Source organism: Enhydra lutris, unplaced genomic scaffold (assembly GCF_002288905.1).
Source record: "Enhydra lutris kenyoni isolate GAN:26980312 unplaced genomic scaffold, ASM228890v2 scaffoldscaffold13, whole genome shotgun sequence".
Lineage (NCBI taxonomy): Eukaryota > Metazoa > Chordata > Mammalia > Carnivora > Mustelidae > Enhydra > Enhydra lutris.
In genome coordinates this window covers 46,730,901-46,870,574 of record NW_019154097.1, presented here as the reverse complement: position 1 = coordinate 46,870,574, position 139,674 = coordinate 46,730,901, and the positions used below count along the sequence as shown (strand labels likewise).

The following is a 139,674-nucleotide window of genomic DNA, read 5'->3' as shown; positions in this document are numbered from 1 at the left end:
TTTTGCTCTGTTTATTTCATTTTTTAATTTTTTAATTTAAAAAAAATTTTTTTTAAGACTATTTATTTGAGAGAGGTAGAGAGAGAGATCACAAGTAGGCAGAGAGGCAGGCAGAAGGAGAGGGAGAAGCAGGCTCCCCGCTGAGCAGGGAGCCAGATTCAAGGCTCGACCCCAAGACCCTGAGATCATGACCTGAGCCGAAGGCAGGCGCTTAACCCACTGAGCCACCCAGGCGCCCCTTAATTTTTTTTATTTTTTTAAAGATCTAATTTTACAAAGGTTCGGGGGAGGGGCTGGCTGAAGGAGGGAGAGTCTTAAGCAGACTCCGCGCTGAGCACAGAACCCCACGCCGAGCTCAATCTCACAACCCTGAGATCACAACTTGAGCCGAAACCAAGAGTCAGACACTGAACAAACTTGGTGCCACCCAGGTGCCCATTTATCTCATTTTTTTTTTAAATGTTAGCTGTGAATTCTAATGGGTTGCAACCTGCTCTTTGAAAAATAGACTTATGAGAGAAATAAAAAGAGTGGTTTCAAGATGGTAAGATTCAGCATCATACCAGATGTTGGGATGTCTGAATTAAAGATCCAGCTCTCGGGGCGCCTGGGTGGCTCATTCATTAAGCATCTGCCTTCAGCTCAGGTCATGATCTCGGGGTCCTGGAATGGAGCCCTGCATCAGGCTCCCTGCTTGGTGGAAAGCCTGCTTCTTCCTCTCCCACTCCCCGTGCTTGTGTTCCCTCTCTCACTGTGCCTGTCCGATAGATAAGTCAAAAAATCGGGGCGCCTGGGTGGCTCAGTGGGTTAAGCTGCTGCCTTCGGCTCAGGTCATGATCTCAGGGTCCTGGGATCGAGCTCCACGTCGGGCTCTCTGCTCAGCAGGGAGCCTGCTTCCTCCTCTCTCTCTGCCTGCCTCTCTGCCTGCTTGTGATCTCTCTCTGTTAAATAAATAAATAAAATCTTTAAAAAAAAAAATCAAAAAAGATCCAGTTCTGCATCAATTAAATTTCAATTTAAAATGTAAAAAACACTTTTCTATCTATAAAAAAAAAAAAAATCTTGTTCTATTGAATTCAGTATTATAAGCAGAAGCATGACATTTAGGAAATGTCCCTGAAATTCTCCCTTCGATCTTCCCACTTAGCCAGAAGAAAATCTTCTGGAACACTCTGGATTCTTGCCTCCTCCCACCCACTTTTGGTTGGATGCATCCAACCTTGCTACAAGAGGGTACACAAATCTCCCATTAATAACTTGGGGACTATTTTGAAGATTTTATTTTTAAGCCGTCTCTACAGCCAACATGGGGCTTGAACTCGTGACCCCAAGATCGAGAGTTGCACGCTCTGCCGACTGAGCCAGCCGGGCTCCCTGATAGCTTAGGGATTTTTGTATGTGTTTTTCCCTGGCAACCACCACCCAGACGAGAGTGCTCCTGGTTTTTTTTGTCTTTCAGACTCAAGAACAGATGGAAGTACTAGAGAGCTTGAAGCAAGAACTTGCCACCAGCAAACAGGAACTCCACATCGTTCAAGGCAGTCTGGAAACTTCTGCCCAGGTGAGCATCACGTTCCTTCCCGCATTTTGTTCCCGTCGTGCTCAGCGTGTACCTGGGGGAAATGAAGGTGGGGAGACCTAGAGATACCGCCTCTGGTTCCGTGTAGCCTGCTGGCGGGTCTGGACTCCTGGGAAGTGGACCATTTATTTCTTGATCTTGAACCCTACCGACATTGCAGTCAGAGGCAAAGTGGGCCGCCCAGATCGCTGAGCTGGAGAAGGAGCGGAGCAGCTTGGCGCACGCCGTGGCCCGGAGGGAGGAGGAATTAGCAGCCCTACAGGAGCGGCTGGACCACACCCAGGGGGAACTGTCCCTCGCAAAGGCAAGTAACCAATGCCCACCTCGTTAGCGGTAGCTTGGGTTAAGGTAGCTTGGGTTAAGGATGCGAGGAATCCCAGCTGTGTGGAGGTGGACGCTGCTCGAAGGCTCGTGATGGAGTCTGTGTCCGATTCTCACCTCCCTGGGCCACTTCCAGGAATCAGCGGGCCAGCTCGCCAAGGACCAGCGGAGAATGCTGCTGGCGGAGGCAAGGAAGGCTGCGGAGCAGGTGGTCCAGGAGGCCCTGCGGCAGCTGGAGGAGCCACCTCTGATCAGCTGTGCCGGCTCTGCAGGTACCTGCCCCTTGCCCGCCCCCACGCGCCAACTCAGCGGTCAGTGCTGACGTCCAATCCCACATGACACTGAGCTCGGGGGTCCTCCGCCTGCTGCACGGCGATGCCCAGGCTCTGCGCTAAGATCTGTTCAGCCAGAAGCTCAGCTTAGGCGGTAGAACTTTCTAAAGCCCCCAGGGGTGATACCACAGCTCTGTGCAGCGGGTCACGCTGATGAAACTCTCACTGGGAGCAGAGCCCTGATAGCGAGTGTAAGCACAGGGGGTGGGGGAGCCGACGGCTCTGCCGCTCTCTGAACAGAAGAACGTGGCCTGAACGACGAGGTGGTTGCTCGGGAGCCTCGGGCCCACACGGGGAGCATCGTGAACGTGGCGCGGCAGGAACGCAGAATTCCCATGCCGTCCTGGGCATGCGCAGGCCCACTCTGCCTGTTCTGGAGTCCTAAGGGCGTGCGGGTGGGGCATCGGGCAGAGCCAGAGAAGCCCTTGGATGAGAGAAGGGGCCTCAGATGTGGCAGGACAGCCAGGCCCGAGACACCGGTGGAGTCACGGATGCAGCTCTGAAAGGGCCCATTGAGGACAAGCAGGGGGAAGGAAACGCTGAGAGCTGACTTTCCTTATCAAATAGAAACGTCTGCGGGGCGCCTGGGTGGTTCAGTGGATTGAGTGTCCGACTCTTGATTTTGGCGCAGGTCACGGTCTCAGGGCCTTGGGATCGAAGCCCCGGTCAGGCTCCGTGCTCAGCAGGGAGTTTGCTTGTGATTTTTCTGTCTCCCCACTTCCTCTGCCCCTCCCCGCCTGCACACGTGCACACTCTCTCCCTCAAATAATCTTCGGGGAAGAAAAAAAAGAAATGTCTCCATTTGGGGATGTCCACGGCAAGGCCTGCTCTGATTCAGCAGGGAACCCATCTGTAGGGGAACACAGCGGTCTCAGAGGAAGGAGCTCACTGAGTACCCAGTTTTCTGAGGGAGTGCCAGGAAACGGGGCAGCCGTGGGCAGATTCTGAGGAGAGACTTTGTGAGCTGGGCTTAGACATGAGCCAGTGGAACGGAAGAACCGGGGGGCCGAGGGGGGGTCACACACACAGCTGACGCTCCCAAGCGCTCGCCATGTGCCAACCGCCGTGGTAAGTGCTCCACATGCCTCAGCCCAGCGACTCCTCACTACGGTGCCGTGAGGGGGCCCCGTGACTCTGTTTCCACATGAGGAAGCAGGTGTGGACAGCCTGAGGTCGTAGCCACCGGTATGGATACACATGGGTGCAGTGTGACATGAGCCCTCATACTTTAACTCCTATGTGACAGTCTTTGGGGACCCGTGCCCAGAGCCACAGTGTGGGAACAGCTGTGTTGTGTGTCCAGCATGAGCCCAGATGAGCCTGACGGAGTTGAGAGTCTGGTCTCAACACTGACGAGAGTCTGAGATCCTTGAAAAACTTAGTGGGAAGGCCGGGATTGGATTTGGGCAGGTGGTCCTGAGAAGGGAGAGGCTGACTCTGGGCTGCGGATGTGGTTGCCCTGGCTCTCGGCAAAGGGACCATGTGAGCAGCTTTTGAGGTCCTGTACGAGCACAGTCAACCCTCTTCCCTCTGCCCCCCATCTTAGGGCAACTCCTGCAGGGCCCAGGCCACTCACGAGGGGGCTCCTCCATCACGTGCCTTCCCCTCCCAGGGAGAAAGCGAGTCTGACAACTCCGGCTCTGACTTGGCCCTGTCCCCCCCACCCCGCCCCTTCGCAGATCACCTTCTCTCCAAGGTCAAGTCTGTTTCCAGCTGCGTCGAGCAACTGGAAGAAAGCTGGAGGCGCTATCTGGCCTGCCCAGAAGGTAAGAAAGGTGGCAACAGGGTCTGTCGCTTGGTGACAGCTGGGTCACGTTCAGAAACGCTGGCGTGTGGAAGTAGTGACGGGTTCCTCTGCACCAAGAAAGGGGTCTCTATACAACTGGATGAGCAGGGAAGGAGGTAGGGAGGTAACACAGCCCTGAGCAACCCCCTTTAAACTCCTGGCAGCTATCGCTGGGCTCCTCCACTCGGTCACCCTCCTTGCCCACCTGACCGGGGACACCATGGCTTACGTGAGCACCACCTGCCTTCGAGCCCCGCCAGAACCCGCCGACCGTAAGTACTGGGGCCGGGGGGCGGGGCCGGGCCGGGCAGCAGGGAGGCCAGAGGCCTTCAGAAATCCTGGTCATTGTATCTCCAGTGCTGACCGAGGCCAGCAAACAGTTTGGCAAAGAAACCCTCCTCTACTTGGCTTTCCTGGAGGAGGAAGGAACGCGGGAGAACGACGGCTCCGCCATGAGGAGCTGCCTTACCAAGATCTCCGCCATTGCCGAGGTAGGAGCCGAGTTACTACCGGGGACAGCTAGTGAGTGCTGGTGACCTGCCTGGGACTCTGTGAGGTCCTAAGTCGGTTCTTCCCGCACTTTCCACTTGACTCGAGGAAGGGAGAGCTGGCCCTGAAAAATCTGACCCCTGAACGACTTTCCGGTTATATGTCACGCGTTCCCTGTGTTGGGAACCTGCTGCGTTTGTCACTGCGCTAAGTGGTATCAAAGAAGGATAAGAATAGTTTCTCTGTTTTCTAAGATTTGTATCTGGTTGGACAGGTTAATACCTAATGTGAGAGAACATTGTATTTATCGATTTAATAAAGATGCAGTGAGTACGTCGTACATCATGGGAAATGTGTTGGATGTAGTTGTACAGGGACAAATAAGACATAGTCTCTATGGGAAAGGAAAATAAGAAAATCACCCATTTCTGTACAGTGGGATGAGAGCAGTGATCAGCTGTATTTTAAGAGTTCAGTACAAGGCATTTACTTAATTCCAAAAACGGGTCATAATACTAAGTCCAGGGAATGAAGAGATGAGGGCCAGAGTTCAGATTTTCATCATCCCTCATCTAAACTCTTATAATAGCCTTCTGATTAGTTTTTCTGCCTCTGGCCTCTTCTTTCTCTGATCTCTTCCAAAAACAGAGTTCTGATTATGATTCCTCATTTGATAACAAAAGTCAAATGATGTAACGTGATACCCAAGGACTGTCACAGTCTGGCCCTTATTCATCTTCCTGGGTCCCTCCCACCCGCCACCTATACCTTGCGGTGTTGGTGGCTAGCGCTACAGTGTACCTGCCTACCTGTCTCTTTCCCCCATGAGTCCTTAAAGACAGAGCCCATGCCTTTTTCATGTTGTCCCCTTGGTCCCCGGCATGATATCTGGCAAAGCAGATAAAAAGATCAGATGGAGAAGAAGGTTCATACTGGGGAGAAGTGGGCAACTGGGGAGAAGTGGGCAACGAGGTAGGGAATCGTGACTCTGGATGAAGGAAGACTACGGATAACGGTGAATTGCTAACCTTTCTTTCACTGGAATGACGTGATCCTGGTGGTATTTTAGTGTTACTAAATTGCTGATGGTGGCCTAGGGAGTGTTACTCCTTTTGCTGGGGATATAGAGCATTTTCTCCAGGGCCGTGCAGAACTGAATCTCCGTACACACACGCAAAGTGTGTAAGACACCATGAGATGAGGATATAAGTTAATTTTACAAAGCAAAGCGTGAGAGGGAGATCCTGGGCGGGTTTCCTTTCTGGCAATAGGACTGACCAGATGTTTAGAAGCTCATCCCAGGACAGGACATGGAAAATGCTTAATAAAATTTGGGGAGAAAAAAATGTTAATTGAATCTAAATTGGCTGAAAACTAAGGAAATTCTCAGAATCAGAAACCAAAAGGATGCAGGAGCTAGTGTTTTTTCCATCTCTTGGCCTAGAGCTTGGATTTTAACGGACCACGCATACAGAGGAGAGTAAGAAACAAAACCTAGACTCAAATAGGGTCAAAGTTTGGAATGCAGAGACTTCCTTCCCAGAACAGAACTCCAAAAGGTCACATCCTGAGTGAACGGGGGAAAAGCCTACTCTGCTGGAGAGATCCTGTCTCAGTCTTGGTTATGGAGGCAACACGACCACCTAGGGAGTTTCTAACTACAGCCATCTATCGGTGGCTTCAGGGTCAAATTCTACTACCTGTATGGCCTGAAAAAGACCAAACAGAAAATTAAAGTAGTCAGGTAGTTAGGGGCCCAGGTACCTGGCAGACACAGATCCAAATGGTCTCTGAAGGCGTACGTATACTTTGGCTCTAAATCCCAAGGAACTTTAAAAAATAAAGTCCCAAGGCATGTAAGTTCACCATAAATGCATCTGATATGTTAAAGAACTTTTTAAAAAGTATTAAGGGTGGCAGAGGAGTAAGATATTTTCAAAAGTAACCAGATATATTCGTAAAACAACCACCGAACTTCTAGAAATGAAAATGACATCATTGAAAGTCACAACTTAGTATACAGATCCAACAGCAGGTTAAAACAAAGCTGAAGAAAGAATTAGTGAACTGGATGATAGAACTGAAGGAATTACCATAGACTATGGACCGGATTTTATGAGCTGGAGTATAGAAGTTAGATATAGAATGTTTAATTGGGGTTCCAGGTGAAGATACTAGAAAAGTGATGTCCTTTTCCCCACTAAGTAACATTTTTAGTTCTGTGTGTTACAGACTTTCATCTACACGTGCTTTTTCCAGCATTCTGTGTTTGAGTTTCTTCCATGCAGATGTGCTCATTTTCACTGCTCTGTAGCATTCCGTTGCAGGATTACCTCTCAAGTTCTACTTCTCTGATGTAGTATCTGTTCATATTTATTTACATATCTATGATAGAACTATATATCTATTGTTGATGGATGCTTGGGTTCTTTCCAGTTTGGGGCTATCACGAATGTGCTGTATGGTCACTCTGGGGCCTATCTCCTGATGTAAGAGTTTCGCTGGGGATAGAATTACCACATTATAGGATGATTCTCACACATGGACTACTGAGCAAATGAGCAGTCCTAGGAAAATACGTACAGTAGGATTCCTTTTAAATAAAAATCAAAACAGGATGCCTGGGTGGCTCAGTGGGTTAATTAGCATCTGACTCTTGGTTTCAGGTCAAGATCTCAGGGTCACAAGATTGAACCCCACGTCAGGTTCTGCAGTCAGTGTGGAGTCTGCTTAAGACTTTCTATTAAATAAATAAAGTCTTTAAAATAAATAAATATCAAAACATATGTACTTAACATTATAGTGGGCTTTTTAAAGATTTTATTTATTTATTTGACAGAGATCACAAGCAGGCAGAGAGAGAGGAAGAAGCAGGCTACCTGCTGAGCAGAGAGCCCGATGCGGGGCTCGATCCCAGGACCCTGGGATCATTACCTGAGCCGGAGGCAGAGGCTTTAACGCACTGAGCCACCCAGGTGCCCCAACATTATAGTTTTTAAGGATGCATTCCTAAAGAGTTTTTAAAAAAGACATAATAACCATTCTCTTGAATTCTGTGTTTATCTTGAGGTGGGGAGCAGGGTGGGTGGAGATGGAATTAGGGCAGACTACAAAGGAGATTTCAAAGGTACTGACCATGTTTCTTAAGCTTTTCCTGAAGTTGGTGGTAGATACTGGTCCTTTGTTCTTAGTCTTTAAACCATTTATACCTGTTTTATACTCTTGTAGGTATAACACATATTTTCAGAATTCACAGGCTTTGCCGTCAGCCCCCAAGTTATCCCTGCTCTCATTCATTAGCAGTGGGACTGGTGTCAAGACATTTGACCTCTCTGAGCCTTGGCCTCCCATCTGTAGAACAGGACTAGTAAATGCCTCATGACTGCTATGGACACAAAGTTCAGCAAGAGGCAGAGTGTCCAGTTGGAAGGCATCACCGATATTTGAAGATGTTTCTGAAATACCTCCCAGTGGGTGCCTGGGTGGCACTGTTGGTTGATTGACTCTTGGTTTCCGCTCAGGTTGTGATATTGGGGTTGTGAGATCGAGCCCCACATCAGGCTCATGCTCAGCGCTGAGTCTGCCTGAGATTCTCTCCCCCCAACCCCCATTATTGCTCTCTCTCAAATACTCAAATAAATAAATAAATCTTTTTTTTTTAAGATTTTTTTTTTTTATTTGACAGAGAGAGAGAGAGAGAGAGAGAGAGAGAGGCAGAGGGAGAAGCAGTCTCCCCGCCAATCAGGGAGACTGATGTGGGGCTCAATCCCAGGACCCTGGGTTCATGACCTGAGCCGAAAGCAGACACTTAACCGACTGAGCCACCCAGGCGCCCCATAAATAAATCTTAAAATAAAATACCTCCCAAGCCACAAATACAATACACTGTGCAACTATGGGGCAGGATCCAAGCAGCTACAACTGAGTGGCCTCGTAGGCTTAGGCAGGGATGGCTTTCTGGAAGGAGGGGAGTGGAATGTGAGGTTCTGGGGTTCACGCAGTGGCGAGTTCCAGACAAGGCCTGCACAGGAGGCCCCTTCGTGGATTCCAGCAATGTGTTACGTGATAGGGCCCTCCTCTCCTGCCTTCTGCCACGGGAGAACAGAGAGGTCAAAGGGTCATTGCAGCATTTGTGATGCTGTTCCCAGGAGCTCCTGCCCAGAGGCCTGGACATCAAACAGGAGGAGCTGGGGGACCTGGTGGACAAGGAGATGGCTGCCACGTCAGCTGCCATCGAAACTGCTACGGCCAGAATCGAGGTATGGAAGCATCTGGCAGTCTCCTAAAGTCAGGCTTTTGCAGCTTCCTTGTGGGGACATTGCCCATTGGATGTCTCTGACTTGTTCGTGAAGGCTCCCAAGGCCCCCCTCTGAGCCCACCCGAAACCCAAATTCCCCAGGATCCCCCAGGGATTAAAAAGTGAGAAGACCCTCCCCTACTTTGGTGTTGGTTCATCCGGCCTCACTTGGGATAGGTCGGTCCACGGAGCTCGCTCAGGTTCCGTTTCTGCATGATGGGGCAGTGGTAATAGGACATGCCTTGGAGGGGTGTGGTAAGAGTTAAAGGATTCAATGCACATTTATCTTCGCGGCGGGCACCCGTGCAGTCAGCAGACATGGTTGTCCTGGGGAAGAGCCGAGTGGGCGGCACTGGAAAGGTCCCATAACGTTCCTGGTAGAAGACTCAGTCTGCTCGCCTTGGTGCAAGTACCAGCCGGGGGAACCTGGGAATGGCTGTCCTCACCCCCCCTTCACTGGCAGGGTGCCACAGCCCTCAGAATTCTGTGCACACGTCAGCCTGTGATGGACACTCACGGACGGTAGAGTCAGCCTGCCGGGGCTGCCTCCCACAGAAGAGATCGGAAGTCTGGATTCTTGCCCCGACTCACCGGGGTGTGGATGGGCCCTTCTGGATTTGAGTTTCTCAGCTGCCCCAGGATGTCGGATACAAGGTGTCTCAGGTACCAGTGAATGCCCGGTATCCACCGCGTGTTGAGAAACCCTGCTTCTCTTCAACAGGAGATGCTCAGCAAATCCCGAGCTGGAGACACAGGAGTCAAATTGGAGGTGAACGAAAGGTCAGTCCGAGCCGTGTGAGGGCACCTAGGTGATGAGGATGAGTGTATCCCGCAGTGGATTATACGAATTAGAACAGTAGCCGCCACGGGCAGCGGCCAAGTCCGTGTACATGTCGATAATGGTGTTCTTGGGGATAATATCGCCGTTGCATTTTAGGGGAAGAGAAACCCCGAGAATCATCACGTAACTGTCCCCAGTCGGGTCTCCCTACTCATGTGCCTTTCCGGGAAGGTGTATTCCCCGCTGCCTTTCCCACCCCAAGTTTGCCTATGATTAGGCCTGAAAAGGAGAACAGATTCCTTCATTATTCTCGGTTTCTCTTTTGTGTGCCTAACTTTTTATTTATTTTTTTTCCTCCTAGGATCCTTGGTTCCTGTACAAACCTGATGCAAGCTATTCAGGTCTTGATCGTGGCCTCGAAGGACCTCCAGAGAGAGATAGTGGAGAGTGGCCGGGTAAGCATGGGTGAGGACCCCTGGACGGGGAGAGCAGACATCATTCACAGACTCCTGGTTCACCAAGAGGCTGCGTCTACTCGACACACTCATCCACATTCAGCGAAATCCGCGGGTGCTGCCCTCTCACGCCACGTGCGCATCTGAGGGCACACTGCCTCTCACACCGAGCATAGATGCCCATGGAAAGAAGCTAGGGCACTGCCGGGTCCCCAAGGGGCAGTCAGCCTCAGCCTTCAGCTGCTGGGTCATTAACCCAGGCAACATGGTGGGAACCTGCTCTGGAAAGCCCAGGTGCATTGCAAGCCTGGGCCCTCAGAGGAAGGGAGAGCTTTGGAAAATGGGGCAGATCAAAAGGGCCGGCCTGGTTCCTGACCTTTGCCAGTAGGCACAGCCATGTCTCCTTCCTGAGGCAGAGTAGCGGACAGTTACTCATAGACAGGCTGTGATTGAAGGGTTCACTGGGCTTTCTCCCTCCTCTGCTGGTGTTTCCTTCTCACACCCTGTGTGCAGCTGCCGCTCAGGAGGCGGAGGCCCAGGGAGCGATCCCGGAGCCAGAACACTATCCCGGAAAGAAGGCAGCCATCTCTGCTTTTTATCAGTGCTTTTTATCAGTGCCGAGAAGGGCTGAGTAAGGAGGGCCTGTGGCTTCCAAGACTAACAGACACTTCCACAGCATGAGAGTGTGTTGAAATCCCGAGGAGACATAATTTGCCTCATTTATTCACTGGGTTACTCTCTTCTCTTGGCAAATCGTGGCAAAGGTTAGACTCCTCTCGGATCACATTGTCCTAGATGCGTGTGAACAGATTCCGATTCTTATCTATACAACATGGAAATGGGGTACAAGAGAAATGCCACAGGCATTGGAGTCAGAGAAGCCTAGGGTTTACTTCTGCTTATCTCCTTCATGAACTTGGGAAAAGGATCTTTGCTTTTCTGAGTCTTCATTTGCCCATCTGTAAAATGGGATGATAATGCTTTCAGCTTGGGATTAGTGTGGGTCCCAAAGGGAGTAATGGGCTTAAAAGCACCTGGGGCATAGGAGGCCCTCGAGAAAAGCTAGTCATTACCACCTTTCACTTCCTTAGGGCACGGCCTCCCCGAAAGAGTTTTATGCCAAGAATTCTCGATGGACGGAAGGACTCATCTCTGCTTCTAAAGCCGTGGGCTGGGGAGCGACCGTCATGGTGTAAGTGTCTGTCACTCCTGGGGCTCCTCAGCCCCACTTCCAACTCCCTCGGCCCATCCCAGACCACAGCCGAGGGAAAATAGTCTGCTCCTTAGAAAAGAACTGTGGGTAGGGAAGTCAACAGGACTGAAAGTTAGAAAGGGAGCCTGGGTCTCCTGGGGTTGCGCAGGGGTGGGGCCAACAGGCCGGCTAGGCTCCCTGAGTAGCCAGGGTGACGGGCGCGATCTGGAGGTGGGATCGTAAGGGGTGGTGGCTGTCTGTGACATACTTTGCCTTGTCCCTTCCTGTCTACCAGGGATGCAGCCGATCTGGTGGTGCAAGGCAGAGGGAAGTTTGAGGAACTGATGGTGTGTTCTCATGAAATCGCTGCGAGCACGGCCCAGCTTGTGGCCGCCTCTAAGGTAGGACCTGCACAGGACCCCCTAAGGTCCGACGAGCTTAGAGGACACTCGGTCCGTAGTGCCTGTCCCAAAAACAGATAATTTGTCTAGGGTCCAGGTAGATGAGGTCCCAGGTTAAAATTCTGACTCTCAAAGGTCTCCTCCTACCCTCCTCTGAGAGCCTTTTCCTCAATCAGCAAGGAGCCCCTCTGCCCAGCTCGCTGCCTGGGCTCCTCTTGGCTCTCATGGCTTCTGTGACAAGTGGCCTTTGAGGGTCCCAGCCATGCCGACCTCTGATTAGCAATTAGGGCATTCAAGGAGCACTTAAATTAATTAATAAATTTATCAATTTTAAAAATTTTATTTAATATTTAAATTTAAATTTTTAAATTTTATTATATAAAATATATATAAAATTATATATAAATATATATAAAATATATAAAAATATTTTTTTTAAATTTTAAATTTAAATTAAATTTTTAAAAAATTAATACATTAAAGGAGCTCTTAAAAGGTCGGTGCCATGAGCTGGTTCCCTGGCTCAGCTCCGAGGTTCCACAGCCAATGTCTGATTCTCCTGAAGAGCCTCCAGATTCGAACCATTACCCCCAACTAATCGTAGTACAGAGTTTGTTGCCGAAATCCGGCTGTGAGTTTATAGTACCCCGGGGAGCGTCCTTATCATCCTTGTTTAATGTTGTCCCAAATTAATTTCTACAACTGGAACAATTTATCACAAGAACCAATAAAGCTAGAGTCTGAGGCTGTCAAGTAAATAAGCCAGGAGTAATTTTGCATATTAGAGATATGCCAGGAGCTGACCCTATAGGAGTATTTTTTTAAGATTTATTTATTTAGGGACGCCTGGGTGGCTCAGTCAGTGAAGCATCTGCCTTCGGCTCGGGTCATGATCCCAGGGTCCTGAGATTGGGGCCCCACATCTGGCTCTCTGCTCAGCGGGGAGCCTCCTGCTCCCCCTGCTGGTGCGCTCTCACTATCTCTCTCTGACAAATAAAATCTTTTTTAAAAAATTTATTTGAGAGCGCGAGAACATGCATGTGCCCACGTGGGAAAGGGGCAGAGGGACAGGGAGAGAGAGAGAGACTTCTCCAGCAGACTCCCCGCTGAGCGTGGAGCCTGATGCGGGGCTCGATCTCCCAATCCTGAGATCACGACCTGAGCCAAAAGCAAGAGCCGGACACTCAATGGACCGAGCCACAACAGGTACCCCTATAGGCAGCAATCTGGAAGAAGTCGATTAGCGACCGCAGCAGATCCCGTTATGTTTGTCAAGAACCGTTGGGACCCACTTATTTGACTCCGTCCTTGCCGCCGTATGCTCTGTGACCCTAACTCTTCTTGGTCCTGGCAGGTGAAGGCTGACAAGGACAGTCCAAACCTGGCCCAGCTGCAGCAGGCCTCCCGGGGCGTGAACCAGGCCACCGCCACCGTTGTGGCCTCCACCATTTCGGGCAAATCACAGATAGAGGAGACAGGTAGCCTCTCCGAAGCAGTGCTATTCGTATCCAACTATTTCAGCATTTCTTCATGTTCCGTGTTTCCCACAATCCTGTTTCCACATTCTCTCTCGTTCATCTTCTCCACACGTGTGCTCAACTTTCTCATAAGGTGGGACGCCACACACGCGTGCTGTTTGTGTCACCATAGCAACAGGGCTTAAGGTAGATTTTTCATTTAGCGATTTCTCTGGATTCAAAGGCATGACTCTCCAGGCCTGGTTGTCTCTGGGCGGGGCAGGACGGGGGTGAGGGGGGTGGGTGAGGGGTGGTCCAGTCCTCGTCTATCCATCCCTATCGATCCATCGGTGACTTTCTCACGTGTTTTGGGAACTAGCGAACCAAGCATTTCAGCAGAGCGCTGGCATCGGCTGCCTCTCGGCCAGGGGCGTCCCCCTGACGAGACCTTCCCTCTGCCCTTACAGACAACATGGACTTCTCCAGCATGACACTGACCCAGATCAAACGCCAGGAGATGGATTCCCAGGTAGGACTCCCCACTTCTGAGTCTGCTTGATCAGTTCCAGGTGACACCGATCCCAAGTATTATCCCCATGGAAAGAAGCCAGTGGGGGAGAGACTTGGGGTGGAAACAAACAGAGATGGACCCAGGAGCCCAGGAATGAATATAAATGACACTTGGAAGGGACAGTGGAGATGGAGACAGATAGCGGGTTAAGATCGGAAACTTAACCCTTGCTCACTGGTCTCGGACTGGTGTCGCCCTCACTGTTACCATCAGGGAATCTCCTAGCAGATGTCAACTAGCATTTAATGTCTTAACAATGGATGAGTTTTGTTTTTTTTTTTAAGTAGAGCTGACGTCAGTGTTACATTATTTTCAGGCGTACGCGTAGTGATTTGACAACTCTGTGTATTACTCAGTGCTCACCGCGATTAGTGTAGTCACCGTCTGTCACCATGCCACGTCATGACCCTGTTACTAACTACATTCCCAGTGCTGTACCTTTCATCCCCATGACTGACTTATCTGGTAAAGAACCTCTTAATCCCCTCCACCGTTCCCCCACCCTCTTCCCCTCTGGCCACCACCAGTTCTCTGTATTTATGAGTCCGTTTCTGTTTTGTTTTTGTTTTTTTGGCAATTTAAAAAAAAAAAAATCTGATATGAATTATTTCTGTATGACCTTGGTTTAAAGAAGAAAAACCAATTCACTGAGAACCCATCGAAGGCAATGCCCTTTCTCCTGGTTGTTTGTAAAGTTCTGGCGTGTGGAAAAACAGGAATCAGTGGGATCCTGAAAAAAAGACCTGACATCCTTGTTCTGGAATTACTGATCCCAGTCTTGGGTTCAAGTCCAGATGGAGACTGTTAAAGTCTCTATATGGGTCACACAGCATTTTTAGGAAGAGTCACATGACCAAATACTGAAAGGTCTGAGGTCAGGTGTGAGTCCCCGCCGTCTACACTGTCGTGTTTACTGGGCTCCTCCAGTTCCTCTTGATTGTGGGTTCCATCTCTATGCTGATAAGTACCAGATTCTTCTCTCTGGCCTTGATCTTCTCCTTGAGCTTTGTGATTGTCTAACTGCCTACTTGATCTCTCCACTGGAGGCCAAATATGTCTCCAACATAATGGGTCCAAACCAGGGCTCCTGGTTTCCCTCCCACCTAGATCTGCCCAACTCCTTGTTTTCTCTGCCTCAGTAACTGGAACCCCCCCACCCCCCGCCACACCTGGGTGCTAAGTCCTAGGAGTCGTCCTTAGGTCCTCCCTTCCCCCTCTCCCTTCTACATCCAGTTCCCCAGCAGGTCCTGTCAACTCCCAACTGTCCAAGTCTGAACCTTCCCCCCCCTTTTCCATCTCCCTAACCCAGCCGAAGCCACCATTGTTTCTCTCCAGAACTACTAGAATGCATGCGAGGATTTGTATCCACGTGGTCCCATGGCAGGGCCAGGTGGCAGGGCAGTTGGGGGCACAGAATAGGAAAGGGCATTGCTGAGACAGGTCCAGCCCTGGGTTGACGGTTGGAGGAACTCGGGGAAAGGCATATGATGGGGCTTACCAGATCATCCCCATCTCTCCATATGTTTTACATTTTTCCATAATAAAAATTTTAAAAAGAAAAAAAGGAACCACCTAACTGGGTCTAGTTGCTTCCACTCTCCCCACCCCCCGCCACACACAGTTTGTTCATGTTCTATGTATTTTTGAAAGCATAAATGACAGCATGTCACATCTCTGCTTGAAACCTTGAGGTGGCTTCCCTTTCTTACTTAGAGCTAACCCCCAAACTCCTAGCCCACTCTCATGACCCTCTCCCCTCTCATGCATCAGCCACATGGGCTCCTTTCTGTTCTTCCCTTACCCACCTGCCTGAATAGCGTTTGCTGATCACCCTCAGCCTTTATCACACGACCCTGTGTCATGTTCCTTACAGTCTGATCTGTTCTTGTCCGTGAGTTTGTGTCTTCCCCCCGCACCACCATGTATCCCCCACCTACCGCAGAGCCCGGGGTACGTGACAGGTGCTCAGCAGACATTTCTTGAATTAATAATCAGTAAAATGAATTAATGAGGAGTAGGGATAGCCAGGAACCAGCCTCTTCCTTGGTAAGACTGCTCTTTCCTGTATGATGATAACCCTAAGTTGTAAGAGCCCCACAGAGATACCAGAAGCATCTGAGCTTGGCTCTTGCCTGGATTTCCAGGAGAGCGGGACTGAAGCAGAAGGGGAACTGGTTGGGAACACGCCACACAGGCTAGATGTCAGAGCTGATTTCAGTGGGGGGTGAGATGAGCCCTACTCCCATTCAGGCGCTGGGGCTCTAACGCATCACCTTTAGGAGAGGGTCCGCATGAAGAAACGGAAGAGCCACTGGGATCTACGGGTGAATGAGAGAGGTTGGACGAAATCAGAGGAGGAGAGGGATTAAGTCAAAGGGAGACCGTTGTCAGATCGCCGCTCAAAAGAAAATTCCTCTCGTCCCCCAGGTCCGGGTGCTAGAGCTGGAGAATGACCTGCAAAAGGAGCGTCAGAAACTGGGAGAGCTTCGGAAAAAGCACTACGAACTCGCCGGTGTTGCTGAGGGCTGGGAAGAAGGTGGGCCTCTCTGAGGGCCTGCGTGGGCGCCATGAGGGGAGGGTGCGTGTAGGAGGGCCTTCCCCTCAGACGTGACAGAATGAGTCGCCCTTCGGGTCACTGACTCACAGAGTCTTGACTCACAGAACACGATTTCTTTTCAGTTGGAAACAACCTTCGAGCCCCAAAACTGGTATAATTTGAGGTGAATTGAAAGTTTTTGTTGTCACCTCTCAAGACCTTAACGTTGACCAGTGGACTCGTCACTCGCCGCCATTCCCTTCCAGGCCCACTTAGCCTGGCGCGCGTATAGTTGGGTAGTGAGCAAATGGATGGCGGTCAGTGAAAAGCCAAGGGGATTGCAGGTCTGACTGACTAGAGCCAGCAGTGAGGAACAATGGCCCATGAGAGAAAGGGTCAGGGGCTAGAAATGGCCCAGAGAGGCATTGTCACCCAGAGTCTGCTGCTTTTCCACATGCCCAAAGTGGCCTACTCGATCACGACCAGGACTGCCTGTCCTTGTTGTCTTGACTGACTCTGGGAGCCAACCACAGTTGCGTACCAGTTGTTCCCGGACACGTAACTCAGGGAACAGACGGTTATGAGCATGAGGTATCGGGGAGCCCAACGTGGTGGCTGTTTTTATGGGTGAAATGAGTGTGTGTGCATGTGCAGTGCTAGGAAGCAAAAATTATCATTGTCAGGGGCGCCTGGGTGGCTCAGTGGGTTGAGCCTCTGCCTTCGGCTCAGGTCATGATCTCAGGGTCCTGGGATCGAGCCCCATGTTGGGCTCTCTGCTCAGTGGGGAGCCTGCTTCCCCCTCTCTCTCTGCCTACTGTGATCTCTCTGTCAAATAAATAAAATCTTAAAAAAAAAATTATTCTTGTCTTTCAGGAACAGAAGCCTCTCCACCTGCATTGCACGAACCGGTCGCTGGAAAAGAATAGAGCCACACCGACGCCCCACACGTCCGAGTGTAAATCTTGTGGCCCATCTGTGTGTGTGTTATTCCCCAGCCATGGCCTAAGCCTTGGGGTTGGGGTGGGGAGTCCCGGTGGCAGTCACACCACCCCCATTGTCCAGTGCCCAAGACCCCAGTGGCCTTCCACAGAGGAGTGGAGGACCAGAGCCACTCCTCACAGAGAGGACCTGCCTCCCTGCCCTACCTGCCGTTGGACCCCTAGACGCTTAGCATCCTCGTCCAAGGAGCTGGCTGTTTCCGAGATCCCTGGTGGGGGGGCACCTCACGCCTTTTTTTCTCTGTTTTCTCCTCAGCCTTTTCTGTTTCACCATCTGCACCAACTCATGAGCGTCAGAGGGCTGGCGGGGCTCCAAGCCAGGACGCCGCCCTACATCTGTGCCGACAGAACAGCAGGAGCGTCCTGGCCGAGCACGCCAAGGCAACTGTCCCCTCTCTTGGCAGTCCCATGGGTTTCCCGCTGCTTCTTATGGTGGTTGGTTGGGATTTCCTTTTTTTTCCTTTTTTTGGGGGATTTCTTCTTCCAGTGTTCCCTCGTAGAGCCACCTCTCCCCAAGGGAGCACCCCTGGCGCTCGGAGCCATCGGGGGCCCCTACCACAGCAGATAACAGCAATGGTGCTGCTCAGGCTTCTCCTTGGTGCTCCACGCCAGCCTCCGTGCTGAGTGTTCCGCTGAGCTAGTCTGGGTCAGACGAGCCCACTGCTAGGCCACACTCTTCCTCCAAAGGCAGAAGGAGAGCCTCCCTCAAGCGAGAGAGCCCAGAGAAGCCTCTGCCCACCTTCCCGGGTGACAGGGGTGAAGAACGCGGGAAAGGAAGGAGGGTGCATGCGGCCCAGGCCTCAGGAGACCCCTGCTTTGGGAACTTTTGGTGACCAGACTGAAAAACCTTATCCCGTGCTTTGAGCGTGCTGGTGAGAGTAGCCACACTTGTTCCCCCGGAAAGAATTTTCCGTGCCACCTCCCTTCAGACCCGGGCGGGACCCTGAGAGGAGTGCGTGAGGGCTTTTCCAACTGGCCGCCTGGACATCCTCTTGAACCTGAAGAAGATAGTTCCACGTTCTACCTAAGGGAAGATCAGGCAAACTTTCTCCCGGCAGGAAAGGACCCTGTGCTTGGTTTGGTACCTTTAATATTTATTACTAACCTCCGTTCGGCAATGGCAGCAGCCTCCAGAGAGACGCTTTGAGCAATCAGGATTTGAGGTGTGGTGATGGCAGGGCTGCATGGCTGCCCCAGGTCATCGGTTTTCAAGAATCAGACACCAGGCCAAGATGCTTCCCAGTCTGTTACTGACCTGGGCCCTGAGGCCAGCGGGTTCCTCAGAGCACCTGGGTCAGGGAAACTGAGAAAAGGGGGACCACTGACTCTGAGCCCTTCCCGCCACTCGACCTGGGCCCGTGCTGCCCAGACAGGATGAGGACAGAAGACGCGTTAACAACTTCCCAGAGGTGGACAGCCTGACAGCACTCGTCAACCTCCAGACAGACCCCAACATTTAAGTGACCTTCCGATCTCGGACAGTGTCTTCCTTCCTTATCTGTAGCAACTCTTAGGTAGAAGCCAACAAGCACTTCCCAGGACCTGTCCCAAAGGAACATTGCTAAGTGTTGCTACGTGACAGGTGGCGAGGTTCCTGTTTGATCACTGTGAATCAACCCTCGTCCTTCCCCCATCTCCCACCCCTCCCTCTCTGTGAGTTTTCTAAGTAGGCCACTCAAAAACCAGTCTCCCATTAGCTCGGATTCCAAGACTCAGACAGGCGATCTCCACATTGGGCTAATAAAGAGGGGTCAACAGCAAATGAGCCGTCTTATGCTTAATACTTCTTTGCGCTCGGCATTTTTCCATCCGAGGCTCAGAAGAAGTGTGGGGGGCCCCTGGCCCAGTTGTACCAATGAAGCCAGTCAGTGTGTTCTCAGAGTGGATCAGCATTTCCACAGCGGACTGGTCCTCCCTTCCAGAATCTCGGCCGAACTGCTGTGCCCTGAATTACCCATGGTGAAAAAAATCTGCTGTATCGGGCTACTCTGGGATGCTCCAAATAACGCTTCCTCCAAAAAGAAGCCACAGTGATTGTTAAAACCTTGGTGGACTTAGCCGGAGTAGTAAGACAGGGAAGAAAGCACCAGACGTATCCTTCAGATGTGGCATAATTACGTTTGTCCTCACTCGCCTTAGGAGTTGGCTCGTCTTCTAGCCAAAATCCAATTGTCCTACCTTGGCTTTTCTAAAAAACGAGGGTGTTTATACTTGGTGTGAAATACTTGATTCAAACGGGGATGACCTCCTCAGGCTAAAAATGAACATCACAGCCTTTTAAAGTCACCACTGAGCTTCATGAGTGACTGAAGTCCTGTGGATCCGTGTAATTGGGTCACACAGCAAGGCAGAACAACGAAAGAATGGCTTAGGACTGACAAGAGATCAAAAGACAGCCATATCCCTTATTTAATTTTGTAATACAGTTGCTCTGATATCCCTAGAGTAAGGATATGTGTGTACATAATAAGAAAAAAAAATAGAAAAGACCTGCCTTTTGTGGGGTTCTTTTATATCTGAGTCAGAGGAGTTTAAATTAGACTGTAATTTAGATTGTTGGCTTGTTCTGCTGCTGACAGCAGGATCCCTAGGGTCCCACCTGAATATGAGTCCCTAATCCAGTGTCCAGAACGTCCAGAGCGTTGGAAGTGTTTGAGCTGCCAAGTCAACATCAGGGTTAACCGGGTACCATGGGGGTCACAGTGCATGTCATTCGTCCTCAGATCGGTTTGCTTCGGCCTCTCACCGAGGAGGGGCTGGTCGGTCCTGAGCTTGCACCTGGGAAATGCTCACTTCTCGGCCAGCTCCTTAGTCTGGAAGGGTGTCCTGGCTCCACTTACCCTGGTCTTTAGCCACCGGTCAAGTTCTCGCTACCTTCTACCACCTTTGCAAGCCTCTGGAAATCCTTCCACCAATGAAAGCCTTCGATCCCGGCATTGGCCTTTCAGCCAGACGGCTCTGCTCTGTCTCCGCTGTCCTCGGTCCCCCGGAGACCGTGCCATCTGTAGCCTAGGCAACCACCACCATGGGCCTGCCAGCCTTCGCCACAGCAAACCGAGCCGGCTGCCTGCTGCTCACATCCCCTTTGTCTCCCAAGGTCAGACCAAATGCAGGATCAGCAACCCACAGCGGTGGCACAGGCTCTCGCCCCCAGGAGCCAAAGCAATGGGAAATCATGGGTTAGATGCCGTTGGGTCCGATTCTGAGAGTAGACCATTTTCCAGACATGTCTTTCAGGTGACCCTCAACTACCTCAGTTGGAAGGCCCCAAATGAAGCTGATTACTACTAGGGACAAACCGAGGGGGTTCCGATAAATCTTGCTGGTAACTTATAACAAACTCTCACATTTAGGTTCGCAGGGATAGGTTGGGTTTGTTCTTCTTCTGTTCTGTTTTTTAACTTTTTCCCCTAATTTTCCATTAGAATAGTTCCTAGAAATGGATTTCATTTTTCACCGAGTGCCTACCTTCCCAGGGCAGGTAGCCACTGGCTTTTCTTCCCTTCCAACAGTACTTTTATTATGATATTAAGACCTTTCTTTGTATAATACATTGCATCTGTGTTTTCAATTTTTCAAATAAATACTTCAACCTGGCAATGGAGAGTCGTGGTGCTGACTGACATCCAACGTGGTTTTGGGGTCGGGGTTCCAGTGGAAAGCCTACGCATGTGTCCTGGTGTTCGCCAAATCCCACTTAACCTCTGCACCTCTGGGAGTAGGTCTTAAAGACAGGAATACAGCTCCTGTAGAGAACCTGGTTTGCCCTCCTTAATCACGTTCCATCCCCTGTACACTCCTGTCCTTGGGAACGATCAAACACAACGTGCCAGAGTGGTCCATACTGTCTTTCCATCTTCACGCCCAGGTCTGTGCTTAAAATCTGCCATCTCGGGCTTAGATACACCTTTCTCCACCCTCAAGATGCAAAAGTAACCGGTCACCTTAAAATTGGGACAATTGCTGCTCAGGGGCAGGAGCTGCCAGTCCTAACGGGATTCAGAGCAAGTCCTGGCTACCAGAGGATCTGCGGGGGGAGCCGATGAATGGGCGTGGCTAGACGCATGGAGATTTCACCGCGGCGTGTTCTGCAAGCTTGTGCTGCTGGTGCATGAAGCCAAGGGGACATCCAAGGGATGGAGGGAGGTGGGGAAGGCCTGGGGAGGATAAGCAGGAGAATTGCCCAAATGAGTCACCAAGTAAGGAGAGAAGGACTGCCCGGCGGGAAGATGATCCGGATAAATATAGAAATGGGGACTGCTTGCCTGCAGCTGGGGTTTTCTGTTCCTTGCAGCAGAAAGCAAGAGTGAGCCTCTTCCATCTGAAGAACCACTGATGAATGGACAGACTGTCCCCTACGAGACCAACATTTGAAATAAATTTTGAAAACTAAATTGTGTTCAATTCCTGTGTGGTTGAAAATGACCAATATTACAACAGGCATGTCCTCTCGAATTCTGTCAACTCGGCAAGAATTGCGGAGTTCCTATTGTATGCAAGAGCCTGTAGGGGGAGAAAAATAAGCAAGAGCTGGTCCCTCCTTAAAGGACCTTCCAAACTGGGAAGGAAGGTAGACAGATGCATTAGAAACTGTAGTATGTGAAAAAGATGGACACTCAAGAAATCCAGCAGTAGTCAAAGGAAAGAGAAGAATGGGGCAATAGCTTTAGGAGGTAATGGTATCAAGAGAAGTGTTTTTAAGAAAGGTAGAAACATGCTTCAAAGCTAAAACAGAGAGGAGATAGAGATTAAAGCATGGCAGAATGAGGAGGAAGGCTGTAGCACTCTGCTTGAGATGTGGATTTGTTCATTCCCCCGACAAATTCTTATTTCATATCCACCGCATTGAAAGGCATGAGGGATACAGTGCCGGGGACACATCTGACCTCTGGAAGCTTGCAGTCAAGTTGGAGCAGCTGGCACAGAACCAGTGGGATGTAGAACCCAAAAGGTATGAAGAGGAGGACACAGCAAGGGAGCTAGTACGTTCAAGCAGGTCAGGGGAAGCTCCCATCAACAAATGACATTTAAGCCGAAACCTGAAGAATGTAAAAGTTGGCATTGGGGCAGGGGCACCTGGGTGGTTCAGTCAGTGAAGCACTTGACTTTGGCTCAGGTCATGCTTTCAGGGTCCTGGGATCGAGCCCCATGTCAGGCTCTGCCCTCAGCACAGAGTCTGCTTGTCCCTTTACCTCTGCTCTTCCCCCTGCTCACTATAAAAAATTCATTAAAAGTTTTTAAAAACTCTAAAAAAAAAGTTGGCAGTCGGGGAGGGAGAGGGGAAAAATACTCCAGGCAAAGCTAAAGGCATTGCGAGAGACATTGCAACACTGATCATGACAGATGTCTGGGCTGACAGAGGGTGGCCAAACTCAGTGCCAAATCCTAGAAGGTCTCAAGTGCCATTGGAAAGATTGGAGGCTTTATGGTGGGGATCGTAAGCAGGGGTGTGGTGTGACACTAGCTATCAGGTCTCATCTAAATAACCTCGATAGACTTCTCTGTCTCCCACCTACCCAGCTCTGCCCCCTGCCAAACCATTCTCATTCTGCAGCTCGAGTAACCATCATTCCTGAAGTTACATCTGTTCTTGTCACCCTCCCTTCTTAAAACCTTTCAGTGCCTTCCTATTGCTTTTGCTAAATTGAGGTAAGATTAACATAAAATTAACCATTTAGTTCATGTTGGACATTCACACTGTCATGCAACCACCCCTTCTATCTGGTTCCTAAACATTTTCATCTCCCCAGAAGAAAACCTCTTATTAGCAGTCACTCCCTACTCACCCCTCTCCCCAACCCCTTGGATCTGTTTCTGTCTCTATGCAACAGTGTATGACAGGTGGAGTTATAAGCCAGTGAGAAAATTATGGGATATCTAAACATTCAAAGTGTTGTTTTTTGGAGATTATATGTATATATATATTTTTTAAGTGTATACAGATATAAAATTTATGGTAGTAGTTGCTTCTAGGAAAAAAGGGAAGGGGTGCTGTGGGGACAGGAAACCAAGGAAATTTCATTTTTATCGGGACTGTTTTCTTTTGACAGGGTTTTGGACATGCTGATATTCAATATGGCACTTTGGCATACTGAATATTTGAAGTTGAGGGAAATTGAGAAATGGCATGTACAGGAAGGACTTTCTGAGCTTCCTCTGAAGCAGCCATGTGAGAGGTACCCTCCTTATTCTGGAGGCAAGGAACATCCTTATCTCCATGTGAGAGATGCCGAGAAGAATCTGAACAGATTACCCAAGTTTACTGCACTCAGCTCACACTTTCCTTCACCTGATCACATTTTCCTGTGACTTTCTACTTGTCATCAAACCTAGCATAAACACACTCAGGTTTGGGGCACCTGAATGCCTCAGTAGGTTAAGCATCTGACTTTTGGTTTTGGCTCAGGTCACGATCTCAGGGTCATGGCATCAAGCCCTGAGTCAGGCTCTGTGTCAGGCTCTGTGCTCAGTGCAGAGTCTGCTTGTCCCTCTCCCTGTGCTCCGCCCCCCACTTGTACTCATTCTCTCTTTCTCTCAAAAATAATAATAAAACCACTCAGGTTTAACTGCTTTCTTAGGTCTTACATCACTAAAAACACAGAATGGTGGAGGGAAACTTCCCTGCAGTTTCTGGCAGCCACAAAGGGAGGGCTGGGATACCTCCCTTGCTCCAGAGCAAATAGATGTAGGTTATTTTATTATTTTAGTAAAATTTAATTTTACTAAATTTAGTAAAATTTACCAAATTTAATATTTAGTAAAAATTATTTACTAAAAGTAGAATGGGATTGAGTAGCAATTTTGTGGCAGACTTTAGGAAGTTTGGGGGAAATGCTGTAGTTAATATGACAGCAAGCTCACAGAATGGATAAACAGTTTCCAGTCTGCAGTCGGAGCCCAGCGCTTTTAGAAAACATGCATTTATGGAGGAAGGATGACACGGTTCTTCGTTTTTCACCAGCGATGTTTAGAATCAGCCAGACTGGAAAAAAGACACAGCGTGGTTTCACATCGGATGGAGACTGGCCAAAAGGGCAAAGAGAAAACTCGCTAAAGGGAGAACGGAAGTGATGGGTCATGAAAGCAGAGCTATTGGGGAAAGGAAAAGAAGCCAGAGAGCTGCTGGTTAGAGCCAGAAAGACCTACAGGCTGGAATGAGGATGAAAAGTGTACTTGTAGAATTGGGAGGAATGTGAACTATTCCCAATAAAATGAAGGAGCGAGAGAGGTGTCAAAATCAGTCTGGGGTAAGAAAGAGGAATTCCAGAGTTTGGCACCCCCGTCCCCAGAAAGGGCTTCTCTTTAATGCTGAGACTGGTAGAACAGGTGTTAGCTGCTCAGTTTTAGCCAGACCTTGGGACAGAATGATTGGGGGCTGGGGGTGGGGGCGTGGGAAACACTCCTTACCAACTGTTTAAAAAAAAAAAAGTGCCCGTTAGGTCTGGCTTCAGTGTAAATGTGCCGTTGTCCAGGCAGTCTTTACAAAGGTCTGGGGGTTTACAAGGGAACAAAACGAACACCCAACGACTGGACCCTGAAAGAGGTCCAGCTACGGGCAGGTGCTCAGTTTCCTGGGGGGGGGTGGGTAGGTGTCCCAGAAAGATCCTGCACCGGCAGAGGGCAAGGCTGGGGCGGGTGGGGGGAGGATTTGGGCTCTCAGTCACGGCCTTGGAGGCAACCACTGCCCTAGGGGATGTGGGTTCCTGGAACTGAGTAGATCACCCCGTCCTGCAGGAAAGATTCATCGAATTGGATTCCGCACGTCTGCAAGGCGAAGACCAAGGGCGGGAACCTCACCACACGCTCTTCCCTCTCAGACCCAAGACTCCCGAAACCCAGTGCGCGAAGCGAGCAACCGAGCCCGGTTGCCTGGCAACCGGCTCCCCGTGGCTGCTCTCGCGGGAGTCGTCCGCAGTGACGCAAGACGCGCGCACGCGCGCGGTGCATGACGGGAGCACGCGGCTTTCCGCCTGCTCGGGGGCGGGCTGTCCAGGGAAGCTGAGGAGGCTGGAGTACGACGGGGCCTCGTGGGCCGCAGCCGCCTGGGCTGGTCGCTCGCTGGGGCCGCGGCTGGGCCACCCCCTGGAGGTGTGCAGTCAGGTAAGCCCCTTCCACGCGCGCCCTCGAGGCTCGCTTCCGGGCCGGCCGCCGGCGCTTCCCACCCGGCTGAGGTGTGCCTGGGTCGGCGGGGCACGTCATAATGGAAAGGCAGTTTGGCGCCTAGTGGGTCCGCGGCGTTTGCTGTTTAACCATCACCCCGGCCCCTCATTCCTGTGCCCCCGTGGGCTCCTTGAGGCCACTTCTGCTTGCTGCTCCCTCCCTGGTTTCTGCTCCTCAGCCCAGCTCTAGGTCTCTCTTCAGGATTCAGTTCTTGGCACTCTTAGCAGGCGGTGGTCCGCTGTCCCCTCTCCCCGGTGACCAGGGCAGTTTACCTGGCTCCTAAGTGCCCTCGTCAAACAGGACGTGCCTTGGAAGCTCTGGGACCGCGTTTTATGTCTGCGGGGCAGCTCTCTGTGCCGCGATGCGTTATCTCACTGAATCCGAACTCGTGGTTCCTCCACTTCCGGTGTGTTCACCAACGGAATTCGCGACCGCCGCTTGGGCGCGGAGCTGTCGGGTTTGCCTCTTCCTTCTAGGGAGGGGCCAGGTCCTCTACAGCTGTCCCCGTCACCCCGCCCTCTGCGCTCCTGCGGCTCTCCCACGGGTCTTCCGGGCTTGTTCCGTCTCTTCCTTCAGTTTTCTTGTCCTCAGACCCGATCATTTCAAAGGACCTATCTTCAAGTTTGTTCATCTTTTCTCTTACTTCTCAGATCTGCTGCTGGACCCCTCTCCCGAGCTTGGCATTTAACGGACTTTGCAGTCCACAGTTTCTTTCTGGTTCCTTTGCATAATTCTTTCTTCTCATAGATACTCTCGTTTTCTTCATCTGTTGTTTTCTGATCGCCTTTAGTTCTTTGTCTGTGGTTTCCGGAGCTCACGGAACACGGGGACGATGGTTGGCTTCCAGGTCGCCTTTAGTAAGCGCGATGTCTGGGCTTCCTTGGGGCCTGGTTTCCGTCAGATTTTTTTTTCCCCCTGTGGAGGGGCCATACTTTGCTGTTTCTTTGTGTGTTTTATAATTTTTGGTTGAGAATTGTACGTTCTCAATGTCTCCAAAGGTGATTTTCTTAGTCATCAGGAATTACTAATTTCTTGCTTGTCGGGGGCTGGAATTGGGTGTTACCTTTCCAACCGATTTTTGCAAAGTATGTAGCTTTGTTTTTGTATGACCCCTGAAGCTTCTGTTTCATTTTCTCTATGGTGAGTAAGTAACCTGACATCGACGTCCCTAAGTGCTCGACTCTAAATTGGGAAGCAGGGGAAGGGGATTCTGTCTCTTCAAATAAGATAGATGCCCCCGGGGGGAAGCTATTTGCTGCTGAGGGGTCTAACTGAAGCATCCATCCTGGTCCTCAGGGATCCATCAGACTGTCCTAAATGCGTGACCCTAAATTTATGAAGGACAGGATTTCCAGTGCCTGCCCTGGCATCGGCCAGCTTCCTCAGGAATGCAGGCTGCTGACCATAGAGTGACAGCATATCTGTCTGAGGAATGGGGGATGTTGGCTGGTTTTCTTTCACATGCTGCTCACTTGTGAAAAATCAGCAGCCTCTCCCTTTATTTTATAAGGATTTCTGTGGTGGTTGAAAATTTCTGGTCAGGTTCCAGAGTTGAACCTGCGCCGAAATCAAGGGTCAGACTCCTTAACTGACCAAACCACCCAGGCACCCTGACAATCCGTTTTTTCAAACCGGTCTATTTAGACAGTTTACATTTAATATAAATTGATTGGTTAGGATTTAAGTCTTCAATTTTACTTGTTTTCTCTTTGTTCCCTCTGTTTCTTCTGTACCTCTCTTTCCCTTTTCTTGCCCTATTGTGCGACAGGACTTGAACATTTTTTAGTATGCCACTTTAATATTTCTAGACTTTTAATGTAGCTCTCATTTTATAGATTTTTGGTGGTTGCTATAGAGGTTATATTATACACACTTACGATAATTTAGTAGTATTAACCTTTTTAGCAGTTCATGTGGAATGTAGAAACTTTACCACCTTTACATCCCTTTCTCTTTATGAGATTGTACTCTTAAATATTATTTCTGCATACATTGAGAACCTCATGAGATGATGTCATAATTTTGCTTTCATCTATCAAACATAACTTTAAAGATTCAAGAGATTACATTCACCTAGATATTACACTAAAAATGCTTTTTTCCTTCATTCCTGATGTTTCAGGTTTGTTATTTCCTTTCCATTTAAAGAACTTTTCCTTAATCACATCCTTTTTGTTTTGTTTTGTTTTAAGATTTTGTTTCTAAGTAATCTCTACACCTAACATAGGGCTCAAACTCACAGTCCTAGGATCAAGAGTTGCATGCCCTATAGCCAGAGCCAGTCAGGCTTCCCCACCCCCCGACCACTTCTTTTAGAGCAGTTCTGACAGTGGCAGATCATTTTATTTTCCTTTATCTCATAGTGTCTTTATTCCACCTTCATTCACTGGGTATAGAATTATGCATCATCAGTTCTTTTCTTGCAGCACTTTAAAAAAATTGTCACTTCTTTCTCTCCTCATGGTTTCTGATGAGAAATTTCTCGTCCTTTGAATTGTTCTTCCCCTGTATTTTCCCTCCAGCCGCTTTCAATATCTTTTTCTTTGTTTTTTATTTTCAGACATTTGATGTGTCTGGGTGTTGATTTATTGGGGTTTATCCGTTTAGGGTTTGCTCAGATTCTTGAATTGGTAGGTCTAATTGGGAAATGTGGGATCTTTTGCCAAATTTGGGATCTTTCTAGGAATCATTTCCTCAAGTATTTTTTGTGCATCACAATCTTTTTCCTGTCCTAGGACTCCAGGAAAAGGAGTAAGATCTTTTGTTATTGTCCTGTAGGCACTTGTTTTTTTTTCTGTTTTGTCTCTGTTGTTCAGATTGGGTATTTCTACTGATATATCTTCAGGTTCACTGATTCTTTCCTCTTTTAAATCTTCATTTTGTTATTAACCCCATCCTTGAATTTTCCACTTACTGTAATTTTTCATTCTGAAATTTCTGTGTGGGTCTTTATATCTTTTTCTTTGATGAGGCTTTCTGTTTTCCAGTATCCTTCAAGAGTGTTTATAATTACATGTCGGAATATTTTTGTGATACCTGCTCTAAAATCTTTATTCAGTAATTCCAGCATCTTGTCACCTCAGTGTTGGCATCTGTTGATTGTCTTTTCTCATTTGAGTTGTTTTTCTGGTTTTTAGTATGAGGAATAATTTTTTATTTTATCCTGGACATTTTGTTTTGAGGCTGGATATATTCTGGTTATTATGTTTTGAGGCTCTAGTTCCTATAAATATCTTCTATTTTAGCAGTCAAATATGGACCTTCTGGTCCATATTTGTAGGCAAAAATGCAATTTAGTTTTTGAAACTTCTGCAGATCTAGCTTGAGCTGACCCACTTGTATGCTATCCAGAGGCCAATTTGAACCATCAGAATTTTCCACATTGTAGTTCAGTTCTCAAAGCTTTTGTTTTGTTGTTGCTGATTGGTTTCACATGTGGGCTGCTTGGGGTGGCATGCCCAGTACTTCATACCCATATTTAAAGAATCCCTTTTCCTATGGGGTAGCTGGGTGGCTCAATCAGTTAGGCATCCAACTCTTGATCTCAGCTCAGGTCTTGATCTCAGGGTCATGGGTTTGGGCACCCCCCCAAAAGAATCCTTTTTCACATTCTATTTGAGACAGCATGGTGTGCTACCCTTTTGAGTATTATTCAGTTAGTGCAGGTTGTGGATAGTAGGGCTCCTCCCCAGACTCTTCAGTGCTTGATGGGAAGGGGGGAGGTGTCACCTCTGCTTTGCTGGGGCAGAGTGGGCATTGGTCAACAGGGCTTTGTCCCACAATCTCTGCAGTACCTGATGGGAAGAGGAACACTATGGGTTCTTTCCTGGTATTTGCCTGGAGTAGGGTGGCAATAGTCAAAATGGTGCCATCCTGCAGAACTCCCCTCTTCCTGGTCATTTGGCTAGAGAGAGTGGGCTTTTCTTGGGGCTTTTCCAGGTGAGGTGGTTGGCGGGGGGCTTATTGGCATTTTCTGTTGTAGACTGCTCTGTTACCCAAGACAAGATAAACAGAAGACAAAACAAACCGACCACCTGGAAAACTCACCACTAGGTCTTCTCCCAGGTCCCTACCCAGTTTGCCTTCTTTTCTCCACCTCTTAAAAGAGGTCTTTTGATAATTGCTTCATGTATTTTGAGCAGGAGTTTTGGTTGTAATTAGCAAGAGGAATGTGATGGCTGTATTTAGTCTGTCTTCTGTGGAACCAGAAACAACATCCGGCATTTCTAATCATTTTATTGAGAAATTTGAGAGTGTGACTACTCATTTTAGCAACGATACACTTGCTCCTGTGTGATGAACACTCCTGTCCATGCTGTGTATGGGTTATGTCTCAGGGTCCCATGTCACAGCTGGCAGTGAAAACCTCACCCCAGTATACAGCATGCAGAACCCCACTCTCTAGCCCCTCTGCCTCCATATCGCTTTCCTCATTTCATCTGTCCATGTGGGCCCTGCTCTCCAGGTGAACAGCCTCAGCCTTTTCATCCCTTACTGGACTCGCATAGGGTTGGAGGACTGGCAGGAGCTTAGGTGGGCTAGTCCATGGCAAGCACTTAGAACAGCAGCTGGCACCAAATCAGCAGGCATTACACGGCAGTCGGTGGTTGTTAAATCCTTCAATTTTGGCATGGACTCTGCTTCAGTAAAAGATAACCCAAATTGTCTGTGATCTCCCACCGAAGTAGGGGAATCGATTCTCATTAGCTTCAGTTTGAAGATGAAATTTTCGGTCTCGCAGTAATCTGCCAACATTTATCAAGTGCTCACTGTGTTGCACATCCAAACATGAACAAATAAGGTATAATCCAGGTCTTCAAAGAGCCCAGAGACTTGAGTGGGAAGTAATATATATATGAATGCACACAATACATAAATGCAATGAAATTAGTCTGTACAAGACAGAATGGGGACTGTAGGGTGGACGTGGCCATATGTTTGGGGCTGAGGAAGGGTCCACAGAGGTTGTGACACTCAGGCTGAATCTTAGAAGATAAATAGGTTTTCTCTAGGTGAGTAAAGGCAGTCCATGCAGAAGCATAGATCAGTGCAAGTAGTTTAGTGTCCACATAATCTGTGTCATATTTCTGTAGGTCGATCGAAATTGTATGTTTAGAGAAGCACACAAGCCAGACTCTATTTTACACACTTACGCTTCTGGTTTTATCTCTTGTCATTTGCATACAGATAATTATAATTTGAGTTGATACAACATATTAATACCTGCACAGTGATATAGAGTATCCAATATATTTTATTTTAACATTATATTCATTTATTTGACAGAGACACAATTAAGAGGGAATACAAGCAGGGGAAGTGGGAGAGGGAGAAGCAGGCTTCCCGCCCAGCCCCTATGCAGGGTTCAGTCCCAGAACTCTGGGATCATGACCCGAGCCAAAGACAGAGGCTCAATGACTGAGCCACCCAGGTGCCCCCAGAGTAACCATTTTAAAGGTAAACCTCTTGGATCTGACTCTTTTTTTTAAAGATTTTTATTTATTTGACAGACAGAGATCACAAGTAGGCAGAGAGGCAGGCAGAGAGAGAGAGGAGGAAGCAGCCTCCCCACTTGAGCAGAGAGCCCGATGCGGGGCTTGATCCCAGGACCCTGAGATCATGACCTGAACCAAAGGCAGAGGCTTTAACCCACTGAGCCACCCAAGCGCCCCGGATCTGACTTTCTTGAGACAAGACCAGCATCTGGACACACATTCAGTCCCAAGTATAAGATAAGAACCCCACTGAGTCGCTGATCTGAACTGAGTATGAGGGCAAGAAATACAGGGTTGCAGGTGCCTGCCTGAGTGATAGCAACTTGAGTTTTTACCACAAATGTGCCGGATCTCCCTGCCTCCACTGTGTTGCTGATACAGTTGTGCAGCCTCTATTTCCAGCTGCTTCTGGCATCTGTTAGAGGCAGAGCTATTTCCTCCAGACTTTTTACTTTGTCTGGATAAGACTTGGCCATATTCAATTTCACCTTCCATATTGGGACGTCTGGGGTAGGGTGGCAGCTAAACCACACCCCTTTTCCCCCACTGTCACCAGTTTGCTCCTGTCCTCTCCAGCTTCTCTTTTCCTAGGACACCACTGGCTGGAGGCTGCTGTTATTATTCTGTTATGCTGTTATGGAGGGCATGACCCAGAGCACACGGAATCTTCCCTGTGTATCTTCCTCCTTTCCCCTTGCCTCTTCTCTCCCCTTCCCTCTTCTTTGAATGCACTAAAACCCAGCATTCCCACACACCAGCCTCTCTTCGGACCGCAACCTTTCATGTGCCTCCACCCGAAACTTCCCCAGGCTCCTCTTAGCCCCCAATCCCCTATGCCCGAGATAAGACTTCCTCACAGAAGCCTCTTTGGCTAAGTTGTGCCCCCATCCTATGTTATCATGACAGCCTGGGGCAGAGTGTATTTTCTGATGGTGACCACAGTAGTATCTCCCATTACACATGCTCTTGTTACAGTATAATCTTACTGCTGCTTCCATCCCATGACGGTGGCAGTTTGTCTCTTCCCTTGAACCTGTGCAGATCTTTGAGATTGTCTTGACCAAATACAGTAGGACAGAAGCAATGCTGTGGTACTTCCCAGGCCAGATCATCAAAATGCCGTGCACATCTGCCTTTTTCTCTGGGAGTGCTTTCTCTTTCAACCAAGCCGCCATATTGTGAGGGAGCTCAAACTAACCAATATGGAGAGACAATAGGCAGAAGAAATGTGCATCTGTTCCGGCCCATAGTTCAGCAGAGGTCCCAGCTGATGGCCAGTATCAGCCACTAGCTATTTGAGTGAAGATGCCTCTAGATGATTCCAGCCCCTACCTATCAAGCACCCCTAGCCTTTAAGTCTTCCTAGCTGACTTCCCAGACATTGCAGGCCAGAAACAAGCCAGTGCACTGGAATCACAGAATCCCTGAGGATCTAAAAATGATTATTTGGGGTGCCTGGGTGGCACAGTCAGTTCAGCATCCAACTCTTGGTTTTGGCTCAGGTCATGATCTCAGGATCAGGAGATCGATCCCCGCATCAGGCTCTGTGCTCAGTGCAGAGTCTGCTTGAGATTCTCCTTCTGCTCCTCCCAGTTGCGCTCTCTCTCTCTCTCTCTCTCTCTCTTTGTGTGTGTCTCCAAGAAAGGAAGGAAGGAAGGAAAGAAAGGGAGAGGGGAAAAAGAAAGAAAATGATTGTTTTATACTACTACACATTTTATTGTTTGTTGTTTTTTTACCATTAGTAACCGAAACAGTCTTTTTTTTTTCTACTTCTGTACTTTAAGTGTATTTCTATGTGTCTACTGTCTGACTTCCTTGTTAAACTGTACGCTCCTTGAGAGCTGGTTCTGTGTCTGCTGTGCTCCTTGCTGTGTCTCACGTGGCACAAAGGCGGCAGTGGATGCGCAATAACTAGTGAATTAATGAACAGGAGGTTTGTGTTTTCTCTTCTTTTAAGGTGGGTGGACATGCATGTTGGCGTCTGTATGTGCAAAGCAGGCATCCAGGTGTTTCTGCATCCAGGGTAGCTTCTGGTCTGCAGCTCTGTGCTTACCAGGTTGATCCCTCCCTCCCCAGGAATCCTCTTCTCTCCCCCCGACCCTATCTACTGGGGTGAGATCTCCTTGACTGGTTCTGCCACATTTGTTACTTGCAAATGGTGCCTCTAAGCAAAGGTGAAGAAATAGGAGGCCGGGAGTTCCAAAGACATACTTGACCCATTTTATAATTTTGTCAATGACAATCTTGAGAGAATAAATACAAACCTTAGGTAGTCTGGTATTTTGTCCTTCACAACCGTTCACGGGTGGTGTGGAAGGCGGGGTTAACAGCTGTTACTGTGCCATTATGGAAAAACTTCAGGCCGCCCTCTAGGGGGAAGTAGCACAGTAAAGTACTATATTACACTCCAAGGCAACCTTGATCACGGAAGGAAGTACGGTGTAGAGACCAGTCCTGTCTTGTTGACTTTAATTGGGGCCTACTGCATTATCTGGCAGGTAGTAGGAGCTCAACTAATGTTTACTGAACAAAGTAAACAACGTGCACTGTTTGGGAGTACTAGCACATTTCTTAGGATCTTACCATGTAGGAGACATTAAGCCAAGTGCTGTAGATGTTATAAATCAGGGCCAGGTAGTTAATATTTGAGGCATAGAGGGCATATGGTCTCTGTCACTACTCGACTCTGCTGTTGTGGTAGGAAAGCAGCCACAGACAATACGTAATCTAATGAGCATGACTCTGTTCCAAGTTTCACTTGGTGACAATAGGTGACCTGTTTGCAGGTCATAGTTTGCCGACCCCAATATAAATAATAATATAAATTATAAAAACGGATTTTTTCTAGTCAGGTTCACCAATAATCTCCTATTTCCAAATCCATTGGATCCTTTAAAAATGTTTTTTTTTGAGGGGCGTCTGTATGGCTCAGTGGGTTAAGGCCTCTGCCTTCAGCTCAGGTCATGATCCTGGGGTCCTGGGATCAAGCCTCGCATCGGGCTCTCTGCTTGGCAGGAGCCTGCTTTTCCTTCTCTCTCTCTCTGCCTGCTTCTCTGCCTACTTGTGATCTCTCTCTGTCAAATAAATAAAATCTTTAAAAAATAAAATAAAGTAAAATAAAATAAAAATGGCTTTTGGGGCACCTGGGTGGCTCAGTGGGTTAGGCCTCTGCCTTCGGCTCAGATCATGATCTCAGGGTCCTGGGATTGAGCCCCACATCGGGGGCTTGCGTCCCCCTCCCTCTCTGCCTGCCTCTCTGCCTACTTGTGATATCTATCTGTCAAATAAATAAATAAATAAATCTTAAAAAAGTGTTCTTTAATATGAAGTATTTCAAACTTCAGAAATATACAGAGGATAATATAATGAATATCTCCTTTATCACCAAATGTTTATATTTTGCCATGTTTCAAATCTTTAAAAATAACAATTCAGGGGCACCTGGGTGGCTCAGTCAGTTAAGCATCTGCCTTCAACCCAGGTCATGATATCAGGGTCCTGGGATCGAGCCCCCCCATAGGGCTTCCTGCTCACCAGGGAGTCAGCTTTTCCCTCTCCCTTTAGCCCCTCCCCCACCCCGCCGTGCATGCTCTCTCTCATGCTTTTGTGCGCCCTCTCTTATGCACACCCACACTCTCTCTCTCAAAATCTTTAAAAAACAAGTAAATAAAATAAAAAGAATATATTAGAGATACAATTAAAGTTCCTTTGTGTTTGCCACCTGAATGCCATTTCCAGGGGTGAACATGATGTTGAAGTTGTGTGTTTTCTTCCTGTGCATGCAATTATTATCTTAATATATATGGGGTATCCATATTAAGAATATTATTATTTAGTATCCTTTAACTTTGCATGTATCATTATGTCACTTTGCTTTTTCACTTAACATTGTTTTTGACATTTATCTATATGCTATGTGTACAACATTGAATTATTTTTAATGTGTTTTTTGCACACAAAGGTCACAAGGATTGTTTATGTTTCCTTCTAGAAGTTTTATAGTTTTACCCTTTATTTAGTTCTCTGATCCATTTTTTTAAAGTAATCTCTGAGCCCCAACATGGGGCTCAAACCATGACCCCGAGACCAAGAGTCACATGCTCTACCGACTGAGCCAATCAGGCACCCCTTTCTGCCCCATTTCAAATTAATATTTTGTGTATTGTGTGAGGTAGAGGGCTGAGAGTAATTTTCTTCCATACGGATATCTAGTGTGGGCACTTTATAATGTGTTCACAAATTCTTTGACACACCGGTCTTCAAAAGATAGAACCTAATTCTTCTTAGGTGTGGGCTGTACTTAATGACTTGATTTTAATGAATGGAATGTGATAGAAGTGATGGTGTGTGGCCCAAAATTAAGGCATAAAAGACATTTTGATTTCTCCCTTGCTCGCTCTCCTTGGATTCCTCACCCTGCGGGAAGCCAGATGCCGTATACTGAGGACAATTAGCAAACCTTATGGAGAGGGCCACGTGGCAAAGAACCGAGACCTGTTGCCAATGGCTGGCAAGGAACTGGAGCTTTCTCTGAACGCTAAGCAAGTGAGCTATCTTGAAAGCAAATCCTACAGCACTCATTGGGCCTCCATATGACTACAGCCCTCACTGACACCCTGACTGCCTCCTCATGAGAGCGCCAGAGCCAGAACCACCCAGGTAAGCCACTCCTAAGTTCCTGACTCTCAGGAATTATGATAAATGTTGATTTAAGCTACTCAATTGTGGAATAATTTGTTCTGCAGTAATAGAGAACTAATACATCCCGTGTTCCAGCATCTTCCTCATTGAATTACAGCAGTGCCAATGTAGAACATCAGCCAGCGACATATATGTTAGTCCTTTTTTCTGGACTCTCTACTCTCTTCCCGTAAACTATATGTCTGTTTATGCCAATAGCATCCTGTCTTCACTGCTGTAACTTTTACCGTAGTCTTCAAGTCGTGTAGCGTAAGTCCTCCAACTTTGTTATTGTTATTTCTTTTGTCAAAATTGATTTGGCTATTCTGGGTTCTTTTGCATAACCATATGTATTTTAAATTAGTCAATTTCTACAAGAAACAAAGCTGACTGGGGTTTTCTTTTTTTTTAATATATTTTAAAATTTTTATTTATTTGACAGAGAGAGAGATCACAAGTAGGCAGAGAGGCAGGCAGAGAGAGAGAGAGAGAGAAGCAGGCTCCCCGCTGAGCAGAGAGCCTGATGCGGGGCTCGATCCCAGGAGCCTGAGATCATGACCTGAGCCGAAGGCAGAGGCTTAACCCACTGAGCGACCCAGGCGCCCCTCAACTGGGGTTTTCATTGGTACTGCATCAAATCTGTAGCTCAGCGTGAGGATAGTGGTTATCATAACAACATTGAGTCTTCCAATCCATGAACCTGTATCTCTCCATTTATTTAGGTTTTCTTTAATTTCTCTCAAAAACATTTTGCAGATTTGTGTAATGTTTTAGTGTAGAAGTTTTGCATGCATTGTGTTAAATTTTAAATATTTCATGTTTTATGCTATTATAATTGGTATTGTGTTTTTAAATATAAAGTGTTCATTGTTGCTGTAATTGATTTTTCTGTACTGATCCCGTCTATTTCATGTACTCTTGCTCAGTTCACTCATTAGCTCTAGCAATTCTTCTGTAAATTGCATCAGATTGTTTCCGAACACAAATCATGTGATCTGCAAATAAGAAACGTTTTTACTTCTTTCTTTCCAATTTCTATGTTATTTCATTCTTTTTCTTGCCTTGATTGTCCTGGTAATGTTGAATAGAACTAATGAGAGTGGATGTCCTTACCTTGTTCTAGTCTTTCCTCATTAAGTGTGTACGTATGTATGGTGATACTACTGAAGATCTACTCTCCTAACAAACTTCAGGTATACAACATAGTCTTGTTGATTATTGTCATCATGATACATATTATATCCACAGAACTTTTTTGTTTATAGCTGAAAGTTTGTACTCTATACCCTTTGACTAACATACCTCCATTTCCCTCACCACCCCCAGGCCCTGGCAACTGCCATTCTACTCTATTTCTAGGAGTTTGATTTTTTTAGATTCTGCATGTAAGTGAGGACATACAGTATTTGTCTCTGACTTATTTCTCTTAGCATAATTCCCTCAGGGTCTGTCCATGTTGTCACAAAAAGCAGAATTTCCTCCTTTTTAGGGCTGATTAATATTCCATTCTATGTACATACTGAATTGTCTTCATGCAGTCTCCCATAGATGGACACTTAGGTTATTTCCATGTCTTACTTATTTTGAATAATGCTGTGATGAACATGGAGACACAGGTCTTGGTTCAAGATCATGATTTCATTTCCTTTGAATATATACTCAGAAGTGAGATTACTGGATATATGGTAGTTATATACATATATATTTTTTGAGGAACTGCCAAGCTTTTTTCCACAGCCATACTTGTGGATTCTGGATTCTCCGCATCTTCACCAACACTTACTTTCCTTTTTAAACTTACTATTATGGTCATCCTAGTAGTTATGAAATGGCACCTCACAGTGGTTTTGGTTTACGTTTCTCTAATGATTAATGACACTGATGTCCCGTCCTTGTTGGCCATTTGTATATCTTTGAGAAATAGTTCTATGAGTCCTTTGCCTATTTTTTAATCATTTTTTTAAAAGATTTTATTTATTTATTTGACAGACAGAGATCACAAGTAGGCAGAGAGGCAGGCAGAGGTGGGGGGGTGGGGAAGCAGGCTGCCCGTGGAGCAGGGAGCCCAATGCGGGGCTCGATCCCAGGACCCTGGGATCATGACCTGAGCTGAAGGCAGAGGCTTTAACCCACTGAGCCACCCAGGCACCCCCTTTGCCTATTTGTTAATTGCACTATTCCTCTTTTTGTTGTTGAGTTGTAGAGACTTGCTGTATATTTTGGATGTTAAACTCTGATCAGATATCTGATCCCATTCTGTGGATTGTCTTTGCACATTCTTAATAATCACCTTTGATGCACAATTTTTTTAATTTTGTTGGAGCCCAGTTTAGGTGTTTTTTTTTTTTAAAGATTATTTTAGAAGAAGTGTGTGTGTATGAAAGAGAGAGAGAGAAACTGGGGGAAGGGGAAGAGGGAGAATCTCAAGCAGACTCCCCACTAAGTATGGAGCCTGATGTGGGGCTTGATCTCACAACCCTGAGATCATGACCTGAGCAAAAACCAAAAGTCGGTTGCTTAACCAACAGAGCCACCCAAGTGCCCTTAATTTTTCTTTTGTTGTTAATGCTTTTGATATGAAATCCAAGGTCATCAAGATCTACCCCTGTGTTTTCTTTTAGAAATTTTATGATCTTAACTTTAATATTTAGGTTAACTGATTCTTCTTCAGTATTGTTTTTGCATATTTGGAATGCTTCCAATTCCATATGAATTTGAGGTTTGACTTTTCTATTTCTGAAAAAAAAAAGGCTGTTGAAATTCTGGTAGGTATTGCTTTGAATTTGCGGATTGCTTTGCGTGTATTGTCTTAACAGTAGTAAGTCTTCTAATTAACAGGGGATGTCTTTCTATTTGTTTAGGTCTTCTTTAATTTCTTTCAGCAGTATTTTGTAGTTTTTAGTGTACAGATCTTTGGTTAAATTTATTCCTAGGTATTTTAATATCTTAGATTCTACTATAAATGGAATTACTTAATTTCTTTTTGGATTATTTATTGCTGATGTATACAAACACAATTTAACACAATTGATTTTGTGAGTTGCTCTTAAACCCTACAACTTTGTTGAGGCTTCTAGCTCTAGTGGCTTCCTTTTGAATTCCTTGGGATTTTCTGTGTAGGATAATGTCATCTACAAATAGAGATGATGTTACTTCTTCCTTTGGAATTTGAATGTATTTTATTTCTTTTTCTTGTCTGGTATCTCTGGCTAGAACTTCTAGATCAGTGTTGAGTAGCAGTGGCTAAAGACGTGTGTCCTTTTCTTGTTCTTGATCTTACAAGTACATTTTCAGTCTTTCACCACTGAATATGCTATTAAACATGGAGATTTCATAAATAACTTTTATCACATTGAGGAATTTTCTATTTTTGCTTTTCTGAGAGTTCTTACCACGACAGGATTTTGGATTTGTCAGATCTCTTTTCTGCATTAATTGAGATGCATATGTGTTTTTCCTTTGTTCGATTAATATGATGTATTACACTGATTTTCATATATTGAACCAGCCTTACATCCTTAGGATAAATACCATTTGGTCATGGTATATAAGGCCTTTTTTATATGCCAGATTTGGTTTGCTGGTATTTTGTTCAGGATTTTTGCATCTATCTTCATAAAGGATATTGGTCTATAGTTTTCTTATGATGTCTTTATCTGGTTTTGTTATCTGCTCTCATAGATTGACTTACAAAGTCAAAGTCTCATATTTATTTGTTGAGAGGTTTTTGATTATTGATTCAGTCTTTTTACTTTTTTAAAAAATAGTTTATTTACTTAGTTATTTAGAGAGAGCATGCAAAGAGTAGGAGGGGCAGAGCGAGAAGGAGAGAAAAAATCCGAAGCAGACTCTGCCTTGAGTGTGCAGCCATATACAGGGCTCAGTCTCACAACCCTGAGATCATGACCTGAGCTGAAACCAACGTTCAGATGCTTAACCAACTGAGCCAGCCAGGTGCGCCATCCTTTTACTTGTTTTATAGGTCTATTGAGATTTCTAGTGAAATAAGTCAGAGAAAGACAGATCCATATGATTTCATTCATATGTGGAATTTAAAAACAAGATAGATGAACATACGGAAGGGGGAGGGAAGAGTGAGAAACAAACCATAAGAAACTCTTAACAATAGAGAACAAACTGAGGGTTGATGGAGGGAGGTAGTCGGGGGATGGGCTAGATGGGTGACGGGTATTAAGGAGGACCCTTGTTGTGTTGAGCACTGAGGCTGTATGTAAGTGATGAAACACTGAATTCTACTCCTGAAACCAATATTGCACTGTAATGTTAACTAACTAGAATTTAAATTAAAAAACCAAAGATTTTGAGTCCATCTTCAGTTGGTTTAATTTGCATATTGCTAGGAATTTGTCCATTTCATTTAGATTATCTCATTTGTTTGTATATTCACGGTATTCTCTTATAAGCCTTTTTTATTTCTCTAAGGTTGGTCGTAGTGTCCCCACTTCCATTTCTGGTTTTAGTTATTCATGTCTTCTTTTTTTTTTTTTTTTTTTTTTTTTTTTTGGTCAGTCTATCTACAGGTTTGCCCATTTTGTTGATATTTCCAAAGGACCAACTTTTTGGTTTTATTGATTTTCTGTTGTTTTCTACTCTGTATATCATTAATCTCTATTCCAATCATTATTATTTCCTTTCTTCTGCTAGCTTTGTGTACAGTTTGCTCTTTTTTCCTACTTTCCCATGGTATAAAGTTATTGATTTGAGATCTTCCCACATTTTAAATATAGTCATTTACAACTATACATTTCTTTCTGAGCACTGCCCTCACAGCATCCCATACATTTAATTATGTTATCTTTTCATTTGATTATCTATTTTTTAATTTTCCTTGTGATTTCTTCTTTGAACAACTGTTTATTTAAGAGTGTTGTTTAATTTCCACATACTTGTGAATTTTTTTCAGTTTTCCTTCCTTTTTTTTTTTTTAAGATTTTATTTATTTATTTGACAGTGAGAGAGGGAACACAATCAGGGGGGAGAGGGAGAAGCAGGATTCCCATGGAGCAGGGGCCCTGTGATCAAGGCAGACGCTTAACGACTGAGCCACCCAGGTGCCGTCAGTTTTCCTTCTTTTACTGATTTCTATCTTTATATTCTTTTGTGGTTGGAGAGGATGCATGGTATGATTTCAGTCTTTTAGGTGTAGGTGGTTTACAGTGTTGTTCAGGTGCTCTAGTTCCCTGCTGAGCTTCTGTACAGATAGGCTGTCCATTTAAAATAGTATATTGAAGTCTAACTGTTAGGGCAGGACTGTCCGTTTCTCCCTTCAGCTCCTTCAGCTTTTGCTTCATATAATTTGGGGCACTGTTCTTTTTGTTGCATATATGTTTATAATTGTCACATCTTCTTGATAAAATTGGCCTTTTAATCAATAGAGAATGTCTCTGTCTCATAGTTTTTTAAATTTTTTTTAAAGATTTTATATATTTGAGGGAGGGGGGTGAGGGGATGGGTTAACCTGGTAATAAGTACTAAGGAGGGCATGTATTGCATGGAGCACTGGGTGTTATTTGCAAACAATGAATCATGGAACACTGTATCAAAAATGAATGATGTACTGTATGGTGACTAACATAATAAAAAAAAAGATTTTATTTGAGAGAGAGCGGGAGTGCACTAGCAGAGGGGGGTGGGGTGGAGAGGAAGAGGCAGACTCCCTGCTGAGTAGGGAGCTTGACATGGGGCTCAATCCCAGCAACCTGAGATGATGACCTAAGCCAAAGACAGAGGCTTAACCCACACTGAGCCACCCAGGCGCCCCAACATCTAGGTTCTTTTCATAGTTTGGCTATTGTGGATATTGCTGCTGTGGACATTTGGGTGCATGTACCCCTTTGGATCACTACATTTTTATCATCAGGGTTAATGCCCAGTAGTTCAGTTGTTGGGTGTAGGGTAGCTCTTATTTTCAACTTTTAGAGGAACCTCCATACTGTTTTCCAGAGTGGCTGCACCAGCTTGCATTCCCACCAACCGTGTGGGAGGGTTCCCCTTTCTCCGCATCCTTGCCAATATCTTTCGTTTCCTGACTTGTTAATTTTAGCCATTCTGACTGGTGTGAGCTGGTATCCCATTGTAGTTTTGATTTGTATATCCCTGATGCCGGGTGATGTTGAGAACTTTTTCATGTGTCTGTTGGCCATCTGGGTGTCTTTGCAGAAATGTCTGTTCATGTCTTCTGCCCATTTCTTGATTGGATTATTTGTTCTTTGGGTGCTGAGTCTGGTTAAGTTCTTTATTTTGGCTACTAGCCCTTTATCTGATATGTCATTTGCAAATATCTTCTCCCATACCATCAGTTGTCTTTGGTTTTGTTGATTGTTTCCTTTGCTGTGCTAAAGCTTTTGATCTTGATGAAGTCCCAATAGTTCATTTGTGCCCTTGCTTCCCTTGCCTTTGATGATGTTTCTAGGAAGAAGTTGCTGCGGCTGAGGTCGAAAAGGTTGTTGCCTGTCTTCTCCTCAAGGATTTTGATGAATTCCTGTCTCACATTGAGGTCTTTCATCCATTTTGAATCTATTTTTGTGTGTGGTATAAGGAAATGGTCAGTTTCATTCTTCTACATGTGGCTTTCCAGTTTTCCCAACACCATTTGTTGAAGAGACTTTTTTCCGTTGGACATTCTTTCCTGCTTTGTCGAAGATTAGTTGACCATAGAGCTGAGTGTGTCCATTTCTGGGCTCTCTATTCTGTTCCATTGATCTCGTGTCTGTTTTTGTGCCATCTTGATGATTACAGCTTTGTAATAGAGCTTGAAGTCTGGAATTGTGATGCCGCCAACTTTGGTTTTCTTTTTCAACATTTCTCTATTTGGGGTCTTTTCTGGTTCCATATAAATTTTAGGATTATTTGTTCCATTTCTTCAAAAAAAAATTGGTGGTATTTTGATAGGGATTGCATTGAATGTGTAGATTGCTTTAGGTAGTAGACATTTTCACAATATTTATTCTTCCAGTCCATGAGCTTGGGACGTTTTTCCATTTCTTTGTGTCTTCCTCAGTTCCTTTCATGAGTACTCTATAGTTTTCTGAGTACAGATTCTTTGCCTCTTTGGTTAAGTTTATTCCTTAGGGATCTTATGGTTTTGGGTGCAACTATAAATGGGATCGAGGTTGGATTTTTTTTTTTTTTTGGATTCCACATATAATACCATGCAATATTTGTCTTTCTCTGACTTATCTCCCTTAGTTTAATGCCCTCACAGCCCATCCATGTTGTCTTAAATGGCAGGATTTCCTTTTCTGATGACTGAGTACTATTCCGTGCATGCACATACCACATCTTTTTTATCCGTCTCCATGGGTGGGCACTTAGGTTGTTTCCACATCTTGGCTGTTGTAAATAATGCTGTAGTAAACACGGGAGTGCAGATATCTTTCATCACTTTATTTTTTTTAAAGATTTTATTTATCTGTCAGAGAGAGGGAAGGAGCACAAGCACACAGAGTGGCAGGCAGAGGCAGAGAGAGAAGCAGGCTCCCTGCTGAGCAAAGAGCCCGATGCGGGACTCAATCCCATGACCCTGGGATCATAACCTGAGCTGAAGACAGCTGCCCAACTGACTTAGCCACCCAGGCATCCCTCTTTCATCACTTTACATACAGTATCTCACTGACTTCAGGCTTCCATGGTTTCAGATGACAAATCAATTGCTAGTCTTATTGAGGATACTTTTACTTAACAAGTTTCCTCTGTCTTGCTGCTTTCAAGATGACTCTGTCTTTATACAGTTTGATTATACTTGTGTGCATTGGTGTGCATGTCTTTGAGCTTATTTTATTTAGAGTTTGTTGACTTCTTGTATGTGCCAATTCATATCTTTCACCAAATTTGGAAAGTTCTGACCATTAGTTTTTCAGATATTCTTTCTTTCTCTCTCCTCTGAGACACCCATAATGCACATGTTGGTCTTCTTGTTGTTGTACTACAGGTCTCTTAGCCTCTGTTCATTTTTTTCTCAATCTTTTTTCTTTCTGCTCTTCAGACTGGATATTTCAGTCAAGTTTGGTGATTCTTCTGCCTGCTCAAATATGCTCTTGAAACCATCTAATGAATGTTTTATTTCAGTTAGTGTACTTTTTACCTCCAGAATTTCTCTTTGGTTCCTTTTTGTAATTTATCTCTTTATCAATATCCTCATTTTGCTCCTACATCATTTCCCTTTAGTTTTTGAGCATATTTAACACTGTTCTTTTGAAAATCTTTGATAAGTCTAAGGTCTGGGCATTCTTAGGGATGATCTCTGCCCATTTGTTTTTGTTACTTTGAGTCAACCATACTGCCCTGTTTCTTTGCATGGTTTGTGATTGTTATTGACAATATCCTTGGACATTTGTCTATTGTTGTAACTCTGGAAATCTGATCTCTTCTGCCCTGCTGTTTGCTGTTCATGTTGTTTGTTTTTTTTAAAATTAAGTCATTGAAGATTGTAATAGTCTACTTGTTTTGTGACTTTTCCAAACTATTTTTGCAGACTAAATGATTGTCATGTGTGGTCACTGAAGTCTCTGTCATGCTGGCTTGTGTTCAGCTTATGGTTTGATAGAGAGGTGCTTGAATACCAGGAGCTAAATATAGAATGAAAAAAACCCCACTTCTCCTAGTCCTTTTAGAGTGCCTCCATGTTGCAGCATTTGAAAACAAACAAACAAACAAACAAACAAACAAACACACCACTTATCCAGGCCTCTACTGATCCTAGGGATCAGACCAAGGTGAAAACTTAGGGTCCTGTCAGATATATTCTGAGGACACGCCTCTAAATTCTCTCTCACACATGGGTAATTACAAATGCCCTGATTTCCCAAAGAAACTCACCAGCTTTTCCTCCCATTCTTTAGGCAGTCTGTATTAGTCTGTTAGGGGGTTGCCATAACAAAATACCACAGACTTAAACATAGATGGCTTAAACATAGAAATTAATTTTTTCACAGTTCTTAGATGCTGAAAGTTCAAGATCAATGTGTTGGTAAGGGCTGGCTTCTCCTGAGTCCTCTCTTTTTGGTTGCAGATGTCCATCTTCTTGCTGTGTTCTCACATGGCCTTTCTTTGTACACAAACCTCCCTGGGGTCTCTACTTCTTCTTCCTTTTTATTTTTTTAAAAGATTTATTTATTTACTTTAGAGAGGGCAGGGGGAAGGGCAGAACAAGAGAATCCGCAAGCAGACTCCCCATTGAGTTGGGAGCCTGACACAGGGCTTGATCCCCAGACCCTGAGATCATGCTGTGAGCCAAAACCAAGAGAAGGACCCTTAACCAACTGAGCCACCTCTACTTCTTAAAAGGACATTAGTCATATTTGATTAGGGCTCCACACATGACCTCATTGAAGTTTAACTACCTTTTTAAAGAACCTATCTCTGGGTGGCTCAGTTAGTTAAGCATCTTCCTTCAGCTCAGGTCACGATCCCAGAGTCCTGGGATCGAGCCCCACATCAGGCTCCCTGCTCAGCAGGGAGGCTTCTCCCTCTCCCATTCCCCCTGCTTGTGCTCACTCTCTCTCATCAGGTAAATAAATAAACTCTTTAAAAATTAAAAAAAAAAAACCATCTCCAAATACAGTTACATTGAGCATTGGGTTTCAGCATAGATATTTTAGAGGGAAAAAATTCAGTCTATAACAGTGGTTCATTGTGTGTCTCAACTATAAACTTTTCCCCAATGCATCTGTGGTGGTTTATTTTCCTTGCAGTGTTTTCAAGCAATGCCCATTGCTTTTCTAGCCTGAGTGAGTTCCACGTTTGCAAAATAGAGACAAGTTCCTGCATCATTCCCTCAGGTGGCCCCCATATAGAGCAGATATAATAATTTGCAAAAAAAGATCTAGTGTGTTCTCTGTAGAACCAGTGACCAGGTTCCCACACTGGGAATGTAGGTTTCTGTCTTCAAGATTGCTGCCAAGATGGGGGGAGTATGTGGGAGAAGAGCAAGTAAAAAACAAACAAACAAAAACCCATAAAGCTTTCCACCACTTTAAAATTGCTGTTTTCGGGGCACCTTGGGATCGAGCCCCACATCAGGCTCCCTGCTTAGCAGAGAGCCTGCTTCTCCCTCTCCCTCTGCCTGCTGCTCTGCCTACTTTTGGTCTCTCTCTCTCTCATAAATAAATAAAACTTCTAAAAAAGTAAAATAAAATAAAATTGCTGTTTTCTTGATTCAGCACTTGTTTGGTTGATGTAAACCTCTGATGGTTTTCCAGAGTTCTGATAAAGTTGGTTCTGATAGTTACTACTTTTTTTTAAAGATTTTATTTATTTATTTGTCAGAGAGAGAGAGAGAGAGAGAGAGAGAGAGAGATCACAAGTAGGCAGAGAGGCAGGCAGAGACAGAGGGAGAAGCAGGTTCCCTGCTGAGCAAGGAGCCCGATACGGGACTCGATCCCAGGACGCTGGGATCATGACCTGAGCTGAAGGCAGCCGCTTAACCAACTGAGCCCCCCAGGTGTCCCTAGTTACTACTTTTTTTTGTTTGTTTTTTGTTTTGTTTTGTTTTGTTTTGTTTTGTTTCTCTTGGGAGGATGGGAGCTTGAAGCTGCCTATTCTGCTGTTTTGCTTAGGTCACTCAGTTATGTCTTAAAGAGATTTAAATAATGAGGAGGAAGGGTCATAAATACCTACCTATACAGTTACCATTTCCAGTGCTCTGTATTCCTTCCATTATGTAGATCCAGGTTTGTATCTGAGATCATTTTCCTTCTGTCTGAAGGGCATCTTTTAACATTTCTTGTACTTTTAGTTTGGTAGTGATGAATTCTTTTAGCTTTTATATGTCTGAAGACCTCCTTATCTCACCTTTTTAAAAGATAGTTTCACTAGGTATATCATTCTAGATTTGCAGTTTTTTCTCTCAGTACTCTAAAGTTGTTACTCCGCTGTCTTCTCCTTTGCATTGTTTCCAAGAAGATATTTGGTATTATCCTTATCTTTTTTCCCTCTATAAGTAACATGTCTTTTTTCTCTAGCTGTCTTTAGGGTCTTATCTGTACCACTTGTTTTGAACAGTTTGGTTATTTGGGGGTACCTCACATACCCAGTCCTAAACTGTTCTCTTTGTACCTTCTTTGTCTTCTCCCTCCTATTCGTAACCTCTCCAGCCCAATTTTCTCCTCTAACTAGGGACCGATTTCTTCTCCCTATCCTCTGTAGTAGCTTGTCAACCATGCAGTTCCATTCGGCTCCATTCTAGAATGTGTGATTGTGTAGTGGTGGTGGTGGCAGCTTCCCGTCCCAGCAATTAGACCGTTTGTATTGCCAGTGTTGATCTCCTCATGACAATGGCCACTCTTCATTACGATGTTAATAGAGTTTCTGTCTCTTCTTCCACACTGAGTTGTATTACCAAGTCCTAGTTATAGTTCTGTTTCTCATACTTAAGATTGAGCTTCAGATATGACAATGTGTATTTTTTATTATGTTTGGGAAGTTTGAGGCCACTGTATCGTCTTACTTTTTTTCCAATCTCTATCTTTTTGAACATAGAGAATAAAATAATTTTTACTGTCCTCTGTTAAATTTAACATGTGTAGTTCTGTGTGGGTTTTTATTGATTACTCTCCTGATGAGCTGTTTCCCTTGTTTACGGGCCTGGTGATCTTTGTTTGGATGCCAGACACTGAATTTTACCTTATTGAGTGCTGGTCATTTTTTTAGTCCTGTACATTCTCTTGAACTTTGTCTTGGGATGTAGATAAGATTGTTGGAAACAGTTTGATCCTTTCAGGTTTTGCTTTTATGCTCTGTAAGGTAGGTCCAGAGCACTACTCAGTATGATGCTGATTATTTCCTCCAACTAAGGCAGTACCTTCCTGAGTATTACGAGCTTTTTACAGTCTGACTGGTGAGAATAAACATGATTCTTGACCCTTTGTTAGTGCCAGATCCTGTTTCTTTTAATACTTTTGGATGGTTTTTTTCTTGGCATTGGGTGGTTTCCCCGTAAACATACACCCATGAGTACTGTGCTAACTAATCAAGAGAAACCTCTGTTGGTCTCTGGGAACTCTTCACAGTTTTCTCTCTGGTATTCTGTATTTTAAACTTTAGCTGTTTTGATCTCCCCAGACTCTTAGCCCTATATTTCAAGTTAGGAAATTCATTGGGCTCTTCCTCTGTTCCCTTCCTTTCTGTAACACTGCCTAGAAGCTCGACAGTAAGCTGAGATGATCATAGGGCTCACGCTGTTTCTTAATTCAGTGTTCACTTGTTGTCTAACTTGTAGTCTTGGAAACCACTGTTTCATATATTGTCTGGTTTTTGTTGTTCTAGGTCAGAGGGTAAATCTGTTGTTCCATTATCTTCTGGAGTAAAAGCTTCTCTTATAGATTTTGATACATTATATGTTCATTGTAATTCATTTCAAAACTTTTTCTAAGGTCACTTGAGATTTACTATCTGACTTTTGGATTAATTAAATTGTGTTAATTATCAGGTGTTTGGAGATTCTCCTTTTGTTTCAGTTATTGATTTTCTGGTTTCATTCCATTATGCTCAGAGAATACACTTTGCTTTATATCAATTCTTTTACATTTATTAAGACTTCTCTTACGATCCAGGGTATAGTCACTATCGAACACCTTTACACATAAGTTTTCTATCTCACCATACCCTTTCTCATGGCAGACCTGGTACTTCATATGTCCCACCTCCTGCCTTCCATATCACAAATATAATAACCTTACAGTAGTATAATTACACTTACCCTCCCCACAACCCAGCTTCTGGTGGTTATAATTACATCTTTTCCTTCTATCGTTCAGCTTCATGCATCTTTAAACTGTAATTTTTCATCACATTCTTGCAATTCAGACATTTTAAAAATATATCTTTCTGCCCCATCTCACTTTTCCTTGTGAGTGTCCAGTTGCATGCATGGTAGGCTGTTTGATATTGCTGCACAGATCCTGGAGGGTCTGTTCATTATGAGATCATTTCTGCTGATCTTTCAGGCCACTGGCTCTGTTTTCCTCTCTCCAATCTGCTAGTAAGCTTATCTAGTAAAAATTTTCAATTTTTTTAGTTTTAATATTTCTGTTAGTTTCTTCCTTATAATTGCCATTTCTGGGCAGATTCCTTATCTATTTACTTCTTAAGACCATGCTTTCCTTTACTTCAACTATGGATCACATTGTTTTGTTTTCTTGTAGGCCTAAAGGGCTTTTTATTGACTATTGTACATTGTGAACAATAGTCTGGAGTCTCTTGTTTCTCCTTGAGGCATATGGGTTCTTGTTTTAGCAGGCAGTATAATTACTGGCTAAGGACCTTACACTTGATTATACTTGGTTTTTTGTCTTGTCTTTACACATCAGCAAAGAGCCTAGAGTGTTTCCCAAGCCCCACTAACTTGGTGATACTCAGCCTCCAAACTTGTTTCCTGTGGATCTTGTCATGGTTTGATTTTAGAATTTATTAAGGCAGACCTAGAATAGGCCTTACTCTAGACTATGATCCTTACTTCACGTTTTAACCTTTCTGCTGTTCCAACTGGAGTCCAAGGATGTTAAAGATGCACTTTTTGGGGCGCCTGGGTGGCTCAGTGGGTTAAAGCCTATGCCTTCAGCTCAGGTCATGATCTCAGGGTCCTGGGATCAAGCCCCACATCAGGCTCTCTGCTCGGCAGGGAGCCTGCTTCCCCCCTCCCTCTCTGCCTACTTGTGATCTCTATCTATCAAATAAATAAATAAAATCTTTAAAAAAAAAAAAAAAGATGCACTTTTTGAGATCTCTCCATTTTTGTAGGGCCGTAATTCTTACTCCAGGAATGTTCTAACTCTAATATCTCTGTTCTAATCTTAACCCATTTAGTACTTTGCTTTCTAGTAAGCCTCAAGGAGCCTCTCTGTGCATATACTGCCTGGCTGCATTATTCAGAGTTCTCCAGAGAAACAGAACCAATAGGATGGATACACACACACACACACACACACACACACACTCTATCAGGAATTGATTCATGGAATACGGAAGCTGAGAAGTCCCAAGATCTGTAGTCGACAAGCTGGGGACCCAGGAGAGCCAATGGTATAGTTTCGGTCCAAGGCCAAAGGACTAAGAAGCAAAAGAGCCGATAGCATGAGTTAGTTCCAAGTTCAAGTCTGAAAGGAGAGAGTAGATCAATGTCCCAGCTAGAAGCCAGGCAGAGAGAATTCTTACCCAGGACTTTTGTTCTATTCAGGCCTTCAGCAGATTGGTTGAGGCCTACCCACTGTGGAAGGGCAATCTTCTTTAGTTTACCAATTCCAATGTTAATCTCATCCAGAAATACTCTCATAGACATACCCCAAAATAATCTTTAACCAAGTATCCGGGCACACTGAGGCTCAGTCAAGTTGAGACATAAAATTAATCATCATGCCAGCCTTCAGCCACACACTTTTAGGGGATTCACACATAGACTTCTGCAACTCCCTGTCTGCATGACACCTTCCTCTCCATTGCTGTGTCCAGTGGTTTCCAGTGGTTTCATCTATCAAGTCTATTTTTGCCTCCTCAGCCCTGTGGGATCTCCCTACTCTGCTCATACTCCAGCTGTCTGCACTACACTTGGGAAATTGTCTCTGCTTAGAGGAACTCGGTGATTTTCGGGGCTTACTTTATGAGTTTCCTCTCAGGGATCAGTCTGGCACTTCCTGTTGTCTGAAAGTAGTTGCTTCATAAATTTTGTCCATTTTCTTAGTTGTTCATGGCGGGAGAACTAGCCTGGAATCACTTAATTATGGCTGGGAAGGTGGTTAATTTTCAGTTGCTTTTATGGTATTTCATTATATGAATTATGCCACTGTTCCTCCATTCTTGGTTGGTAGACATTAGGCATTTAGGTGTGTTCAAATTGTCAATAATACAAATGATGCTGCAATGACTGTCTTTGTACCCAGAAATGGAATTGCAAGGTTATAAGGTACCTATTTCTTCAGTCTCACTAGATATTGTCACGTTGCTTTCCAAATTGTAGTTTTACATATCTACAAATAGCACAGCATTCTATTTGTTCCACATCCTTCCAAAATTTAATCTTGTTGAAGTATTAAATTTTTCTACTTCTGCAAAGGAATGCAAAATGGTTTCTTGTTACTTCAGTAAAGATTTCCTAGGTTACTGAGGTATTTACAGATATACATGTACATATGTATTTATTATTATTGGCCATTTGGGTTTCCTATTCAATAACATTTTTATATCACTTGTCCTTTTTTTACAGTTGAGTCTTTGTGTAGTGATTCTTAGGAGTTCCTTATAAATTCTAGTTCCTTGGTTTTTAAATGAGTTATATGAGGTTTTTTTGGTTTGTATTAGTTGTTTCTTATCAGTCTTAGCTTGTCTTTTAGCATCTATGTTGTCTTTTCCCATACAGAAGTGTTAAATTTTAATGCAGTCATATTTATATTTTACTAAATGAGTTACAGGTTTGTGTGTCCATTTCTTCAACCTCTAAACACTGGGGTGTCCTGAGGCTCAAGTCTCACCTCTACATCTGTATTAATTCCCAAGTAATCTTAGTCTCATGGCATGTGTACACTGATGGCTTTTATGTCTGGCTCTTCCTCTGAATATCAGTAATATATGATAATTTGCTGAACTAGATACTTTCTTCTTCCTTATCCAGATTCCTTGAATGGGAATTTTGCACTCACTGCCTCTACTTCCTGGTTTTCCGTTCACAATTTAACTCACTGGAGCGCGGCTCTTGTCCGGCTCTTCAACTGCTTCTGCAGAGATTTTTTCCTAAGTAACACAGCCCATCCCATTTTCTTTTCAAATGAAGTCTTTCATTAAATCAAACAGACAGAAGCAGAATTACATTTGCAATGGGTTGGGGAGAATGGCCTGCCTTTCTCATCTCTTTAGGTTCCTCCAGAGGCCTCTGTACTGAGCCGTGCCTATCTTTCTAACCTCTCTATTCCCTCAAACCTCCTGATCTCCAGCCAGACTCCTTTCCATCTCTGTGCTTCTGCACAGTGCTCCTGCATCTGCCTTGATTTAGCCCAGTTCTTGTTGGCTCAAGAAACACCTCCAAGCCTATCTTCTCCTTTATTATTCCCTCTCTTTTCTGTTCCTCTGTTATCATGCTGGCCACAGTGAACAGCTTTCTACTTACACATCTTTCTTCTCCACTAGAGATCAGAGACCCTGTCTTTTCATGTCTATCGGTAGTGGAGTGAATGAATGGCCGAGGAAGCTGAGGTAGATCAAAATCTGAATTGGGAGACCTCCAAGACTTTTTTTTAGATGGTTTTATTAAGATAAAATTCACACACCATAGAATTCACAGGGTTGTGCAACCCCACCATAATCTAATTCTAAGACATTTTTTGTCCCCCCCTCAAGAAAACCCTACCCTTTAGCAGTCATTCTCCATTTTCCCACCCCCAACATGTTCCCCAGCCTTTGTCAACCACCCATCTACTTTCCCAGACCATCATATTTAACATCGTTAAATTGATCACAAATCCTCAAAATCTACCCGATTCTGAACCATGATGTGAAATTTGGTAGGTAACTGTCCCACTTAACCAATTTGTACGGAAGGAAATCAAACTTAGCTTGCAGCTTCAGGTTTGATCCGCAGTCTATGATACTACTAGCCCGCTTGATCGGGAGTTTATTAGAATTAGATCCACATTTAACAAGGGTGGCTGGTCTGGGCTGGTCTGGCTTTTCTCTGTTGCTGTGCATGTAAACCCCCTTTGGCCGAAACAGGGCAGCTGAAAAACTCACCACCTCTGGTAGCAATCGTGAAAAAAGTGCCCGGTAACCACCTCTTCCGGGGAGTTCTGCCCTCTAGAAAACAACAGGGATGGAGCATTACGTGAGCGGTCGCTTTCGAGAGCTTTTATTTTTAACGCGACTCTTCTACCGGGTCACCTCGGGGTGGCTGCCGCTCGGTGGGCGCGCGGAAGCCTCCGGAAGACTACCTCTCGGCTTCTGGAGGCCGCAGTTGCAGAGCGGGGTCGGGTCTAGCGCGTTGCCAGGCAGCTGCGGCGTTGCCCGCGGCGGCCGCGCGTACGAGTCGCCTGCGCAGTGACGCAGCCGGCGCGCGGTGACGCGGCGCGCGGCGCGGTGCACGCTGGGATATTTAAGTCTTCTCCGCGGCGCGGAGCCGCGATGTCTCCGGCGGCTGCGGCGGCTGGCGGAGGCGAGCGGCGGCGGCCGATAGCGAGCGTCAGGGACGGCCGGGGCCGGGGCGGGGGCTGCGGGGGCCGGGGCGGGGCGGCGCTCCTCGGCCTGTCGCTGTTCGGCCTCGTGCTGTACCTGGTGCCGGCGGCGGCGGCGCTGGCCTGGCTGGCCGTGGGGGCCACCGCGGCCTGGTGGGGACTGAGCCGCGAGCCCCGCGGTTCGCGCGCCCTCTCCTCGCTCGTTCGGAACGCGCGGCGCCAGCGAACCTTGCACGCCTCGCCTCCAGCCAAGTCGGCGGTGAACGGAAATCTCCTAGAGCCGCGGACCCTCCTCGAAGGACCCGATCCCGCCGAACTGCTCCTCATGGGCAGTTACCTGGGCAAGCCCGGCCCCCCGCAGCCTGCCCCCGCCCCGGAGGCCAGGGACCTGCTGGAGAGGCCTGGCCGCCGCCGCACTCCCGCCCGCGCCGCGCCGCTCGCGCACTCGGCCCATCGTGTGCATCACATTCACCCCTCTCTCCCCACTCCTCTTCTTCGATCCTCTAGGAGGCCTTCCCACCGGTAAGATCCGCTCAACTTCCCCACACCCTCCTCTCTCTCGACCGGCTTTGAATGGAGAGCTTGACTTTTAAATCCGATTTTCTCTTTCATCAAGTCAAAAGTGGATTCTGTGTCGCTTTGTCCTCTTGAAACACCTTGCTGTGTGTCAACCGTCCGCTGCCTTGGAATAAGATGTGATGCCAGAGTCCTTCCCTTTTTTACAGTTTTTAAAACTGAATTTTAATACAGCCTTTCGAAAAACACTTGATAAGCTACTAAAATGTCCCTACTTCTGGTGAAAATATCTTGATCTTTCTAGAGTAGTTATAATAGTATGTTTTGCTGTATTTTTTCTTTGAACCAATAAGAGCAATTAGGTCCCTTAGCCGAGCTCAAAGAGGTGTTCTCAGGAGACCCCTCTTTAATAAAACTTGATTGATAAAGATCCAATTAAAAGGGCATTTCCATTTTGTCCCAGTAGCTGACCATTACAAGAGAATACAAAAGTTTGGTGAAAATATTAGATTATCGATTAGTACATTTAGTTGAAAGATGAACTTAGGTGTCAAAATGTTTGACTTTTGGCGATTATTACTTGTGACTCAGCATAAAAGATTGAAAAGATCTACAAATTCTTGAAAAGTCCCTCCTTGCATGCCCTAACACACACTTTTCTTTCACTACACTTTTTTTTTTCTCGTGTGGGCAGGGTTTTCAACTTTCAATTGTTGAAGTCCGTTATAGGGACAGCTGCTGAGCAGCTGCCACTTTCCATCCTTACGTGGAATGGGGGAACATTGCCATAAAAATGCTGTGTTTTTTGTGGCTCAAAAAGCAGTTTAAAGGGGCGCCTGGATGGCTCAGTGGGTTAAGGGTTAAACCTCTGCCTTTGGCTCAGGTCATGATCTCAGGGTCCTGGGATCGAGCCCCACATCAGGCTCTCTGCTTGGCAGGGAGCCTGCTTCCTCCTCTCTCTGCCAGCCTCTCTGCCTACTTGTGATCTCTCTGTCAAATAAATAAATAAAATCTTTAAAAAAACAAAACAAAACAGTTTTAGGGGCGTTTGGGTGGCTCAGTCAGTTGAGCATGCAGCTCTTGGGTTAGGCTCAGGTCGTGATCTCAGGTTTGTGAGAGGAAGTCCTGCATCAGGCTCTGTGAACTCAGGGCGGTCTGCTTGAGATTATCTCCTCCTCTTCTTCTGCCCCTCCTCCGCATGTGCTCAATTTCTCTAAATAAATAAATCCTTTTTTAATTTTTTTAAGTGGTTTAAGCTCTCTGGAAGATAACTGAACCCACATGATTCTCCAGTAATTTACATTTCTGCCATTCCTTCAAGCTTCTTTGGTTCTATAATATGTCTCCTGTTCTCCATAGGGATTGTGGGACTTTATCAAATCGCTTTATGATAACACCTCGAAGACGCTATCCAATCCAACAGGCCCAGTATTCCCTTCTGGGCGCTCTTCCTACAGTGTGCTGGAATGGTTATCACAAGAAGACTGTGCTGTCTGCTCGTAATTCCAAAATGGTGTGCAGCCCAGTGACAGTGAGGATTGCTCCTCCGGATAGTAAATGGACTCGTTCACCATTGTAAGTGTTACTACTGGCACACTAAACCCCTGTTTATTTTCACTTATTTTTCCACAGCTGTTCTCTGACCAAGCAACTATAAAGCAAAAGGAAGAAGTGCTTACTTGAATGAGAAATCCCTGACTCTAGTCCTTGAACAGCGTTTTGTTTTATTTTGGGCTTAGATTGTAGCTGTAATTCTAAGAGCAGTTTCTGTCACTGTATACTTTTCCTTATTAGTTAGCTTCTGATTTCCAGTGACTGAAGTCTGTGCTGTATGGCATAGTTATTAACATAGTTTAATGCCAGAATCTTGTTTTTCATTATAGACCAGAGCAGACAATCAACTCAACACTGTCCTCACCATCAAGTAATGCCCCAGACCCATGTGCGAAGGAGACCGTACTGAGTGCCCTCAAGGAGAGGAAGAAAAGGACCGTGGAGGAGGAAGACCAAATATTTTCTGATAGCCAGGAAAATAAAAGAAGGTAACAGGCCCCGCACAGTACTCAACAGGCCTCTGACACAGACTCCTGTGATTTGTTGAAATATAGATCCTGCCCAAAAAAAACCAGAGGCCACACCTCCACATTTTGTGAGCCTCAGTAGGTGCCCTTTTTGGATTCTATAGAAGAGCTTGGTAACAAGGGCTTGAATGCTGTTAACTTCCTAAGGTACAGGTTAAATGTTATAACTTACCTTTCCCATGAGTACTAGAGATCAGGAGACAGCTATTAGCCATGTCAGCCTCATACTTTTGATACAAACGTGCTAAATTTTATTATTTCTTTTAGAGAGAATGCTAAAAATCTTCCCTTCACCAACTTATGTCGCTCAGTTATTTGGGTAACCATCATTCAGATGTCATAGTGGTGCCAAAGGAAGTGCTTGGGGAGGAAAACTCACGACTGGAATATGGTAGATTTATCAGTAATGAGAGTAAAACCAATTCCATTATTTGGTTTCTGATACTTTAATGAAAATGGCATAAGCAGTCTGTATCCTTGGGGGGGGGGGAGCGGAGGGGCAGTCACTAGGTGTGACACATAACTGCTTTCCAAGACTCAGTTAAGGGTTTCACTTATCTTTCAATTTGGCAGACTGAGCACCTAGTGTGTGCCTGGGCCTACTCAGTACTGTGGATAGAGCAATGAGTAAGACAGAGTCCCTATGGGACTTGGATAATAAAATAAGGAATTCTAGATTGTACGTGTATAGAAGTAAAGAAAAGAAGAAACACGACAGGATGATAAACAGACTAACGAGAGGGGGTTTCTTCGTGTACGTTGCTCCAGGAAGCACTCTGAGGAGACCATGGGCCGCACACTCGTTAAATATAACCATTACCTAAACCAGACTGTTCATATCCTACCAAGTTGGCTCTCTTTGGTACTACCAATGCAGAGTTAGGTGGGGAGACATTAATAAATGGAAGTGTTTCTATGTGACACAGGAAGATCTAATGATGCATACAGATGGTTTTTAAGTGAGCAGTGTGAACCGATGTCCACAAGCTAAGCAGGGGTGGCCAGGAGCGGGGGATGTGGAGGTCGGAGAGGGAATCCTCGTCATTCTTACAGTCCAGATGAGTCTCTCATACTCTCCAAGGTTAAAATATTTCTTGACTCCAGTGAGCCTGTAACTGAGGATTCTGTATCATTTCTCTCACACTTGGAGTAGGCAGTGATTATGGGGGTCATGCATAGGTCCTTATGTGTGATATGTGAAGTTTTTCCCTAACAGACTTGCCATATTAACATCCAGAGCACTATGGGATGTGCGGGTTAGTCCCTAAAATGTTTCTGTTTTTTGTTTTTTATTTGTGGCTGGTAGGGTATTAAATTTGTGATTGTAATACTTTGGAGAGAAGTTAGCAAATAAGACACCTGAATAAGTTCAAAAGGTCTTGAAGCATTTTTGTACTCATTATTATGAGGAGAGTCTTAGAATGAATCTACCTTTTAGAATCTTTAGGGTTTGAAGCAACCTTGTTCTTGTCTAGCCATTTCTACAGGCCACAGAAATACTTTAAGGTTCCAGGAGTATGAGAGCATGCTCTAAGAAAAAAAAAAAAGTCAGTTCATTTAATTGAGGGTTTTTTGATTTGTCACAGGCGCCACGATAGCAGTGGGAGTGGACATTCAGCATTTGAGCCCCTGGTGGCCAATGGAGTCCCTGCTTCTTTTGTGCCTAAGTAAGTGGGAATCGATCTGAATGAGGTAGATGGGGGAAGGGCATCGTGAGAGCTGTTGTCCTATAGATTTTCCTCTGTGTTTTTGCGTTGCTTTATTAGTCCAGGCTCAAATCTTTGACTTCAGAGAAGAACATTTTGAGTAATGTCCCACAATAACCATCTTCTAATTTCTTTTAATATTTTTTCATTAATACGGATAAAAATATGGTAAGGATAAGAGAATTTGTATATGTATTTAATAACCGTGTATAAAAACAGGTTTGTGCATTAGTTAAAGTGCAGCAGTATGAAATGTAAGATAAATGTTAAGTTTGTACATTTGAGTTTAAATACATTTAGGGTTTGGATGAGAGGGAAAGTGTCTTGGAAATCTGTGTGAAAAGACTTAAGGTAACTTGCATGCTTATTGAGTCAGGAGTGTGCCGAAAGAGCTGGTGTGCTCCCGGCCTGTGCTGATAGCAGAACAAAGACTAGAATGGAGCAGGCGGGGGCTCCTTCTGTCCTCACTTGTGCTCCCATTGTCTGTGCAGTGTTGTGCTTGGTTCGATGGCCGGCACTGTAAGGGACAACAAACAACCTGACGTTCATTCCGAGTGAAGCAGTTGTAAGATGTTACAGGGTGGTGACCGTGTATGAGTGGGCTTGGAGGGTATAAAGTATTAACCCAAGAGAGAAAAGTCTCAAGGGGAATGAGGAAATGAGGGTGGGCAGGATAATGGTTACCAAAAACCAAACGGCAGTTGCATGAAGAAAAGGCTAACATTTGTTCAGTTGGGCTCCAAGTAGATCTATAGGTGGAAGTTAGAGGAAATACATTTTCATCCAGTGTAAGTATCCATGGTTGACATTCCTCACTGTAGGAGAAAGTGAGTTGTCTACATTGTAACAAAGGTTGGATGACTTCTACATGAAAGATTGTTTAGGTTGGAAGCTTAGAAAAAGTGGTTGGTTCCTCTTAACTCTGATTTTTTTAGTAGGTTTATTGAGGTACAATTGACATTATAAAAAACTGTGCCTTTTTAAAGTGTACAATCTAGGTAAGTTCTGACGTGTATATACCTGTTAAATCATTGCCATAGCAAAGGTAATAAACCTAATAGTCACCTTCAAAGTTGCCCCATGCCCCTTAGTAACACCTTCCTGCAGTCCTGCCCCTAGCCCCAGGCATCCACTGATGTGCTTTTTGTCACTGTAGATTAGCGTGAGGTTTTTTTTCTAGAATATTGTGTAAGTGGAGTCATGCATTTAATTTTTTAAATACATTTAAATATTTGGCTTTCCCTTCCTGACTTTGTCTGAGATATTTAGCTGAAGTGGTAGCAATAGCATTAAGAGCTTTATCCTTTTTAATTAAGTTTATTTGAGAAATATCTTGCGACCATGGATGAAGCCTTTAAAGAATGTTGCCTTAAATGACACACTCAGTGTCTTTTTCTCTTTTGTCAGACCTGGCTCTCTGAAAAGAGGTCTTAATTCCCAGAGCTCCGATGACCACTTGAATAAGAGATCTCGCACCTCTTCTGTGAGCTCCTTGACGAGCACGTACACAGGTGGCATCCCTAGCTCCAGCCGCAATGCCATTACCAGTTCTTACAGTTCGACTCGAGGTTTCTCTCAGGTACGTTCTTCTTGTGGCATGGGAGAAGGATGTTCCGAGCATTAACTGATGAGCCCGTGTTTACTAACCACGTTCCACCTGTCAGATACTGGGATGACCTCTGAGCTAACAGAAGATGCAAACCCTGGAGTGATAACTTAGATGCAGGGAATGGGATAGAAAGCCCAGAAAGTAAACCGGAGCAGATGGGGACAGTGGATACAAAACAGCCAGGATTGCAGATAAATGGTCAAAGAATGAGTAATTCAATAAATGGTATTAATTTGATCGAAAAGATAGATTCAGTCCGATTGCACTGGATCATAAAAAAAAATTCATCCTGTCGTCATTGAGAATTGAAAGTTTTTAAAATATTGTAAATTTTTTAAAATTCTTTTTTAGAAAAAATTGTAGTTCTTTTCTTAGAGGACGCAGTATGGCGTAGGAACAAACAGAGCAAGCTTTGCTGCCGGACAGACTTGGTTTCAGATTTTCGCTTTGACACTTCGTAGCTTATAGGGCCTCGGGCTGGTAAATCACTTCCAACTTTTCCCATTTCCCAAGGATTATTATAAAGATTGAAGGTAATGCTTGAAAAAATAGTCCTTATAATGCATGTTAGTAAGTGGTACCCTATATAGAGTAGCAAAGGAAAAAAAAACATTCATGGAGGAAGAGATTTGAGGGGAGAAAACTTGAGATAAGGTAATCCAGAAGGCTTTTACAATAACATGAACAAAAGATGAAGGGAGCAACCACCACAGCAGGCAGACTGAGAATAATTCTGAAGGGCCCTAGGATTTTCAGAATGGTGAGTGAGTACTGGCTTTAGCTTCAAGTCACCGGTCACATTAGCCCCTACCAAGAGTCATCCTGACCTTTGAAGCTTTGAGGCCAGACACTGACTTCTCTGTAGTTACGAAGGTCCTAGATGGCATCGTTTTCCAGAATAGGCTCTCTCTGTCGAAATTCCGTTTGGCGTTGTCCCCTTCGTGAGGGATTTTAGCTAGATCTTCTGGATGACCTCCGGCTTCTGCATCTCCCTGGTTGTGGAGACGGCTTCTTCCCAAAACCTCTCACTGCGTCAGCCTCTGCTGGCTCCACACTCATCTCCTCCTCAGCTCTCCACTTTCATGGAATTGAGGAGTTAGGCCTTGCTCTGGTTTAGGCTTTGGCTTAAGGCGATGGTGTGGCTGGTTTGATCTTCTCCCCAGACCACTCAGACTTTCTCCATGTCAACAATAAGGCCTTCTCACTTTCTTACCATTCACTGTGTTCATTAGGGTAGTACTTTTTATTTCCTTCAAGAACTTTTCCTTGGCATTCACAGCCGCTGTTGGGTGCAAGAAGTGTGGCACTCAGCGCGTCTCAGTTTTTGACCTGCCTTTTACTAAGCTTGTTCATTTGTAGCTTTTGGTTTAAAGTGTGAGACATGCGACTCTTTCCTTCAGCTGAACAATTAAGAGGCGGCTGTAGGGTTGTTAACTGGTATAATTGCAATACTGTAGTAGCTCGGCGAATACGGAGGCTGGGAGAGAGAGATGGGACCACTGCCAGTTCATGGGACAGTCAGAGCACGCGTACTTGTTTAAGTCAGCTGCCGTATAAGGGTGTGGTTTGTGGCTTCACCATTACAAAAGTAGCATCAAAGATCACATATCACTGTCACGAAGGGAGTAATGAAAAGTTGGAAATACCGCAACACATAACCAAAATGTGAGATAGAGACGTGAAGTGAGCGAATGCTGTTAGGAAAATGGCACCAATAGACTTGGCTTGAAGTAGATTTGCTACAGACCCTCAGTTTGTTAAAAACAAAATTTGCAAAGTGCAGTAAAACTTGAAGTATCCCTGTGCTCATCTGTTCTTAAAAACATCGTTTTATTAGGCCAAATTTCAAGTGTACACAAAAGGAAAGGGAATCTAATGGATCTCCCTCTAGCTTCACTGGTTAGTTACCAGCATTTTCTCTGTCTTGTTCCCTCAGTCTGCCCCCACCCTGTGTTTGCCCTTGTGTTTTATAGTAAATTACAAACCTGTCATTTCACCTATAGGGACTTCAGTGTATTTTAAAACTTTTTGTAAACATTAATAACCAGGGTGGCATTATTCCTCTTAAACAATAGTAATTCCTTAATATTTATTTTTGGGGTTTTTCTTTGAATTCATTTGAGAGAGAGACAGTACTAGCAGGGGAGAAGCAGACTCCCTGCTGAGCTGGGAGCCCGACATGGGGCTCGATCCCAGGACCCAGAGATTATAACCCTAGCCGAAGGCAGACGCCCAACCATCTGAGCCACCCAGGCACCCCTCCTTAATATTCGTTAATATTTCCCCATATTCAGATTGCCTGTTATCCCAAATGATCTTATTATAGTTCCTTTGTTTGAGTGAGGGACCAAACATCAATTCTTTACATTTGGTTCCTATGTTTCTTAGACTCTTTTTAATCTATACTACTACTATTTTTTTCTTACTTTGAAAAAACTGGATCATTCTGTAAAATTTCCCACATTCTAGATTAAGTTTCCATCGTCATGGCATCATTTTAACATGTACACGATCCCATATATTCCATATAAATGGGAAGTTAAGTCCTGAGGCTTGATTAGGTTCAAGTTCAGTTATTTTGCCAGAACATCGCATACCTATGATTGCATCACACCCGGAGCACATGAGTTCTGGCTGCCTCCATTTTGTGAGGTTGGTAATGATCCCTGGGCTCAGCAGTTTGAGTCAGATTCTTCTGTTTTAATTTTTATTTTGTTTTAAATTTTTTTTAAGGTTTTATTTATTCATTTGACAGATCACAAGCAGGCAGAGAGGCAAGGAGAGAAAGAGGGAAGCAGGGGCGCCTGGGTGGCTCAGAGGGTTAAGCCTCTGCCTTCAGCTCAGGTCATGGTCCCAGGGTCCTGGGATTAAGGCCCACATTGGGCTCCCTGCTTGGCGGGAAGCCTGTTTCTCCCTCTCCCACTCCCCCTGCTTGTGTTCCTTCTCTCTCTCTCTCTCTCTCTCTCTCTCTCTCTCTCTGTCAAATAAATAAATCTTTTTTTAAAAAAAGGAATTATTTTTGATACAGTCAAAATAACGTGTTTTAGGGTAACGTGAATTCAGTGTTCTCAGTTGGGTATACCACCAACTTGGTATACAATAAGATTTATCTATCCAGTATATTTTAACGTTTCGGGGTTTTCTTTTTCTTTAGTTTGTTTTTAAGTATGTAAAATAAAATACTTTAATTGTTCCAAAGAAAAATGGTGCATGGCTGCTTTGGTCAGTGTATAATGTTGTGAGTGTATAATAGTGTATAATAGGGTGAGTTCCAAGCCCACACTGGGTGTAGAGATTACTTTAAAATAAAATCTGTTAAAAAGAAAAATTGTATAACTAAAACCGTAAAAAAAAAAAGTTGTTCTAGGGGCACCTGGTTGGCTTGGTTGGACAAGCACCTGACTTGATGTCAGCTGGTCTTGATCTGAGGGTTGTGACTTCAAGCCCCACTTTGGGCTCCCTGCCCGGCATGGAGCCTCCGTTTAAAAAAATAAGAATAAATAATGTAAGTGAACAAATGTAAATGAATATAAGTAAAATAAAAATTGTTCCAAAGAACATATGAGAAAACAAAATATACTCAGAGAAGTCCACAATTTCAGCCTCTTTCTACTCCACGTTGTTCCCTTCCTATTTTTAATTACTTTTCGGCTGTCCTTCCACTGTCTTTTTTTCTTAAAACTCTATACAAATCCATGTCTGTGTGAGGCAGCAGTACGTACAAGTTTGAGGCTCACTTCATCTTTCCTGTACAGTAACTGCAGTTACTCCTGTCCTCTGTTGATCAACACTGGGCTCTTTCCGTTTTCTGCTGTGACATCGTCCTGCAGGGAATGCTTTAATTCCTATCTTTTCCCTCTATGGCCATTACACTTCTTGGATAGATTGCCTGGAATACAGATTTCCCAGGCCAGCAGTTAGATGCATATACAGTTTAGCTAGATACTGTTAAATTTCCCTCCTTAGAGGACGTACCGTTAGCATTCCCGTTAGCATTGTACGAGTGACCACCGCCACACCAGTAGATCAGGTTGTCATAGCTTTGGGTTTTTACCAGCTAGGTGAGGAACTGTGTGTGTGTGTAAGATTTTATTTGTTTATTTGGAGAGCATGTGCATGCGGGGGTTGGGGAGCAGAGGGGGAGAGAGAAAATCTCAAGCAGACTCTGGCAAGCACAGAGCCTGACACAGGGCAGGATTCCACAACCTGAGCTGAAATCGAGTCGGATGTTTAAGCCACTGAGCCCCCCAGGCGCCCCATATTTGTGTCTCTTCAGAGTGAGTTGGGGCCGATTTTCATATATTCAAGAAACATTGCAAATGAACAAAAGATTTAAATGTAAAATAAAAACCATAAAAGTATTTGCAAAAACAGGCTTCTCGTGCATTACTGATGGGAGTGTCCATTCATACAGTCCCCTGGAGAGCAGTGTGGCAGTAAGTACCAGTATTAGCGATGCATGTGCCCTTTGACCCCGCAGGTCTGCTCCTTAGGAATTAATTCTGTACATACCCTCAGAAGCATACACGAGGATGTTGACTGTAACATTTTAATAGTAGAAACTCAGAAACAATGTAAATGCACCTTTTCAGGGGGCTGGTAGACAGTATTTCTGTAAGTTGTAGTACTGTGCAACTGTCAGAATAAGTAGCTTGATAGAGCCAAAGCAGGGTGCAGAGCTGTGTGTGTAGCGTCCTCTGGTGCTTGTGCTGCCAGGTTTCTTTGATTTTTTAATGTGCATAGAGTAATTTTGATAGATTTTATTAGAAACCGGGAATAAGGTTTGAGGTTGAGGTAGGAGGGAAGCCTTTTACTGTGTACTCTGCTTGTTGGAATTTATGACCTGTGTTGCAGCTGGTACCTTTCCTGATTTCAGAAAGTTTGTAAGTATAGATGGCTGTTAAGTAAAATAACATTCCCCTGTCCTGGCTGTCCCAGTCTCTGTACCATAGGTACCTGTTGTTGACATTCATACTAGGTTTGTGAACACAGATAATACACAGAATTTTTGGTGTGTGTTACACAAATGGGGTCAGCACATACATGCTTTTTTGTCTCTTTTTGTAATCGTATATTGCATAGCATTTTGTGTCAGATCTATAGTTTTTATTTTTGTTTTTGTTTTTTAATTAGAGTATAATGTAGAAAAATAAATAGCTAAAGTGTGCATCTCCATGTAACTACCACCCAGGTCAAGTAATAAATAATTTTTAACACCCAGAAGCCCCCCTCATACCTACTCCTTCTTGAGTAGTAGCACTGATTTTTTTTTTTACTATTATTATTTATTTTATTTATTTATTTTTTAAGATTTTATTTATTTATCTGACAGAGAGAGATCACAAGTAGGCAGAGAGGGGGAAGCAGGCTCCCCGCTGAACAGAGAGCCTGGTGTGGGGCTCAATCCCAGGACCCTGAGACCATGATCTGAGCTAAAAGCAGAGGCTTAACCCACTGAGCCACCCAGGCGCCCCAATAGTAGCACTATTTCTAAAATATTTAAGAATATTTTTAAACTTTACATCAATGGAGATCAGGATACACTTTCTTTTGTGTTTGGCTTCTCTCACTCACTGTTTTCCTTGTGAGATGCATTCAGGTTGTTACGTGTAGCAATAAGGCTTTTGTTTTCCTTGTAGGAATATACCATAATTAAGTTTTTCCTCCTGCTGTTGGACGTTGGGTTTCCAGTTTTGAGCTATAATGCGTAATGTTGCTGTGGATGTTCTTATATTAAGTCCTTTGGTGCGTATATGTGAAGTATGTGTGATGCTCAGTTGTAGTAGATGTTGTTGAGACATTTTTTAAAGTTAGATTTCAGGAGCACCCCGGGTGGTGCAGTTGGTTAAGCGTCTGCCTTTAGCTCAGGTCACGATCCTGGAGTCTCGTAAATAAATAAAAATAAAATAAAATAAAGTTACGTTACAGGTGATTGTCTTCCCAGTGCAGTGTGAGATTTTGTTCGTGTGGTTACACAGCCTCACTAACCCTTGACGTTGCCAGTTGCTCTGATTACCCATGCCAGTGGGCATGCAGTTTTCCCTGTGGTGGTTACGTGTGATTATAATTGCTGATTGCGAATGAGCTAGAGGTAGGAGCTGTTCATTAGCCATTTATATTTCCTTTTTCATGAAGTGCCTCTTCAGGTTTCTTGGCCCTTTTCTATTGTCTTTTTGTCACTAATTTATAGAAATTCTTTATATATTCTAGATATAAGCTCTCTGTAACTAGTATGTGTTGCAACAAATCACTCTCCTACTCTGTCTCACCACTTCAATTTCTTTACTTTACGCCTATGGCTAATGTTTTGTGTGTACTGTTTAGGAACTCTTTGTCTACCTAAAGTCATGATGATGATATGCTACCTTTTAGAAGCTTTATTCTTTGTTGTTGATTTTTTGAAGTTGATTTTTGTATATGGTGGGAAGTGGCCATCAAAATTAGCGTTTTTCCATTGAAATGTCCATTTGACTTAGCAACGTTTATTGAAGTATTGGACCATCCCTTTCCTGTTGCTGTGTGGTACTGCCTTAGTTATAATTTAAGTATATATATATGGATCCATTTCTAGATTTTGTTGTGTTCCATTGGTCTGTTTTTCTGCCCTATATCTTTTTTTTCTGTGCTTTTCCACACAGTCTTTTAGTTTTGATGTATAGTAGGATAAATCATCCAACCTTATTTGTCTCATTCCTCTTCAGAATTATCTTGGCTCTTGACCCTTTGCGTTTCTCTGTAAGTTTAGAATCAACTCACTGATTTCTGCTAAAAGAAAGAATGGCCACTTGCTGAGATATTAAGATTGCCTTTAATCTACCAGTTATTTTGGAGAGAAATGACATTTTTACAAATGTCATTAAATCTTCCAATCCATGAACATTGTATATCTTTCACTTATTTACATCCTCTTTAACTGCTCTGTGTAGTGGTTTTACATATTAAACATATTCCTAGATATATTTTTGATGCTATTATAAGTGGTTTATTAAAATCTGTTGCTGATGTATTCAAATACTACTGATTATCATATTCAGAAAATTTGCTAAATTCCATAATATTCATCTGTATATATATTTTTTTTTTTTTTAAGATTTTATTTATTTATTTGACAGATCCCAAGTAGGGAGAGAGGCAGGCAGAGAGAAGGGGGGGGAAGCAGACTCCCTGCTGAGCAGAGAGCCTGATGCGGGGCTTGATCCCAGGACCCTGAGATCATGACCCAAGCTGAAGGCAGAGGCTTAACCCACTGAGCCACCCAGGCGCCCCTCATCTGTATATTCTTTTTTTTTTTTTTTTTTTTTTATTTGAGAGAGAGTGCACACATGAGAGGGGTGAGGGTCAGAGGGAGAAGCAGACTCCCCATGGAGCAGGGAGCCCGATGCAGGACTCGATCCCAGGACTCCGGGATCATGACCTGAGCTGAAGGGAGTGGCTCAACCAACTGAGCCACCCAGGCACCCATATATTCTTTAGGCTATTTGTATGTACGTCATGTTGTCTACAATGACAGCTCTTTTCTCTCGCTGTTCTCATATTGTTTTATGCCTTATTGTATTTGGTTAAGATCTGAAGTATGATGTTGAATAGAAGTGATCACAAACATCTTTGTTTTCCTTGATCTCAGAGGGAGTGCTCTCCACATTTCCTGTTATATATACTGTTTGATATAGGATTCTTACGTTGGATTTTTTGTTGTTGTTTTTTTAAGATTTAGAGAGAGTACATGGGCCAGGGGTGGAGGGAGGGAGAGAGAGTCTCAAGTAGACTCCATCCTGAGCACGGAGCCCAACATGGGGCTCGATCCCACGACCCTGAGATCACAACCTGCGCCAAAACCAAGAGTCAGCCACTTAACTGACTGTACCATCAGGTGCCCTGATGTAGATTTTGGGTAGATATTCTTTATTGGATTAAGGAAATTCCTTTTTCAAGGTTGTGTCATCAGATAACCAGTTTTAGGAGTCACTCTATTACATGTTTTTCTATATATTTAATTTCTGCCCTTCTACATACTATTTCCTTCTTTTTTTAATTTTTTTTTTTTTTTTTAAGTAGGCTCCATGACCAGCATGGAGCTGTGGGGCTTGAACTTATGACACGGAGATTGAGACCTGAACTTGAAATCAAGAGTCAGGTGCTTAACCAACTAAGCTACCCAAGCAGTCCTTTTTTTTTTTTTTTCTTTTTTTTCTTTTTTTAAGATTTTATTTATTTATTAGTCAGATAGAAAGAGAGCGTAAGGAGGGAGAGCAGCAGGTAGAGGAAGAAGCTGACTCCCTGCTGAGCAAGGAGCCTGATACAACACTTGATCCTGGGAGGGTAGGATCATGAGCTGAGCTGAAGGCAGATGCTTAACTGACTGAGCCACCCAGGCATCCCTCTTTCTGATTCTTTTATCCAGATTCTTAGATCACTGGGTTTTTTTCAGCCTTTTCCCTTTTCTAACACACACACACACACATATATATCTTAAATGTTATACATTTTTTATAAGCCTTAGCTACATCCCTGTCTTGAAATAGAAGTATTTTTCAGTTTCATTCAGATCAAATACTTTCTGATTTCCATTTCCAGTTGTTTTTTGATTTCTATACTTAGCAGTACATCGCTTAATTTCAAAACAGTTAATTGTTTCGTTCTCTTTCTGTTACTGGTTTTTAGTTAAATTCCACTAGTTCACAGGACGTGCTTCTACCAGTCTTTGAAATAGATTTGCTCTCCGGCCCGGCGCGCGCTCGCTTTTGGTGTGTGTTTCAGCTTCACTTGAGAAGAAAATTTCCGTGAAGCACTCACCTAGCGGTTAACATGCCTCCTGTTCCTTGAGGTTTGTCATGTGGCTTAAGGTCTTTTGACCGTTTTGAGGTCATTTTCTCTTCAGATGTTGCCCTGTTTTCTCCCGTCTCTCAATGTTCCAGTACACGTTTAATCCTTTTCCTTTTGTCCTATGTCTGTGTGTCCCATCATTTTGTACCGACCCCCCAGTTCTTCCGTTGTCTAGTCTACCAATTTCCTTTAGCTCTGTGCTACTTCATCCTCCCCATTGCATTCTTAAATCATTATTGTTATCCTCCTTATAGTGTCCCATTTGTCTGCCAGGATTCTCCATATTGTTATTTAAATCATTATAACAGTTCTAAAGTCTTATTCAGTAATTCCGATATTTGAATCTTCTGTGTCTTCTGATGTGTGCTTTCTTCTTCTGGGTTATTGGTTAAATGTTACTTTCTTATATATTTGATTTTTGTCGCTGCTGTGTTCCTCTGTCAGACATTGAAAAAAAAATGTGATGATGACTTGAAGCTCTGAATGATGGTATCTTTCTCCAGAGAGGTTTTGCTTTTTTATCTTGCCTCTGGCAATAGCTAGGATAGGAGCCAATGACCTCTGTGTGGGAGGACTTGACCTGATTCTGAGTTGGCTATCAGTTCTGGTGAGGGCTGGTTCATTTCTGATTTCCCCTCTGTCCCTGTTCAGAGCCTTGAGGATCCCAACCAGAAGCTTTAGGTCATGTTAAGGCCCCTGTACTTTGGAAAGCCCTGAGTTCATTTTTGTCTTTGCAACCACGTGAGACTGCCAGAAGCTTCTCTCAGCCTCTCAACTGCAGCTTCTCCTTTTGGAATTGGCGGTTACCGGGAGAGGAAAAGGGGACCTAAACGTGGGGGCTCAGCCCTTGGCTCCTCTTCTCTTGTCTCCACGATGTCCCCCTGGCCTGGTAGCTCTTCCCTGGCACTGCCCCGCTTTCACACGTGTAGGCTGCTTCTTCCCAGTGTTTGCTGCTTGTCCCCAGCGGGAGTGTTGCTCTAGAAGGACACAGCTGTTGCCTGAAAGAGGGTCAGGGTTTGGGATAAGCACCCTCACTGACAGTGGAGCCTGTGACCTCCTGTAGGAAATGCAGCCCTGATACTAACTGCTGTTCGGTGTTCTCGGGAGTTTCCAGTTCCCTGTTCACGTGTGGTATTTGCATATGTGATAAGTTCCCGAAAGTAGGTTTTAGGAGAGGAGATGAAGTAATATGAAAGTTCTTCATGTTAAAGCTTCTCTTTGAAAAAAACGTGTTGGCGTGTAGCGATTATCTCCAGTAATCAGCAAAGGCGACAGCCTTTACATTCGGCGCAGGTGGTAGCAGAGATCTTTGACTCGCGTGTTCTCCCGGCGGAACGCTAGGAAATAGCCGGATCTATGGCTGCCCGAGCTAGGAGCTCTGGCTTCGAAATTGTAAAATCAGTGCACATGTTAGACGGGAACCAGTTACAGCGGGAGTGAGCTGGCCTCTGACCTCTACGTGCATGGCACTGATCTCTTCGTGTGTCTAATGAGACTCGTCATTTTCCAAAGTCGGAATAGTTCCTTTGCCTCCAGCGCGTCAGACCCCAGCTTGGCACTCGGAGTCCCCAGTTGCTCCTTCACTGTTCTCTGTAGCGGCCAGACCAGGACATCTGTCCTCTTCTGGGAGCACCTGATCCCTTCCTGGAGCCTTCCCTTCCTCGTTCTTTTCCTGCTGTGGGGTGGTGGGTCTGTCCCATCGCAAGCCCGTGCAGCTTGTCTTTCTTCGGGTGCTGTTTGGGGAGTCATGAAAGGGTCCTTGACGTCCCCTTCCTCCTCTACCAATTCTCTAACCAGCGCTGCGTCTCTCCCCCGGGCTCCTGTGTAGACACCTCTGTTCCCTTTTGGTTGATCACGGTCAGCTTGTGAACTCTCCTACCCCTTCTCCACGTTGCCGTTTCCTGGTGACGGAGCGCGCTTGCTTGTCTTCCGTTGTCAAGTGTAAAGTACGGAACCTCTCTGAAGTGGGAACTCGGCTAATTAAAAAGTGAATCACAGTGTGGAACTAAGTTGACTGCTAGATACATCGATTGACTCTTTTTTTTTTTTTTTTTTTTTTTTTTTATGACTTGTTCTATCCCTTGCTTACTTTTCACTTGGTAATGTTCCTTATACTTCCGTGGACTTGCAGGACTCCCGTGTTTACAGGTAAAGATGGTGACTTGCTGAAATCATTTGCCTTTTAATTTTATGGTTTGTTTGGTTCGGGGATGTTTTATTTCCTGCCCACATAGATTTTTCTGTTTTACGGGAATGTTAGTGGTTGAAAATTGAGATGGTACAAAGGGTATACAGTAGAGTGTCCTTGCTACCTGCCAGTACTTTTACAGAGAGAGGTTTTTGTTTTTGTTTAGATTTATTTATTTTAGAGTGCACGTGCAAGGGAGCAGGGGGCGGGGGAGAGACTTTCAGGCAGACGCCCCACAGAGCACGGGGTTCCATCTCACAACCCTGAAATCATGAGAGCCAAAACTGAGAGCTGGACACTCAGCCAACTGAGCCACCCAGCTGCCCCTTACATGATGTAAGGAGTAAAGAAATCACCAGAAGCTCCTCAGTGAGAAAAATGTCTACAGTGATAGCTCCATGCTGCTGTGATGAGGCTAGACAGAGAGCTGCGTGCGGGTGCTTCCTGTCAGTTACTTTGCCACAAGGCCGCTTTGCAGGAGGAGAGGGAGGGTGGGAACAGACCGTCTTTGTTATCAGGGGACTGCCTGGTAGAATAGACGGCGTGTCTGAACCGTTGTCATGTAACAGTAAACATCACAGATGCTGCAAAAGTCATAAATGTCTTGGTAGCACATTTTTTTAAAAAAAGTTGGAGTAAAACTGAAAATTTAACCGAAGCAGGACTAGATTACGGGCCTATCTTCGCTGTGATAGGGTTTTGGGCAGAGGTTTGGAAAAGTTTCTTAGTTTTATCATTTCTGAGATACTCTAAACTTGCAGGCATCATGGCACTAAACCATGACCGAATGTAACGTTCCACTTTCCAGTGTGTGCGGAAAGTACGCTCCCCGCTTACGCGCTGACTGCCGAGCTTTCCCGTACTCGTTCACATTATTTCCCCCCGTAGTTATTACTGGCAGTTAACTTTCCTTCACAAATGTTGTTTTTTGGGGGTTTTTTCCTAGGATTTTATTTTTGAGTAATCTCTGTACCCAAAATGGGGCTTGACCCCACAACCCCAAGGTTAAGAGTCACACTGTCTGCCACCTGAGCCAGTCAGGCACCCCATAGAGAAATGTGTAAGTCGCTGAAAAGAAGACTTGATAGGCAGAGTTACATTGTCCTTAGGCTCAGTCATGTCACTGTGTACCTTTCAGCTTTGGAAGAGAACTGGGCCCAGCTCGTCTCCGTTATCTAGCCCCGCCTCGTCCCGCTCCCAGACACCAGAGAGGCCAGCAAAGAAAATAAGGTAAGGAGTCCTGACTCGCAGAAAGGGGGGACACATGCTTGGCTCTTAGGCTTCCTGCGGCTGTGAGTTGGAGAATCACATTGCCATCTAGAAGGACAGTGAGAAGTACCTGCCTGAGCGGCTCTCATCTCTACGGTTTTCCATGCTGACCCTAGAGGCTCAGGCTCTTCCTCATCCCACAGCCCGAGCAGCCCGGCTGTGCAGGGAGGCCACAGCGAGCACAGGGAGCAGAGTGAGTTACGTCAGGGGCAGGGGAGGCCACGTTCTAGATTGCTGACCCTCTAGGCACCAAAAGCCAACCAGAACGCTGCTCTTAGGGTCAGATATGTGACATCTCTCAGGGCTTGGCAGGTTTAAGTAAGGTTTTAAAGGTTGCCGCGTTGTGCCTGCTGTAAGAGGTTTCTCCGTGGCATCCATGAACTGGTTCCCTTTGGCTTGTAGGAATTTTCTTTTGATTTCTTAAGTTTTTTGTCTTGGCATACTGCGATCTTAAATTATGACGGCCTGGACTTTGGCTGGTTGGTAGTTAGGAGGGTGTAAGAAGTTACCCAGTAGTCTGTGGGGAGGAGTTTTTTGGTTTTTTTTTTTAAGATTTTACTTTTATTTATTTTGAGAGAGCGAGAGATCACAAGCAGGGGGTTGAGGAGAGGGAAAAGCAGGCTGCCTGCTGAGCAGAGGGCCCGATGCGGGGCTCCATGTCAAGACCCTGGGATCATGATCTGAGCCAAAGACAGACGCTTAACTAACTGAGCCACCCAAGTGCCCAAGTCAGGAGGTGTTTCTAAGCGCACTGGTGCCTCTTCTGCCTGCAGAGAAGACGAGCTTTCTCATCGCTCCAGTTCTTCAACTCCGTTGGCAGCAGACAAGGAGGCCCAGGGAGAAAGAGGTAGGTTGAGAAGTGTGTGAGAGTGGCTTGCAGTGGGAGAGTTTCTGAAGGGTGTGCAGACCGCCGCCTGTCCAAAAACACATGATGAGCATCGCTGCATGTAGGGCTCTGGTAGGCAGAGCAGAAAGAGCCCGTCTTGTCGTCTGTGGCACGGGCAGGTCACCGCAGCCTGGCGTGACTGTGGGCTGGCGGTCCACAGAGGCGTAGCAGTCTGCAAGCGGCGTAGGTAGTGCCCATCCGGTAGTAAGCACTTGTCTGCCTGTGTTTGGGGCCCTCCCGTCTGAAATAATGTCGGAACAGTACCCAAGACCCCAACCATGGAAGGTAGGACCTTTCAGAGGTACCCAGTGAAGTTTCAGTGTGAAAAACCAGGTGGGTGGACAAACCTGCCATTTCTGGAGGAGAAGAGGAAGAAAACAAGTCGTCATTGTTTCTTCAGCTGCAGATTCGACCACGTGGAAAGCACAGAACTCGTGGAGCTCCCCGCCCACGCCTGGCAGCTCAGGGCAGCGCAGGCGGAAGGTTCAGCTGCTGCCCCTGCGGCGAGGGGCCCGGCTGGCGCTGGTAGGGCTCTGCTCTGTCCGTCCACACCTGCCCTCCCCAGCGCCGCGATCGCAAGCTCTAGGGAGCCGGGTGCAGGCTTCCTCCAGCTTCTCTGGCTGACAGGCCTCTCGTCTTTCTCTCTGGCAGCCCCCTCCTCCCCAGCTTGGCTACTCCATCACCGCCGAAGACCTCGATCTGGAAAAGAGAGCTTCGCTGCGGTGGTTTAACAAGGCCTTGGCGGAAGGGACCGGTAAGGAAGAGCAACCAGCTCAGTGCTCCGGAGAGGTTTTATTTGGATCCTTCTCATCTGAGAAATCCTTTTGGGTCCTCAGGAGAACCGTGAGCACCAGCACTGGAGAGGGATTTCCAGATAAGCAGATGCTGAGACCCCGAACGCCCCATGCTCCGTGGTGTACCCCTGGGAGAAAATTGCCAAACGCGGTCTTTCTTCCTTCCTTTAGATGCTGCCTCGAACTGTGACACCGAGAAGCCCCCTACCACTCAGCCTTCTCTGACGTTTACCCTGCCCGCTGCTGGGACCGCCGCCGCCCCAGCCTCCACCCCAGCCCCAGCCCCAAGCACCAACCCACTGCTGGAGAGCTTGAAGAAGATGCAGAGTTCCGCCAGCCTGCCGTCTTCCCCGGGTGAGTGGGCGAGCCCCCTCTGCCGCACAGGACACAGCTAGGTTTCACTCGAAGCAGAAGTCGCATGCCTGCCAGCCCCTCGGAAACCTGGGGGAGCTTGAGCCTGTGTGGCTCAGCCGTCCCGAGCTGGTGCGCACCCAAGAGCTTCTGAAGTCTGTGATCAGCAAGCTCGCGGGAAGGGGGCTGCCGTGCTTCAAGCTGGGATCAGTGGCCTTGTTTTGGCTGTCACGGGGCTCACGTGGCTCGTGATTTGAAATTCTTCGCTTCCTGAGCTGCTCTGAGCCTTGCCGTCATCTTCCATAATACACGGGTAACAGCTTGCGAGGCGCGAGCCTCTTTGAAATGGAAATGGGCTCACGCGGTTCGGGGCCTTTCAGACCACAGGCACGAGAGGACACAGTCCTTTTCCCTCGAGGTGTCCAGGGGTCGGTCACGGCACTGCATGTGCCCACGCTCCTCTGGGCACACTTGGGCACGCAGCGGGCTGTACCAGGCCTCAGCCTCTCCCCGAGCCCCGCGGCAGGGGTCTCCGTCCACAGCTGCATGCTCCGCATCCCGCCCGCCGCGGGCAAATGCGGTAAACCGTTCTCGGGCGAGTAAGGGATTTCACTGGACTTGAGTCTGGGTGTTTGGATTTTCCGTAGAGTTCACACATCGCTTCTCCATTTAAGCCAAATTGTATTTTCCCAGTAGCTTACGATCTGTGAAGGGTAGAAATAGCGAACAGCACCTCGATTTTAGGGTGTGGGCACTTGAAGGGCTTGTGGTATGGAGGGAGTCACATCCGCGGACTGACTTGGCAGCCCTCGCCCGGCCCCGGCCCCGGCACAGAAGCGCCGAGTGCCGGCCCGCCACGGTATTTAGGACGCACGTTCTCCATTCTCTCTTCTCCCCAGAGTCCACGGCAGCGGCGGCCACTGCGGCCCCTTCGCCTCCGAAGACACCCGGCCTTCTGGCCCCTCTTGGCTCTCCACAGTTAGGGCCCCTTCCAGGCACCACCTCAGAGGCCAAATCTGCAGCCAGTTTCTTGGGGCTGACACCTGCTGCGTCCCAGATACCAGCCACCAACACCACCGTGTCCCCTCTGGCTCCTCAGGCTGAGACGGCCGCCACGTCCCCAGCCCCGGCTGCCCCGTCCCCCACCCCCAAGCCGAGTCTTCTGCTGGGAATGCTGAGCGCCGCGCCCGCTGACCCCCCCGTGTCGACAGCCCCCAGCGTGTCCTCAGCATCTCCCATGTTCAAGCCCATCTTTGTGGTCCCGCCAAAAAGCGAGAACGAGGACCCCTTGCTGTCCAGCCCCTCCAAGGTCGCCACCACGGCACCTTCCGGCTCTGCCCTCCCTGCCCCTGCCAGCAGCCCTCAGCCCATGTTCAAGCCTATCTTTGGCAGCATGGGGTCCCCTACGTCTGCGCCCTTGTCCGCTCCCTTCTCCTTCAGTCAGACCGCTGCCCCGGCCACTGCCGGGAACGTTCCTCTCTTTGCCGGCCAGGCCGGTGCCACCTCAGCCGCGGCTCCCGCGAGCACAGCCAGCACGTCGGCCGACTCCGCTTCGAAGCCCGTGTTCAGCTTCGGCGTGAGCAGCGTGACCAGCACCACCACCTCCGCTGCCCCCCCTTTCCTCTTTGGGGCCCCCCCCCGCCTCCGGGGCCAGCTTTACCCCCGCCACGGGCTCCATCTTCCAGTTCGGCAAGCCGCCCACCACGCCCGTGTCCGCGGCCGTCACCACGTTCGGCCAGTCCCTGCCTGGAGCCGTGCGGACCGCTGCCACCGGCGGCGGCGCCTCCTGCCTCAGCGGCTTTGGCGGCGGCCTCAGCACGCCCGCCCCCGCCACCAGCAGCCCGCCGGCGCCGACCTTCACCACCGCTGCCGCCGCGGCCCCGGCCTTCCACATTCCCTTCGGCTCGAGCACCAAGCCCGCGCTGCCTGCGTACCCGGGCGCCAACCCCCAGCCCGCGTTCGGGGCCGCCGACGGGCAGCCGCAGGGGGCCGCCAAGCCCGCCCTCGGCCCCAGCTTCGGCAGCTCTTTCACTTTCGGGAACTCCGCAGCCGCGACCCCGGCCGCAACCCCGGCGCCCGGCCCGGCCCAGCCTGCCTTCGGCAGCGCCGCACCGTCCAGTTTCGGCAGCTTGAAGCCCGCCGCCTCCGCCTTTGGCACCCTTGCCGGCACCCAGCCTGCCTTCGGCGGCGGCGCGCCTGTGTTCTCCTTCGGGGCGGCCACCACCTCTGGCTTTGGGGCCGCGACCCAGACCACCAGCAGCGGGACCGGTAGTTCCGTGTTTGGCGGCGCGACGCTGTCGCCCTTCACGTTTGGAGGATCTGCCGGCCCGGCCGGCAGCGGGGGCTTTGGGATCCACGTGGCCACCCCCGGCACCTCCGGAGCGTTCAGCTTTGGCACGGGACAGAGCGGGACCACCAGCGGCACGACCCCTTTCGGAGGAGGCTTGAGTCAGAGCACGTTGGGCGGACCCAGTCAGAGCACACCCTTTGCCTTCAATGTGGGCAGCACCCCTGAGAGCAAACCTGTGTTCGGAGGTAAGATCGGGAATGGCCTTGGTCAGCCACAGCGGGCGCCGTCCTAAGTGCAGGGATCAGTTTCCTAACTTAGCTTCCCGGTCTGGCCGGGACGAGGCTGGTGGTCAGTGGTTAAATACAGCTTCAGAGAGCAGGAGGCGTCAGGTAGAAGGCAGGGCGTCCTGAGTGGCTGTGGGGGCGCTTTTCAGGTAGTCAAGGAGGGCAGGCTCTTCTGAGGAAATTTAAGCCAAGTCTGTATCTGGGTTGTGCACAAGGGTTGGGAGTGTGGGTGGGTATGTGTGTGTGGGAGAGCGCTTTTTGGGCACAGGGGAGACAGTGCAAAGGTCCAGGGGCAGGAGCAAGCTCCACTCATTCAGGAACACAGGAAAGCAAAGTGTGGCTCAAGGATCTGAAAATGGAAATGATCCAAAATGCTGTGGGGAGGCAGGTGGAGTTGAAGGTCATTCAGGGCCAGAGTTAAATTTGGATTATAAGTACGAAGGGAGGTCCTTGTAGAATTTAAGGAGAAGAATGAAGGGATTGTATCTGCCCTGCAGAAGGTGACTTACAAGTTCTCGTCCTGATGGTTTCTATTCTCAAATGTGAGAGAGGGTCACAGGGACTGGACTGGGGAGCTGTGTGTACAGGAAGGGCCTCTCGAAGTGGTTGGGAGAGTGGGGAAAAGCACATAATGAGATTCTGGTAGAATTGCCAGGAAGCTCTGAGCACCGGAGAACTGGGTTTATGAATTTGAGGTGAGGCCAGCCCACACTGCTAGGTCATTCCTCAGCAGCGTTCACACGTGAGCACACGGAGGGCAGGGGAGACCCCGCCTGTGTCAGCTTTAGTAGGTTCCCGCAGCAAGGACATGGGGGCACGCTGGGACAGGAGGACTCCGTGACCTGGGGGCCCTCTGGGAACTTGGAGGGCCCCTGATGGTTGGCTGGGGTGACTGGGACGGGGCAGGGGTGGAGGCAGACAGGGAGATGGCAAGGTCAGGAGTGAGGAGGCCCGCCCTCCTCTGAGGGCTGTCGGGAGGCAGCGGCGGGACTGGACAGTGGGCCTCTGGTGGCAAGGCCAGAGGCAGTCTGGTGTGGCTGTGGGAAGGCGAGGGGACCCACGGGTGGGGGGCGGTGTTTGGTGGGAGGCTCAGGTTTCTGGAGGGAGGGGAAACCGGGAGAGGCGGCAGAACTCAGTGGTGTCAGAGGGGAGTAACCTGGTCAGGCTGGAAGGTGGGGGTCTGCTGAGCGCCCCTCCTGTGCTCTGCCGGTCGCGGGAATGCAGGAAGACTCCGCTCCTTGGGCCAGAAGGCAGCACTGCAGGGCTTTCGCTGGGCTGTAGCGGGTGGGGAGGGCAGCAGTTACCAGCACTGGGGTGAGCCCGCACGGGGGTCCAGGGCCGAGGTGCCCTGTGGGGACAGCGCCCGGGCTTCAGTACCCAGTGCGGACGCCTCTGTGCACCGGCCTAGGTGCTAGTTTCCTGCGGTCTCTCTGTTCTAGGCACCTCTACACCCACCTTTGGTCAGAACACCCCTGCCTCTGGGGTGGGCACGTCGGGCAGTGGTCTCTCCTTTGGGGCATCCTCAACACCCAGCCAAGGCTTTGTTGGCGTCGTACCTTTCGGTAAGCGGCAGGTCTCGTCGCCGGTGTGACCTGCTTCTCCGGCGAGGGAGGGGTACTTGATAGGTTCCTGGCTCTGGGGGCCCTTGGGAAAGGTCAGGCCTGGAAGCACAAGAAAGATGTGGCCTGGCTTGAAGGCCAGCACAGCCCAAGAAGGGAGTTGGAGGGAATGTTCCAGACCACCGGAAAGCCGGGTAAAAATGCCTTCCCGCTCGCTTGCAGGTGATCTGGGATTCTGCGTTTTTCCTAGGGCTTCCCCACGCTCCCGTTCCCCCAGCAACTGAACACGGTTTGGGGAGGCGCAGCCTGGTACCCAGCCTTCTGCTGGCCTAGCCTTGCGGAGACGGGGTGCCCGGGGAAGTGCCCGGGCGGCAGCTGCCTCACGAGACCTTGTTGCATCTTTCCAGGCTCGGCGGCCCCTTCCTTTTCCATTGGTGCAGGATCCAAGACCCCCGGGGCGCGGCAGCGGCTGCAGGCCCGCAGGCAGCACACCCGCAAGAAGTAGCCTTTGTCCCGTTCCGTCCCCCTCCCCGCCCGAAAGAATGTGGACCTCAGCCCCTGCTGGGAGGAGCCTCTGACCCTTGTAGTGCCGTAGAGCAACCTCCGCCCCCACCTTCGGCCTCCGCCCTGGGGAGGCAGCGGCAGCCCTGGTGGCCGCGCCCACTCCTCGAGGGGGAAGCCTCGGGCCTCTGAGGGCGGGGGCACAGGGCAGCTCCGGGGCGGCTGGAGAGCGGGCGAGGGCATCTGTACATACGTCCCCTCCTCTCCTGACTCTCCTACGGCGGACGCGCGTCATCAGGCGGCCTCCCTCCCGCTCCCCGGAGGGCCAGCTCGGGGCGGGGGTGTCCCGGGCACAGCGCTTGCCCGCGTCGCTGCTGGGCAGTGGGGGACCAGGGTCGGGGAGCCGGGTCAGCCCCACAGCTTTTCCGTGCTTGGCTTGCCTGTAAACAGTGGTTGTCCCCGGGTCCCGTTAGGGGACCGTGCTTCCCCACTTCTCGCTGCTCTGTCCCTCCCCGGTTCCCTGTTAGGTGACCCCGACCCCGAGTTTGGCTTTGCCTTGGAGAGCCCGGCGGGCGCTGCTCCCGCTCTTCCGCGTCCTGCCGAGTCCACGTCCGCGTGTGGTCCCCCGCCCTCTGCCAGTTTGGCCCCTGAAAGCTTGGTGGCTCGAGACTGTTAGCCTGGCAGCTGCAAGGGCAGACCCCTCGCGCCCGGGAAGCGGGGGGAGCCGGCAGGACGGCCCTCCTTGCCCGCCTGCCCGCACCCGCCTCCCCTCCCCCCCTCCCCTCCCCCGGGCCGTATGTTTAAAGCCTCGTCTCCTGTTCGTCTGATGCTCGCGTCGGTTACTCTTTGAATCGAGTTTGGAGGAAGAATCGAACCGTGTGAGTGGCGGCATGTTGGTAGTGCCGGACTTCGCTGTGTCGCGTTTCTGGGGCGTCGCTCATCGAGCGTGCAGAGTAGCGCCACTTCACGCTACACGCGCCCACGCCTGGATTCCCCGATGGTGTTTTCGACTTTAAGGGCTGGTAGCCCAAGAGGATGGGGCTGAGGGGAAGCAGAGACCTCCTCTCCCTGCGGTTTCCCTCCCGCCGACCTGACCCCCCCTCCCACCCTGCCGTGGGCTAGACCCACCCCGGGACGTGGTAGAAACCAAAACTATGGAACCACACTTCAAATTCAGGTTCCCCCTCCCCTTCACCTCTGCTTCCTTCGTCCCCAGATTACATCCCCTGGGCCCAAGAGCCTCGCTGCCATGCCCATCCTCTTTGGGAGAAGTATGAATGCGTGTGTCTAAATTAAAGGAAAAAAATATTTAAACATTTTTTTAACAAAATAAAAATTTATTTTTGTATTTAAGCTAAATTGCCTTTTAAATTCCTTCAAGCTTGGTTCACTGAGGTGGTTACGTATAAACGCTACCGACTAGGAGTTAGCTGTAGAGTTGTTACGCCTGCGCGAGAGGCTGCAGCGCTGTCCCAGGCAGCTCTCCGGAGGGGCCAGCGCTCCTTCAGGACACACGATAGAAAATGTAATTCTTATTTTATAAATAATGTGACGTAGATGTAAGGAGTCCCCCCTCGCCCCGTGACTGAGGTTGAGTGCCGTGGCAGGCGACTGTCCCTCCCACCCCCGGGGAGGGCAGGCCGTGTGTCCCTGTGCGTGCAGCTGAGGGAGAGGCCTGCACCTCGAGTCCCCGGTCGCTGTCCGGCTTGGGGGCTGGGGCACAGGTCTGGACCCCGAGCTTCCAGGTGCCGGATGGAAGGTCGGTCCTCCGAGTCGTGGTGCCCTGAGCTGGTTTACCTCCATTCCACAGGCAGGACTGCTGGTTCGGGAGCCCCCGGGGGTGTCCCGGCGCAGCCTGAGTGTGTGCGTGTGTGTGTGCGTGTGTACGTGGACGTGCACTGGACAGGGGCGGGAGGCTGGGACTTTTCATGACAAATAAAGACTTAATTCCTGTGAGTCTAGTTGGAATTTTTCGTACGAATGTGAGATTTTTCTCTTTGCTTCTGTCCTTAAGAATTAAAAAAAACCGTGACCTATCATGGACCATGTCCTGCCTGTTATTTCCGCGCGGGACGGCACTCCCTCCCCGGCGGGAACGCGGCCCGGGGGCCCAGGACAAGGACATCCGCTGTCTCCCGCGCTGGAGAGCCAGGGTTACCACCTTCCTTCCTAGAGCGGAGACCAGGCAGTAGGAAGGACGGAGCCGTCCCGCACAGCTGCGGGCTGAGCCGCGCGGAGGCCCGGGCTCTAACTGCTCCCCGGAGCAGGCGCGGAGGCCTGGCGCCGTCTCCTCTTCCTCCGCCGGGCTGTGCCGGCCGTGAGTTCGGGTGCTGCTGCTTCAGCCTTGGGGACCGAGCTAGAAGGAGAGTCCCTAAGTCACTTGCGGCCTGGTCCTCCAGCGCCTTCCACGCAGCCCCCGCCACCCCACTCACCTCGACACCTCGACCCGTTCCAGAACAGCGACAAAGAAGCCACCAGTGAGCGTGGTCTCGGGGGAGGCCCGGAGGCAGTGTTCAGCCCCTGGAAAAGTGCCGAGGCCTCGGTGGGGCCAGGAGGGTAGGACGGGAGCTAGCCTGCGGAGGAGGATGGCAGGGCTGTGGGTAAAAGAGCAGCCCCCCTCCCCGGCACCCCGGCGGCCCCCCGCTACCTGAAGGCTCCTGGGTTCTGCTGGAGGGCGTCCCACACCACATCCTCGTTCTCCTCCTGGCACAGGGAGCACGTGGAGTAGACCAGGCGCCGCAGGGAGGGGAAGGTGAGCGCGTGGCGCAGTGCTCGCTGCTGGAAGCCAGCCAGGGCCTGCAGGCGCGCCTTGCTCGGGGTGCCTGCCCCGGGCTCCTCCAGCGATCTGCCTGGCATTCCTAAGGACACAGTGTGAGCTGCAGACGGCCTCAGTTCGCACGGAGGTCCCTGCTTCACAGGTGAGAACGCTGGCCCGGGTCGCCAGATGAGGACAGTCCGAGCTAAACCGGAGGCCAGCGGGAACCCCAGGGCCGCAGGTCCCTCAGACACCCTCTGTCCCCATCTCACCTGAGCCGCTACAAGAAGGGTCCAGCAAGATGTACTGGACCTGACGGTAGCGCTGGTCGGAGGGTGAGACCGCCAGGAAGTCCTCCTCCGCCAGCTCGCAGCACGAGACTCCAGCCCGGGCCAGCAGGGTAGCCATGGACGCCAGCCGCCCAGCGTCCCGGTCAAAGGCAAAGATCTTCCTGGGGGCAGGGGACAGCTGCAGCGAATCACCAGGCGCCCAAGGGCCCACAGATGTGACATGCAAGGACACGTCCACTCAGGACACGGGACCGTGTCTGGTCAGCGGACCTGAGCGGGGGCTTCCGATCTCACAGCAGCGCCCCACGGGAAGCTGGGCGTGGGGCCCCTACCCACCGCTCCAGGTCCACACGGGATTTTTCAGAGGAAGGTCCTCTCAGCCTTCACGCCCTGCTTGGAACACAGAGTTCGCACTTCCCAAGGACGCCATTCCCTCTGCTGGCCGTGGTACTCACCCCTGGTTCCTGAGCAGAGCGGCCAAGTGACTGGTCTTGTTGCCTGGGGCGGCGCAGGCGTCGAGGACGTGTGAGCCCGGGGGAGGGGCCAGCAGCATGGCCGGGAGGCAGCTGGCCTGGGGGGCAGAGCGAGGCGCTGGCGCATGGGGACCCCACGCCGTCCGACCCACGCACGTGCCCCCTTCCCATCCACCTGCCCCACCTTGTCCTGCAGGATGAGGTGACCCGCCCGGTACAGGGGGTGGTCGTGCAGATCCGTCTGGGCCGGGAACACCAGCAGCTCTGGCAACAAGGGGTCCAGGAGAAAGCACTTCCCTTTGAGGGCCCGCAGCTCCCCGAGGCTGCCAGGGCACAAGAAGCATGGAACGTTCTGAGTCCCCCCGGCCGAGCACCGGGCTGGACCTTCTACGCGTGACCTCACGTGAAGTGCTCGCTCACGCGACAGATGCCGCGGACTGCTGCGGAGAAACGGCCGGCTGGTGACGGAGGCAGCAGGTAAGGGAGCGCGTGGGCGCTCGGGCCAGCCCTGGCCCAGGGTCCCATCTCCACCACCTTCCAGCGGGGGGCACGGGGGCAGGTGCCTTCCGTCCACCCCCTCCTACTTCTGGGAAGCGGTCACGCTTTTTTTTTTTTTAAAGATTTTATTTATTTGACAGAGATCACAAGTAGGCAGAGAGATGGGCAGAGACAGAGGTGGAAGCAGGCTCTCTGCTGAAAGCCTGATGTGGGGCTCGATCCCAGGACCCCGAGACCATGACCCAAGCCAAAAGCAGTGGCTTAGGCCACTGGGCCATCCAAGCGCCCCAGAAACGCCAGCAGTTAAACACCCACCTTGGGGGGAGGGGGCAGGGGGCGCCGCACGTGAGGGGCGCGGGTGGAAGCCCCGCTCCCCACACCTGAAGAAGCGCAGCGCACGCCCTATCCGGGGGCAGAGCCGAAGCCAAACCCAAGCTTCCCTACGTTTCCTGCCACACCACCCTGGCCTCCCAGCAGCAGGCCGCAGGCAGGAGGGGACAGGGAGGGAGCAGAGGCACTTCCCAGAGCTGTCAAGCCCCCAGGAGGTGGGGGGTGCCTGGGAGCACCCGCCTGGGGACAGAAGCAGGGGGTACGGCCCAGGAGCCCAGAAAGGGCCTTCGGCTGGGAGCCTTCTACAGCCAAGCACAGCTGAAGTCCAGTAGTGGGGAGACCCGTTCGGGAGGTCCTGCCCGTGAAAATAGAAAATGACACGCAGGGTCCAGGAGGACAGAAAGGTACAGCGCGACGGGGGTTCGGCTGCTGGCCTGGCTGACGAGGGGATGCTGGAGGCGCGAAGCGCAGGGACGTGGGACGCGCCACACCTGCAGACCTACATACCCGGTCCCACATCCACGCAATGAAGGACGGAGATCCTGATGGTCTCCTCTGACAAGAGTCCACGTCCACTCATGACAAAAACTCCGCAAAGCAGGTGCCGAGGGCACAAACTCAACACAACGCAGGCCACGTGGGAAAAGCCCGCGGCCACCCTACTCGGGGGTGAACACCTGAAAGCCCTTCCTCTGGGGTCGAGAACAGGACAAGGATGCCCCCTCGTGTCCCCTTTACTCAACAACCCAGTCGGCACCCAAACCGCAAAGGAGGGAAGGAGACCCCAGCACGCAGATGGCAGGCACGGGAAACGCCGGCCAGAGAACGGTCGGAACTTCTAAGCGGGTTTGGTAAAGCAGGACCGAAAGCCCACGGACAAGTCTGTTGTGTCTCTTACGCACAGACACCTAACTACTGGGCGGTCACGGAGATGACGCGGCCACTGCCGGGCACGGGACCTGGGCAATCCAGCTCCTCCCGCACCCCGTCCCTGGGACGTGCGTCCTGCCTGCCTTCCCCACTCCCAGAGCCTGCCCAAGGACAGGGCCTTGAGAGAGTGACAGGGCGCGGAGACCATCTGGAAGGCAGGAGACAGGACCCGTGAAGGCCTCGTATCAACTGGGAAGATTCTGGCAGGTGGGCGTGGACACGCCTCCCAGCTGAGCGCCCTTGCTCAGGGAGCCTGTCCCCGGCGCCGCACCGCAGGGCGCGTCCGGATCACCCGCAACCACGGGGGAGGCAGCCGGGAGACCCGAGCACACGGTCTGCAGGGGTCCCGAACCGGCTAGCGGTCTCCGTGTGGTGCGGGGTGGCCCCTACGTCAGATGCTTGGGGACCCCTGCGTGAGTATGGGGGGACCCCGACAGCGTAGGCCGCTTTAATGGACTCACTGGAGAAACTACACGGTGGCCCCTGCCGCAGAGCGAAGCCGGGGGGGGGGGGGGCTGTGCTGGCAGACGGCCAAGCTGCTGCGGCACCCGGCGGCGGGGCCACCCTGGCCAGCAGGGCGGCCCCCCAGCTCGGGAAACTCTCGGAAGAGAGGGTCTCCTCCCTCAGCTTGTGGACGCGGCTGCCAAGTTCCAGCTAAAAGCTGGGGGCGCCCCCAGGGCAGCGACGGGCTGCTGACGGCTTCTCCCCGCTGCGCGGAAGGTGACAGAATGAGCCTCAGCCCCACACACCCTGCCCCGAGGCCGAGTGGCGCACTTGTACACGTTCGGGGACTTATGTCCTCGGATACTGGATTATTCCAGCCCGCAGGGGGCCTTGGCCCAATGAGGGGGGCCTTCCTGGGCACGTGGGACCCCGGGAATCTATACAGAAGTACAACAAATTCTTAGGGAGCTGGGAGTGAGACGGGCCATGTGCACGCGGCTCTCTGGAGGCCGACGGGGCCACGTCCCAGCAGGAAGGAGCCAGCCCCAGGCGGCCCCCAGCACGGGGCACGGGCTGCTCACGGGCACGTGAGCCCACCTGGGCAACACGACGTTCGGGGTGCTGCGGCCCAGAGCCGGGACCGAGGCGGAGCTCAAAAGGCCACCCCCACCCGACCGGGAAGGGTCTGGAGAAAGTAACCTGGAGGCACGAGGACTTGACCTCACTGCTGTGGCCCCGCAGCGATCAGCCTGTAGAAAGCCTTAAAACCTGAGCGACGACGCCAACTGGGCACCCTCCGCCTGCCCGAGGACACGGGGGTCTCCCTCCCCAGGACTAGGGAACACCCCGGGTCCGGCCGCCTACCAGCTCGACCGCGTACGCGTGAATCCCACCTGAAGGCTGATCAGACGCGTGGGCAAACGAGACTGCCACCCCCGCGGAGGACCAGACAATACTCCAGGCACAGGGACAGAGGAGAAACCCTCTAAGAGCGACACTGAGTGGGCACCGCACGCCCCAGCCCGGCGCTTCCCACAGCCCACTAGAGCCCACAGATGCACGTCCCGGCTCCTGGGGGTGACAGCAGAGCACCCAGAACCGAACAAGGCAGCGGGCCCCCTGCGCACGCTGTGCCCAATGCTGCCACCGTCTCAGACACCGAGGCCACGGTCCGGGGAGGATGCCGTGCCATGCCGCTCTCAGCATGTGACTCCACCGTGTCCCCCTGGCCACTGCGCACAAGACCGGTTGCCTTCACATGGGAGGGGCAGCAGGGGACCTTCCGAGCACACGGCGCAGCATAGGTCAAGGGAAGGCAGCTGGAGCGCTGTCGCTGTCACCCTTCCCACACCAGGAGGATGGGCCGTCGCACTCACACCCTAGCGCTCACGTGGAAGACGTGCGTGTCGCAGGCCGTCCCGCAGGCTTTGCTGCGCGTGCGTGAGAGGTTGGGCAGTGACCCCCAGAAAATTCAAGGCCCAGACACTGCCCTGAGGGTGTGTGGGCGTCATTTCACCGGCTAAGACACACCCCGTTCCAGACGCCGTGACGGACGGGTGAGGTGCACGTTCATCCAGCCCCTAAGAATGAGGAGCAGGTGTGCGATCCTGGAGAGGGCTCTGGAGGACTCCGTGTCCCCACCTGGCGCAGCGCCTCTGTCCCTGACTCCTGCGGGGGTCACGGAGCTGCCTGAGAAGGCAAAACACCAGGGAAACGGACGACAGCTCCGGCGGCTCGAGCCGGACAGCCGCTGGGGCTGCGCGCTGTGGCAGCGACGGCAGAAGGGGAGCGCACCCCTGGGGCTCTGCTTCCCAGCTCTGGAGGGAGAAAGACACCAGGTTTCCCCACCAGAAAGCAACAGCTTCCAGTCGTGTGCGCCACGATGCCCCGGGGACAGCCCCTGCGGGAGCAGCACCGTGGCGGCCACGGCCGCAGCAGAACGTTCTGGCCGGTGATCACTCCCCAGCCCCAGCCCCCCATGCACACCGCGGGTGGCTCTAAGGGGTCCCCCCTGTGGCGCGGACAGTGGAAAAGCAGAGGGGTAGATCGTGAATGAGCCCTTGCGGGGTCAGGATATATGAAAAGACGGGGGGTTCACCGGGTTCCACGTTGGGGCTCCCACAGCAGCACAACCCCACCCAGCGGGCAGGAAGCGGACGACAGTCTGGTTCCCGGGCCAGCCCCAACGAGCTCCGGGCGGCGGCGACTCGGTGCACAGACGCGGGCCCGCCGCTGCGCCCCGACGGGAGGGCACCTGCCAAGGAAGCCAGAACTCCCTGGAGATACAGGGACGGGTTAACTCAGTACCGGGGCCCAGGTGTTCTCAGTCCCGCCCAAGGCAGCTGGCAAGGCCACCAGACCGGCCCCTCCCTCCCCAGCGAGCACTCAGCCATCCTCGGCGCAGGTGGTGACCGCCTCGGCCCCACCTGAAAAGAGCCTTCGTAAGTGTACTAGACCGCGACGGGGGTCACGCCGCAACAGTCCCGATGCGCAAGTGCACAGAAGGACACGACTCCGAATGCGGGACCCGTCACCCGACCCGCAAGCAGCCGGCCCAGCAGACAGGAGACAGGATCCGAGAGCGGATGCCGTTATTCGGGTCCAAGCTCCCTGGCTAGTGGGACCAAGCGCTGTCCCAGGCTGTCACACACCCAAACGAATCGGGGCCTGCCGCTCTGCGGGCCAGACTGGGGACCCCCGCCCGGGCAACTCCGTGCAGGGAAGAGCCGCCACCCTCTCCCCGCCGGCCACGCGCTGCGCTGCTGAGAACGCCAGGCTCCCCTGCGCCGGGAAATGCGCGCTGGGATGGGACCTCCCAACCCTGCGCCGGGGGAGCGGCTGCTTCTCCTGCGGGATCCAGCCGCCCCTGCAGAAACCGCTCCACCTGGGGCGGCACGCGCGCTCCGGAAGCGGGAGAAGGTGGGGGTCCCGGTCTGGCATGTTCTGCTCCCCTCTCCTCACACCCGGCAGTGCTGCCTCCCCCCGCCAACGTGGAAGGGAAGCTGCCGGCCTCCTCTCCTCCGGGCCGGAGAGCAGTGGCCATCTGTCTCCTGATACCGTCACTTGGCACCTGTTCCCTGCACGGGACGGCGAACACGGAGCACCCACGGGAGCCCCTGCTACATTCCCCCGGCTCACGGCGAGGGGCCCGCCCTTCCGAACCCCGAACGGTCTATAAGGAAAGCCGGAAAGCCGTCCTCCCCAGCAGGACGCACTTGGGCGTGACTCCGGCTTCACAAGGCGGCACCTGTGTTTATACCTGACGAGTCCGCTCTCGTGCCATTTATTAAATCACACAAGGACTCGAGTCATGGCCTGAGCAATGGCGCCTCCAGCCTGGGGGATATTAATAAATCAACAGTTTGGATCTGGGGGTGCTGAGGGGTGTTACCACTGATTTAGGGAATTTCGAGGGGGGGTTGTTTTTTTTTTTTTAGGAATTTATTTATCTGGGGCGCCTGGGTGGCTCAGTGGGTTGAGTCTCTGCCTTCGGCTCAGATCATGACCTCAGGGTCCTGGGATCGAGCCCCGCATCGGGCTCTCTGCTCAGCGGGGCGCCTGCTCCCTCCTCTCTCTCTGCCTGCCTCTCTGCCTACTTGTGATCTCTGTCAAATAAATAAATCTTTTAAAAAAAAAAAGAAAAAGAATGAATTTATCTGAGAGAGAGCACATGAGCTGGGGAGAGGGCAGAGGCAGAGGGAGAAGCAGGCTCCCCACTGAGCCCGAAGCCTGATGCGGGGCTCGACCCCGGGATCCTGAACTACCCGAGCTGAAGGCAGACCCGTAATGAGCCACCCAGGCGCCCCTGGGAAATTGTAGTCTTAATCTGTTTTCTCCTGCATGTGTCCCAGCAAGAACTGGGACCCGCCCCTAATGCGGCCATCCACCTCCGTGCTAGTGAAACCCCTGCTGAGCACTCAGGACACATGGCAGAAAACAGGGTCATCTGGGATTTTAGAGCTGGTCACAAGGGTTAGAGTGTTGGGGAGGTCACTGAGAGCACGGGCCTGCCAGCTGACCCGCCAAGCTGGACCCGGCAAACGGAGGCGGCTCCTCACCCCTTTCCCTGTCTTTGTTTTTTTTTTTGTTTTTTTTTTTTAAAGATTTTATTTACTTATTTGACAGACAGAGATCACAAGTAGGCAGAGAGGCAGGCAGAGAGAGGGAGGAAGGGAAGCAGGCTCCCTGTGGAGCAGAGAGCCCGATGTGGGGCTCGATCCCTCCCTGTCTTTGGAATGTGCATCCCACTTGCCTTCCCCACCACAGACAAAGCCCTGAGACAGTGACGTGGTGTTGAGATCATAGGGACCGCATTTTGCTCTACTGGCAACGCTTCGCAGATAGTGAGGTTTTGTTGCGTTTTTGTTTTGTTTTACAAACCGAAAGCCCCATTTTCCCTGCACTATCTGCTCCCTTGTCTCTGGGTCACATTTTGATAATCCTCACAATATTCCAAACTTTTTCATGAATACAGTGTTTGTTACGGTGACCTCTGATCAGTGATGCTGACTCACCAAAGGTTCAGGTGATGTTTAGCATTTTTTAGTAATAAAATACATAAGTTGTCTTTTCAGACATAACGCTCCTGTACACTTCGTAGACTACACTATAAAATAAACCTATCTTTCATGGCCACTGGGAAGCCAAGAAATTCATCCGACTTGTTTCATTGCAGCATTCTGGAACCGAACCCACGGTACCCCCCAACATGGGCCTCCATGCGACTGAACCCAGTTAAGTTCTCTCCAGAACTATTTTTAAGATTCTGGGGGGGGCGGGGTGCAGGGATCTACTCGTCTTCTGGCTTCCCAAGGCAAGCCTTGTATGAAGCTCCCTTATTACTAACCCTGCCACATGTCCATCTGGACCAGCCCGCCTCTTTCTTCGTTCCTTCTCTGGCCCTGCCCCGTGCGTATGGGGCCTGGTTTCAGATTATACCTGGAAGGCTCCCAGGGAGTTTGCAAACCAATGTTATCAGAAAAAAGAAATTAAGAAAACAATCTCATTTACACTCGTATCCCCCCAAAAACCCAAAAAAAACTAGAAATAAATTCAACCAAGGAGATCAAAGACCTGTACTCTGAAAACTAAGATACCGAGGAAAGAAACTGAAAATGACGCGAACGAGAAGCTGTTCCACACTCATGGAGTGGAAGAATGTCGTCAGAAGGTCCACACTACCCGAAGCAATTTACAGAGCCAGTGCAACCTCTTACCAAATTCTAATGGCCATTTTACAGGTACAGAACAATCCTAAGATTTGTATGGAACGGAACAGCCAGGCCGTCTTAAGAAAGCACAAAGCTACAGACCTCACACTGATTTCAAACGACATTACAAAGCTGCAGACATCACACACGCAGATCAATGCAACAGAACAGAGGGCCCAACAACAAGCCCATTCTTGTCCGGCCGATTAGTTTGTGACAAAGGAGCCACGAATATACAACAGGGAACAAACAGTCTCTTCAATAATGGGGTCAGGAAAATGGAGGCCACGAGCAAAAGAAGGACACTGGACAAAGACGGATGGCCAACAAGTATGCGAAAAGGTGACCATCATGAGTCATGAGGGAAACGAGCATCGAAACCACGACAAGATGTCACCTCCCACCTGTCAGAACGGCTATTACCCAAAAGACAAGAAACAGCTGTCGGTGAGGATATGGGAATCAGGGAAGCCCCCTGCACCACTGGGGGTGACGAGGACTGGCACGGCCACTGTGGAAAACAGCACAGAGGCTCAGTACAAGTTCAGAGCTGGAGCCTACCGTATGATCCAGCAATCCCATTTCTAGGTATTAATCCAAGGAAAAGGAAAACACTAATTCGGAAAGATACCCGGCCCCTGTTTGCTACAGATGTATAGTCACCAAGACCTGGAAAACCCTAAATGTCAACCGTTAGATGAATAAAGAAAACATGTAACTACGTACACGTGTGTGTGTGTGTGTGTGTGTGTACACACGTGTACACGCACACGGGAATATTTTTCAGCCACAAAATATAAAATCCTGCCGTCTGCGATCACATGGATGGGCCCTGAGGATCTTACGCTGAGTGAAATAAATCAAAGACAAACACTGTATGTTCTGACTCATATGTGGAATCTCTTTAAAAAAACAAAAAACCAACTCATAAATACAGAGCGGATTTGTGACCGCAGGGAGGGGGAGTTCCAAAGTTTGTCAAAAGCACAAACTTCCAGCTGTAAGATACGTAAGTCCCAGGGCTCTAATGTACGGCACAGTGGGTGACGCTAAGAGCTACTGCACTGCGTACCTGAAAGATGCGAAGAGATCTTAAAACGTTCTCATCACAAGAGGGGGGACCTGGGTGGCTCAGTCAGTGACATGTCTTCTGACTCTTGATGTGGGCTCAGGTCATCGCAGAGGCCTGAGACAGCCAAGCCCTGCTTCAGCACACTAGGTACAAAGCCCGCTTGAGAGTCTCGCTCTCCCTCTCCCTCCTACTCTTTTTTCTCATCACAAGAGAAAAAAACTTTCTGTATTATACGTGGTGACGAATGTTAACTAGGTAGTAATTATTTTGCAGTATAAGTCAACAATGTGTGTTTAATAAGCACATGGTTTCGGAAGGATTTCTCTTAAGTCGTGAATTCTGAATAAACAGGATCTTAAGTTAAGGTCTGGAGAAAGCCAGGCCTTGGAAGGAGAGAGAGAAATTGCTGGAAAAGTAGGAGAAAACCAGAGAGCCGTCACCACCACCCCTCCTCTCTCTTCCCCTGGATCCCCGTTTCCCAGAGCCCCCAGCAGCCAGGCAGGGTTCTCAGCTCACCTGGAAGCCCGACCCTGGTAGGAGAAACCTTGTCTCTTGAAATAATCAACTGCATCATCAGGGCTGGTCTTGAGGGTGTTCACACGCACGAACCGAGGCACCTGCGAGGCTAGGAAGCGATCGGCGGTGAATGGGCAGGACAGAGGCCCTCTCCTCTGGGGGCCTGGGAGCCGCCCTCCTGCCCGCAACGCCGTCCAGCTCACCCGTGCCAGGCCTGGCTCCCACTTGCAACAGGTCCTCGTTGCGGCTCACCCGGCGCTGAACCTTGAGCCGCGCCAACTCGGCTTTCAGCCTGGCCTGGTGCCGCTCCAGCAGAGGTCTCCAGCGGCCCCCGCCCCCCCTAAAGCCCTTCCCCAGCAGCAGCTCGTACACGAGCACCTGGGGATGGGGAAAGAACGAGGGACAGCCCTCAGTGTGCGCGTCTCGGAACGTCACAGCGCTGGGCGACCACTTGCCGAGGCAGCACCGGGTCCCAGCGAGGTGTTCTGCCCAAGACCACAGGGCAGATGAGCGGCAGACCGGGGAGCCCAGCCCGGTGTCCAGCTTCCCGGTCCCGAACCCGGTCCCGAACCCTCTCCCCAGGGCTGCTCACCTTCGACCCTCCTCCTCGTCACCACCACCCTTGTGTTTTAGCCAGAGTCCCCGCCGCGGCTACTTAGCATTTCCCGTCTTTACCCTTCACGCTGGGCTCGGAGGTACAGCTCGCTCACCCCGCCTCAGCGACCCGGCGGCTACAGATGCTCGCGCGCGTCTGACAGAGGCCACCGTGCGGCGCTGACGCCGGGTCCGGGGGGGCTCGCAGCCCGGCCCCCCCCCCCCCGCCCCCCCCCCCCCCCCAGCCCCGCTACCTTGGCCAGGTGCGGCCGCAGCTTCTTCTCCGCGCGGAGGAGGCCGGCGCCGGCGATCACGGCGTCCAGCACGGCGGAGTAGCGCTGCGTCTCGCACACCAGCGCGTACAGCTGCTTGACGTTCTGCGCGCGGCCGAGAGGACACCGGCTGAGGCAGGGGCCCCCTTCTCGCCCCCCGCCGGGCCCGAACCCCCGAACCCCGAGCCCCGCTACCTGGAAGCGGCTGGCGTACACCAGCCCCTTGATGGAGCCCCGTCGGCCCTCCACGGCTGCCAGCACCGTCGCCGCCGTCGCGTACAGCGCCATGCTGCGCTCCCACGCGCCTTTGCGGCTGCGTCGCGAGGCGCCCTCGCCTTGGCACCGCCCCGCCCGCCCCGCACTTCCGGGTCAAAGGGCGCGGAGTTCAGACCCGGAAACCCCCGTGCCCTTCTAGGACTCCCGAGCCGCGCGTGAGGTGAAGCGCTGGGAGAGCGACTTCCCCCTCTTCGCACCGCTTCTCTTTTTTTTCCGATCTTCGTCAGTCCAACAGGCGATGGGGCTTCCCTGCTGTTTTGTTATAGAGGTTGATATTGTGTTTATTGATCCTTTGTGTTACGTTGGTGTCTCTTGGTCACTCCCTCCATTTCTGTGTCCTTTGTATATTAACAATATATACCTCGTCTTAGGTATATTTTTTACAGTTTACTGTTGTTTTTTTTTTTTTTAAACACTTTTTAAGCTTTTTTTAAGTTTTTTTTGTTTGGGGGGGGTGTGTTAGCAGGTGGGTGGGGGGCGGGGGGGGGGGGGGGGGGGGGGCAGGCTCCCAGCTGAGCAGAGAGCCGGACCGGGGCTCGATCCCAGGACCCTGAGATCGTGACCGAAGCGGAAGGCAGAGGCTTAACCCACTGAGCCACCCAGACACTCCTACTGTTGTTTTTTAATGTTTATAGTTTGGGGCCGGTTTTCATTTTTTTAAAAAATGTGGTTTCTGCCTTTGATGTCATATTTGGAACCGCTTCTTCACACCTTTACAATACAGCAATCACTATGGCTTCATCCCCCACACTTAAATCTTTAACCATTTAGAATTGTTTGGCACATGATGTGAGGAAGAGCACTTTGTTTCCACATGGTGGGCTTTCTGTGCGTTGTAGTAATTCCTGTACAGTAGTTTCCCCAGCTGATCCCTGGGAGTACAGGGATTTTGTAGGATTTGCTTCTGTCCTCAGCACCCATGGGATTACTGGTACACATTAATTTGATTGAATCAATTCAATACATGAGTATCTCAAGCATTCGAGTGGACAGGCCTCCATAGGCCAGAATACACCTGCCTGTGCATTCTCTGTATCACCAACAGCACGTCAGCATTTTGCAAGGGGGTTGACTCTAGTCTACATCCAAATTATTGAGTTGTTTAAACGTTTCACCCAGTCCTGTAGCTTTAGGTGGGTTAATAGTGATCTTTGAGTGGAAACCCCACTCCCAACTGAATAACATCTATTTTGTTTTCTTCATAGCATCTGTTCCAGCCGCAGTCATGATTTTTTCTCTAGCTGGCTCCACGAGGGCAGATCCTTTTTGACCCTCATCTATCTGTACCTCCCAAACCAGTGTTCTCCTCGCAGTAAGGACCTAGCATCTGCCGCGTGATGGAAGGAGGGAATGAGTGGTGCACAAACTGGCGTGGACAGCCGGACAGCCAGCTGTGCCACGTAATCCACCCTAAAACAATCCCAATCCCCACTCCTTTGGGTGAATGGTTAACAAGTGCATCAATATTAATAAAGTCCATAGAGGATTCAGATTTTCTTGGCTTTTACCTAATGACTATTTTCTGTTCTTCAGTCCCATCTTAAGACGCCACGTTAAATTCAGGTGTCATATCTCCTTGGCTGTGACGATTTCTCAGACTTTCCTGGTTTTTGATGACCTTGATGGTTTTGAGGAATCCTGGTCAGTGTTTTGTAGAATGTCTCTTCAATGGGATTTGTCTGATTTTTTTCTCGTGACCAGATTGGCTTAATGAGTTTTTGGAAGACTACAGGTAATGTACCATCCTCATCAGATCACATCAAGGGCATATAGTATGAGCATGACCTTGACTGTTGATGCTAACCTTGATCACCTGGCTAAGGTAGTTCTTCATCTTTCTCCACTGTAAACTAGTCTTTATCCCTCTGTTCCCTCTGGGAAGGAGTCACTATGCACAACCCGCCCTTTAAGGAGTAGGAAGTTACACTCTCCCTTTCTGAGGGCAAAGTAGCTACATAAATATTTGGAATTCTGCAGAATTCTCTCTTCTCCCAGCTTTATTTAATTAGCCACTTATCATTATGGACTCATGGATATTTACTTCATAATTTGAGTTGTAATTCAGTACAGGAATCCCCTGCTTGCTTGCTTTTTAAGATTCTATTTATTTGACAGACAGAGATCACAGGTAGGCAGAGAGGCAGGCAGAGAGAGGAAGGGAAGCAGGCTCCCCGCGAAGCAGAGAGCCCGATGCGGGGCTCCATCCCAGGACCCTGAGATCACGACCTGAGCCGAAGGCAGAGGCTTTAACCCACTGAGCCACCCAGGCGCCCCTCCCCTGCTCTTTTTAAAGTATGTTCCACACCCAGCATGGAGCCCCGTGCGGGGCTGATTTCACCACCCTGAGATCAAGACCTGAGCTGAGATCAAGAGTTTGATGCTCAACTGACTGAGCCACCCAGGCGCCCCATCCCCCACTTTTTGAAAGTTTGCATTAACAGCACTTCATTTTACGAAAGACCTACAGTAGTACCTGTTTTCTCTAACTGAAAGAAAGCCTAAGAGAATTTTCACTTTATTGAAAAAGGGGAAAAGTAAAAATAGTACGGTCTTGCCACAAGCCCCCACAGAGGCAGCACGCACCCCACGCTGGGAGAGAGGGGCTGCCCAGCCCTCTGCCCTCCACCTCTCAGCATCGGCCTCCATAGCTCTCAACTGTGCTTTACCTTGATCGACCGTGTGCATCCACTCGCAAGACGTAGTGGAAGGTAAGAGAAGCTTAAAAGCAGTTAATTTGGGGTGTCTGGGAATGTTAAATATTTCCATATAAAGTAATGGTAATCGCTGCTTATTCCTCCACGTCAGCGAAAGACAAAGTATGAAGTAAATTGCACAGAAACTCTACCTACTGACAGTGGGGAAACACGTACCATTTTATTCTGTTGCTCAACTTTTTCCCATTTTGGCCACTGGGAGTGCTTTCAGTTGGCTCCCGTGTCCCTCTGAAAGGCCTTAGTGTAGGGTTTTTCACACCCTTGTTTGTGAGCGCTTCCCGGCACTGCCAGCAGCTCACAGCTTAGCATGTTTCCTGCCCCAGTCCTAGAACCAGCCATTTCTCCAAGGAGCCCTGGTTCCTCTCCATTGGTGAATGGCTATTAGAAGCCACGATGTGGACGCTAGGTGACCTGTGCCTTTTAACGTCTAAGACGTGACCACTAGGAAAACTTCAACCTACATACGTGGCTCGTGTGTATGTCTGTAGAACAACCGTTTTAGCCTCCTCTACCCTAAAAATGTCTTCTCTTAATCCCCCTTATCTCAAACTACTGACTCCGTTTTCTCCCCGTCTCCATCCAGCGGCTTAAAACAAAATCAGCAGTGACCGCCTTCCCTTCTTCCTCACGTGCTGCCTATCTCCCTGCAGTCCGTCTCCCAGACTAGTCCACAGACACGGCTTCCTCCAAAGCCACCAAGAATCTCCAAATACTCCTCAGGTCTCGCCTGCTCAGGCTGGGGCGTCGCGGCACCGTGGGGCACAGCTCCTCTGCTGTGGCGCTCCGGCTTCCGTCCCCTCCGCCACCGGCACACCCTTCCGGTTCGCTTCTACGTTCCGTTGGCAAACCTGCTCTAAGCTGCTTCGGCTCTGCTGTCCGTCTCCGACCTCCTCCCCGCCAGCTAGTTTTCTCCCCGAGCGGCCCTCGCGCTCCCACGCTGTCATTACTACAGAACAGGTCATGTGCTCTAGAGCCGCACCCACGGCCCTCCGGCCGGCGGCAGCATCCCTCCCTGGACTGGACGCCCCAAAGCTCTTCTCCTCTGCTCCATTTCCACTTCTTTCAGCTGACATGCCAGTCCTCATAACGAGGGGACTGCTCTCCCGTCTGCCTTCTCCGTATTGCATGGATCTCCTGGTTCCAAGCACAAACACGGACCTCCGGGCAGCGAAACACACGGCGGGAGTTACTGGTGAGCGCACAGGTACACCACGGTGTCTTCGGCATCCGGGGGCAGAGGCGAGCGCGCAGCGTGGCTGAGGTGAACTTAGGGGGTCTTTACAGAAGGATGGTCGGAGTTGAAGGAAACTAGAGGTGACGCTGTACTCAGGGCCGGGGACAGACAGCACCGCTCACTGCCAGGCCTGCAGGAACAGGAGGAGCAACAGAGGAAGGAGCCACCTGCCAAGGACCCTTAGGCGAGGAAAGCCGCCAGCCCACAGCCCAGCAGGCAGGAAACCCGAAAAACAAGCGCCTCGAACTCCCTTTCCTGCCCTTGGATCTCCTGCCAGTCCCTCCCCTCCCCTGAACCCAACAGGAAGCCAGAGGGTTTTGATTCCATTGGGGCCAGTCTCCCAGGAGCGGGGAGGGAGAGTGGACATACAGGGCCGTGACCTTCAGCCAGGTCATGGAATTGAAGAGCTGCACAGCCGAAAACCAGCTCCGCAAGGTGTCAGCCACCACCGCCCAAGGTGTTGAACAGCAACTACCAAGGCCAAGGCCCAACAGATTCAGCCAGTAAAGCTATACAAGCACCTTTTAATTCAGACAGTTTCTTACTTCCATAGGCAGGTTAGCCAAATGTGCCAGCTCCACGTAGTCCCTGGTGCCCACAACAGGAGGACTACGGCAGGGCGTGGGGACTTCCCGTGGCTGAGAAGCCCGTTCCAGACGCAGTTAAGCAGTTTTACGATCCGTCTACAGCTCTACCCAGAGGGAGGTGGCACAGGAAGTTTCACACTTATCAGAGCCTGGAAGGCGACCTCTGCGGATGGTCCCCCATGGGATGAAGTCAGTGCCTCCCAAACCTCCCATCCTCCCAGGTTCCCAGAGGATCACTCAGGCTGCAGGTCAGGCCTCTGCCTGTGTGGCCCACGTGGGTAAGCGCCAGGGCCCAAGGACAGAGCGGTTCCCCAGGGAAGTCGCCCAGGCAGCTCCACAGAGCTCAGTGGCACAAGGCTTAGAACTTCTCTAAAGCACCAGGTCTCAGATGACTTAGCCCAGCGGAGTTGTAGGACTCTTCCAACTTCCAGATTCTTGGGAGAGAACTCAGCTGTCCCAGCTTTGGTCTGGAGTGGGCACCATCAGCTGCGGCCATGAACTGATGGGGGCTCTGGGCCGGCTCCCATGTGCCCATGGGAGCTTTTGGCGATAGGCCACACCCCCCAGGACCCTACTTGCTTCTGCCCTGAAGTGTTATTTCCCTCTCAACTAATGGAGAGGGGAGAGGGAGATCAGCAGAGGTATTTGAAGACAGCAGTAACGGGGTGACTGATGTGACCAACCACAGACCAGCTGGCCCAGGGTAGAGGGGACTTCCGGCTGACCAGAGGCTGGAGCTGATTTTAAAGACCTGAGCATAAACTAGTATGTGCGCAGAGCACTTAATATTTGCAAATCATTTCAAGAGAAAGAGAAGGTCACAATATCCTTAAGTTCATGATGACAAAGAGAAATGAGATATGGGAACGTTTCCACCTTCTGTTGAAAGAGCACTGAGCAGAAGGCGTGGTCAGGAGGGACCAAGCGAAGCCGAGCTTAACCCACAGACGCCACAGCCTGATTCTGCTGGTTAGTAAGCAGGTGAAGAATCCGGCAAAAAGGTTAATAAATGCACCCCTGGCTGACAAGGAAGGAATTGGGGTCCTTTTCTTCTTATCATGAGATGTTTCCAAGAACAACAGGCAGGAAGACTTTTCCAAACAGTAAAGAATGTCGTCCGGGCTGGCTGAACCCAGCAGACCCACCAGCAGCCCTACAGCTTGGTGGGCTGCGGGAGGCCGAGGTGGGCAGGCCCGCTGGGCGGGGACAGCACCATCGGGAGGGTGTTGCTGCCCCTTTCGTGCCAGCACGTGTCCAGGATGGGGTAGAGTTTGCCCTGGAAGTCAGCCTGGAACGTGTAGAGCAGCCGCAGGTCGTCGGGGCGGTCAGCATCGAAGAAGGTGAGCTCCCCTCGTTCGTAGTGCAAGTAGACGCCGATGCGGTGCGGGTGGCCGGCCACAGGCAGGGGCACCCGGGGGCAGCCGAAGGCCTCATACACGCGGCCCTCCTTCAGGCCGATGAGCCACACGCCGTTCTCCGGGGACTTGCTCAGCTTGCCCTTGCGACTCGCCGTGCCCTTGATGACCCCCAGGCGCCAGTCGCTCTTGTTGCCCACCACGACCTCCCAGTAGTGGCGGCCCCAGGAGAAGCCCCGGCTGGCCAGGACGCACGTACTGTAGTCAAAGCGCTCCGGCTGGCTGGCCCGCCGCTGGGCCAGGAGGCCGCACTGCACCACCGTGTTGCCCTTGGAGAGTTCCAGGAGGGGGTGGGCGGTGGCAGGGTCTAGCTTGAGGGACTCTGGGGCTGAGAAAGATCAAAGAAGCATTCTCAAGCTACACAGAAGGCGGCATATGCCACCACAAAGTCGTCTGACTGGAAGCCCCAAGCTCCTCAGGGGAGGAACTGCAATGCCAACCCCCCCGGTGTCTGAGCGCACTTCTAGGAAGGGGCCAGGCACAGAAGACGCAACCCTAAGGATGTCTGCTGAGCGCATGAACAATTCCTGAAGGGTGGGAGAAATGGACTGCTGTGAGGGAGGCATTCTGGTTGAGGAAAAGGGCGTGCACCAGGGGCGCCTGATTGGCTTAGCCCATTAAGTGTCCCACTCCTGATTTCAGCTCAGGTCATGGTCTCAGGGTGTGAGATCAAGCCCCATGTCAGGCTCCACGCTCAGCAGGGCGTCTGCTCGGGATTCTCGCTCTCCCTCTACCCTCCCCCAACTTGAGAGCTTGCCCTTTAATAAAATCTCTAATTTTTTTTTTTTAAATTACACAACTTGTCTTTAGCCAGTAAGAGTTGGAGCTGAGCTTGAACCCAGCATTTCTGGTGGAACCCCAAAGCCAAGCTCTCACCACTAACCCATGCAAATACCCTTCCAGTCTTCCGCACGCCCCCTGCAGGGCAGTCCTCAGCAGAGAGAACAGACGGAGCCTCACCTGGCAGAACCTTTCGGAAGAGCCTCTTCCACACGGTCAGCTTGATGTCAGCCTGGTGGAGGCCTGGCTTGAAGGAGATGGGGCTGAAGGTGCCGTCCAGAGGCCGGGCCTGCTGGAGCTCTGCTCTGAGGGGGACAGTTCACCATGATGGCGGAGCTGCACGCCAACCCCACCCCTTCACCCTTACCCAAGTCCAACAAGCCAGTCGCAGCTTGGCAGACTGTGCACTTGAGATGCCGGTCATTTCCTCTCCTCCACCCCGCCCTGAGCACCTGCCCCCTTCCCCGGAGGAGAAACACTACATCAGGGCCCGCGGGCCCAAGACCGGGAGCATCCCCTAGGGGCTTGCTAGAAATGCAAACTTCTCAGGTCCCACCCCAGAGCTGCTGAATCAGAAAGTGACGCCTGGAGCCCTCCAGGTGGTCCTGACGCACACTAACATTTGAGGACCACTGCCCTACCTTCCCTACACTGGACAACCCTGGTCCCTAGCCACAGCTGGAGCGCACACCTGCTCCCAACCAGCTTCACTGTCCATTCATTTACACCAACGTTCCTGACCCACCTTAAGACTGAAGGACATTTGAAAAACCACGGAGACTCTCACAATCAGGGCCCGAGGAAGGCCAAGAACTGCATGGTTGTTCATTTCTCGGGACCGGAACATGGGTTCAATCCCTTCCCAGGAGCCATGGTTCAGGACTTGTGGCCCCTCCTTCCGGCTCTCGCCTCTCCCATTCGTTGCCGTTCTGCCCCGAGGCAAACGTTTTATCCCAGCCCCACACCCTGCTTCACCTTTTCACGTGACCTTTCCCCACTCTGCTTGCTGGTCAGCACCCGTCCTCTGCCCCAAGCCTGTCCACCTGTGCGTCAGCTCTGCCAATTCCCCCCACCCACAACCCCAGTCACCTTGTCCTGTTATTTCTGTAGCTTGTGTGGGCTTCTATGGCTTTAGGTACCCACAGCGATGCAACCACAGTTCACCATCTGCCGCCCATTGGTCTCTGAGAGCCTTAAAGGCAGGGTTCCCTGGGCTCAGGACAGAGCCCTAGGTGGGCAGTTGCCGCCGAGACCCCGGTACGCGGAGAGGAGCCACCAGATCCAAGCTGAGAGCTCCCTCCGAGGTTATTACCTGGAGGCCACGGAGTGATACTTCTGGAAGACAAGACAGAAGGGTTACGGCATGGGGGAAGCTCTTGGGACCTGCGGGCCTCAGCATGGGGGACACTCCCTTGTCCACTCACCCGGATGAACTCGTGGTGACTCTCATTACTGAACTGCTCCAGGACGCGCTCGGCCTGGACCAGCCGCTCCTGAGTGCCCTGGGCCTGCTCTAGCTGCATGTCCAGGGAGGCCACGAGGCCGCGGGTGTGACCTTCCAACCCCTCCAGGCAGCGGGCCTTCTCCTCATCCACCAGGTGGTGCAGCTCCTGGAACTCACGACGAATCACCCAGCTGAAGATATCCGATTCATTCTGGGACGAGGAGGAGCTGGTCAAAGCTGGAGCCTCCACCAGAACCGCCCGGCTATGGCTGGCATCAGTGTCCCTAGGCCAGGGCAGCTGAGGCCTTCCTGGGCCTCCAACTGGAGCTCCTTCTTGGAGTGGAGCTGCAGGGCTCACTCCTGCCTTGTGTTCGCACTGTGCCTGGGCCTCCCATGTGTGGCCGGGGGAGGGCAACAGAGGCAGAGGGGAGGCTGGCCCCGGCTCCCCTTTCAAACACACTGGCTCTGCTCACATCGACCTTAACTACTGCACGTGCAAAGCAGTTTAGCTTCAGTACAGGATCCATAACTGAAAAAAGTCCGCGAGGCTATGGGACAGCAGACTTTAGACAGTCGGATTCCGTGTGAGACCCTGAGTTCAGCCTCTACTGGGCACCTCTGAGGTGGGGTGGTTAACCGAGAAGATTCAGGGGACACTGGCCTTCTGCTCCTGTTTCACAACTGCCAGAAGAGCTGGGGCTCCACACGCCCCTGGACTGTGTGGATGGAACTTTCTGGGATTTGTCCTGCAAAGCTGGCCACCACCCGCCAACCTGCGCTTACGCCCAGGCGGGAAGAAGAATGTTGTTTGTGAGACTCCTGCACAAGTGACCTTGGGAGCCTGATTAGTGGACATTAGCTGGCTGTCGGGTCAGAAGTGGCCCTTCTGGTCTGGACACAAGAGCTGTAAATCCTGCCTTACATCCCCTCCAGCACCAGGCTGGGCTGGGCCCCTGGAACGGAATCTGGGAGAAGCGGCAAGCGCACCCAGCACGCAGAGACGTAAGCGCACAGGAATGCAGCTTGCTCCAAACCGCACATTGGTGAACAAACGTTTAACTTCAGTTGCCCTATAAACACAGCCCTTACGGGTATGGTCAGATGGAAATCTCACCCGCCCGCGGGTAGGATGCTCGGCCTAGGCCGCTCTATCGGGACTCCAGCCTGGCTGTCTCCACGGGGCCTCCCCAGCAAATGAGGTTGGATGTTTTAAGCACCCAGTGTAACTCTGTCTGATTCTCCTTTACTGACTACTATGCCCTCATCAATGTACAATTTCCCTTTTCTTCTTTCTGTTCCTACTAGATTTTTATACTCTCAATAAAGTGCCTTTTCTCTCTCAAAACTGAGAGCGTAGCTGCCGTGAATCTTTTTCAGAACACTTCCCAGCCCCAGTGTGCCTGTCACTCAGGAAAAGCAGAAAGCCACCAAGCCTTTCCACACCTCTGCTCCAAGGTACCGGGCGGGCACCACGCACACCATCAAGGTCAAACGGACACTGAGGGCACAAGAGTCGTGCCCACACTTCGAGCTGTTTACCTCTGAGACTTAGGTTCTGTGTTATCTCATTCCCAAGGACACGAGGGACACGGCCAACTTGGACGGAGTCCTAACAACTGAGCTCATTCCCCTGAGGGGACTTGCCCTTTTCCCCACTCTGCCCTGGAAGGCTTTGAATCCCGGCTTTGCACGAAAGCATGGATTTCTGTGAAGAACGATGAAAACTGAGCTCCGCAGGAGAGGGAAGGCAGCCAGCCCCGGGGAAGGGTGCGGGGAAAGGGCACTCACGACAATGCGGGTCCGGTTGTTGCCCAGCTTGGCAATATGCTCGTCCACCTTCTTCTGCTCCTGCTTCAGGTTGGAGATGAGAGCCGCCAGCTCCTCCTGCAGGCGACGCACCGCGGCCTGGTGAGCGCCCCTCTTCAGCTTCTCAGCTCTTTGGGGCCAGCCCCGGGCTTCACCCTTCCAGGGAGCATCCCGATGGCCGTAGGCACTCCCAGTGGAACCAGGGAAAGAGCTACCCAAGCACTCTTGACTCCAAAACAAGTTAGGATTATTCAAGAATATTCTACACTGAGGGCAGGGATTACCCAGACAGAAAAGGATCTCCAGATCATCCCTCCTCAGGACACAGCGGCGGACGCTAAACACCGTCCACCTGGAAGGCACCACACAGCATCCAAGAGGGGCGATGACCCGTCTGAAGCCGACGCTCCCTAAAGGGAATGCTGGCCATTGGGTACCCACCAACCCAACTCCTGGTCACCTGGAGGTCTACAGTCAATGGGCATTTGATCAAGACAGCACCAAAAGTTGGCCCCAAGGGAGGCCAGTCATGCATACAGTTGCCCAGCTTATACCTGGGGATTCTCCACGCCCTATAAAGACCTGAATCCTTCCCTAGCAGACTTGGGCCCTGCCTGGATTTGGGGCCTCCCCGGGCTAAAGTAAACTCACTTCTCCTGGGCTTCCCTGGCCTCAAATCTAACAGTCCTAAGGGTTCGACCAGGACCACCCAGACCCCCATTCAGCTGCACTACTTAAAGGGAACCCTGCTGGTCTGTGCCCATGGAACATACATGGTCTCTGGCTTAGATAGTTCCAAGCAGAAATCAGCAGCAAGAGGAGTGCCTGGCTGGCTGAGTTGGAAGAACTTGTGACTCTTGATCTCTTGGCTGTGAGTCCAAGCCCCACACTGGGTGCAGACATTATTTAAAAATAAATGGAAAGAAAGAGAGAGGGAGGGAGAGAGAGAGGAAGGGGAAGGGAGGGATGGACGGACAAACCAACTACAAAATCCTTTCAGGAAAGGAGCTGAATCAAGAATAAAGCCAGGGGACACCTGAGAGGCTCAGTGGGTTGAGCCTCTGCCTTCAGCTCAGGTCATGATCTCAGGGTCCTGGGATCGAGCCCCGAGTCAGGCTCCCTGCTCAGTGGGGAGCCTGCTTTCCCCTCTCCCTCTGCCGCTCCCCCTGCTTGTGGGCTCCTGCTCTCTGTCAAATAAATAAATAAAATCTTTTAAAAAGAAGAAGAAGAACGCCAGTGTAGGGTAAATGAACCCAGGGTCTTGCTCTGAATAATGAGGCATCAGATCTCACAGCAACCCAGGGATAGAATTCCAGTGGTAATTCTCCTGAGGCACAGAAAGATGAGATTAGTTCTTTTTGTCTTTGCCCACCAAACTGGGTCACCAGGAGAAGAAACAGAATCATACAAATAAACCACCTCAAGACCTCAATCAACAGGAGGAAAACAGGAACGTAGGAAAGGGATCCAATACAGGAACACGATTTTGTTGCATCACAGAGAAGTCTCGGGATCACAAACACCCACATCTAAAACCAGGACCCAAGCAGTCCCAGGCTCCAAGCCAGAAATGACGAAGCTACTGTGTGTTTCCCTCCTCCCTGGGCTAGTAAGACACGGGCTCGGTGTCACTGCTCTGCAATTTGGCTTCCACCTCTCACACTCCACTAAAGCTACTCTTGTCAAGATAAGCAATCCTTCCTGCTAAATCTAACAGGCTCTTTCCAGTCCTCAGCAGGCATTTCACACAAGTGATCTTGTTCTCATTAAAATGCTCTGTTCTGGGGCGCCTGGGTGGCTCAGTGGGTTAAGGCCTCTGCCTTCAGCTCGGGTCATGATCCCAGGGTCCTGGGATCAAGCCCCGCATCTGGCTCTCTGCTCGGCAAGGAGTCTGCTTTCTCCTCTCTCTCCCTCTGCCTGCCTCTCTGCCTACTTGTGATCTCTGTCTGTCAAATGAATTAAAAATAAAATAAAATAAAATAAAATAAAATAAAATAAAATAAAATAAAATGCTCTGTTCTGATTTCCAGGAAGCTAGATTTAGCCATGTTCCTACTCTCTCTGTTGATTCTTTCTGTCCCTTTTGGGGTGCTCTACTTACCTGAATCTTTTTTTTTTAAGATTTTATTTATTTATTTGATAGACAGAGATCACAATTAGGCAGAGAGGCAGGCAGAGAGAGAGGAGGAAGCTCCCCGTGGAGCAGAGAGCCCGATGTGGGGCTAGATCCCAGGACCCTGGGATCATGACCTGAGCTGAAGGCAAAGGCTTTAACCCACTGAGCCACCCAGGCGCCCCTACTTACCTGCATCTTAAACCCATCTTCTGTGTCTTCCCTATCACGCTGCAGGCTCTTCTGGTGGGTCATCTCCCCTCCTGCGGCTTCTATCACCGCCCATATCTCATTACTCCCAGTCTCCTACCCATCCCCAGCCTCACTCTCCAGTCCACTCTCTGGCAGAGTGCTCGGACCACATCCCAACTCTGCTTAAAACCCTCCAGTGCCACCCCCAGCCAGGATGGTCCTCTGAATAAACTACAAATCCCTTGACATGTCACACAAGCCTTACCATGACCTGGCTTCCATGTACCCAACTCTCCCCTGAGCTCAAAGGAACAACTTACCATTTCTTAAACACCCCTCCCTCCTGATCTCTTGCAGGGCTGTCCTTACACAGGAAATGCTTTCTTCCCCCTTTTTTCCTCCTTTGCTTCAGGTCTTGGTTTAGCGGTCTGCTTCCTCCAGGAAACCTTCCCTGACCACCTGAGACCATGCAGGAGCTACATTCGAGACGGTCTCCCCATCACCTGTCCTTAACCCTGACAGTAGCACCCAACACATGCTATTCTCTGCCAGACTCCCAGGCTGTGAGCTCCCCCAGGGTGGGCCAAACCTCTTGCCCACTATTGTACCACGGGCTCTAGCACAACACTGAGCACACATTAGATGCCACGTAAACCTCTATGGGCAAGAGAGGCTGCTGGACGGCCACGCTGGCTGTGCGTGTTTCATACTTGTCTTCCAGGACTAGAGAAGCAAACAGAGGCTCTCCTAGGGCGCTCAGCCAGGAACCCCTGGAACTCTGCCTTCAGATCTCCAGGCTCTTTCTTTTTTCTGCCCCATCACCTGTATTTTGTCATTCCTGACCTTTACTCTCCCTCCCTCCCACTGTGCCAGATGCCCTCTAGCAACTCACTTCCAAGAATCCTTCCTGCCCTCCTTTGATCTGCTGGCAATGGAAAGAAAATCAGCCACAGTTTGAGTCCACACTCTGCCGCTGACAAGCTGTATGACCTTACCTTCTCTGAGCCGGTCTCCTCATTTGTAACGTACAATGATAGATACTTCCACCCCCTTCATAAATCTTAAATCAACGTATTTACCTAAGACGGTTTCATCATCATCATTCATCTTAAATGAGGACCTGCTAGATCTGAGGCGAAAGTCCACAAGGACAGGAATCCACTCTATCTTCAAATATGCTTTAAGCTTTTACTACATGCTAGGCATGGCAGTAGGCATGAAAATACCTGAGGAGGGGCGCCTGAGTGGCTCAGTCAGTTAGGCAGCTGCCTTCTGCTCAGATCATGATCCCAGGGTCCGGGGTTCAAGCCCCACATTGGGATCCCTGCTCAGCAATGAGCTTCTCCCTCTCCCACTCCTCCTGCTTGTGTTCCCCCTCTCACTGTGTCTCTGTCAAATAAATAAATAAAATCTTTTTTAAAAAAAGAAAAAAGGGGCACCTGAGTGGCTCAGTGGGTTAAAGCCTCTGCCTTCAGCTCGGGCCATGGTCCCAGGGTCCTGGGATCAAGGCCCGCATCAGGCTCTCCACTCAGTGGGGAGCCTGCTTCCTCCTCTCTCTCTCTGCCTGCCTCTCTGCCTACTTGTGATCTCTGTCAAATAAATTTTTTAAAATCTTTAAAAAAAAAAAAAGGAAGAAAGAGAAAAAACCCAAGGAAACAAAACAAAGCACTTGCCCTCATGTATCTTCTGGGGAGCACTCAAAATATGAATGAGAGCTACCAGGAAAAACCGAGCAAGGGAAGGGGCTCGCACTTGACAGGGGACTATCACGCAGGCCAGGAGTCCCCAGCACCCGGAGCCTGGAGCAGCTGCTCAGAACATGATGGACGGACGGGTGCTCTATGAGCTCTGCCGCAGCAGAGGGCTGGAAGGATCCGGCATCTTGGCCCGGGACCTTTCTGTGCCAAGCAATGGTTCCAGAGAGGGCAGGAGCTGGACTCAGTGTCCCTGTACCACCAGCACCTGCCGCCCTCCCCCGCTCACAGCAGCCTCACTACCCACCTTCATGCGGCTGTAGACTGTGGAGACGGGTGTGACACGGTGATGCTGGTGGGAGCCCAGCAGGCCACAGAGGCCACAGATGAGCTCCTGGTCCCTCTCACAGAAGAGGCTGAGCGGGTTCTGGTGGTGCTCACAGATCTTGGGCTCTGGGTCCCCAGGGAACTGTAAGGCTTCAATCACCCGTGCCAGGGACACGTTGGGCGGGGGGCTGCTGCTATCCACCTCCTGTCGGCACACTGGGCAGCGGAGCTCTGAGTCCAGGTGGCGGGACAGGGACACCAGGCAGCCCTTGCAGTAGGAGTGGCCACACAGCAGCATCATGGGCTCCTTGAAGACCTCCAGGCAGATGGGGCACTGAAGGCGGTCCTCCAGCGCGGGCACGCTCACCTGCCCCGCCATCCACCGTACCCGGCTAGAAGAGAGGGCAACTTTCTCAAGCCTGCTCCCTCCACCCCCTGGGGCCCCATCTCCAGGCAAGTTCCCCTGGAAATTAGACTGCCACAGGCGCTCCAGTCCTGGATTCCAAACCCCGATGACTGGGTCTGTTTTCTGTCTCTAAAGCAAAGGGCTTAATTAGGGGAAACTCACTTGGAAATATAGGATTCTACATTTTCCACCCAGATTTGGAGGTAAACACAAAAAGGGCGGTCTTCAAGGTCATCTGGAGTGTACCACAACATGCCCTCCAGCTACACAGACCCAGAAATGGACAGCAAAAGCAAGCCAAGGTCCTTCCCACATTCTAGATCAGTTCTCACACTGGAGAGCAGCTGTTGGAGGCACAGTTAAAAGAGACCCCTGAGTCGCCCCTTCACATATTTCCAGTGAGCCCCAGAACTCTGCATTTATAACAAACACCCCCCAAGTCATTCTAAAGCAGAGACTGCGGTCTTAGCCACACTGTTCTGGAGAACCTGAGACCCTGTGAAAGCTGACTGGCACTGAGAGGAGAGAAGCGTCAAGACAGAAGCCGGCAGCAGACCTAGGGAGAGCCCCCACAATGAACTACCTGCTTTCTCAGAATACGTGGAGATGTCCCCCAGATCTGCTCGGTTTGTTTCTTCTTGTCCGGATGGGGCAGAGGCACTAAGAGTTGTAGGAACTGGAGCTGAACACCTGCTCCACCCTGAGTCTCTGCTCCTTTCCTCCCCCTTTCCCAGCAACACCCCTGCGTCCTCAAGGTCACTCAGAATCAGGTGGATGCCGGGCCACATCACGGGATTTGGGAAGCAGCGTCCTTTCGGCCAGCAACGCTGATAATTCCAACATGCAGGTGCTCACCTTGGCCACGGTTTGAGGAAGGGGGGAGACTGAGTGGGCCCCCAGCCACACCTTACAGACCCCAAACAGGAATGGACTCATGCTTTGACACAATTCTTTCTGAATCTGTTTTTGAGAGTATTTTTATATACTTTTTGAGACGGAAGCTCTATAAAGGGCGCAAATCTTAACCACATGCTTGATGTACACATTACAATGTATACTCACCCTCAACATCAACATACAAATGCTTCCAGCACCCCCAGGGCACTCTATGTGCTCCCCAGTCAGAACCCAGGATAGCTACTAAACTGATTCTTATCATCACAGATTGGCGTAGCCTGGTTTTGAATTTCAAATAAACAGAATTACCCAGTATGTGCTTCCTTTACTCACTTCCTTTGCTCAATATCACTGAATTACCAACTTTTTATATAAAGTCTTTCAAAGATTTAGAAATTTGATGACACTTCTTTAAATAATCAGTAAATATTATAGCCTTAACATACTATGCAAAGCATGGTACTGTGGTAAAAATGATTGATTGGGAAAAAAGGTGGGAGTGGGTCTCTCGGAGCATTAAGAAACAAGAACTCTGGGATGCCTGGGTGGTTCACTCAATTAAAGCCCCTGCCTTCGGCTAAGGTCATGATCCCAGAGTCCTGGGATCGAGTCCCACATAGGACTCCTTTATGAGCAGGGAACCAGCTTCTCCCGGTGCCTGCTGTTCCCCCTGCCGGTATATTCTCTCTCTCTGACAAATAAACAAATAAATAAATAAAATCTTAAGAAAAAAAAAAAAGAAAAAGAAACAAAAGCCCTAAGGGTACCTACATGGCTCATTTGGTTAAGCCTCTGACTCTTAGTTTTGAGTCAGATCATGATCTCATGGGTCCTGGGATCAAGCCCTGTTTCAGGCTCACATTCAGCAGGGAGTCTGCCTGGGGATTCTCCCCCTCTGCCCCTCCCCACACGTGTATGCACTCTCTCTAAAAATAAATCTTGTTTTTATTTTTTGTAAAGATTTTATTTGTCAGAGAGAGAGAGCGAGCACAAGCAAGGGGAATGGCAGGCAGAGGGAAAAGCAGGCTCCCCGCTGAGCAAGAAGCCCAGTGCAGGACACAGCCTCTGGACCCTGGGATCATGACCTGATGAAGGAAGACACTTAACCGACTAAGCCACCCAAACATCTCAATAAATCAATCTTTAAAAAGAAAGTGGGGCGCCTGGGTGGCTCAGTAGGTTGAGCCTCTGCCTTCGGTTCGGGTTGTCGTCTCGGGCTCCTGGGACTGAGCCCTGCATCTGGCTCTCTGCTCGGCAGGGAGCCTGCTTCCCCCATCTACCTGCCTCTATCCCTACTTGTGATCTCTGTCAGATGAATGAATAAAATATTTAAAAAAAAAAAAAAGAAAAGAAAGAGGAGCACATGGGTGGCTCAGTTGTCTTTAAGCGTCTTCAGCTCAGGTCATGATCGCAGGGACTTGGGATTGAGCCCCATGTCAAGCCCAGGGGTAGGGGCCTACTTCTTCCTCTACATGTGCCCCTTGCCCATATCATGTGCATGCAAGCTCTCTTTTTCTCTCTTAAATGAATAAAATATGAAATCTTAAAAAAAAGAACAGTTTAGATGAATAAAAAGGAAGGAAGGAAGGAAGAAGAGCTCTAGACCTGCAGGAACAACCCCCATAGGCCTAAGCATTCCTGTCTGCCCGCGGGGGCAGTCTCTAGTCCATGACAAGCAAGTCCAAGGTCCGGCACAAGCATCTAGAAAGCTGATTTATTAATTTAACAGATATTTACTGAGCACCTATTATATACCAAGCACCAAGCTGAGCACTAGGGAGACATCAGAGAACAAGACCAATGAGGTTTCTGTCCTTTCAGAAGCTGTAATATTACGGTAGTAAGAGTGAAACAGGATCACAAATAAGACAACATCATAGTATCAGATGATAGGCAGGAAGTAAACGGTGCAGTGAACAAAAAGGGCAGGAGGTAACGGGTTGAGAGACGCTTAGAAAGGGGCAGGGCAGTGTCTTTGAGGATGGACAGTTGAGCTGAGGCCTGAAGGATTCAAAGATGCCAGCTACTGAGAAGACCACAGGAGGACATACCAGGCAATGGGCAGCAAATGCAAAGCCTCCGAGGCTAGAAAGAGTTCAGTACGTATAAGCTACACTAGAGAGGAGACCTGAGTAGCTGGACCATAGTGAGAGGGAACGCCAGGAGAGGTCAGCGGGGTGGCCAGAGAGGGCCCCATAGAAGAGAGCGAAGGTTTAGACTTAATTTCAAGGGCGGGGCACCTGGGCGGCTCAGTCAGTTAACTGACTCTCCATCTCAGCTCAGGCCTTGATCTCAGGGTCATGAATTTGAGCTCTGTGTTGAGGCCCAGCGTGAAGCCTACTTAAATGAAAATAATAATAGTAATCATAAATGTCAAGGGCAGTGGGAGCCACTGGAAGACTTTAAAGCAAAGGAATATCACCTGACTTGTATTTTTAAACCACTACTCTGGCCACTGCGTGGATACACAGTAGCTTTAGCACCTGGGTGGGTAGACAGTGAAGCCTAATACATAAAATTTTGATCAAGGTGAAACAGTAGGTGGGAAGATCTAGAGTCAGACACCTGAGGACATCCAGGTGGAGCAACTGACGAGCCCTGGTCTGAAGACCTCGGCAAGCAGAATCACCTGGAGTGCTTGTGAAAACACAAGCTTCTGACTTCTCGCCAGTTCCTGATTCAGGAGCACAGGGGTGGGCTCAAGAATTTGCATTTGTCGGGGCGCCTGGGTGGCTCAGTGGGTTAAAGCCTCTGCCTTCGGCTCAGGTCATGATCCCAGGGTCCTGGGATGGAGCCCCGCGTCGGGCTCTCTGCTCCGCAGGGAGCCTGCTTCCTCCCCTCTCTCTCTCTGCCTGCCTCTCTGCCTACTTGTGATATCTCTCTCTCTGTCAAATAAATAAAATCTTAAAAAAAAAAAAAAAAAGAATTCGCATTTGTAACAAGTTTCCCGACAACCCTGGTGCTGTCTGGGAACTACACTTTAAGAACCACTGAAAAAGGCAACTGGGCACAGGAGCCCGGTGCTCTGGCGCTCGGGGGAGGCTCTAGGCTGGGCCGGTATATGCTACCTGTTTAAGTACATCACATACTTGTGGGAATGGCTAGGATCTCTCTGGGGTTAAGAACAGAGAAGGGCAAGCTTCTGAGAACAGAGCCCAGAGATAGCTACTGTGTAGATAGATCAGGAAGAACAGCGTGAATTGAAAAGATACAGCTGGTAAGGTAGGAGTATACAGTCACCAGGAAGCAGATCCATATGACCCCTTAACAGTAGGAAACTTTTGGGACTCCTTACTAGCAGGGAACTGGATGGCTCAGCTGGTTAAGGGCCCAACTTCTGATTGCAGTTCAGATCATAGTCTCAGGGTCCTGAGACTGAGCCCTGCATTGGGTTCCATGCTCAGTGGGGAAGGGCCGGAGGATTCTCACTCTCCCTCTGCCCCTCCCCATCTTTCTCTAAAAATAAATGTTTTTTAAATAAAAAAAAAAATTAAAAAAAAAAAACCAGCAGAGAACTTTCCTGGGCGAGAGTCAGGAAGGCATGAAGAGTTGTCAAGAGGATTCAGAGCATGAGAAGAGTCAGCACGCTGCTGCTAACTGACCTGTAGGGAGCCCAGGGGCAAGGGCAGGAGAACGGGCCTCTAGGAGCTAAATGTGGCCCCGGGCTGATAACCGCCAAGGATGTGGGGACCTCAAGTGTAGAGCTCTAAATCTGGATTTATTAACATGGATGGGCTTCAAGTTCTTCCCGCAGAACCCCTATTAAGGCTGAGGTCTTGAGTCCAGTGGGACTCTTGTCAGACTTCTCACCTACAGAACTGGCGATAAATAGGTAAGATCATAAATACCTATTACTCTAGGGGCGCCTGGGTGGCTCAGTGGGTTAAGCCTCTGCCTTCGGCTCAGGTCATGATCTCAGGGTCCTGGGATCGAGCCCCACATCGGGCTCTCTGCTCCGCGGGGAGCCTGCTTCCTCCTCTCTCTCTCTGCCTGCCTCTCTGCCTACTTGTGATCTCTCTCTCTGTCAAATAAATAAAATCTTTAAAAAAAAATAAATAAATAAAAATAAATAAATACCTATTACTCTAAACAGCTAGTTTTCTGGTAATTGATTGTGACGATGACAGGAAACTAATGCAGAAAAGAAAAAAGCGTTCAAGGAGAGATCAGCGTCATCAAACACTGACAAGAGTCCGGTAATCCGTGGATAGAGAGGCGTCTTACCCACGACGGCATTTGGTGCAGTGTTGGTGACACGGCGTTGGGACAAGTGGTACTGAAGTGGGTCAAAGAGAAAATGAATGATGGACATACAATGGTTGAGAAAGCCTTCGAAGCAACTCTTGTGAAACGTTTTTCCGTGAAGAGCAAGAAACGGGGCCACCTTCGAGACGTAGGATAAAGGAGGCTTATTTAAGGAGGGACGTTTTAGGACACATCTAAGCTGAAGAAACAACCTAGTAGTCAAGGCAAGACTGGAGCAGGAGAGACGGGCGACCTCTCAATCCTGCAGCAGGCAAGCAAAGAACGACCCCAGGGAACAAGCTGGAGGGGGCGGGGGGCGGGGCCACCCTTGCTTTGCACCCCCATGAATAAGGAAAGGGTTAAGGTAGGCAGGGAGACATAGGGGGTCCCTGGCAAACTGTTCCTGGCAGGCAGAAGCGCTGAGCCAGAGTGAACAAGAGATAAGGAAACAGACCACCCAGCCCTAAATGTTAGGGAGTATTTTTCTTTGGCAGCTACAGGGTAACCCTAGAAAATGACCAAACCTCAAACAATTAAGTCATTAAGGGCGTTATCAAGAGTCCACGCTCAGGGGCGCCTGGGTGGCTCAGTGGGTTAAAGCCTCTGCCTTTGGCTCAGGTCATGATCTCAGGGTCCTGGGATCGAGCCCCGAATCCGGCTTTCCAGTCAGCGGGGAGCCTGTTTCCTCCTCTCTCTCTGCCTGCCTCTCTGCGGACTTGTGATCTCTGTCCGTCAAATAAACAAATAAAACCTTTAAAAGCAAAAATAATAATAAGGAAATAAATAGATTCTAAGTAGAGTCTTTCAGAAGATAAATCAGTAAAAAACACACTTTCGCTTCACTTCAACCCTCTCGTATCCACGAGATTCCTTCTTCCCCTCCGTGAGACAAGAACCCTGCAATCCCCTAACACCCAGGGAACAAGTCCGGATTTTGTGGACTTACGACGGGAAATGAGAGGAATGTCACCTTGTTTTCCCATGAACTGGGCATTTCGACTTTATTTATTTAGGACTGTATTCATGTATCTGCCCGAGAGAGACACAGCGAGAGAGGGAACACAGGCAGGGGGAGTGGGAGAGGGCGAAGCCGGCTTCCGCCCGGCGAGGAGCAGGATGCGGACAGGCGCCCCTGGCTTTTGGACTTTAAAGACCTGCCTGCGCCTAAATGTATCCGATACAAGGAGGAAGACAGGAAAAGCGGAAAAGGGGAGATAACCCTCTTCGGTGGGGCCTGACGGCAGCAGACCGTTTCTGGAACCTTGTCCTCCCCAGCGTGCTCTCGTCAGGGGCCCTGGAAGCCCCTGTCCCCGGTTCCCCCCCACCCCCACCCCCACCCCCACCAGGCGACCCAGGTGGCCCATGTACCGCGCCATCCCACAGGTCCCGGCCAGGGGCTCCCCCTCGCACAACTTTCCCGGTGGCGCGCCCCTTCACGCTCTCCCGCCCCCGTCACGCGCCTTCTCACTCTGCGCCTCCCAGCCCCGCGCCCCTTCTCATTCCCTACATCCACCCCCATGAACCCTATCTTGCCACAGGCCAACCCTTCCCGTTCCCCATCGCGCCTCAGGCCGTCGCCTCCACCTACCACCTCACGAACCACGCGTCTCCTGCCAGGCGCCCGGCACGCCCCGCCACAAGGCCCATCACGCTCCGCGCGTCGCCGCTGCGTCTCCCATCATGCTTCGCGCCCCCCCCACGCTTGGCGCGTCCCGATCACGTGCCCCGCCAAGCTCTGCGCTTCCCCGCCACGTGCCAGCTACACCTCACCCCACCCCGCCCAAGCGGAAGTCCCCTTCGTGGGCGCCATCAGCTCACTGCGCCCTCCCACGTGCTCCATCTCACACAGCAGGTCCCCATGCTGTGCCCCATCATGGCCTGCCTGACCCTCTCACAAGCTCTTTCACGCTCCCCGCGTTCCCACCACGTGCCCCATCAAGCTCCGCGCTTCCGGGTCACGTGCCCCATCACCAAGCGTCCTGTCGTACGTCTGGTCATGTGTCCCATCACGTGCGGGGGAGTCCCCGCCTTGTGCTCAGGTGCACCTCTCTAGGCCCCACGGTCGTTGGTGACCGTTGGCACAAACCGATCCTCGTGAGAGGGGCCGGTATAAGGGTGTGGCTGGGCCACCGCCGCGGGGAAGGCGAGGGGGTTGAGGTCTTGTGCCCTCGGCTGGCCACGTGACGATGGGGGGGAGCGCGCGGAACCCTGGAGTCCTGCAAGGGGACCAGGCGTCCGACCAGGTAAGAGACTTCGCGCTGCGCAGCCACGGACGTGGGGTGCCGGGGTCGGGGTGCCAGCCGGGGGAGCTCTGAGGTTTTGTGTCTCTCCCCGCAAGTCTCCGTACCAGAGATTAAGTCGGAGGATGCTGGACATTTCCGGGGACCGGGGCGTGCTGAAGGACGTCATCCGAGAGGGTGCCGGAGAGCTGGTGACCCCCGATGCTTCCGTGCTAGGTACCATCTGCCTCCCAGCTGGTGACGCGAAAGTATCAGTCTTTAAGCGCGTTCTACACCTTACCTCGGGAGGTGGGCAGGGAAGGTTATTTTAAAAAAAAAAAAAAAAAGGTAGAACCCACTTGTTTGTTAAAATTCTTGTTCTTAAAGGAAAGCAAGGGAAGCCATCTCCCCTTTGCGTGAGGCCACTATGAATGTCAGGGGACATTGAGGCTCACCAGCCAAGATCTTGAAACAGCCAAAGGGCAGGCGTCGGAAAGTTGAGCAGATTTTTCCTATCAGGGCGGGAGATGGTTTGAATGCATTGAATCCCACCGTTTTTTTGTTTTTTTGTTGTTGTTGTTTTTTGGTAACTGTGAGTTGACATAGAGTTGTGCATTCTTGGTTTGTTTTGCTTGTATCGTTTTTTCTGTTCTAGTGAAATATTCTGGATATCTGGAGCATATGGACAAACCTTTTGATTCTAATTGCTTTAGGAGAACTCCTCGGTTGATGAAACTTGGAGAGGGTAAGTTGAGATGAGCAGCTGGAAAAGCAGGGATTCTTTTTCTTTCTTTTTAAGATTTTATTTAGTTATTTGAAAGATAAAGACAAGATCACAAGTAGGCAGAGGGACAGGAAGGGAAGCAGGCTCCCCGCTGAGCAGAGAGCCCAATGCGGGGGCTCAATCCCAGGACCCTGGGTTCATGACCTGAGCCGAAGGCAGAGGCTTTAACCCACTGAGCCACGCAGGCGCCCCAAAAAGCAGGGATTCTTTTGGGGAAGCTCTTCAGAGCATGGAGTCTTTGAGTTGGTGTTTTGGAGGCCAGGTTTTGCTAAACCAGCCCCGTTCTCTTTCACATTTCCCGGTGAGGTCTATATATTCGGGAAATGGTTTACCTGGCAAGTTCAGCTTTGCATCCTGAGAATTAAAGGGCATGTTTATTTGTTAATTATTATTTGTTAATGTTAATGTTTATTTGTTAATTTATGTGGAACTTAGTATCTATCCACAATGCATGCTGAAAAGAGAAGATGTACTCAGACGATTAGAACATCTCCGATAGGCGCCTGGGTGGCTCAGTGGGTTAAAGCCTCTGCCTTCAACTCAGGTCATGATCTCAGGGTCCTAGGATCAAGCCCCACTTCGGGCTTTTGGCTCAGCAGGGAGCCTGCTTCCCCCTCTCTCTCTGCCTGCCTCTCTGCCTACTTGTGATCTCTCTCTCTGTCAAATAAGTAAATAAAATCTTTAAAAAAATAAAAAAAAAGAACATCTCCACTAGTGTGGTGGAGAAGTTAGAGCACGTTCACGGAATCCGATGAACTCAGTTAAGTAGTGTTGTGGTACTGCTTAAGGAAGGCACAGTTGATTCCATCTGGGAAGATCAGGGAAGGCTTTTTGGAGGAGGGGGCATTTAAAGGGAGCCTTGGAGTTTGAGTAAGAGTTCAATTGGGATGGAAGCTGCGCCTGGGGTGAGGAAGCAGGAACTTCCTTGCAGGAAGGAGGAACTGGGAGAACAGCGGCAGGGAGGCCAGACCATTGCAGAGCCCAGAGAAGCTGGAGTTTGGGGACGGTGTGGTGGTGGGAAAGAAACGGAGAAGTGATTGGGTGCTCGCTTCAGCAGCACATATACTGGAAAGTGATCGGGACCATGGTGTGGGAGTTTTGGAGTATGATGTGGGAAGATTTGGACTTCAAGGGGGAAGAAATGGATAACAGTAAATCAGGACACCGGGCAAACTTCAAACTCTTTGTCTCTTTCAGATATTACACTCTGGGGCATGGAGTTGGGCCTTCTGAGCATGCGAAGAGGAGAGCTGGCCAGGTTTCTGTTCAAACCAACCTATGCCTATGGAGCGCTGGGCTGCCCTCCCTTGATCCCCCCCAACACCACCGTCCTGTTTGAGATCGAGCTGCTTGACTTCCTGGACTCTGCGGAGTCAGACGAGTTTTGTGCCCTTTCAGCTGTAAGTTCTGGAGCACGGCTGTCCATCCTTTACAGAGAGAATGGGTTTGGTTTTGGTAAAATCCTTCTGTGATGGTGGTGCTCTGCCCCGCGTTCCACCCCGTGTGTGGTGGTGGCAGTGGCAGTGGGGGGAGGGTTCCCCTACTTCCCGGTACATGTCCGTCTTAGCAATGGCTATTATGTATGGGCAGATGTTCCGAGCCGAGGCCCACCCTTGGGTTTGTTCTGGACCAGCAGTCTGAGGTGATCTTTTAGTCACCCTTTGCCCGGTTCTCCCTGTAGGACCGTGACCATTTGTCTGAGGCCCACCTGGGGTGTACTGATTGGGAATCTTCAGGCAGGGACAAGGCCAGGACATCGTGTTTGAAAAGAGGCTCTGTGGGTGATTGACAAGTATCCAGGGTACAGCACTGTGGCCAGGAAGACCAGCAGGGCCTCGGGCAGGCGAAGGCCTGCTAAACGCATTGGATAAATGGTTGTTGTGAGACCTGCTTTCCATACTTGGCAAGTTCCATCAGTTTCTAATTCCATAAGACAATGTTATTTGAGGGAGCATCTCTGGGAGGACTAAAGGACCAGACCACTTTTTTGGCTCTTGGATACAAAATGGGAGTAGTAATAAATACCGTTAGCTTTTGCTGGGAGCTGCAGAGATGAAGTCTGCACGGGCACCAGGCCCAGGGCTTGGCTCACAGACGGCACTGAACCAAAGTGCGTGATCGGAAGGAGGGAAACTGACATCAGTACTAGCACCCGTGTCGTACTATCGTGGCTTTCCGTTTCCTTGCTCGGTGTCCTTGTCTTTGGTCCTCAGGAGCAACAAGATCAGTTTCCACTTCAGAAGGTCTTAAAAGTGGCAGCTACTGAGCGGGAGTTTGGCAACTACCTTTTCCGCCAGAATCGGTTCTATGATGCCAAAGTGAGGTACAAGCGGGTAAGGGTGCCTTCGAAGTATGAATTTAGACCCTGGATGTGTTCTTTTTGGGGGGAAGTTCTTGTTTGTCCCTATTCTTCACATGCAGTCCTTAAGAAAAATCTCATTTTTTGGGTGGCTCAGTGGGTTAAAACCTCTGCCTTCAGCTCAGTTCATGATCCCAGGGTGCTGGGATCAAGCCCCAAATCGGGCTCTCTGCTCAGCGGGGAGCCTCCTTCCTCCTCTCTCTCTGCCTGCCTCTCTGCCTACTTGTGATCTCTGTCTGTCAAATAAATAAACAAAATCTTTTTAAAAGGAAGAAAGAAAGCAAAATCTCATTACAAAATCTTCCTGCCGGGGATAATGACCAGGAGAGGGGACGCGGGATTTGTATTTGTGTCCTGTGTTTGTGTTTGGATGTGGTCCCATGGGTGTGTTCAGACGGCGAAAGTTTGTTGAACTTTTCACTTGTTTTTGTCATTACTTGTGTATATTTCAGCAAAAAGTCTTTAAAAGTTCTTATTCCAGGATCAGGTCCTCCACCAACTGATTTTCCGTCCCATTTGCCATCGTCATTTCCTGTCGCTCTGACCGTGGAGATTTTTCTAGCTCTGAAGTGACTCCATTCCCACCAGGCTCCTGAGTGTGGTTTGGCTCCTTGCGTAGGTTATGCTGACAGGAATTCGCTGTTTGCTTTGTAACTCACTCACCAAATCTGAGAATTTTTTTGTATCCCAAACTCTCCCGTAGATTCTAGAGGCCATAAGGACTGAGTTTAGAGTCTAGGAGCGTTCTGGCTTTGTGTCATTTGTGACGTGATCCTAATTCATTCAGGATTTGCATTCAGCTGCAAGCAACAGAATCTTGAAAAACTGTACTTTAAACCAGATTTAGGGGTTCCTGGGTGGCTCAGTCGGTTACGCATCCCACTGTTGATTTCAGCTCAGGTCATGATCTCAGGGTCGTGAGATCGAGCCCTGCTTCGGGTGGTACGTAGGGCGTGGAGCCTGCTTAAGAGTCTCTCCCTTGGCCCCTCCCCTGCTCTCAAGCTCGCATCTTGCCCAAACTTAATTATTTAATGAAAAGAAACCATAATTTAAATTTTTTCGAATGGGAAGGGAGGCAGTCCGAGGCTGGTAAGTCAGTTCAACAAAGGCATAAAGGATCAGGTTCCTTCTTTCTGTTCTACTACCCTTAAACATGTCCTTTTTTACCCCAAGTTGGTGTTTCAACCTGTAGCATCACGTGGTCACCCAGGCAGGAGGAAGGGAAGGGAAAGCAGCCTGGTGTATTTATGTAAAGAGCTTTCCAGAAGTAATCCCCACCCAGTCAGGGGGTAAATCAGCCAGTGACTTCCTTTTCTGTATCATTGGCCAGACCCATATTCAGTGGACCCCAGTAACTGTGTAGGAATCTGGGAAATATTAGTTTGATTTGTATACCCACTGCTGTGAATGAACTTGAGGTCTGCTAGAGGAGGAGGGAGATGGGGTTTGGGGTAGGTGGCTCATGATATCTGCCACGTTTGGTTTCTTCTGCATATGCACAAGAGACAGACAGGAAAGTGCGTGAATGTGTTGTCCTTCAGAATGCTGACAGAGTCAAGGTCCTAAACATGAAGGGTACAGGCCTTGGGTTCACGGTCCACTTGAATCACAGATACTATTCATATTGTAAGGTTTCTTGAGTCCGATCATACGGGGGGACAAAACTTCCCAGGGGTAAAGACCTGTTCAGTCCTTCCCTCAATAGGCCTATTTCCCAGGCCCTCTTTAAGTCTGTTCGTGGCTTTTTCTGGCATTGTGAGTTGATACTCGACACGCTTTAGTTGCTGTTTTTAACTTCTTTTACTTCTCGTTCTGGAAGGTGGATCTCTGGTTTTCACTAGTGTTTTCCCTCTGCTGTCCAGCATTCTGGTCCAGAGTTCTTGTCCTGGGCTGCCCCAGGATTCTCTTTGCGGACTTCCTGTTGCTTTTTTCCACTGGTGGTGATAGAGTAAGTATATTCTTGCATTTCTAAAAATATTCTTGTACTTAACACACATTTAGCAGTTGGGATAACTGAGTATAGAATTGTAGCATTCAGATTTTAAAGAATATTGTTTTTTGTTTTTTTTTAAAGATTTTATTTATTTGACAGAGATCACAAGTAGGCAGAGAGGCAGGCAGAGAGAGAGGAGGAAGCAGGCTCCCTGCTGAGCAGAGAGCCCGATGTGGGGCTCAATCCCAGGACCCTGAGATCATGACCTGAGCCGAAGGCAGAGGCTTAACCCACTGAGCCACCCAGACGCCCCTGAAGAATATTGTTTGATTTTAGCTTTTACAGTTGTTGTCAAGAAGTCTGTTATCAATTAGGTTCCTGTCCCTTTCTGTGTGATCTTTTCTCTTTTTAATCTGTAAAGATTTAAGGATCTTTTTTCCTCTGGGGTTATTAAATTTTACAGCGGGTGGTGTGTGTGTTTGAAAAGCTGTCGTATTGAGCCCCGGGCGTGTCATTTCATTCAGAAAACTTGTCTTCTGTTCCGGGAAACTTTCTTGAGCTGTTTCTTTGGTAATTTGCCCTCTGTCTTTTCGTTTTTGGGACTCTTCGTTAATTGTTAGGCCATCTAGATTGAGCTTCTACTTTCCTTTTTTTACTCTCAGTGTCCATCTTTTTGTCTTCTTTCTCAGCCCCACTTGTCTGCCAGCTCGGACCGCTGGTTCTGTCTGTTCCCTCGGCCCTGAGCTGGTGGCCAGGCCCTCAGTTCTCCAGTCATGACTCTACCGTCTGTACTGATGTGCTGGGTGTGTTACCAATCGTCTCGTTCTTCGTTCTTGTTGGATTGTGCTTTTCTAAATTCACACTTTTTAAAAACGTACAGGTGAGTGGTTTTCCGTGTATTCATAAGGTCGCGCATCTATCAACACAGTCTGATTCCAGATCATTTCATCACCTCAAAAAACAAAACAAAACAAAACAAAAACCCTGTACCTGTGGGCAGTTGCATTCCATTCCCCCATCACAACCCAGTAGCCCCTGTTTTACGTCCTGTTTCTGTGCATTTGCATATTCCTGGATATTTTACGTAAATAGAGCAATCAAATGTGTGATGCTCTGTGCCTGGTTCCTTTCGGTTGGCAGAATATTCTCAGGGTTCATCCATTTGCCATGTGTATTTGTCCTTCCTTCTGTCTTACAAATTTTTATCTTTTAACTTTGGTAAAAATGTGCAGACCCTAAAATGTATCATTTTAATTATCTTCAGGTACACAATCCAGGGGCACTAAGTGCATTCAGTGTTATGTGACCACCACTACTACTCATTTCTGGAACATTTTCCTCCATCCCTAACATCATTTAGCCATTAAACATTAGCTGCCTGTTCTCCCCGCTCCCCCAGCCCCAGCAATCTTTATTCTCCTTCGTGCCTTCAGGAATCTGTCTTCCGTGGGTACTGTTTTAAGTGGAATCCTACAGTATTTGTCCTTTTGTGATTGGCGTCTTTCAGTTAGCAGGATGTTTTCGGGGTTCATCCGTGTTGTAGCATCTACCAAATTTCATTCATCTTAAGGCTGAGCGGTACACTGTGTGGATCGTACCAGGTTTTGTTCAACCGTTCGTGGGCATTTGGCTCGTTTCGTCTTTCTGGCTATCGTGAATAATATTGCCTTTTACACCGGTGTGCAAGTTCTTGTGTAGACCCGGGTTTTCATTTTTCTTGGTTTGTACCTAGCAGTGCAAGTGCGGGGTCATGTGGTAACTCCCATATTTAACTTGTTGAAATACCACCCACCTGTTTTCCATAGCGCCTGCGACATTTCACGTTCCCACGAACAATACGAGGGTTCCAACTACTCCACATCCTCACCGACACTTATTTTCCATCTTTCAAGTTAAAGCCATCCTGAGTGGGTACAAAGCGGCATCTCGTTAAGTTTGATTTGCGGTTCCCGATAACTCGTGTGTTGATTGGCTATTTATATGTCGTCTTGGGAGAAATGTGCATATTCTTTACCCATTTTTAATTGGATTTTCTGTCTTTTTTTTCTTATAAAAGTTATTTATATTGTCTGAATACTAGGGTTTTTTAAATAGGATTTACAAATATTTTCTCCCATTCTTTGAGTTGTGTCTTCACAATCTTTTTCTTTTCAGGAATGTATGAACGTCTTTTTATTAAAAAACACAGAATTGGGGGCACTTGGGTGGTTCAGTGGGTTAAGCCTCCACCTTCAACTCAGGTCATGATCTCCGGGTCCTGGGATCGAGCCCTGCATCGGGCTCTCTGCTCTGCGGGAAGCCTGCTTCCTCCTCTCTCTCTCTGCCTGCCTCTCTGCCTACTTGTGATCTTGTCTGTCAAATAAATAAATTAAATCTTTAAAACAAAAACAAAAACACAGAATTACCTGTAGGTACAGGTAATAACAGCAGTAAACCATTAATTGTGTTATCAGCTTAAACCAGTAAGCAATGGCTATACTAATTTTTGTTCATTTTATTTGTTTTCTTGATAGTGTCCTTTGAAATACAGAAGTTTTTACTTCTGAAGTCTGGTTTATCTATTCTTTTGGTGATTTGTGCTTTTCACGTAATGTCTAAGAAACTATTGTCTAATCCAAAGTCCTGAAGGTTTATACTTAACGTTCTCTTTTAAGGATCTTACAGTTTAGCTCCTACATTTAGGTCTATGATCCATTTTATAAACTTTTGTATGTAGCTTGAAGTGGGAACCCAACCTCACTCTTCTGCGTGTTGACATCCAGTTGTCCAGCACCTTTTTCTCCCTTTTTTAAAGGATTTTATTTATTTATTTGACAGAGAGAGACACAGCAAGAGAGGGAACACAAGTGGGGAGAGTGGGAGAGGGAGAAGCAGGCTTCCCGCCAAGCAGGGAGACTGGAGCCAGAGACAGGACTGGATCCCAGGACCCTGGGATCATAACCTGAGCCAAAGGCAGATGCTTGATGACTGAGCCACTCAGGCGCCACCCCCAGAACCTTTTTTTGAAAAGACTACTCTTTCCCTGTTGAATGGGGTTGGTCCCCTTGTTAAAAATCAGTTGACTACGGAAGTATAGGCTCGTTTCTGGACTTTGAGTCCGCACAGTCAGTTCTATTCTCTTGATCTGTGTGTGTCCTTACGCTATTACCACGCCAGCTTTGCTGCTGTAGCTTTGTCGGAAGCTTTGAAATGTGAAAGTGTGAGTCTTCCATTTTCTCTTTTTTAAATATTGTTTTGGCTACTTGGCATTTCTTAAATTTGCATGTGAATTTTCAGGTCAGCTTGACCATTTCTGCAAAAAAGGCTGTTGAAATTTTGGTAGTGGTTGCTTTGAATCTATAGATCAGTTGGGAAATACTGCCTTAACTGTATTAAGTTCTTTGACCCATGAACATGGGATATATTTCCATTTATTTATATCCTCTTTAATTTCTTCAACAATATGTCGTAGTTTTCAATATACTGTTCTTGCACTTGGAATTTATTGTGACGTCATGCTATTGTAAATGCAGTGGTTTTCTTCATTTTTGGATTGTTTATTGCTGGAATATAGACCTACAACTAATTCTCATGTATCAGTAGTGTGTCCTTCAACTTGTTGAGCTCATTTTTTTCTTTTTTACCTCTGATACTCTTTTTCTGAATTCTTCGGGCTTTCGATAATAATATTATGAGCTTCCCCTTGACCACCTGTCTTCCCTCTCCACAGGCCTTGCTGCTTCTCCACCGACGATCAGCACCCCCCGAAGAGCAGCACCTCGTGGCAGCAGCCAAGCTTCTGGTTCTCCTTAACCTGTCCTTTACGTACCTGAAGCTGGAGCGGCCTACCACGGCCTTGCGCTATGGAGAACAAGCTCTGATCATCGACCAGAAGAATGCTAAGGCCCTCTTCCGGTGTGGACAGGTGTGCTGGAGGCCAGGGACTTGAGAACAAATGCCTGAGAAAGGATAGCAGCGGTGTTCAACCTGGGCCCTGGGGGAATGCTGTCTTTCCTCACCAAGTGTATTGGTAAAACTCTATCCTTTGACAGGCCTGTCTTCTCATGACTGAGTATCAGAAGGCCCGGGATTTTCTAGTCCGAGCCCAGAAGGAACAGCCCTTCAACCACGATATCAACAATGAGCTGAAGAAACTGGCCAGGTGAGACCCGTTTGCAGGAGCACAAACTGAAGAGGCGCGTGCCCTGCCTGGGGTTCTGGTCTCTCCGCCTGGTAAAGGACTGATTGCGAGTGTTGCCCAGCGTGTGTTAGGAGGCAGCGCCCCCTAGAGCTGGCTTTGTGAAGTGCTCAACCAGCAGCTTCGTTGCGGGGGGGCAGTGGGACAGCCCTCCAGACTCCAAGTCTGGATCATTTCCCTTCTCCCTGTTCCCCACTTTCTTTCTTTTTTTTAAATTTCTTTTTATTTATTTTCAGCGTAACAGTATTCATTGTTTTTGCAGCACACCCAGTGCTCCATGCAATCCGTGCTCTCTCCAATACCCACCACCTGGTTCCCCCAACCTCCCACCCCCTGCCCCTTCAAAACCCTCAGATTGTTTTTCAGAGTCTATAGTCTCTCATGGTTCACCTCCCCTTCCAATTTCCCTCAATTCCCTTCTCCTCTCTAACTCCCCGTGTCCTCCATGCTATTTGTTATGCTCCACAAATAAGTGAAACCACATGATAATTGACTCGGCTTGACTCATTTCACTCCGCATAATCTCTTCCAGTCCCGTCCATGTTGCTACAAAAGTTGGGTATTCATCCTTTCTGATGGAGGCATCATACTCCATAGTGTATATGGACCACATCTTCCTTATCCATTCGTCCGTTGAAGGGCATCTTGGTTCTTTCCACAGTTTGGCGACCGTGGCCATTGCTGCTATAAACATTGGGGTACAGATGGCCCTTCTTTTCACTACATCTGTATCTTTGGGGTAAATACCCAGTAGTGCAATTGCAGGGTCATAGGGAAGCTCTATTTTTCATTTCTTGAGGAATCTCCACACGGTTCTCCAAAGTGGCTGCATGAACTTGCATTCCCACCAACAGTGTAAGAGGCTTCCCCTTTCTCCACATCCTCTCCAACACATGTTTCCTGTCTTGCTAATTTTGGCCATTCTAACTGGTGTAAGGTGTTCCCCACTTTCTACCCCCAAAGTAAGCATCCGAAAACCGCTGGGCCGGTGTAATTTTTAAGAAGGGCCTTGTTCTGCCACTACTCCTCCCTACTTGCCATCAACTGAAAACCGCTGTTCTCAGCAGACGCCAGAAAGGTGTCCTGCAGATCCTGCTGGGTCTGCAATGGGTCTTTGAGGTCTGACTCCTACCCCCAGGGTGACTTTCCTGTCACACAAGTAGGATCTGTACTGGTGTTTCAGTCATACAACACTTTGTGGTTATTGACATTGTCTTCAAAATTTTCTACAACGATTATATCGGCACATAAATAGTTGTCTGTTATTCCAACAGTTCATAATCTATCCACTATCTTTTTAGGTGTTTTGTTGTCCTTCTGTATCGCGCCTGTTGACATTCAATGTTTACTCTAGATTGCTAGTTAACGCTTTTGATGCTAAAAAAGTCACAGGAGTGTGTACCTCTTACATTTACATCCATTTGATATATTTCAGGCCTTTCAGGGCTGTCCTGCAATTTCTTCTGTGTTTTTTTTTTTTTTCGTTTAACTGAAACGATTTTTTTTATTTTTAAAAATATCTTATTTTTAAGTAACCTCCATACCCATTGTGGGGCTCAAACTTACAACCCCACAGTCAGAGCTCCATGCTCTACCAACTGAGCCAGCCAGGCATTCCCCTTTGCTGGTTTTTAAAAGTGTCCTGCCAATCCCACCTAGGGTGCCAGAAAGAACAAAGAGGTGTCCTGCCAGGATGCTTGTAAGTTAGATGTAGAAATTTTGGAATCTGACCGTTCTGTAGCAAAGAAATCTCAAGATAAGTTCGAGGCCACGGAATATGAGGCTACTTGGCAAGACACTGAGCCCGGCAGGCCTGACAGTGGCTCCCAGCCTTAAAGCCGCAGTCTTCTCAGATCGTGGGCTTTTTGTCCAAGGGCTTCTTGAACAGCCTCTGAGGTAGAGGTTCGCTATGACTGTCCCCTCTGCGGGGAGCCCAGGGGCTCCCCCACCTCTCTAGCACGCCTTCCTTCCCCTCCCGATTCACTTCAATCTGAATTTTCAGATTGAAGTGAATTTTCACTTCAGATTGCTGAATTTTCAGCTTCTCTGGCCCGGAGGGCGGTGTTCCAGCCACCAGATGTCACCTCCTGCGAAGACAGACGTTCTCTAACTAGCGTGTATTTCCATCTCCAGCTCTTACAAGGACTACACAGATAAAGAGAAAGAGATGTGTCACCGAATGTTTGCTCCTGACGATAATGGCTCTACAGTAGGAGAGAATTAAAGGTAATCAAGGGGCTGAAGCATAAAAGGCTTCAGGATTTTGCCCAATATATGGAAGGATCGTTGCTCTCCTCGGGCCACCAGGGAATAGTGGCTGACTGCAACTGACCGTAGTTGGGAGTAGAAAGTTCCTGGTGGTGGCTGATGGCACAGTGACCATGTGGAGTGCCTTCTCATGAAGGTGATCAGGGAGAAGACTGGAAAGTTCCCCCAGAGTTGGAGTTTAAATGGATAGGTGTAGGAGGTCTTAAGCTTTAAAATTTAAAAAGTGCTTCCCATGTTTTATGGTAACTTCTCCCTCACAGGAGCTTAGAACATGAACCTGTGAATATAGTTATTAATGGGATGGTTTATCTGGGCTTTGAAATGAAGAGGAATGCTTTTCTTAATCTGGTTTTTCCTGAAAGCTTCCAACATCACTTTACAACTAACACTTGTTAACGAGGACAAAAGTCCAGATGACCAGGGGCAGGAATAGGCTGGGACTCTTAAGTTCTGCTTACTGTGAGTACGAGAGATCGGTAGGTGTTAGAGCGCCCGGAGAGCAGAACCGAACCTTCCCGCGGCAGCAGACGCCCAGCGGTCTAGTGGGCACAGGGTTAAGGTTTCCCCGGGAGTTCATGAGTGAACTCTCTAGTCTGGTTTACTATTACTTAAGAAAATTAATGGAGACAAAAATCACCTGCCTTATTAAACACCTGCTTAGCTGGGTAGAGAACTCCGCTCTCTTGAGAGAAGTTAAACAAGGAGCAACAAAAAAATAGTTGCCCAGTGGGCCCGAGGCAGTAAGTCTCCCCTTTGTTGCCACTTCTATCTCTCAACAAAAGAGGTTTGGGAGAAGGCAGCCGTGAAAAGGCCCATTCATCCCAGACGTTTTCCCAAGTGTTCTAAAAATTGCTGTTCTCGGCCCTATCGAAAAACAACCAGTCCCTATCAGAAGTCGGTGTTGCCTTTATCACAGACTCTGACCCTGTGACCTTGGCCTTCAGGTCTCTCAGGGACATGGGAGTATTTGTAGGTCTTCTGAACGGAGACAGGAGCCAGAGGACTTCTCCTGTTTGGCCGCTGTTGACGTGCAACAGGAAGGGGGTTTGCTGGCTTTCTACCAGACATTTTGGACTGTCACCAGACATGTCCTGCCGTTTAGCGAACACCCGGTTCTTCCAGGGTCCGTCCTGGAAACAGATCTGGGAAAATCCGTGGGGCAGCTGCTTCTTGCCATCTCTAACCCTCCCCTCACCCCGCCCCCCGTGTCTGTGTCTCTAAGGCCTTTGGGACCTGATGAGTCGTTGGATGGTTTCCCAGATATTCCTACGTCTCGGGTGTCTTGTCAAGTTGCCCATGACTGTGTTTGGGTCTAAAAGAGCCGTTAGTATTCTCCTCCCACCGCTGTTGAGATTTTTTTTTTAACTTTTTTAAGATTTTATTTATTTATTTGGTAGAGATCACAAGTGAGCAGAGAGGCAGGCAGAGACAGAGAGAGGAGGAAGCAGGCTCCCCGCTGAGCAGAGAGCCCGATGCGGGGCTCGATCCCAGGACCCTGGGGTCATGACCCGAGCCGAAGGCAGAGGCTTTAACCCACTGAGCCACCCAGGCGCTCCTGCTGTTGAGATTTTAACACGTTTTTGCCTCTGGGTCTTTGGTGTTCTCTCTTCTACACTCTTTTTCTGTTGTACTTGTGACTAGTCAGTCCCTTAAAACGTACAAATTTTCAAATTTTTTCGACCAACCTAGTCTTGACAAAATTTGTTCTTTTCAAGATGTTAAATCCCCGTGATCTGTCTTCTGAGAGTTGATCCTTTTGGTGGCATGAGCGTTCTCTCAGTTAACGTTCTCGAAGCTCCTGGTCATAGCAGACTACGTTTTTTGAGATCAGAGGCCAAATACAAGGCTTTGTATTTTCTGGCATCTGAAACCGTGCCCAGCACATGACGGGCACTCAGTAAGTGTTGGTTGGATCAAGTCTAAAATAGCCGAAATGCTAGACCAGCCTCTTTGAAACCACATCCTCCAGGCCGCCTCTTGTATTGGCTGTCAGGACACTCGCCCTTGCCAGAGACAGAAACCTGTCTTCAGCTAGCGTTGGCTAAGAAAGATTCGCAGAAGGGATTTGGGGGAACTTGCAGAATCGGAGCTGTTGAAGACCCAGGTCTTGGGCGGGTGGAGACCTGAAGCTCTGAAGGCCTCGAGGACCTCGTCCCATCTCTGCCACATGCTCTCCCACCGTAAAGCGTGCCCAGGGGACCCTTCCACAGCCTTCCTATTTGAGACCAAATGCTCCCCTACCCCATACCTCCCTCTTCTTCCCATACCCACCAGGGCTCCAGCTTGAAAATCCCAGAGCAGGACTCTGGCCCCTTGGGGTGCGTAGAGTCCCTTGAGGGGCGCCCCTTCCTAGCACCATAGAGTAGGAATGGGGAGAGCAATGACAAGAAGGCTGCTTGTCCCAGAGAGCAAGGGGAGGAAGAGGATGGGCAGATAAAAGGGCAGGTGCCCAGCAAGGGCATGTAGCTGTAGCAGTGCTCACTGCTGGTGACCTCCCATGTCGCTCTCAAGGAAACGGGGGAGTCAAGGGAGGAATCCCGCGGCTCCTGTTCTGCGGGGAGCTCAGTGTGTGCCAAGGAGCAGACTCATCCCGGCTTCCACGGTGCCGTCCCTTCCCTTCGTTTGGATTTGCAGAGGGCAGGTCAAATACACACAGGAACTATGACGTCAGGCTGGAAGTCAGCCTTTTGACTCATGCGTGCCGGGAGAGCTGAAGGCTGATGGCAAACCGCGGGCTTGGGCTGCATAAGCTGTTTCTGCAACGGCCCTGGGGCCGCGATTGGGGCTCGGGGCTCGTAGTGCCCTCATTCAGACCTTCCATAAATAGACATTTCCTACCTTCCACTTGGCTAAGACCTTCGTCGCTCCATCCCCAGTACTGCTGGTTCCATCAGGGGCACCAAAGAGCTTTCATAACCGGTGGTGGCGTGGTTGGAAACGCTTAGTGCTAACAGTGTTCCAACTTTCTAACCGTTTTCCTAACTCAGTTTCTGTACTTTTCACTGCTCACTTCGGCTAGAGTTTGAGTGCGTCCTTCCCATCCTAACATGCCGGCATCTGAGAGCCTCGCCGTACTTTTATTGTGTCTGGAAAACAGATGTAAAGTGAGCGCTGTCGCGATTTTCATCTGTTGAAAGGGTTGACATGAAATAGACGCGTTCATTCTGTCGCTTCCGAAGGACGGGACCGTAAGCGGACTTCTAACAGGAAGACAGAATTTGGCTTCCCGTGAAAGATTTCCTTTCTCACCCTACTTGCCATGTCATTACGTTCCTCCAGCATAGGGAGCCCACTTAGGAAAGCTGCTGCTTTTGACTGATTTTTTGAAGAAGGCCCTGTTGGGAGCATCTGCTCCCGGGCCAGGCTTTTCCACGGTCCTGCGGGAACATGGGTGGTCTTGGGAGTTGGGGCTTCCCGTTAGGGTCTGTCTAAGCAGAGCCAGAGGCCCCTTGGAGTTGGGTGACTATGTGATGAGGTGACCTTCCTGGTCCTTCCTGCTCCTACATTCCACTGTCTGGGCGATGCCAGCTTACAGAGGACGGCCGCTCCCATCCTTAAAGTACTTGTAGTGGCGGTGACTTATGAAGTGCTCTGCTTAGCATTAGAAAAAGCACATAGGGAAACGAAGCAGGAGAGATCTGGTTCCAGAGCGAAGGTGTTGGTTCAGAAAGGACCCAGTGTGACTCCTAGCTGGCGAAGGCCACCGGTGGCCCTTCTCCACTCCTCGCTCCTACTCGAAGTGCCTCTTGCCAGCGGACTGTTTTCAGGCTCCGTGGTGGGTAGCGGGTGGCCCGGAGCAGTCCAGTGTGCCCCTGCGGTTCTGGTCTGCACGGGGAGCTCTCCCGGGGAGGACGGGGTGATCTGTGGACTCCCAGAGCACCCGGGGAGTACCGTGAAGGGAAACCGCCTAATCAGAGCAAACCTCCTTGGAGCCTGGCCTCAAGGAAGGGTGGCCTTGGGGACAGGCATGCGGGCTGGGGAAGAAGACCAGGAATTCAGAGCTGAGGTCCATTGGGGATCGGGTATTGTCCCAGCTTCTCAGTCGTCCTGGGAATGTGGGCTGCGTTCTGCAGAAATCAAAGGAGGAGAAAGATGTGCTCTGCCCAGCCCATGCTGAACAGCTGCTGAAGGCGGGCAGGGGGAGGGCGCGTTTGAAGGGCAAAGTCCGGCAGGTGGCGGGTGTGGGAGAGGCAGTGACAGCCTGGAGGGAAGCACGGGAGCAGGACTAGAAGGGAGGCAGGAGCGTGAGGCCTCCCGTCTGGAATGGCTGGGAGGGAGCTTCTGTCAGAAGGAGTCTATAGTGCTGGATGGGAATTTAGCTCGAGGGGGACCACGATGCCGAAGGCTCTGCAGGATGACCTGTGGGCAATGGTAGAAGGGACTAAAACTGTTCTGGAGAAGAGACACTTTGGGGGGGGCTGGGGGGCAGAACTGGGAGGTCAGAGATGATCCTGGTGCACACCGGGAGTGACGATAGGGAAAGCTTCCTGGAAAAGGCAGAACGTGAGCGAGTTTACAAGGTTAACTGGTAGGTTTGGAAAGATGGAGAAGACTCCCTGACACGGCCATCTGACCTAGGCATAGTTTTGCACAGTTTTAATGTTCTTGGCTTTTGGTTTGTCTTATTTTCCTTCCAGATTGTTTTGGTAGCGTTACTTACCGTGGATTCATTTTTTTCTTAATTTTGATCAAAATGTTTATTAAACATTTTCAGAATATTTATTAAACAATGTCTGGGTCAGACATTCTCTTCCATGTTTTATGTGGATGAATTCAACATCTGTGTAACATAGGCGTCTCTCCATTTCATAAACAAGTTCATGGGCAGGGGCTCACCTGGCGAGGTTATGTAACTAGTAAGTGAAAGACCCAGAGTCAAACCCTGGCTCCAAGCCACCAAGTTGGGGGAAAAAAAAAATACAAAAGGATTTACCAAAGGAATCCAATTTTAACTTCTGTTTCTCCTGGGCATTCTTCCATGTAACTAAATATTCTGTATTCCATGTAGCTAAATATTGTGTTTATATTGCGATTTCTTGATTTTTTTTTTTTTTTTTGGTTGGTTTTGGACTAGTATCGGTTGACTTCTTGTTGTGATATACAATATTATTTCTTTTTTTTTTAAGATTTTATTTATTTATTTGTCAGAGATCACAAGTAGGCAGAGAGGCGCAGTGGGGGGAAGCAGGCTCCCCGCTGAGCAAAGAGCCCGATGCTGGGCTCGATCCCAGAACCCTGAGATCATGACCTGAGCTGAAGGCAGAGGCTTAACCACCCAGGCGCCCTGCTATGCTTTTTTTTTTTTTTTTTAAGAGTTTCGTTTTTCCTACAATTTCAAACTGCATTTGTTTTTGGTTTTTGAACTATTTGCTTTTATCCTTACCTCTTCAAAAACTGGGTGGTACCATTTAGTGTATGACTTTTTTAGTCTATGACTCTTCCTTTCTTCTCAGGGCCCTCCCTCTTGGAAATCCCCCATTCCGTGTAACTGTCTGTGCAGAGTGTCCCATAGGCCTGATACGTCGCTGCCATTCTGGGATTTCTTTTTTTCTCCTGGGTTGCATCTGCTATCTACTGGATCTCTTCTCCTGGTTTCCTTCCTTGTTCTGATATTCTCAAGTAACAGCCAAAATTGGATATATGATTTTTCACCTCCTTACACATCCAGCACACATTTGATTATAAACATAGAGCTGGGTAGAGACTTTAGAATGAAAAGAACCCCGTCCGCACTTGGAGCCTGTCTGCCAGCTGAAAGCTGCCTTCCTCCTTAGAAGCTGTCCCCCTATTAGGATTTGCCCCGCCCCCGTTAGAACTTTCTCCCTGCCCAGACCCCACTTAAAAGATCTCCACTCTCCGACTGTGCTTCCCTCCACACCCAGCCCTCACAGCTTCCCCCAACTCCGCTCAGCCCCCTCCCTGCAACGGCCCTCCTGTCCGTACTTCTCCCCCCAGAGCTCCTCCCCAGCAACTGGGGTGTTGGTAAAAGTACATCTCATTGTTTTTACCTTCTCGAGTCCTTTATTTAGGCACCTGGTGCCCCCAGAAGCTCGAGTCCTTTATTTAGGCACCTGAATTCTAGAGGTTCAGGTTCTTGAGAGCTAAGTAATTCCAGATTTCTTTAATGACATTTTCCTCCTTTTTTTTTTTTTAAATCCTCTCTCCTCTTGTTCTAGGACTCCTATTCGTCGGATGTTGGACCCTCTGCAGGGAATCTCCATGTCCTTCATGTCTCATTAAAGTCTTCTCTCCCCTTCCCTCACCCTCCAGGGAAACATGCTTCATTTTCCAAATCTCTTGTTGATTTTAGTTCATTTCGGCCAATCAAGTATCTGAAGCCACAGGATCTTCTCAGATTTCCCTTTTTCATAGTATCCCAATTTCCCTCCCACCCCCACTTTTCTATTATGAAAAATCTCAGACTTCACAACAAGTGGAAAAATAGGATTCCCCCAGTATTCAGCAGTTCGTTTTTGTTTTGTTTTGTTAATTTTTTAATTAACATAGAATGTATTATTAGCCCCAGGGGTACAGGTCTGTGAATCACCAGGTTTACACACTTCACAGCACTCACCATAGCACACACCCTCCCCAATGTCCATAACCCCACCACCCTTTCCCTACCCCCCTACCCCCAGCAACCCTCAGTTGCTTTTGTGAGATTAAGAGTCTCTTATAGTTTGTCTCCCTCACAATCCCATCTTGTTTCATTTATTCTTTTCCTACCCCCCAAATACCCCACGCTGCATCTCCACTTCCTCATATCAGGGAGATCATATGATAGTTGTCTTTCTCTGATTGCCTTATTTCGCTAAGCATGATACCCTCTAGTTCTGTCCATGTCATTGCAAATGGCAAGATTTCATTTCTTTTGATGGCTGCATAGTATTCCATTATATATATATACCACATCTTCTTTATCCATTCATCTGTTGATGGACATCTAGGTTCTTTCCATAGTGGCTATTGTGGACATTGCTGCTATAAACATTCAGGTGCACATGCCCCTTCAAATCCCTACATTTGTATCTTTAGGGCAAATACCCAGTAGTGCAATTGCTGGGTCGTAGGGTAGCTCTATTTTCGACTTTTTGAGGAACCTCCATGCTGTTTTCCAGAGTGGCTGCACCAGCTTGCATTCCCACCAACAGGCTAGGAGGGTTCCCCTTTCTCCGCATCCTCGCCAGCATCTGTCATTTCCCAACTTGTTAATTTTAGCCATTCTGACTGGTGTGAGCTGGTATCTCATTATGGTTTTGATTTGTATTTCCCTGATGTCAAGGGACGTGGAGCACTTTTTCATGTGTCTGTTGGCCATCTGGATGTCTTCTTTGCAGAAATGTCTGTTCATGTCCTCCAGCAGTTTTAACAGCTCTCAAAATAAAGCCAATGTTTGCGTCTCCGACCCCACATACTTCCTCCGCACCCCTAGCACGGTCAGGTTGTTTGAAGCGGATCCCAGTAATGCTGCCCTTTTCATCCACAGGATTTCCCATTTCCCTGTGTATCTCTAGAAGATAAGGACCATCCCTGTACATTTTTCTCTTGTTCTGTGAAATGTTTATTTTTCTGCCTATTTGCTTTGACCTTTCTCTTTCCCATGTTGTAGACTTTCCACAAGTTGGTGTTTTCTTGGTTGCCTACTCAAGTTCAAGAATGTAGCAGTTAAAAAATAGGCCAGGAGTCCTTATACATGGGCAGTGGAGCCCCTCCTCCTCCTTTTCTTATTTTTAGCCCCTCCTCCTTCTTAAGGTGGGAGCCAACCAGAATGTTCTGGGATCCTTTGCACTGGTACCAACTCTTATGGTAGCCTCCCCCATTTTTCCTCAGGTGGATTTTCCCCTTTGAAATAGTGGGTACAAGTGCTATGTCATCTTAATCTGTATATCCCCAGTTTCTGTGAAGTTGAGCAGCTTTTTGTGATTTTATTGGCCATCTATATTCTTTGTGCCAACCTCTCTGAGGTTGAGTGGGCTCAACCTCACTCTTCTCTTGGGTCTTTTTAAGTACTAATTTGTAAGAACCCTTTTTCATGTGAATGATGTTAATTAAATATTTTGTAAATTCAAGTATTTTCTTTCAGCTGTTTTGAGTATGTACGTAGTTACTTGTGTCACTGTTTCTGTATGGTTTTGGGAATTCCTATTATGCTTATGCTTGAGCTGTGGGAGTGAGCCAGGGTCTGTAGTGAGTGAACAGGAGTGCTCGGGGCGAAGGGCTTTCTACCGTTCTTCCTAGAGACTGAGCGTTCCTCTGTCTGTAGTGCTTCATAATAGTCACAAGCCCATTAATCTCCCCAGCATTTCTGAGGGAGAAATTATTGTTTCCACTTTGCAGATTTGGGAAGGAATGAAGCTCAAAGAATTAGACCCTTTGCTGTGGAGGTCTTTGTGCTTATGTATAAACAACTGTGACCATTTCCTTTGGATTTGAAATTTAAACCCCAGATGAAATCGGAAGCTTTTAGTATATTCAGCAGCTTTCTTCGGTTGGAGTGTTACCACCAGGGGCCGTGGATTTTTCTCCCTCTCTTCGATGTTTAGGAATTTCTTCCTTTTTCTCCGCTTTCCACACTAAAGCTGAAGCCTTTGAGCTGTAGAATTAAGAGGACTGAGCCATTTGGGCACGGGCAGCCTCAGGAAAAGAGTATCTTAACAGACTTTTTAAAAAATGTTGACTTGGGGCACCTGGAGTGGCTCAGTGGGTTAAGCATCCAACTCTTGATTTCAGCTCAGGTCACGATTTCTAGCAGTCGGTAGATTGAGCCCCACGTCAGGCTCCACACGCAGCATGGAGTCTGCTTGTCCCTCTCCCTCTGCTCCTCCCCCCACTCACGTGTACACGTGTTTTCTCTCTCTCTCAAATAAACTAAAAAGAAAAATAAATAAAAATAGGAAGTGTTTTGTTGGAAGTCGGAAGCTGCAGAGTACATTCTTACAGCTGAAATTCTGAGATTTAGTCCTGGCTCAGAGAGTTGGCCTGATGTGAGCACGAAGCAGCAGGCCCCACAGAGCCTGATGCCAGCCCTGAAGCCAATGGTGTCCTCTGGGGTCAAGGGTTCCCTTGCTCCGAAATAGCCTTCCTGTGTCCGGGCCGAGCTGGTCAGTTGCCAGGAAAGCGCGGAGAGCAAATCATCATTTCCCCACAGCATGGGAATGGATCCAGGTGGGGAATTTACTTGATCCCCCCTCTTCCCGAAGAGATTAAGAAGAAAATGTCAAATCTACTCTTGAGTCTGAAAAGACATTTCAGGCCTCCAGTGAGACTCGTCTGGGTCCCGGACAAATAATCACTTCTTTAGAGGTAGTTTCGTAATTTTGTGTATCATTAGTTCTTCCGATTTTCTTTCTCTGAATCTCCACTTTTTTTTTTTTTTTTCTCTTCAGAATGTAGTTGTAGTTTCTCAAGGGTAACTGCACCAGGCAGGCATTCTCCTGTTGTCTGATGAGGGCCATGTCGTTTCTCAGGCAAACAGTTAGACACAGTCCCTTGATCTTTTGAGTATCTGTGAAATGCCTTTCCTCCCAGCTCAGGAGGTATCATTGAAGTCCTCCCTTTGTTGTGTGACTATAAATAACTCACTTAGGTTGGCACCTTTACATTCTGCCCCTTCCTGGGAAAGCATTTCCCCTGGCAGAGTTTTTCTGGCCCCTTTACCTCTCTTCACATTCTCTCTTGGCAGCTCTAACGGGCCCCAAACCTGCTTCCTACTAAGGTTTACTTCAGTGGATTCTGTGTTCTTTGTGGGCAAGGTCTCCTTCATTAAGTTTCAGGAGATAACTAGGCTCCTTTTTCTAATTTTCAAGATCAGTGATTATGGAAGTGCCCTTTACCACTCGTTACGGGGTTGAGAAATGGGAAATGTGGCTTCTCCACCTTCACTCCCTTGCTGTGACCCTGGCCAAGTCCATTAACCCCTGTGGGCTTCTGTTGCTTCATTAAATACAAACCTGGTTTTGAAATGAAGGTGGCAGCTGGGTGGTACTTTTTACCTCTTTGACCACATACCCTGTGCCTTCGCCATGGCACTGTGGCAGCTGATGGCCGTGAGCTCTGACAGTGGTCACCAGAGGGAGGGCAGCAGGGCTGTGCAGTGGGTCCTGGGCTCTCCTGATGGGGGGGAGCACCCAGCATCGGGTGCTCTCTGGCTCGGTTTAAGCCTAGAAAGGCTGCGCTTGGGGGACCAACTCAGGGAGCTGGACAGCATTCCCAGCAGGTAGGGAAGGCAACGGAAGGGCCCCCGAGTCATGCCAGCAGTAAGAAGTGGAGGGATGTAGCCGAGGGAAGGGGCAGGTTGCTGAGGGCAACCTTGGACAGCCTAGTAAGAGTTGGTGTGGAGCCCGAGAACCGGGGCCAGGGTGGGGAGCGGCAGGCGAAGGAGGGCCCGGTGGTGAGTGTCCACTTTGAACAGCCGCCTGGCAGGGTGGCAGGAGAGACGAGCTGGAGGACCTCCCAGGCCAGAGCAGCACGTCACAGGGTTGGAATGGGCCAGGGCTCCTTCTCCGATGCTTCACCCTCCGCTGGAATCACTTGAGATACCCAGACTAGGTTCTCCGAGTGGCCGAGTAATGTGTTTGAAGAAACAGGCCCAGTGAAGAGAACAGCCTCAGAGAGGGTCTGTGAATTTCCACCGTTTATGTACGATGTCGGCGCGTTCTCTGGCATTTCGAACAGGGATCTGCAGCTCTCCTCGGTTTGTTCAAAGACCCGCTATTGCCATCAGTCCTCACGGATGCTGCTTCAGGCCGACGGTCACTCACCCTGGTTCCCTGTGGTGGCCCTCAAGGGAAGGGCCGTGGATGGGGCTGGGAGACAGGGCGGGGCTGGCACCCTACCCCGTGGGAACCTGCTCCCCCTGCCCGGCAGGCCCCCGGGCTTTGTCTCCAGCATCAACATCCTGGGCGCCCCGGCCTCCTCCGGCTCAGGCTTCCAGGATTACATCTCTTCGCGGGCTTCTCTGTTACACTTTCACACTCTTCTTTGATTACCGCTCCCTATTATGTGCGATTACCGTAGACACTGATCATGTCCTTGCTGGAGTTTCAACTTCGCGTTGGCTGCCTCTTCCCCAGGCCTGGGTTTGCTCCGCTCCGCAGCCGCTGTTTGGTTAATATTCATGGATTCGGCGGGAGTCGCCTGCTGGGACTGGGGCTGTGTCCCCTGCCGGAATCTGGCGGCCTTTGTCCTTGTAGGTGTCCCGGCTTATCTTTCCCGGAGCCTTGGAGACAAGGTGACCTCCTTCCCCGGCTGTGCCTCAGTGTGCTACCGGAATTGGATTTGCAAAATGTGAACTTTTCCATTTTGATACCTTTTCATTTATGCTCAACTGTTACTTTTTATTGGCTCCCATTTGAAAACTCGACTAACTGAACCTCCTCGAATCCCAGCGTCTGATCCTGTCCGTTATCTCTGCCATCAGCGTGCCTGGGGACAGCTTTGCGCTGAATGAATATTGATCACAGGATTTAAGTCTAAAGTCATTTTGTGGAACACACACCAGATTGAAACATTTTTTTCTCTTTTTTCAGTTGATTCTTATTAAGCTTTTTCTTATGGAGATTTTCAAACCTAAAAGTAGAAAAGGCCGGCATGCCGATCTGCCCATGTACGCATTACCCATCTGACAATTAACGGCATCCTCACTTCGCTTTTTTCCTACCCACCCCACACCCACAACTTCTCGTCAGTGTTTAAATTATAAAAATGTGAGCGCCTGGGTGGCTCAGTGGTTTAAAGCCTCTGACCTTCTGGTTCCGTTTTAAATGAAGTTACCTTTTACCACTTTTTTTTAAAGATTTTATTTATTTATTTGACAGAGAGATCACAAGTAGGCAGAGAGGCAGGCAGAGAGAGAGGGGGGCGGAATCAGGTTCCCCGCCAAGAAGAGAGCCCGATGCGGGGCTTGATCCCAAGACCCTGAGATCACGACCCCAGCTGAAGGTAGAGGCTTTAACCCACTGAGCCACCCAGGTGCCCCAATAAATAAAATCTTTTTTAAAAAAATAAATTATAAAAATGCCACATGCTTACAGTTAAAAAAAAAAAAAGAAAGAGTTGAAGTATAAATCTCCTAGTCCCCAAGCCCACTCTCCAGAGGTAACCAATGTTGATGTTCTCTATGTATCCTTCCTCAAGGGTTTTTTGTGAAGATTTGAGAAGGTGGGTGTATATGCATTTCCACACAAATAGGATCCTGTATTTTGTACCATACTGTGTTTAAATACATTTTGGGGGTTCCTGACTCTCAGAGCAGCATGTGACTCATGACCTTGCGATCGTGAGTTTAAGCTGCACATCTGGCACATAGAGATTGCTTAAAATACATAAATAAAATTTAAATACATTTCGGGTGATCTCTAAGTTAGCACTCAAAGAACTACCACCTCATTTTTAAAAATCAGTGAGTTAGGGGGGCCTGGGTGGCTCAGTCAGTTAAGTGTCTACGTTTGGCTCAGGTCGTGATCACTGAGTCCTGGGATCGAGCCCCACACCAGGTTCCTTGGTCAGTGGGAAGCCTGCTGCTCCCTCTCCCTGAGCCCCAACACCCTGTTTGTGCATGCACGGTCTCTCTCTCTCTCTCTCTCCCTCTCTGACAAATGAGTAAAATCTTAAAAAAAAAAAAAATACAATGAGTAGCATTCCATCCTAGTAGGACGGTATTACAGTATTTTTTTTTTTCCCATGAAAAAGAGCATGAGTAGGGGAGCAGGGGCAGAAGCAGAGGGAGAAGCAGAATCCCAACTGAGCAGGGAGCCCAGCACGGGGCTCCATCCCAGGACCCTGAGATCATGACCAGAGCCAAACGCAAACACTGAACCCACTGAGCCATGTCGGTGCCCAGTATTACAATATTCTTGACAGTAACAGGAGATGATATAGTTCCTGTCCCCACACCTGAGTTTTCTGTGATAATAAATGTATCCTTGGGTCGTGATCTGTACTTCTCTGACTGAACTAGCTGTTGCTAAATCGATCCCTTTGGTGGCTGTACCAGTTCACGTGGGGTCCGCCAGAGGGGTCTGGCAGCATCTGAGAACGTCTGTCCTGTACCTTTGCTGTCCTCTCTATCGTAAGTTTAATCTTGGCCAGTTTGGTACATCTGAGAGGGGATCTCAGAAGTAGCACGTCCCTGATCAAGCATCTTTTCACATGTCTCCAGAGTCAGGTGTCCTTTCTACAAATATTACCTGTTTCCATGTAACTGAATGCCTTTGTGAATTTTTTAGTTCTTTTTTTAAAGATTTTATTTATTTATTTGACAGACGGACATCACAAGTGGGCAGAGAAGCAGGCAGAGAGAGAGGAGGAAGCAGGCTCCCTGATGAGCAGAGAGCCCGATGTGGGACTTGATCCAGGACCCTGGGATCGTGACCTGAGCCAAAGGCAGAGGCTTTAACCCACTGAGCCACCCAGGCGCCCCGTGAATTTTTTATTTTTTTTATTTTTTTTATTTTTATTTATTTATTAATAAACATATAATGCATTTTTTAAGGATTTTATTTATTTATTTGACAGAGATCACAAGTAGGCAGAGAGGCAGGCAGAGAAAGAGGGAGAAGCAGGCTCCCTGCCGAGCAGAGAACCCGATGTGGGGCTCTATCCCAGGGTCCTGGGATCATGACCTGAGCCGAAGGCAGAGGCTTAATCCACTGAGCCACCCAGGCACCCCCATATAATGCATTTTTATCCCCAGGGGTACAGGTCTGTGAATCGCCAGGTTTACACACTTCACAGCACTCACCATAGCACACACCCTCCCCAATGTCCAAAACCCCCCCCCCCCTCCCCCACCCCCCCTCCCCCCAGCAACCCTCAGTTTGTTTTGTGAGATTAAGAGTCACTTATGGTTTGTCAATTTTTTTAGTTTTTTGATAGTTGTCGGTTACATTACTTGGTCACTTGTTTCCCTGGATATTCTAGGTGTACGATCATTCTACCTAAATGTTCCTACCAGTTGCGTTTCTTATTTTACTCAGAGCCCCATCTAACATGTGGGCTGGTGCTTCTGGAAGAGCGTTGGGTAGTGGTGACAGCCCTGAGCACCCATGTCTTTCCCTGCTGCTGTGATGAAACTGTCACTCCCAGATGGGGACTTTGGGGTGAGGTAGGCGTCTTTTTATCATGTTCAGGAAATGTTTTTATTAAAAGCTTTTCTCAGGAGTGACTGGTGTCAGATACCTTCCTGTCACAAAGATAAGCGTGTTTTTTTTTCTTTTACCCTTTGACCTGCTGTTAATGTTTTTATAATACTGAGTCTTTGATGTGGCAGGGATAGAAATATTGTGCATGTTTAATTGGTTGCTTGGGGAGAGCAGCAGAGGTCCTCGTACACAGAAGAACAGTTGCTTCCCTAAGAATGCGCATCTCTGGGACCTGGTATAATGAGAGACGTTGAAACTGAGTGGGAGAGTTTGAAGTGAAAGGAGACTAAATGTGTTCCTCCTCCCAGGTCAATAGGCAGCTTGATGCCTGAGAGGGAGGAGTGTGAGGAAACCTTGGACTTGGGAGCCCAAGAGCCGGGTAGAATTGGGTGTGATGAGTCTGAGCACAACTTTGTGGACGGAAGGGCTCCCCAGCCGGGTGGGCAAGGGCGGCGCCCAGCTCCTTGGGGTGCTGGTACGCGGGTGCCCCCCTTCTGTGGACTGGAGTTCAGGAAGTGCGCATGCCTGTGGGAGGGGCCCGTCCTAGGATTCTCAGATTCTCACGTTGGCTTTGTAGGGAAGCGTCTCCCCATTTGCTTGTTGTCTATTACATTTGCCCATAATCTAGCAAGAAAGGTCTGTGTCCTCCTAGTATTTTTAGAGTTCTTTATGTTTAGAGTCTTAAAACTATTAGCAGTGTACTTCTATCCTTAATTTGAAG

At 49.0% G+C, this 139,674-nt stretch overlaps 5 protein-coding genes across 8 annotated transcripts in view; 3 read left to right on the top strand and 2 right to left on the bottom strand.

Moving 5' to 3' along the window:
* The window catches only part of LOC111145730 (huntingtin interacting protein 1), a 141,992-nt gene extending 121,199 nt beyond the window's left edge, over positions 1-20,793 (top strand). The window contains exons 17-32 of the mRNA XM_022500889.1: positions 1,460-1,561; positions 1,740-1,883; positions 2,037-2,172; positions 3,912-3,998; positions 4,183-4,290; positions 4,376-4,509; positions 8,656-8,766; positions 9,526-9,584; positions 9,947-10,040; positions 11,132-11,232; positions 11,528-11,633; positions 12,988-13,111; positions 13,558-13,619; positions 16,089-16,197; positions 17,071-17,152; positions 17,452-20,793. Of these exons, the coding sequence (XP_022356597.1) occupies positions 1,460-1,561; positions 1,740-1,883; positions 2,037-2,172; positions 3,912-3,998; positions 4,183-4,290; positions 4,376-4,509; positions 8,656-8,766; positions 9,526-9,584; positions 9,947-10,040; positions 11,132-11,232; positions 11,528-11,633; positions 12,988-13,111; positions 13,558-13,619; positions 16,089-16,197; positions 17,071-17,123 (1,530 nt within the window). The 3' untranslated portion in view covers positions 17,124-17,152; positions 17,452-20,793. The remainder of the gene's footprint in view (positions 1-1,459; positions 1,562-1,739; positions 1,884-2,036; positions 2,173-3,911; positions 3,999-4,182; positions 4,291-4,375; positions 4,510-8,655; positions 8,767-9,525; positions 9,585-9,946; positions 10,041-11,131; positions 11,233-11,527; positions 11,634-12,987; positions 13,112-13,557; positions 13,620-16,088; positions 16,198-17,070; positions 17,153-17,451) is intronic.
* A 31,973-nt stretch (positions 20,794-52,766) lies between these two features.
* On the top strand, positions 52,767-77,562 carry LOC111146430 (nuclear envelope pore membrane protein POM 121C-like). The gene is given in 14 exon segments (XM_022501982.1): positions 52,767-53,223; positions 54,577-54,792; positions 55,101-55,259; positions 56,885-56,965; positions 58,412-58,583; positions 70,763-70,854; positions 71,667-71,740; positions 72,180-72,304; positions 72,431-72,533; positions 72,745-72,927; positions 73,824-74,557; positions 74,559-75,459; positions 76,938-77,060; positions 77,465-77,562. Coding segments are annotated over 14 exon segments (3,258 nt in total). The 5' UTR covers positions 52,767-53,026.
* Positions 77,563-77,571: 9 nt separating this feature from the next.
* LOC111146431 (NOP2/Sun RNA methyltransferase family member 5) lies at positions 77,572-91,261 on the bottom strand. Of its 3 annotated transcripts, XM_022501983.1 has the most exons (10): positions 91,138-91,261; positions 90,925-91,047; positions 90,280-90,454; positions 90,077-90,185; positions 81,261-81,399; positions 81,059-81,174; positions 80,586-80,764; positions 80,206-80,416; positions 79,991-80,131; positions 77,572-79,914 (listed from the first exon to the last, which is right to left on the bottom strand). In XM_022501983.1, the coding sequence occupies exons 1-10, from the start codon at positions 91,228-91,230 to the stop codon at positions 79,806-79,808; spliced, it is 1,395 nt and encodes a 464-aa protein (XP_022357691.1). In that variant the 5' UTR covers positions 91,231-91,261; the 3' UTR covers positions 77,572-79,805. The 3 variants fall into 3 exon arrangements, with proteins under 3 accessions (XP_022357691.1, XP_022357692.1, XP_022357693.1); XM_022501984.1 differs by lacking the exon at positions 77,572-79,914 and having other exon boundaries at positions 79,987-80,131; positions 90,280-90,340; XM_022501985.1 differs by lacking the exon at positions 77,572-79,914 and having other exon boundaries at positions 80,015-80,078.
* A 5,645-nt stretch (positions 91,262-96,906) lies between these two features.
* On the bottom strand, positions 96,907-106,555 carry LOC111146199 (tripartite motif containing 50). Its single transcript, XM_022501637.1, has 7 exons — positions 106,514-106,555; positions 105,505-105,916; positions 101,181-101,276; positions 99,373-99,603; positions 99,261-99,283; positions 98,129-98,253; positions 96,907-97,496 (listed from the first exon to the last, which is right to left on the bottom strand). The coding sequence occupies exons 2-7, from the start codon at positions 105,901-105,903 to the stop codon at positions 96,907-96,909; spliced, it is 1,464 nt and encodes a 487-aa protein (XP_022357345.1). The 5' UTR covers positions 105,904-105,916; positions 106,514-106,555.
* A 6,703-nt stretch (positions 106,556-113,258) lies between these two features.
* LOC111146399 (FK506 binding protein 6) lies at positions 113,259-124,768 on the top strand. 2 transcript variants are annotated; one of them, XM_022501935.1, is made up of 8 exons: positions 113,259-113,315; positions 113,411-113,528; positions 113,947-114,036; positions 115,273-115,475; positions 116,289-116,408; positions 122,077-122,271; positions 122,399-122,508; positions 124,678-124,768. In XM_022501935.1, the coding sequence occupies exons 1-8, from the start codon at positions 113,259-113,261 to the stop codon at positions 124,766-124,768; spliced, it is 984 nt and encodes a 327-aa protein (XP_022357643.1). The 2 variants fall into 2 exon arrangements, with proteins under 2 accessions (XP_022357643.1, XP_022357644.1); XM_022501936.1 differs by lacking the exon at positions 113,947-114,036.
* The last annotated feature ends 14,906 nt before the right edge of the window (positions 124,769-139,674 follow it).

Excerpts from the sequence above, each read along its gene's own strand:
- LOC111146399 (XM_022501935.1), top strand. The coding sequence starts at position 113,259 with ATGGGGGGGAGCGCGCGGAACCCTGGAGTCCTGCAAGGGGACCAGGCG. Across the intron at positions 113,529-113,946 it reads CCCCGATGCTTCCGTGCTAG|TGAAATATTCTGGATATCTG; the intron begins GTACCATCTGCC and ends TTTCTGTTCTAG. Across the intron at positions 115,476-116,288 it reads AGTTTTGTGCCCTTTCAGCT|GAGCAACAAGATCAGTTTCC; the intron begins GTAAGTTCTGGA and ends TTTGGTCCTCAG.
- LOC111146199 (XM_022501637.1), bottom strand. The coding sequence starts at position 105,903 with ATGGCGGGGCAGGTGAGCGTGCCCGCGCTGGAGGACCGCCTTCAGTGC. Across the intron at positions 101,277-105,504 it reads CAGTCTACAGCCGCATGAAG|GAGGAGCTGGCGGCTCTCAT; the intron begins GTGGGTAGTGAG and ends CGTCGCCTGCAG. Across the intron at positions 97,497-98,128 it reads CTTCCGAAAGGTTCTGCCAG|CCCCAGAGTCCCTCAAGCTA; the intron begins GTGAGGCTCCGT and ends GATCTTTCTCAG.
- LOC111146431 (XM_022501983.1), bottom strand. The coding sequence starts at position 91,230 with ATGGCGCTGTACGCGACGGCGGCGACGGTGCTGGCAGCCGTGGAGGGC. Across the intron at positions 90,455-90,924 it reads TGCGGCCGCACCTGGCCAAG|GTGCTCGTGTACGAGCTGCT; the intron begins GTAGCGGGGCTG and ends CCCCATCCCCAG. Across the intron at positions 80,417-80,585 it reads CCCTTCTTGTAGCGGCTCAG|GAATGCCAGGCAGATCGCTG; the intron begins GTGAGATGGGGA and ends CTGTGTCCTTAG.